This window comes from Leptosomus discolor, chromosome Z, assembly GCF_034619465.1.
Source record: "Leptosomus discolor isolate bLepDis1 chromosome Z, bLepDis1.hap2, whole genome shotgun sequence".
NCBI lineage: Eukaryota > Metazoa > Chordata > Aves > Leptosomiformes > Leptosomidae > Leptosomus > Leptosomus discolor.
In genome coordinates, this window is record NC_141419.1 from 35062570 (window position 1) to 35206748 (window position 144179).

The window sequence follows — 144179 nt, forward strand, 5'->3', positions numbered from 1 at the left end:
TCCTAAGATTTGTAGCACTTCCTTATATATTTCCTTACGGAATACATATCCCAGAAAGCTAGAGATCAGCACACATATGAAGAATTCAGAATTGAAAAAAAAAATTACATAGAACAGACTCGGCATAATGGACAGATTCAGAGAATTCATAGTTAAGATTGGACTGAAAAGAAATGCATAAGGCAGGAATTCCACAATGTAGCTCTCAGTTATCAGTAATATTTACAGCAAGTTAGCAAAGGAGAAGAAGCCATTTGAGAACCTATGTAGCCAGGTTAAAGGATCTAATTAATTTAATTTAATTTATGTTTCAGCTTTTTATATTTTCTCCTTTCTTGTCGATACTTAAGAAATAGCTGCATAAAAAAGCAAAGTCATCCACAGATAACCTACTAATGAGTAGGATGCCAATCAGCTCAGTTTCTGATATAGTTATTAATGTGGATCTCAAGAAGGCTTTGAACAATGGTTTATCTGTGAAATCTGGTTCTATTGCTAGGACTTTTGTAACAGATGGGTCTTGTTTTCGCAGTAAATACATTTTTCCTTTGCCATAATGCAATACAAACACTTCCTCAACAAAAAGAAAAAAAAATCTGTATATGAAGAAGAATCATCTGTCAAAAGAATACCTGCAGAAGGATTTATATAAAGTTCCTAGCCTCAAGGAGGTGATGGCACAACATTGCTTTAACTCACCTCATCTGTCAGTGAAATAAGAAACACATGAATGAGCAATGATATAGTTACTGTGGAACCAGAAAGGATCCTATTTTAACCTAGGATTGAAATCTTCTTTATTTCATTATCTGCCTGGGAGAAAGTCATACTTTTTGCACCGCAATCCCATATAAATTATGTGTAGAGCTACAGTACAATTGAGCTAAAACTTTTTTTTTTTTTTTCATTTATTCTTCATTCAAATCCCTCCTAGAACACACCTGTGAACTCCTAGAAGATTGACAAAATAGCATAAAAGTTACCCTGTAGAGGGCTGTGGTCTAACTGGAAGGCAACCTGCTGTCCATGGAGAAGGAGGTGCCCTGAACTCTCAGTATCCAAGTGGGTATATTAAGAACATTGAAATTAAATCTGCAAAATCTTCTATGCTAAGCACCAAGCTAACGATTTCAAAACAGAGAAGAGGAATGGGGCAACTAAACATAGCACAGACTAGGGGCCAGCTTCCTGAATTTGCAGGGTATAACCCCTATAATCACTAGGCTCTGGAGTCATTCTGGCTCTATCTCTGGAGCAAGGATGCTTCTTTTGCAAATGAAACAGGAGAAAAGGAGAAACTGCCATGTACAGAGCAGGCTGCTGTATTGGTATTTCCTGGAGAGGGAGAAGTCTGGTATCAGAGATTTAAAACTGGAGTCCTGCACCACAAAATCCATTCAGCATCTGGACCATAAGGCAGAAAAAGGGAAGGACAGGCCTGATTGTTCACACAGTTTTAGTCATGTTCTGCCATACTTACATGCCTAAACCTGGTAGAATTTAAGCCTGAATCTGAGTTTGCTACTCTCAGTATAATTTAGGCATATGTTGGGTGACCTGGCTTTCAGCACTTCTAACAACCAAGTTTTAAGCATGTCTATGCATGCCCTAGTAGCCATCTGGGTACCAGAGTAACTTTGCTAGCGGAAAGACGCTTTCACAGAAACTTCAGATGACTTGAGGCAAGGCAGCAAGAAAGGGAAATTTTTTATTCTGTGATTCTGAATACACCCAGTGAAAGTGGAAGTTAAATGCCTGTCTTTGTGGATTTAGCTACTGCTCTTTACTTTTTATCTCTCAGCAGCTGACACAGGAAAATTATCCACTAATTCTATCCAGCAGAAAGGTCTCAACTGAGTCACTTTGTATGGCCATGTATTTTTCTGTAGACCAACCCTAGAAAGAGAAGCCAAACTAAAAGAGGAGTTTCAAGCAGCAGGGTCTTCTGCAGCCTTGCTGAGATGTAAATGAAGTTTGCCAGTGTGCAGAGACAGTGCCATGGCTTGAAACATAGCATGAGCAATTCTGGTACGTATCTTTGGCACATCATAAAACACCACAGAAAAAAATAATTCTACATAAGTAATAAAATCTTGCTGACAATGAATACAGTGAAGAAAATTATCTTGAAGATGCTCGTTTTGTACTCGTACTTCCCCAAGTCAGCTTTTCTTCTTTCTTGCTGTGAGATTCCCATACTACTTTAGTTTCCCTGTGACTTAGGAGACAGAAAAAACTTACTCCTCATTGCACAGGGGTAGCTGGAGTCAACATAATATTTGTCTTCCCTAGTGCAATTCTGAGGTGGTCTAGGGGGAGTATTGTTTGCTGCTGTACGTTTATTTGTTGTAGTTAACTGAAATACAAAGTGGGGATTGGATATACCACTGCTGTGCACTGAACCTGGCTGCTCCTCTGCCTCTACATTGCATTGGAAATAAGATCTTTCCTGTACCTTCATACTTGTTGTGTTAGGGAATGGAAAGACAAGTCTGAGGTATTCCTGATCCTGTTCATCCATGATGCGGAAAAGAAAGGATAGGTACCTGTAACTTCCTGCAATGCATGTCTCAGCTTTTGAAGCTGTGTTGTATTTATCTACATGGGCAGCACCATCTCTCCCTCCACCCCATCCTATTACAGCTTATAAAGGCTGTGGCTTTCTCTTTAATCATATCTCTGCATGTGATCTCTCATGATTGTAGTGTTTGAGATATTATCAACGCTCCAAGATATGGAGTACTGCTGGATTCTTTGCAGAGTTTTTTGCTACCTGCAGTGAGGGAATAACAACTTACATTTTGTCCAAATATCTTTCTTTGCAAAAAATATTTCCTGACTTATTCTGGTTAAGCCTTGTCTGTCTGAAGTGGTCAGTGACCTACCACACCACTTAGATGCACACAAGTCTATGGGGCCGGATGGGTTACTTCCAAGCAACTGAAGAGTTGGCAGATGTGCTCACCAAGCCTCTTTCCATCATTTGCCAAAAGTTCTGGCTAACCAGGGACTGGAGAATAGCAAATGTGACACCCATCTACAAGACAGGCCAAAAAGAGGATCCAGGAAACTACAGACTTGTCAGTCTGACCTTGGTGTCAGGGAAGGTCGTGGAGCAGATGATCTTGAGTGCCATTACGAGTCATTTACAGAACAACCAGGTGATCAGGCCCAGTCAGCGTGGGTTTATGAAAGGCAGGTCCTTCTTAACAAACCTGATCTCCTTCTATGACAAGATGTCCTGCCTGATGGATGAGGGAAAGGCTGTGGATATTGTTTACCTCAACCTCTGTAAAGCCTTCGACACTGTTTCCCATGGAATTCTACTGAAGAAACTGGCTGCTCATGGCTTGGATGAACACACACTCTGCTGGGTAAAACATTGGCTGGACGGCTGGGCCCAGAGAGTGGTGATCAATGGAGTTAAATCTAGCTGGCGGCTGGTCACAAGTGGTGTTCCTCAGGGGTCAGTACTAGGGCCACTTCTGTTTAACATATTTACCAATGATCTTGACGAAGGGATAGAATGCACCCTTAGTAAGTTTGCAGACACCATCAAGTTAGGTGGGAGTGTTGGTCTGCTTGAGGGTGGGAAGGCTCTACAGAGGGATCTGGACAGGCTGGATCAATGGGCCAAGGTCAACTGGATGAGCTTCAACAAGGCCAAGTGCTGGGTCCTGCACTTGGGCCAAAACAACCCCATGCAGTGCTACAGGCTTGGGGGTGAGTGGCTGGAAAGCTGCCCAGGAGAAAAGGACCTGGGGTGCTGGTTGACAGCCGGGTGAACATGAGCCAGTGGTGTGCCCAGGTGGGCAAAAAAGTCAATGGCATCCTGGTTTGTCTTAGCAACAGCGTGGCCAGCAGGAGTAGGGAGGTGATAGTCCCCCATACTCGACATCGGTGAGGCCACACCTTGAGTACTGTGTTCAGTTTTGGGCACCTCAATACAAGAAACACTGAGGTGCTGGAGAGAGTGCAGAGAAGGGCAACAAAGCTGGTGAAAGGCCTAGAGAACAGGTCTTAAGAAGAGCAGCTGAGGGAACTGGGCCTATTTAGTCTTAAGAAAAGGAGACTGAGGGGAGACCTTATTGCCCTCTACAATTACCTTAAAGGACGTCGTAGAGAGGTAGGTGCTAGTCTCTTCTCACAGATAATTTATGGTAGAATAGGAAGGAATGGACCCAAGCTGCACCAGGGTAGGTATAGGATTGACATTAGGAAAAAAATTTTCACTGAAAAAGTTGTCAGCTATTGGAATAGGCTGCCCAGGGAGGTGGTTGAGCCACCAGACCCTAATGTGTTTAAAGGTTGTTTAGATGTGGTGCTTGGAGATATGGTTTAGGGGTGTACTTGGTAGAGCAGCGTTGATGGTTGGACTCGATGATCTCAAAGGTTTTTTCTAACCTAAATGATTCTATGATTCTGTGATAGTAAATTCATGCGTTCATCCAACAAAATGAAAATCATTACTCAGTTACTTTAAACAAGACATGTAAGACAGAGGGTGTTATCTTTCCTTCCCAAATAGAGGCTCCTGAAATGAAAACTCACTTTGATAAGTTTGCGGTTTGCCTTTTCTATGTACTTATAAATAGTGTTTAAAGCTGGCTTTTTGAACAAGCTTTACATATTGTCATGTTCGAAATGGGAGAACAGATGAACTATTTTGACCTGCAAAATACCTGTGGGTCAAACTGTATGATTCATCAATGCTCTTTTAAAAACAGAAAACAACAGACTTATTCCCAAGTAATTATATTGCAAGTTACTATATCTGAAAAACACAAAAAAGTTGGAAAGATTATTTTCCCATGTACCATTTCAGATGGCCTATTAAATTCTTTGTTCATTTTAGATAGCCATAGCACAGAAAAGCTTGCACTATAGGCATTAGTCCAAACATTGCATCAGCAAACTTCTGGCGTTCCCACGAATTCCCAGTTGGTCTGATATTCTACTAGCAGCCTTAGTTCTGTCAACATTCATGGGATCAAATAGTAATGATTTAACCTTTCCTAAGGCAGTTGCTCACATGGCTGCACTGCAATAATTTATGTTGTTGTGACCTCTGCTGGAGAAAAGACCAAGTCACATGTAATTTTTTTTTTCCTGGTTAATAGATTAATTAATATCTGATGGCATATATCAATGTGAAACTAATGATTAAGTATTTACACACCTAGATGTCCACTTCACTAGTAGCACTCAAAGATCCTAGTCAAATTTGAAGCAGCTCTAAAGTGGGAGCCTCACAAACAGATAAAAAGGCTCAGATACCCTAAATAGTTCACGTATAACATAAGACATGAGGCAGTCGGGAAACTTGACAAAGAAAAGTAGCTGAAAAGGAAGTGGCTAAGCACATGAAGGCAATAGTATTTTTTTTTTTTCATGAGTTGACTATAACTTAAATTCAGCAGTCAATAGAGTGAGTACACAAGGCATCCTTCTGCAGTCAGTGAACTATTCACTAAATTCATACTTAAATGCTGGATTATGGCCTCTGTATCTGTAGTTTGTAGTGATGGAGTGAATAGGGTAGAAGATAAATTGCAAGTCAGGTCCACAGTTAGCGAGGAGGAAAGGCAAAAAGAGCAGGATTTCTGGACAGAATTGAAGGCTGAGAGAAAGACAAGAAAGAATTCAGGGAGACAATCTCATTGAGTTCAGATACTGACAAGAAAAATGTGACATATTTATCTTTCTTCAGTTAAAGCTGATGAACTACTGAGATAGTAGTTCAAACACTTTGAAATATAAAAATACAGAAGGGTTTTTACCACCTAATTTAGTTTGGCTTCAGGGCATCTTTTAATAAAGAAACAGGCTAAGGACGGGGTCCAAAGAGTTAATGAGTGTCTTTTAGAAAACACTAGAATCATGTCAGAGATATCATATAATCTTTAAAAGCAAAGCTATCCAGCCTGGGCTTGCTCAGGTAAAGGCCCAAATAACGCTACATATAAACAGTGGCTTTTTTTCTAATGGTATTCTGCAAAATTGCAGCATGGAAATGGGTGTAGGAAGTATAAGACAAAGAGGTAAACACTTTAAGTGAACAAATCTGACTCAATTAAATTCTGCTGTGGACTGTAAAATGAAGCAGTAGAAAAAGAGCAAGAACAAGAGCACTGGGCCTTCTCTCAGCTGTTCATCAAAACAGGAATGAAATGCCGGATTCTCCCACGTGGGAATGACTTGGAGTAAACTGTAGGCAAGAAAACACTACCTAGATGTGGGGGAAAAAGGAAAAAGGTAATTTTGAACTGTCAGGGGTTCTTCATCAAAATGCAGTCCAAAAGAAACTTCCTTTGTTGATTAAATCATACACATTGCACATAAAAGAAGGGAAAAAAAAGAGAGACCTACACGAAATTATGTAAACTAGACACTGAGCCCTGAGAGCTGATCCCATGTGAAAAAGAAGGAGGACTTCTGATGTCTGGAAAAGACTGCCCGGCAGGGCTGCTCTTTCATCAACACTGGTTAAACACAGGGCACCTCCCCTACTGCCTCAGCCACAGCATAACCACGAAAGCATAGTGCCACTGGTATAATATGCATAGCACAACACACACAGATTGACAGTCTCGTATTTCACAGAAAGCAGACTGATATGTAGCACAAAGAGAGAGGAAACATGAGAGTGCCTTCCCTGTCCCAGGTATGCAGCTGAGTCGTGGCATAAAGGCGTAGTAGCAGCTGCAGGGCTGGGAAAGAAAGGAAAGCCTCTCACCATGCTGCAAGCAGACAGCGTGGCAGCCTCAGAAAAAACAGGTCCTGCCTCTGCTGTGTCAGGATGGTCCCACATTTCACGGCCGGACCACCTTGTCACTAGGGTGGTGAGACTACAGCCAGGGCTGTTGCTAGAGCTGCACCATCACAACGCTGCGTAGAGAAGGAAAAGCAAGTTAATTCGCTGTTCTTCTTAGTATCTGCTCTTCATTGTGCCTGCTGCATCTTTCTGCTGCATCTTTCCACTATTTATCATTAAAAGCCTGGTGCAAAGCAAAACCAAACTGAGAGACCAAGCAAAGGTTAAAGACAGCTCTGCACTGGTAGTGGTGTGTTTGTATTTTCACTGAACGAGTCTGCCAGGAGACAGCCCAGCAATAAACGAAAAAATGTTCCTAGTGGCTTAGTTTCTTTTAATTTAACTCATTGTTCCACAGACTAGTGAAAAAAGCAGGAGAAAGAGAGATTTCCTATCTTGATGCTCAGTTTGCTGAATCAGATCAGGCTCCCTCTCTGATTTAAGGCAGTATTTAGAAGACGGGGGCTGCAAGCTGATGACCAGAATTCCCACTGCTATCAGCATCCTGATGTGGAGGGTGGGGTAGAGGCCAGGTGCCTTTACAACCTGACTTAATCAGAAGTGATTTGGAAAACCCCTGGGAGACAATACTGAAGCAAGGGAGACAATCAAATGTTAGCACGTAATATGTGCTTTGTGTTCTGTGTTATAGCTTATGTCTTATTTTTGAAGCTGTCGTAGAACCTGGGACACAGATTTTTTATAAGTAGGTAGATAGATACCTCATATTATACAGGCAAAGAGTGGACTCAGTTTCTCTAAAACTGTTATTTATAGCAATTTGTCATCATGCCCTAGAGTATCTCACTTGCAATGCATGTTACACCACTTTCCTCTGTGTATGGAAATGACGGAATATTTGCTTTCCACGGTGCAGCAAAGTGCATTTGGGAAAAGGAATTGCCAAGTGCCAAGGAGCTTATTTTAGCAGACAAAATTACTGAGAGCACAATTTACAATCTGAGAATACCCATTTGCATGATGCTAATGCAGCACATAAGAACAGCAGTGGCATAGAGCTGTTAGTCTGCTTTTGCATGCTAGGTAGGACTGAGGCTTATCTTCACGAAAAGGAGCTGCTTATCAAAAACCAATACGCTTCCATATTTTTAAGCTAGTTGCAGCTGGAACATAAACTCATTTATGGTCCACCAGCATCATTGCAATGCACGGCCATCAGAGATACCTGAAGGCACCAGACTGGTGCTGTACACTGGTGGCCCAAACCTTTAGAATGGTATAAGAGATTTTAGAGTTACTAAAAAAGAGTTTTAGAGTACTACAGTTAGTACATAACTTAGTTGGTTACAAGCAATAACAAGGCTTACAAAGTGTTTGGAAAAATGTCCTTAATAAGGAAAAAAAGGGAATGTTCTTGATAAAAAATAGTGCAACACTGAGTATATATTTGCTTCATCCTTCTAGCAAAAAGGAAGAAAGAAAGAAAGGTAAAGGTTTTGAAATATGATATTTACCTTCAGCTAACAAAAATTTAATCCCACGTTGATTACAATGAAGTTGTGTTTCATACTCTTATGCAATAAGGATCAAATTGCTACTTCATAAAAGATATGTAGTAGATCGACATAATCTTTCCGGTGGATATTGGTGTTTTGCTGAAGATTTGGCCTTTGTATTTTGAGAACCTCTGAATGTATTTTAGAAGGTTTTTTCCCCACAGTTACTACATAACAATTTTTCCCTTTCTTCTATTCATTTTTCTGGTCTTAAAAAAGGTTTTATCTAGTGGAAAAACTCATCCCAAGACTCATCCCTTATCAGACATGCAAACTAATGGTTTTAATGGTCTGTTAGCCATTTGAATCCCTTTTGGTTGTCTCATTGGATAAAAGTATCTTTTAGTCTGTGGAGTCAATCATTACATTCTTTCCCTCACATTTACAGGACAGGGAGTGGCTACGTACATGTTTTGTCTCTCCAACTATGTTATAGTTAGGTTCCAGGTATGTAGTATAACCACAGAGCTCAATGGTGAATGGTGCTTCCCAATTACCGCGTGACAACTGGGCTCACGAATGCATTAGAGACACTATCTGATCTGAAAACAGAGAACTCACAAAAAAGTATACATTCCATTACTAACCTGACTTTGAAGCACAGCTATCGCTGAGTATGCTTATAACCTGGTGGGTAATATCCGTTACACAGTGCAATTGCACACAGACATTTCATAGTCCAAACTTTATAGACTGTAAACAGCTGGTAAAGCAGAGTTTGCCACATCCATACAGAATCTTTTGTCACAACCCCCAGCTCATTATTTACTTTAGGGAAATACTGTTTTTCATAACCACTGAGCATGGGTGCTCCTTAGATTATAATGACCTTTTCTACAGGAGGTAGGGGAATATGGGTTTTGTCACCACACCATTATAATATTTTGTCCATTCAGTAATTTCAAGCAATTAATACAAACTGATTATGTGGCATGGACAGCAGTAAAGCTCATAGTGAACTCATAGAGCCTCATTTTTCAACAAAGGACAAATAGAGCAGATGTTACCAGCTTTTGAAGTCATTCTCCAGCTATAATGAGTTTAACAGTCTCATTTTTCACAGACGACTAGAAAGTGAAGCAAAGGATTCAACAGAGATGAAAACTGCACCTAATTTTCCAGTGTACATTTTGTAATTTTTTTTTAAACAATGTGGGGGTAATAAAATGATTTCTCAGATTTAAACCTCTATCAGCTTTACAGCAGCTCTACATTTCCACAGATCTCCGTGGATGTTGTTATTGAGTGTATTATACTTGTTATTTTCAGGTACTGTCTATCACAAAACTAGTGTTGAAAAGTTGTTAAAAAGTCCTGTCTCTCACCTGCTGTGAATTCAGTCAAGTCTGGACCTTCTTTTCGTCCTTTTGCTTCCTCTCCATCTGAGGTCATTGCACAGTCCCAGGGTAGGACTTTGTCATGGAGTAAAAATATTTAATTCAACAGCTAATAGAAGGGAGATGTATTCAATAACCATCATTTTACAGTAATTATAATTTTCACAGATCAGTGAGGAATTAAATCTTTGTCAGGGACTTCAAACTATTTTGAAGATCTCTCTGTACCAGTACACTAATATAGTGAAGTGTGTTTTTATTACACAGAAAATTATACAAAATTCTCAGCCAAATGCTGTGAAGACTGTGTGTAAATTGTGCAGAGGAAGATGTGGGACACAGTATGATGCACTGAGTCTTGATTTCACCGAAAGAAATTGGATAATAGAGCTCTGAGTTACCCCTAGCAAAATTTGCAGGTCTAAGAACAGAGAAGAAAGAAAACAGTATATGTGTCACCAATGAAAACATGATATATTCTGTTTCTATAAGCAAGACCATTTGCCGTGATTTGAACCATAGTAAATATTATTCCTGCTGTTAAGAGTATTTGTTACTTTTTAAGTGCAGTACAAGACTCAGAGGAGTAGCTGTGTAAGTGAATGAAGGTTGTACTTGAGGTGTTGTTTCAAAAAAAGCAGAGACAAAAAATTTGAACTGAAAGACTGAAAATATAGGAGGGATAGAAAAGGTTGTACAGAGCAGAAATGCGACTTGAAATCTGATCATGCAAAATTATAGTAACAACATCAAAATTACTTTTACCAAGTAAACAACATGTTTTCTTAAAGGTGGGCTTAGTATAGAATATTGAAATGTATAAGATCACATCTTGTCTGCCAAGTTAATGTTATGTTATCAATAAGAAGGCAGGTAACTAAGCAGAACTAAGCTGGGAAGCATTGAAAGCACAGTTTCACAAAACACAGTGATGAAAGATGATTACTTAGAAGTACCAAAGAATAAGAATAAATACTTTATTTTCAGTCACAGCAGTCTGACGCTGATCACAGGGCATGAGCAACATCTAGTCTTGTTACTGTTACCCATGTTGGGTATTACATGCTCATCAGTGCATATACAGGTGAGAACACATTTATTGTTGAAAACTAATACAGCGTACACATTTAACAGAGAGTTCCTCAGAATAATTTCAGCTAATGGATTCCTTGCTGTGTCTCTCTCCCATTTGTGACGTAAATTAGTCCCACAGAATGAAATACTAAGCCTGCTAATAGTGAGAAAGCCCACAGAAAATTTTCACTTCTAACAGAACAAGGAATCCTTATTAAGATGTCTGTACGAATCATAAACCTCTGTCTACATTTCAAGGAACCGGACTGCATCAAAACCAGTTTACAATTCCAATTTATTCCAATACCCCTTGAAAAACTCAGATCCCCAAGCCATAAGCATCTTTAAAATCAGTTTCTTCACTTGTTCTATAAACTGTCTTCCCTTTTCTAAGGAATATCTAGTGTTTCCTTATTATGAAATGTTAAGAAACAGTGAGCCAAAAGCTCTATGCAAATCAGTGTCTCATGACAGATCAACCCCAGCTTGTAGGAAAAAGTTAAAAGCATGGGAGCATTAGAGCACTGGGGCCTATACTAAGCTTCAGTAAGACTACTGACAATCTTACAAGTTTCTGGGCTAAAAACACATGCAGTGTAAAAATTAATCATGTTAGAAGAAGATTTCAAATTAATAGAGAGTTTGAATTACCGTACTTTTCCACATCTGAAGTCCATAGATTAGAAATCTTATCTGAGAAAGATGAAACAACTTACACTGCACTTAGCTGCACTTTCTCTAATTTAAAATACATGACTCACTGCACCGCATGTGCAGACTTGTCTTGGGAACCGCTCTTAACTCATTTGTCCTCTCCCTTAGTAACAACATATTTCCAGTCTGTTTGCTAGAAAAGAACCTCCTTTGTAGTTATTGCAATACACTTATCACTTGACTCGGTTATCAGTTCTTAGTGTGTACACGCAGAACAGCCATGCTGGTGCTCACTAAAAATCTGGTTGACCTACTATCTTATCTCCAGCTAATCGCAGATGCTTATGAAAGAAGTACAAGAGCCAAGTGTAAAATGAACTTTCCCTTGGCTTGTCCTCCTAGGTTCTGACAATGGATTTAAAGACTTTGAGCTGGAAATTGCATCTGGATCACTGTGGTTTATAGGGATACATAGCCTATAATGTTTTTTTTCTAAGCTTTTTTCAGTAAGTTCTACAATTTAGTTACATGGAGGTTGTTTTATACTGTCACATACTGGTTTTACACTGAGCTATGGTTAAAGTTATTCTATCGTACAAAATAGTACTCTATTATACAGAAAGCTCCGAATGGAATCACATTTATTTTTTAGAAGACAGTCAGTTGACTAATTTTGTTGCTATTGATCTTGTGAGTCTTAAAATAATTATCAAGGCTCAAATTCTGGACAATAAAATCAGAACATAACACTAAAGCTGTCTCATTGGAGTAAGCAACATCAGCTCGCACGTGGGCTTGCATCTATCCTGTGCTTCCACAAGTCCTATCAAACTAAGGACCTGTTCCACCCCGGACTCTGTAGAGGTCAGTACAAGTATACAATAATAAATCCACAGAGCAGATTATACAGCACATACTCTTCTGCAATAATAAGTGTCTCTGTGCCATAACATAATCCTAGTATTTGGGGGAAATTATTGCACAACTGTCTTACCTCTGTTCCTCGAATACGTTTTTCTGCACAGGAGATACCTCTTCACCACTTTGATTTTTTAAATTTATTTTTAGTCTTTCAGAATGTGATAAAACTATTATTAGATAAGAATAGTACTGTAATAGGAGTTAAATTTTCTTCATAGCAACAGGCAGAATATTTCTTTTCTTCTACCTTTTTAACACTTTCCCAAAGACTTTAGAGGTAATTGTCCAGCTTTTGAAAAGATCCTAAGTTTCCCATGTACAATCTGAAATCTTTGGACAAGCATATCTGACCTGCAGAAGACAAGTTCTATGCAGTGTTTAAGTATAACTGACTCTCACACACTTTGTATGAAGCTATGTTTTTGGTGAACTGTGCTTCTAAGAAAAAGGAAAACGTGTTAGGGACATAGTTTCAGGCTTTTAAGAAACTAATCAACTGAATAAAAGTATTTTACATTCTTCTAATAAATATCTTCCAATAAATATCCTTAAGTTTAGTAACCTATAGACACAGACAACACATTTTTGCAGTGCCTTGAAATGCAAGAAGACATATGCAATGTTTTCTTCTGAAGCTTCCTTTCCTGCAAAACTGAAGCTTGCGTAACTTCTATGCATACAAAGATTTACAACAAACGTATCAGGGTTCTCCACTTGCAAGAGTGTGTTTAGGTTTAGGGCCACTCTTCTGACCTCAGCGCCCTTCATCATATCACAATGTGCTTGAGGCTCCTTATCTGTAGCTGGGGGGGGCCCTGGGCATTCCTGGCTGCACACCCGGGAAGCGTGGGTTTCCGGGTGCATAGCCTGGTGCTCCATACCCCCTGGGCCCCGGTGGTCTTGTCACAGCTATGGATGGGGGAGGAAGGTTTCCTTCTCTGCTCTGCGGGGGATAGTGGCCATTCAGGGCAGGGCCTGGATGCTGGAGTGACTGAGAGGAGCTGGGTTCTTGTGCCTGGCCTGTCTTCTTCACTTCATTACCACCCTGTCCATTCTTCTTGTCTGAAATGTGTTCAGAGAACAGAATTAAAAAATGAACATGCAAACCAGAAATTCCCTACAGGGGAAATCCTGCAGCTGCCTGTCCTCTCCAGAGTGTACTGGAAAGTCTGGGGCCGCCCCTGCCAACAGCATGAAATCTAGGGTAATTCACCTTCACGATCTTTGCACTGTGTTTTCCCTCCAGTCCTTTCTGCAAGGCCTCAGTGGAGGAAAGTGGAGGCTTTTCCCAAGTAGCTAAATGCATTAGATATCATCGATAAATGACAATGAAAGTAGCAATTTCAGTTAGGTAGGCAGGTTTTGAGGCTGCAGACATGCCTTGCACCTGGTTCTTCTGAAGACAGTAATCTCTAATCTAAGTTTCCTGGCTAGGCTTGAGCCTATGCTGGCTGTACGGCATGTATGCATGATGGAAAAGTCTAGCAGCGTCCAGGGGAAAGGAAACAGCCTGTGAAATCCTTCAGGAGAGACTGAAACCTGACTGACCACACTAGGCTCTCTGATAAGGATTGTTACCGTACTGTGTTCTCACTATACCTTCTCTGAGTGAACCCGGCACAGAGAACAAACACTGTCCTGAGCAGTCCTGGATCAACAAAGTGCAATAGGAGGGTCCAAGATTTGGACCCAACTCGTTTGTGATAGGTAAGAAGCATCACTGACATTCAGACCAGGCTTTAAGTGGGGTTTTTTGCAGGGCTGGCATCTTGTGATTCATTATAGCTCTGCTACAGTTGTTTTTACTGTGGTATTGCCTGGTGTGGAATAATGTTATAGTATTTCTTAAATGACGTAAAGAAAGAAAAATGGACTGGAAATTAGGTTAATACTTGTGATTCAGTATTGTGAATATCTTTCAGGAGATTACAGCGAGGGAAGCAGTCAAGGCAGTGAGGAAGACTGTGGTCTGGAATATATGAATTCCTCATCCTGAGCAGTTCAAAGCAGTCCTTACCTTGGTTTGGAGTGGATTCGTCTTGCTTGCCTCCTTTTTGCTTTGGCTGTGGTGGTTCTGTGTCAAATGGATTTTCCTCTTGCTCATTTGATTTTTGTGCCTTTTGTTTATTTCTTCTTTTATTTTCTTCTGCTTGCTAATGATGGGAAGAGAGAGGGCACCTTTCAGTGACCTGAATGGCTTCGCTAATATTCACTAAACCCCAAAATCAATAATTTTCTATTTCTTACACTTTGTAGCTTCTTTTTAAGTTCCAAGTTAGCTTCCTTGTAGGATTTGGATGTAGCGTTAAGATAATAAATACTCAAGCTAGATTTAAAGAAAAATAATTTCTTGTTAGGTACTTTAAACATAAAGACTGTTACAACATTCCTATAGCTAATATAAAGATTGTATCTTTTCCTCATTTATCATGCCTAATCAGCAGTAGTATTTTGACAGCAAACAATGTGCTTCCTCACAGTATGAAGAAGGTACTGTTATTTCAGGGGAAAAGAAAGCTGAAATAAATTATTCTGTCTGTTAATACTCCACATTCAATCTTATAGTAGTTAAGGAAGATGTTCCATAAAGCTATGCCTCACTATGAAGTCTCTTATAAAGAATAAATTATAAAATATAATTAACTTGTATGACATACGTTAAAAATTAATAAATCGTATTTATAAAATTTTTTGAAATAATACAACAGGTAAACTCAAGTACTGCTAAGAAAACAGCCAAAAGTGTGGGTTTTCATTGTTGTTTTAAATTACAACTTCCTTCTTCTACTAAAAAACCCCATAACTGCATAACGCAATTTTCATTTTTCAGTCTATTATATTACTTTTGTGATAATTCTATGACATTATTCTTTTTCACCATCCTGATTTAATTAGAGAAATTCTTATATGAAGTCTTTCATTAACGTAAGCAGTAAATAACTAATCTGCATCCGCTGTCTTCTCTGCTTTGCCCGATTTTGCTTTGTGTTTTCCTTCTTTTTTTTTTTCTGTATTTATTTTTAGTATCTTTGCCTTGGACCATTCCAAGAAAGGAACAGTGCTCAAAAAAATAAAAAATCAGTGGGAGTTGACCATGTATTTCAGAGGACAGTCTATATTCTTTGTTTTTGTAGCCAAGGGTTAAAATAGAACATGATGTCAAGTGAACTTTGGCAAAATTTTATCTCAGAATTCCATTTTGCTCATGTAAATTCCTTCTGCAATTTCTATCATATTCTGTAATCTTCTCTGTATTTATTGGCAGTTCTAGAATGCAGGGTTAAATCCCAGCTCATCTCTACGTAGAATTAAATTTTAGTTCAGTGGTATGCTAAATAATCCGATATATTTATACAACAGTTTAAAATATTTTTATAAATCAGGACTCAATACGGTCTCTGAGAAAGACTATTCTGGGGTCATTATTCTTTACCAGGTACAGCGCTGGGTACAAAAAATCTCTACTAGCCCTGTTTCATAAAGTCTCCAAGCCCCTGTCTCACACTGCTGTCCCAACAGCATAAGGTACATTTTTTATCAGAGAAAGGCCAGGGCACTGAGGATCAGAGTCACTGAAAGTTACTGAGAAATATCTCTGCTTCATGGTGGTCACATTTCTACTGAACTTGCTGCGGATTTAAGACATTTATGCCTACCGGACAAGCTGATTAAAGTCACAGCACTTCAGATCCCCTACAGGCTTTTGCATTTTAATAGCTTTGACATTATTGTGGCAACAACAACATTTTTGAAAAGCAATAACAAAAACAAAGCCATTGAACAAAAAAGAGATATGTTACCCTTTGTGCAAAGGCACATTAATTATGATCAAATAAAAGGCTCATGAACTCTTCTAGTCCCTCACCACAGGGCAATCAGCACTGTATTTAATTAGATATTCAGGCTGTGAAGGTTCAGAGTGAAAGAAACTTAGCAGACCTTAAATTAAGCAAGCTTTGAGGTCATATTCTATACGTACACCATCAGCAATATAAAAGGTAGGATGAGTCCAGGGTTAGACGCATAACCAAATACCTTCCCAAACCAGGAAGGGAAGTCATGCTCCAGAGTTTCTGATATGACTTCAAACATTCTAGTCTTCCCACTATTAAACAGAAAAGTCAACAATATATCGCATACAAATATTATGGGAATTTCAATGCAGTAGAGTGAATATATAGGTTAATCACATCACATCAAACCTAGGAAAAGGACAATAAACTATATGTTAACATTATTTAAAACTTGAGACTCTGAAAGCAATATTATTTATTATTTATGTATTTTGAGGGGGAAAACAGACATCAACATTTTTATTGTATGTTAATAGACTTTGCCACCAACATTATTCCTCAAAGTGTACCAAGTTGTGAACTCCACACCACCAACCAAAGTGTGAAGTGCAATTTGTGCTCTGTGAAGTCCTGGTGAAAAATTCAAATCCTATTTTTTTATGGTTGACAAGCAAAAAATTATCTGCTTGCAATTGGTTTCTGTTCAGCACTGTTCAGCCTAATTCTCCTCTCTTTGGTCTTTCCCAATGCTATAAAAGTCAGTGGCTGCGTTTTAGGAGATTTTTGTTATTGCTACCACTAATAACCTTCATGCATAATTGTTCCATGGCCGGCTTATCTAGGCAGTATTTTCTCCCTAGACCATTTAGTTTTTCTTGCAGAAGTGTTTTAATAGGTGTTCCAAAATTCCCTTCCTGTTTATTTTGGTTTTGGCTGTACTTCACAGTTTAGACTTTAAAGTTTTCTACCTGAACAAGACCAGCAAAACTGGTCTTTATATGTGTTAAAACTAATTGGTAGTTTTAGCTGGTTAAAGGAATGATCATTAAATTGCCACCTGATATTCCAGTCATTAAGGTTTCCTGTCACCTCTTTTTGCAAAGCATTTATGACAACCAGGTCGTTTTCTTAACTCATTGTTCTCAACATTTACCCTCTTTCCAAAAGTGTAAAAAGGTTGCAGGTAGACTTCTTCAGATGAAGTCTTTCTCTCCACCTTCCTTACCTATCCATGGCAGATGAGGAATTCCACTCTGTGCTCTCCCTATCCTTTTCCCAGCACACGCAAAGCTTCTGTTGCAACTTTGATAATTCTGTCCTGGCTTCCCTTCTCCTGGCAGGTTGATTTGTATATGTTAATGATGGATTAAAAAAAAACCAAACAAACAAACAAAAAAAAACCCCAAAAAGCTAAAAAAAAATAGAACCAAAAGGATTGGAGGTTTTGTAGTAGATGAGACACTGAGTTACAAACAGGGAAATATTTTCTTTTTTTAATATAAAGCCATGTGCTACCATTATTTATCCACTGGCTACTCAACAGTAACATTACCTATACCCAGGTTGAATGAACCTTCATTAGTTTCAGGTCCTCCCACATTAAAAATTACATTGAAGATTTCATATTTTTTATGAAGAATAAAGTATCTCTGCATTTGACAGAGAAAAAGTTGCAAGCACTACTGTCTTTCTCATTTCAAACAGTAATATTTACCATTTCAGTAACACCCAATTCAACAACTGCAGCTGCTCAGATCTGACTTCAGATGTCTCCCTCTGTCCTTTCTCTGCTATGACTCAAATAAAAACCCTTACTTTGCATCACTTGCTTTCTTATTGTTTCCATAAATTCAAGCAATTTTCTGTCTCATCAGAATTTTTGGCATGTCATGCAAATCTCCTTCTTAGATGACTGTGACTATTGCAGGTGGCTATAACTAATGTCCCAGATATTTTGCTTTGGCCATAGTTAATGTGGTAAGACTTCTGCTCCTTTACAAAGTGCATCGGGGGGTTATGCAGATACCATTTTGCTCACAACAGTTATGTATTATTCAGACATTTCATTGGAATCAGGATGTCTCTTTTACTATTCTCCTACTCTTGTTTTGCTAGTAGGTTGTTCAAAACCAAACAGTAAAGTCTTCTAAAAATTTTAATTTCATATATTGCTGTTGTTGTGTACTTATTATAGTTGTATGTCATGTTACCTGGCAAGTAAAGATGATGAAAATGGTCCTGGACTTTCCAGGTAGTGTGCACAGAGGGAGAAAGTGTGGCAACATCTAATCTAGCTAGAATGCAAGGCACATGCTCGTACAGTCAAAGCAGGCCTAAGTTTTCAGAAGGGACTAATGAATGTGGATGTCTTGAAGACTTCAGAAACAGAATCAGCTTCACAGTGGTGATACAGATGCATCAAATACTGTGACAGCTGGAGTCACAGCAGTCAAGGACTGCACCACCATATGTTTATCACACCATCATATGTTTATCACACCACCATATGTTCTGATTCATCCCTCTTACAGAACATAGGCAGACATTTCCTGAAAGCCATTGCTCTCAAGCCAGCAAACCCAACATGCATAACAGGTCATTGCTGTACTCCTTCAGAATAATTTCTGGCTCAATTACAGCAGTAATGACAATTTTCCACAGTACAACTAACTAAAAGAAAAGATTTTTTGTTCCACACTTCACATAAAACTTTCTAAAGAATTACTCAGTTTTCCAGGATTCCAGCCTCAGGAATCATCCATAATGAGAAATGTGGCTCAATTAAACACCCATCCCATCAGGTGCTAACACTTATTATGGAAGTTCATTACTGCATCGAGTGTGATGTGATGAGACAGTTCATTACGTCAATAACAAAAGATAGATGTAAAATGTGAAAAACCTGAAAGGACCACAGTCAAATGATGGTGGAATAGAGACAATTGTGTACACAGCAGGCAGTGTGGAGAGAAAGAGGATGAAAAGCAGCATGGCCATGTAGAAGTTATTAGATCTGGAAGCCTTGAAGACCCTCTCTTGGGGGACATTGCAGCACATCACTGCCCAGCACTGCAGATACATCGAAGTGTGGAGGCGGAACACATTGATTGCTGGGAGACATGGAGCATAAAAAGACCCCATCCTAGAAAAGAAACAATTAAAAAAATAACCACTTTGACCACTCTGTTGTAGGACTTCTGTCTTCCTAGATATGCCACCCATTCCCTATGTCAATGTGTTTTGCAATCATACACACTGTGCACTCAGAAATCAATTTCATAAAAACATCTTTACATTTCTTTTACTGGTCTTGCCTCTTCAGTCTTGCCTTAAGAAGAACTGGAGATGTATGGAGAGAATTCTCCATATGAAGTTTTTTGTTTCAAAGTAACAAAGCCCTCTTTCTCTGCAAATTAAATTATCGCCTGATGAAGTGTCATCCACTCTGACTTTGTCCCTTTAGTCCAGGTAGCATCTCGTCTGTGTTGTATGAAAGAAGGACAGCCCTAAAGTTAGGTATACTGAAATAATCTACTTTATTATTTTTCTTAATATACTAGCACCATTTTAGGAAGGATATTTTTGCTTAGCTGACATTTATCTTTCTTGTAATTGCCACAGTTATTTAGTGCTTCATTCCATCAAACTGTTTATTGATTCTGCCAAATATTGTTTTTTCCTAATTATGTGTGGTTGCATGATTATGACAGTGAAACAGGTGGGACCATTGTATTTTTATCACACTTTGTTTCTTGTGCCATGCTGACTGAAGAGCAATTATTTTCATTTGCCTGGCCAAATGATACAGAATGTAAGAGATCAGGAATCTACTTTTTCCTTAACCGTTGTCCAGGTGACCAGGGCTGAGCTGCTTTGCTTCTGAGGGCCTCATTTTTTTTATTTAAGAAATAGAAAATAGATCTACATGGTTGGAAATACCTTCAAAGTACAGAAATATGATAGGCTCTTATATTAATATCTCTCCTTCCTCTTTTAATTTATCTTCAATGAAAAGAAAGGGTTTGTTAGTCTACAGTTGAAGGCAGAGAGCACCTCATGTCTCTGTTCCTTACCCTCACAGAAAGCAGTTGCAAAATACTCCTCAACAAGTAATTATCTACCATTAATTATATGGTAGACAAAGCTTATTAATACAGAGAAGACTTGCAAATTATTTATGTCCCACTTGCTTTGTGAAAACACAGAGTAAGAGCAGAGATGACTTTTCCTAACCGCATGGCCTCTCTCTCATACACAAAAATAAATTACTCTTGTATCATTTCTAGCTCTGTGATAGCATCAGCTCACCAGTTGCACCGGAAACTGTTTCAGATGAGCACATGCATGTGCAATAGAATATGTAAATCTCAGATAAAACAGAAACAAATTTATCCTATGTATTTACTAACGATAAAAATGGTTTGGGCAGTGTATGGTTATTATAATTCAGTTGACTTTTTTGTTTATCTGATATATTTGGTTCAATTTAAATCATCAGACATTATTTTGAAAAACACTACAGCCCTAGTGCCCTACTTGGCCCTGCAAATATCAATTAGCATGTAAATGTGGTCCCAGCCCTGCAATAAGCATTAAGCTGAAGGATGTTTATCTAAATAGCATCATGAAAGCACAAGTCACAGGTTTTTTGCCAGATTGTGAACATTGGGGCATGGCAGCTTAGAAGTGCACAGAGTCTGTACTGGTAATGAAGTGTAAGAATGATAGGTAAGTATAGAGCTTTCGTCAGAGAACAGTCAGGAATCAACTCCCTCCCACAGTCCTTAATATCTCTCAGGTAGATAATGGTTTCCAACCGATCTTCCAAAGTGTTACTTACAGCAGTAGAAAGTATTAGTGCCATAAATTGTGTATAAAATTACAAGCAGAGTTTATGCTGCAGCCTCATCATTTTGGTGAACAGCAGTCTGAGAAATGTTTCCTCTCAGAAATGAGAATGCCAGCCCTAAGCAGATAGCAAGATATCAGTTGCAAAGCTAAGCTCCTTTTCTAAGGTGCAGTACCCAATACAGGTGCCATATATGCCAGCAGCAGGGCTGGACTCCCTCTTACGGCATGCTATCACTACGAGGCCACTGGTGGTGCCATGCTCATCCCAGCAATACAACATCCTTCTGAGCAAGCCCACGATGCTGCTGTTGGGGCCGCAGTGCATCCCCCTAACAGGATTTGGTTGTGGGGGCTGCAAGATATTTGCAGCCTCTTTCTTTTCTCTAATTCTGCAGCATTTCTTTGACATGCACTCAATACACAACATTTAGGCTTTATAGAAGCAAGTGCTTTCACTAAGCAAAAAGTCTAATCAGCAAAGTCATATTAAAGGCGAAAAATTACGCCTTGGTAAGAATTAAATTTGAGAAGTCAACCAAGATTGAGTAAGGCAGTTCCCGAGGAAGACTGAGCATCTTCCACGAGGACTCTACACATTAGTATTCTTTACACTCATGTAAAGTCCAAAAATGAGATGAACCATAGGCCTCTTCTCCTCTAGAGCAGCAGTAGCTGCAGCATTATAATGTTTATAAAGTACAATCTTATATAATTATTTGAGTGTGTTTAATTCTAATTTTTACTTCAAGATTCAGCCATGGGGTCAAAAGGTATTTTGAAAGGCTGAAATTCAAAGCAAAACAGCAGGCCTGCTCCTTGCTCTAGCAAGCAGTCAATGAAAGACAAGATTCAGCTACACAGCTTTTTACTGGTTGGTCTTACCAGCTCATTGCAAAATCCAGATGCATCATGTCCAATTATCTTAGGCCAGAACTAGTTTTGAAGTGGTCCCACTGATTGCATTGTACCAGAGTTTGATATATATTGCATTACACTTTCACCAAACTAAAACAATGGGACAGGATCAGCATTTCAGAATAATCTTTCACAGATACAGCTAAGTCCTGCAGTCCTGCAGATGCAACGTGTTTTGCCACACCTACCAGATCATGCCTTGGTTAAAGATCAGTCCCAGTACATTTCCACTTATATCGAACTCGGAATATGATGGCTGAAAGAAATAATACAGATGCTTTCATTAGGCTTGCACAAAAGGTTTTAAGACGACTTACAGCAGCTTAAAACTGTCACTTTCAACAACAGCAGCATATTGGCATTGTGTTGTAAGGCCTCTTGTTGCATCTTATCAGTGAATCATGAGACAAATTAATATGACTGAAGGCCAACAGGCAGACTTTAATGCAGCTTGTGGTATTTTATGAAAATCTTTTTAAGATTTGTTCAGAGGAAGTTGCTAATGAAGCATTCAGAATATTGTGGATACTGGGTAAATTTTAAAACAACAATTCATAACTTTTCTATTGGAGTGGCTAGTGGTGGTCATCTAATGTGTCCTCCAATACAGTACCAGCCATGAGGCCACTGTGATTTAATTCCTGTTTGAACTATAGCACCATCTTTCATATTTTAATTTTAACAGTCACACTGTTGAAGAATTCTTTTTAAGCATTCATAGCTGTTGTCAATAATTGTCTTCCCTACTTGATACAAACATCTTATATAATAATTTGAGTGTGTTTGATTCTAATTTTTACTTCAAGGTTCAGCCATGGGGTCTCATTATCGCTTTGTCTGCTGAAGAAAGCATGGTATCATAAATGTTTGTTCCCAGTATAGACACATAAATACTGTAAACAAATAATTCTTCAGTCTTACATCTCTGAATTATTCATCTGACCCTTTCATTCTGTTTTTCCAAATCTTTAATTATTTCACATCATCTTTTACCCTATTTATTAATCTCTAATTCATGAACACTTCTATCTGCAAACATTGAATACACTGTATTTGAGCCATGATTGAAATACACACATACACATTAGTTTGTATGCATATGCACCAGAACAAAACTTTCTGGTAAGAAATTGTTGCTGTAAACTTTTGGTTTACACCTAAATGTCTGGTTCAAGCATATTATTCATGCGGATTTGCATTGCCACAAGATTTTGTTTAATCGGCTTTCTCATAAAAGAGAGTTTTTCCACACCATAGCTGGTGAATTGCATGATTCACCATAGTGGGTGGACAAAAACATCATGAATAATGTGTATCTTCCAGGTATTAATCACATGAGTGACTGGCAGAGGGAGGAAGGGGCATGAGATACAAAAAATAACTATTCCCTTATGACTGAGCCAACAGAATGTTATTCTATTTAAATCAGCAAGACAGAATTTTGAATTGTACTATGTTGTATTATTTGAATATTTGGAACCACTATATTCTTTCTGTGTAGTTTTGTGTTGTACTGATACACATATATATGTTTACAGCAAACTTCCGTATTTATGTTACATGTATTGATGAATCTGCTTCCATATGAGGAAAGTAAATAGATTACTAGTATTCAACTTGGAAAGCAGTTTACTAAGGAGAGCTGTAAGAGGGATAGTTCATCATAAATTACATGGAGAGGTGAATAAGATCATACAAAACCAAATAATACGTGACTATTCTTCATAACATAAGTGTTAGCATTAACAAATAAAATAATTCGAAATTTAATTTTTAAACAAACAAAAAGAAGTGTTTTTCCACAAACATGCAAGTTTATTTCTGAAATTCTTTGCCAAAGGACACTTTGGTTGTCAAAAATATTTAGGGCACAAAAAAATTAATGGATGATAGGTACATCATGTCCACTAACCACAGAGACACAGCTATAGCTGCTTCCTAGGGAAGATTTTAAGCTCAGATATTTCCACAAATTCAGTGATTTCCAGTTTGCACTTTCACTTCTGGCTGTTGTTTCAGGCAGCTTAGGGGGCTTGAGGACCATAATGGACCAGACCTTTACAGTAATTCTTACATACTACCAAATAAAAATGTAGTAATAAATTGGTTTCAGTATCCCCTACCAGCAGATGTGTTGTTGACATTCTGAGAACAATAATATATTACGGAAATAAGTATCCCCTCATTGCTGGATAAGCATGCCTCAGCTTCCATTAACAGAGTTTCAACTTGTGTGGGGGCTGTGAGATTCACTCTCACTGCATATTGCCTCTGTCTGTGTTCTTTACTTTGCAGATGGACAAATGGCTACAAGCAAGGATGGTATCTGTGCAGCTTTTTAGTCCAGACCCTCAACTGAAGCTCTTCCCTTTACAGGCTCTGTTGTGTTGATTGACTTGAGTCAGCAATGTGCGCTCGCAGCCCAGAAAGCCAACCGCATCCTGGGCTGTACCAAAAGAACTATGACCAGCCGGCCGAGGGAGGTGATTCTGCCCCTCTACTCAGCTCTTGTGAGACCCCACCTGCAGTGCTGCATCCAGCTCTGGGGCCTCCAGCACAAGAAAGACACAGGCCTGCTCGAGCAGCTCCAGAGGAGGGCCACAAAGATGCTCAGGGGGCTGGAGCAGCTCCCCTGTGAGGACAGGCTGAGAGAGCTGGGGTGGTTCAGCCTGGAGAAGAGAAGGCTCCAGAGAGATCTTATAGCCGCCTTCCAGTACTTAAAGGGGGCCTACAGGAAAGATGGGGAGGGACTCTTAATCACAGACTGATAGGACGAGGGGTAAAGGTTTCAGACTGAAAGAGAGTAGATTTTGTTTAGGTATTAGGAAGAAATTCTTTCCTGTGAGGGTGGTGCGAGAGTGGAACAGGTTGCCCAGAGAAGCTGTGGCTGCCCCCTCCCTGGCAGTGTTCAAGGCCCGGCTGGATGGGGCTTTGAGCAACCTGGTCTAGTGGAAGGTGTCCCTGCCCATGGCAGGGGGGTTGGAACTAGATGATCTGTAAGGGCCCTTCCATCCAAACCATTCTATGATTCTATGATTCTGTGACTTACTGTATTATATTCCATTAACATCCCCAACAGTAACAAAAAACAAAGAGCAAAAGTGAAGTCTGAAATGTTAATGGATGGACGTATACATCTTCACTTGACAGCTAGCACTACCAGTTCAAACCAAGCTGTCCTACAGCTTACTGTGTGGCTCCCAACACCAGGACACTGCAGGTATATCACAAAAAATATACCTAGTAGCCCCATCCAGCTGTTCTGGATACCCAGGGTCATCTCAAATAGCGCTAGACACCTGTGATTGAGCAGATCCTGCAACAAAAAATCATTGCATAAAAGGCAGCTGATTCAAAGTAAATAGCAAGACAGAGGAGGCTTCAGGAAGTCCAAATGGAAGCCATATCATCCTAGGTAGAGTCTGTGCCAGTCTTCAGAATGTCTTTCAGGGTTGCATTCATTCAGACTTTTTCATTGATTGTGGATATCCTGTATGGGAAAAGATCCAGGCTATCACTTCAACACTTTGGAAAACACTTCATCTGAGCTATTTCCTGTCAGATGTAGCACTTGCTACAATGATTCATGTGTTCCCAACATCCTGCCTTAGTTACTGCGATGGCTGTGGAACATCTGAAAACGTGAGGAAGCTCCACGTGTGATTTAAGTATGTGAAAATACACAGTTCCACAAGCTGTGCTGGTTCTCTGCCTATGCTGTACTCAAATTCCTGCATTTGCTTTTGATATTGTAAGGGTTACAACTTGTTTGTCCACAGCATGGCCAGCTGGTAGTCTTTGCCTCCAGCCCTACACCAGTCCTGTTTGGGGCACACCGTAGAATTAACAGGGAGAAACCTTAACCTTGCTATAAAGGCCAACATTTCATGGGAGCCAGCCAATAGCAATGAGATTGCTATACCAGAAAACTGTTTTTTCTATAGAAAACACCAAAACATCCTATTCCTCTGTAAAATTATCATTTCCTGAGATGATGCTTTTAGTAAAACAAGAAATTTGTACATATATGAAGGTAAAATTTTAAGGAAAGGAGGAGAAAAGGATGGCAGAACAGCTATGATGGCTGTTCATGCAGATGTAAACAAGATAGCTTTAAACAGCTTAGTTCTTTTCCATATTTCTCAGTAAGTACAAAAGAGGCTTTGGAAACTTCGCAAGCTTTGCCAGTACCCTGACTACTCCTTAACAGGTGAAAAAGCAGGATCAGACCTTACAGTGTAGATGTCTTAGCTGTCTAAGTTAACCTAGATCAGATCTGTGTAAAAGAGTGAAAGTCTCAGCTCCCAAGAGCTCTACAGCCACTGATATTATGGGACTTACTAATTCTATATTAAACTATTCTAAGAAATATATATTATAATATTTCTAGAACAAGTTCTTTCATATTTTTCCCTACAAGCACTGTGTGCTAGAAAAGCCTATCCAAAATCCAATAGAAATCAATGAGATCTCATTCCATGGAACAAGGGAATGAAACTTCAAATTGGAAATGTGTGAAAAATGTGTACCCCATTTTCTTACACAATCCAATGAAAAAAAAAAATCCTAAAGTTATCAAAGTCTAAAGAGTAAGACAAATATTAAGGCCCAAGCAAATTCTGAGAAAAACTAACACAATGTTGTTCAGTGATTTTGAAGGTGATGTGTCTAGCCAACTGTTAACTCTGTAGGATTGAAAGGAAAACACAATTTACTACAAAATCGTGAAATGATAATCTGACAAAGCCATTTTAAATAGGAAATCAGATACTTACAAATCCATACTCCAAGTCCCAGCACCAGCAGTAATTGAAAAACCTAACAAAGACAGCTCTCAAGAAATCACCAATTAGAATGGTTATGTATGTTGTCATTGTGTCAGAGACTGTCAGCCGCACGAATTCCTGTCAAAGCAATATTTTCTTTTAACAATATATTTAAGCAATTAATAATTACAATAGTAATTATATACTGGACTAGATCACCAATTGTGTTTACCCTGCTTCAGCATGGAAAAGACTTCTTCTCCTCTACATTCACCGATTCTGAAAAAAGCCAGTAGAAAAACTGCCCCTTCTTTGCTAGAGGTATGCTTTGCTCTAATTCATGCTCATATTATCAGATGAGACTTGTAGGATATGATTAGACTGGGAAAGGCTTCCAGCCAAGGTTGCTACTGTAACAGAAATCTGAGCTAATATCTTAAACTGATTCTGATTTTGATCCTTTTGACTTTGGGAAGATTAAAAAAAAAAAAAAAAAAAAAAAAGAGTGAATGGCTTTTTCAAGGAGCACCAACTCCCAGTGAATATGGAAAGAAGGAAATCCTAACAGAAATCCTCATTCCTCTACTTTTATTTTAGTAAGTCATTAAACCCTACTGTAACAGGCCTTACCCCAATACCCCAAAAAGCTATTACTCTCCCTGATCTGAAATTAAGGAAAAAAATAGTGCAGTGATGAGCTCTTGGTGTTCTTAGCTTATTATTCAGCATCAGTGAAAAGAATAGAGGGACTGTTTTTCCTGCTGGTCTGTTCCCTGCTGGTGATCTATTCAGTTAGGAGATGAGATTGTCAGAGTGACAGAGCAATAGCAAAAGTTGGGATTCAGTGTTGAATACATTCTAGTTTATATAAAAACATGACCAAATAGAGGAAAGGGGGATGTTAGAAAATTCTCTGGAAATCACATTTTATATTAATAGGTCAATAAGAATAAATGTTCAACTGAATAAAATTAAATGACTGAGCAGATTTACCATTAAACCACTATTGTTCTTTTCCATTCTGTTACTTGGCTAAAAATAGAGATGTCTTCTCAAAAGAGCTCTTACACATATTTCCTTGTTGAGCTACTCCTTTTTTTTTTATCTTTTCTATAGGTCTGTTGTAGTCAGAAACTGATATTGCCTGATAAAAATTCTAATTAGAATTACCACATTTGTTAAGGGTTGTGGTGTATCCAACTTTCCAAAATTGCGAAACAGGTTTTGCAAGACAAAGGTGGGATGAGGAAGAGGAAAGTAAATGAAGACAACAACAAAAAAGAGGGGGAAAAAAAGAAATGCTTTCAATACTGTCAACTGCCAGCAGAAAGACTTCCCTACTAGACAGCATCCAAAGAAACTCAAATAATTTCTTCCCAACATTTTAGCTCAGGAAAAGGTCCCATATCTGCTTTTCCTCACATTTTACCACCCTAACGCCACTTATTAGCAGAAATAAAGAGGTTTTAGATACCACATCTTGAAACAGATTATGATCTGTTTTCAAATATGAGCTCAAAGCAGTTGCATTACCTGTCCTACCATTGTTTCCCAGCACGGCCCTCTGGGGACATCTGCAGGGTCCACATGTATTGGAGGTGCAGTCGAATTTTCTGGAATAGTACCATTGTACAGACTGGCTTCCCATACTGATATGTTATACTTGACTATCTTTTCTTCTTCCAACTAAGTAAAGAAATAAATTGGGGAAAAAAAAAACAACATGAACTTGTTATCAACCTCAATCTTTTCTCCTCCAAGACTCCCTATTATCAGCTCAGGCATAGATGTGATTTACAGTACAGAAAGAAAAGAATGTCTTTCACTATGTCTGTGACTGGCTGGAAATCCCCATCCTTGCCCAGCTACATGTTAAAAATAGTGTAGGGAAGTAAATAACTTGCCTTGAGATTGATTTCATCCATTAGGGCGATAATGAAAGTGTAGAGATTGCCAAGAAAAAGAGCAAAGATTCGTCCCAGCTGCCATCTTAGAGCTATTCGAGGGTGGTAGTTTTCCAGAGAACTGATTACATCAAATAAAGTTGGACAAAACATTCCTAAAAGTGACATAACCATGTTTACCTGAAACGGGGGAAAAGAAAATAAAAATATTTTTACAGTGAAATGTTAGAGGCAAGTTCTATCATTATTGATTTGGGTGGAGGGTGCATTTCAACTATTACTTTTTACTTAGTTTTTGATTTGATGAAAAAAAAAAAACACGCCAGGAGTCAGAAGATGTTTTCACAAAGGATGAAAGGGATCAAAAGTCAGTTGTAATCTACTGCAGATGGATATATAAGATCATTTTTCATTTCCCATTTCACTTAAACTTTAGAAATAATCAGATGTTAGTTACTCTGATGAGAACCTACAAAATTCTACTGTCAGAGAACTTAGCAAAAGCTATTTCCAATATTGTTTTATGCTATGTCTCTGCCACGTATTCCCAAATGACATATAGATGTTCTATAAAAAGCATTCCCACAAAAACACTGCACTAAATTAAATATATCTGAGATCTCACCCAAAAGTTAACTCTAGATGTCACAGAAACTCAGCATCATAGAATCACAGAATATCTCAAGTTGGACATAACCAATAAGGACCATCAAGTCCAACTCCCGGCTCCTTGCAGGACTACCTACAACTAAACCATATGACATATTGTCCAGACAATCCTTGAACTCTGACAGGCTTGGTGCTGTTACCACTACCCTGGGGAGCCTGTTCCAGCGACCAATCACCCTCTCAGTGAACAACCTTTTCCTAATGCCGAACCTGATCTTCTCCTAATGTAGCTTCATTCCATTTTCTCAAGTCCTATTGCTGGTCACCAGAGAGAGGAGATCAGCACTTCCTGCTCCACAGTCCAACCTGAGGAAGTTGTAGCCTGCGATGAGGTCACCCCTCAGCCTTCTCTTCTTCAAGCTGAACAAACCAAGTGACTTCAGCTGCTCTGCGTAAGTCTTGCCCTTGAGGTCTTTTACCATCTTGGTTGCCCTCCTCTGGACACACTCTATAGTTCAATGTCCTTCTTATACTGAGGTGCCCACAACTGCACACAGTACTGAAGGTGGGGCTGCACCAGTGCAGTGCAGAGTGAGGCAATCACCTCCCTCAACCAGCTACCAATGCCGTGCTTGATGCACCCCAGGATATGGCTGGCCCTTTTGACGGCCAGGGCACACTGTTGTTGGCTCATATTCAACTTGCCACCAACCCAAATCCCCAGATCTCTTTCTGCGAGGCTGCTCTGCAGTCTCTTGGCCCCCAGTTTGTAGGTATACCAGGATTACCCTGCCCCAGGTGAAGAATCCTGCACTTGCCTTTGTGAAATTTCATACAGTTGATAATTGTCCAGCTCTCTAGTCTATCTAGATGTCATGTCCTCACTGCATAAGCAAATTCAAATCAACCCTGCTTCTTTCTGCCTGATTTTCTTAGAAACGTCTAATAAGACTAACTCATCATCTTAGCAGTATGGAAAAGATACAAGTTTACTGAAAGCAAACTGAGAAAAACAGGTAACAAGATTTTATAGAAAGTTTGAAATACAACATAGCTTATAAATTCTACATGCAAGTGAGGCATTCTAGTAATATAACATTTCAAAGTGATTGCTGAAAATTATTTCAAGTCTACTTGAAATATCTGGTTCTAATTCACTGTCAGCCAAAAATTAAAATAATTGAAAAAGTTTAAGAGTGCAATTATTCCATTTCAATTTAAAATAAAATCGCATTACAAAAACTGTGTCTTTAAGGGACAAAAAACAACAAACAAGAAACAGAAAACATTGCCCCAATCTAAATCACAAAGGTTATTGGAAAACATAAAGATGTTTATTTGTGATGAGTCATATCAGAACAACCAAGTAAAAATATTTGACTGAGTCACAAAAAAAGATAATTGTTCACAAAACTCTAGCCTTCCAATTATTGAAACTAGCATTTCTCAGCCATGCTGGAATCTGTTTTGCTAGAACTACTATAAATTTTAATAAATTTCTGACTTCCTACTACGAAGAGAGTTAGGACTGCTCTTGCTACTCAGAAATAACATGGCAGCAGAGAGGCACTATGCCAACAAATAAATTGACTCACTTATAAATATGCGCATTCTCACTCTTAAAAAGTTTCATCTGTGAGACTGGCGTTCTTAATGAAAAGAAATAAATGGCTTTATTTTTGCTGTTTTTCTATTCTTGTTTTTTAACGAGTTCTAGACCTAATTACTGGATTTTTTCATTGCTGAACAAAGAAATCATCCATTGAATTTTAGCCACTTTAATCTTGTTTAATTTCAGAAAGGAGCTGATTTATATTCTGGACTTCTCATCAACTTGATGCTTATGTGCTTGAGCAAATTTTCTTCCCCTGTTTTTATCAGTGCCAGTTTCACTGCTCTGTGTGACTTAAAAATGGTGGAATGATGTGCCAGAAGAGGGGCAGCATGCCAGCATGCATTCATGGTAGAGTTATGGTTGATAACCAATGTGGTCTTTCATTCAGTATATGCTGAGTGAAAGTTAAATACCCTTTCTGCCCTGCTGAGGTAGAATTTTCCCTAAAAAGATGCAACCACTAATTATCAAAACTTTGGTTCAAAACACAGGTTTTTATCCCTCTGTGACATTAACTACTCCACATACCAAGGCTGTGCGTTTTACACTCTAAAAGATAGAAAATTACTGCTTACACAAAATTTTCCAGCTGCTATGAATCTGGTAAGAAATCCTGCTAACGCAATCACATCTAAGTATCATTCCCCCAACATATTAAACTGTGCCAACACAACATTAAATATTGAACACTGACTGCTTGCTGGTTAAATGATAAGTTCATTAAGAGTAAGTAGTCTAGCTAAAATAAATCATATCTTCCACTAACAATGATTGCAATAGTCATAGATTTGTCTAGTATCCGCTGCAGAAAGCACTAATGAAGAGCTATTCTTCTGGAAAATACCATTTCATTTTTAAAAAGAAATTAGAATTAGAAATTATATATACTAAATGCCTGATGATTTCGAGAATTAAACAAAGCATTGACAACATGGCTTAATAACGTCAATATAAATGTACTCCAGGTACTCCACATCCACTACTATGAACATAACATAAATATCATGACATTTTTGGCAGATCTATGGGATTGTTTCAGTTTGCAAGACCAGAAATGTTAAAGCTATATTTTTTGTTGCTAGAAAAAAAATTATTTGTAAAACATCTCCTTTTTGCCCAAATGTTGTCAATGATTGCGGTTCAGAGAAATTAGTTTGTCTCTTCATAAGTTTTCACTGCTTGTAAGAAGTTTTGGTTTTAAGCAGTTCAGGAATATATTTGAGAAAACAGGGTACCTCAGTACCAGAGAGATGCTCATACTGCCTTGTAGCTCTGCAAACTACATTTTATCAAATGAGAAAAGTCAATTCTGTTCAGCGATTTTCACCCAATTTCAGAACACATACCAAGGGAATCAGTGGTATTATTCTCCATTTTACCAAAATTTCTACATGGGGAAATTGTCACATGGTGTAGAACCACCATTCATCCATGACCAGCCACCAGGCCACAGGTATGTAGGAGGAGCAACACAAAGGCTGATGAAATCCCTCAATAGTCCCAGTCTGCCTGTTTCCACTAATTTCCTGCTCTCCATAACACACTAGACAATTCTATCCAAGCTGTGATCTGATACAACTAGGTACTACCAACGTGGAGAGGGAATTTAAAAAAGTTACATTATGGCAAAGGAAGATAATCGGAGAGAAAAAGATTTTGTCCACAAAGTCACCAGTACCACTTCATTAGGCTGTGAGCTTCAGGAGCAGATGATATAAAATGTATTTACCCTGGATTGCCCCAAGGACACCATAATTACGTGTAAACATTTTTTAATCCTTTAATAGATCCAGTGGAAAAAAAACTTCTTACAAAAGGAGCTTAATATTTTTGTGAAGAATCTTAGTTTTTGCACAGTGTTGCTTGAATTGTATGGAACAGCTGCACTTCTTTTGCTTTAAGTAGTATATTGTTTATGGGCTTTTTCCTGGTCAAAATCTTAATTCTTTATTAATGATACAAACATAAGAAGACTTGATCAAGAAAATAAGAAAAACATTTAAATGGCTGTTATATAGAAGCCAAATATATTCATGTAATTAAATATTCATATCGAATCAAGGGCAATATTTTGCACCTCACAAATACGTTCATTACATTCATGTCAATGGGAAAGATTCTTTAGCCAAATAATGGCAATGTTGCCTTATATGCTCTCCTTTAGATGCACACCTGCTCCAGATCTTAGTTCTGTGGTACAGTCCCCTTAGCAATATTTTTTTGTAAAGCAAACAAAAGTAAAACAATGAATATAAACATGCATATGTTTAACTACTTTCCAGATTGTAGCACAAGCTAATGTAACAGCTTTCAGTAGCACAGCTCTTGTTGGCACAAATCTGTTACCACACCTTTCAACTGAAGGAAGGCTGAATTCCTTCTGAACTGTCTTCGTCTGCTAGTCTATTGTCACACTTACAGCTTGTGTTGCTTTAAGACAAGCAGTTTTGTACACGGCTTTTCTTTCCCATCAGATTAAAATGTAATAACTTTTATCAAGTAACTTAAACCAATCTCAACAGCCCCATTGCTCTGGATTCCAGAGGTGGATTGCTGGAGTTTTTTATGTTATTTTCTCAGTCAGGCTTTGGTACTGAAAATTAAGAACTGACTTTTCTCATTCGATTGTCACCCAGCAGCTTTGTGAGGCTAGCATCTTTTTGCCTTAACTTAAATCAGGTATTTACACTCCGGTTCAGAAGATGAAGTTTAAGTAACAGCTAGTTTTACAACATACGCAGCAGTGTCTTTGCCCAGGTTTTCATATAGTAATGCTGGTTTCAGGAGCTTACTACACGCTGTTATAGTAAACACAACCACTATTACTATACACCTCTAACAGGAAGGTCTGAGTTTGCTCTAGAAGAAAGCAGATTAAGCACCAAAAAAAAAAAGGTATTGGAGTCTTGGACTGGGCAACTGGAACGGGAAGACAGGAGTTTCATCCTGTTGCTACACTGCAGAGTTGTATCTGTGAGGCCAACACACCAGTCACTTTGCTTGGGCCAGTCTTAGGAGGAAAGCAACAGGAGAGTGGTCTCCTTGAAGAGATCTTGCGAGTCCATAGAGTGGCTGGAAAACAATCTTAAGAGCACAGACAGGGAAAGATGAAGGCCTCAAATAAAAATTAAATACAAAGGGACATTTGGAAGAACCAACCGAAGAATAATCATTTTAATGAAGCAGGAAGCAGGGAGACAAGAACAATTCTTTTGTTAGACAGTTACTACCCACATTCAAAGTATTTAAATTCTCAGGAAATAAAGGCAGCATGCAGAGTAGAGGAACAGGATTTCAAACCACATCTATTTTAGAAATGTGCTAACACGAACTTCATTTCTTTCCCACCACCCGTAGTTCTCCAGACCTTCCAGGGCAAACTTCTGGGATCTTCTGACAACAAAAAAGATGAGGTAGCCACTCCCAGCAAGTGTGCATAGGGCTAAGAAGTTAGCAAGGACCCTGAGGAATCGAGTCAAGTGAATATTTTCCTCTTTTCGGCTCTCCTGCTCCTCCACGATAGCTTCCTGTACTTGTTAGAAAGAAGAGAATGTTATGAGTACTTTAATGGTCAAGACCCCACATTGCTTCTGCAGTTGTTAGAAGTAGTTAAAGAAATTACAAAAATGCAAATGAATTCCTGGCCATCATGTTTTGAGATGAGCTTATATTGTCTTATAAGATCTCCTGCGGACACTGGCAGACTCCGGGGGTTTGGCTCCCCAGAGTTCACTTTGCTCCTGTTGAGCGTGTCCTCATTGAGTATCATTACACCTGCACTCGTATGCCAAAAATAAACTAGTACATTTTATTAGCTTGCAAGGTGCTATGAGGCTAAGTGACCCAGCAGGACAAATGTGTGATTAGCTGCTGGAAACGGAACTGTCATGCTTTAAGAATGTGCGTTTGTGAGAAATGAGCAAAAAGTTTTATACTGAAAGTCAGCGACTCAGAAGCAATAAAAAGACAGTTTAGATCTAGGAATCCCAAAAAAAGGCAAACCGTGCACAGCTTCAGATTGCAGAATAAAATGCTTGCCCCACATTTACCCTTGGCCAGAAACTGATAAATGTTAAGATTCCGGTGTAACTATAAACTCCAGCTCCCTCTTTTGCCAGCAGAAAGAGTGTTTGCTCTGAAGTGTCCTCATGAAATGGTAGTTTGATTACAGCTTCTCACTTCAGTATAAAGAACAGTTGCCCAGAGGGGAAGCTGAACTGCATTGTAATAATCACTCTGCACGGCTCTGCTTTTCTGATGACTCAAGTTTGTTATTTAATTGAAAGGAGTTTGTAGAAGCTCTTGAGCAAAACTCCCATGACCACACCCAAGACAAGTCTTCACCCTTTCTCTCTCAGGTTCCTTGCTTGTTGGCAAAGATCACAGTTAAGCTTCATTAATTTATTTCTCAAAATTAAGTCTCTGTCTCAACTCGTTTGTATTCATCTCCAAATAGCTTTCAGCAACTGACCTTAGTAGATGATCAGGGAAAGCTCACACAGTTTCAGTGCTTTTGATCAGTATTTCTTCAATATTTGTTTTCCTGGGACATTTTCTTTCTACTGATATCGAGTGCAGTTATCTTTTATGCCTGCAGTTGTGAGGGTGGGCAGGATGAGGTGGTATATTGGCTATATCACTACTGCAGAAAGGAAAGGTGTTGCATGTGATTGGATAGTGCAACTAGTGCTTGGTCCTCCAGCTGCCATGCTCTATGTTGTCAACACGACTGCAAGTCTAGCATCTTGTTCATTACCATCACTACTTTTTCAATACCTTGCCAGTGTATTCCCTATACATTATTACACTGAAAATTTAATTTGCCTTTATATGCTGCACTGGTGTGTCCCAGTGATCCCGGTGTAGAAACACATTCTTTAACATTCAACAGTTAGAATATATCCCCTTCAATGTTTTCACTGCAGTGCATCTTGCATCCTGTCCAGGTTCCTCATACAAGGACTTGAAATCAACATACCCTATAAACCGAAAACAAGCCTAAGAAAACCTTGTATTGCCTTGGTAACTGGGCTATATTTCATAATTAACTTGAAAATAAAAACTTCATTTTATGCAAGGAAAGTAACCTTTTTTCTTACTGAAAAGCAAGTATACACTCAAAATTCTGAGGCCAATTTTTCTGACATGATGAATAGCTCTTTATAGACAATTCTATTGTTTTATCTTATGGTATCTCTTCATTGTAGCAAGAAAAGATGATAACGTGAGGTTGGCAAAATGACACCAGCATTATAAAAAAAAAGTTTTTCAGACAAGCACCATAGAAACAGGAAGCTGTCAGAGATGAGGAAAATTAAAATATTATGTACCATAGAATCATTTTTCTAAAACTAGTACTGCAGTTACAGAGAATACAAAAGATGCCATTAATACTTTTTCTTCTACAATCAAAAGGAAAAAATTAAGATGGCAAGGCACAAAGAGCCAGACAGAATCGTGTAGAGCTACCAATTCCAGTTTTAGCTTCTAGACTCCAGGCAGAGCTAATACTTGACCTTAGTTCCATCTGATTCATAGCAGTATGAAAGACAAATCAGGCAACCTCTCCTTAGTGAGCTCTGGTTTACCTTAAAGCTTGTTGTGATGGAGGCAAATTTATTATCTGCTGTCTCAGGATTGCCAATCAGGTAGTCCCAGCTTGTAAACATTTTCCAACTGAAATTAAAACTAGTATCATCCCCACCACCTTCTTCATTTGCATTCCTTGCCATTCTACAAAAGCCAGAAAGACACAGGAAGATCTTGTTAGAACTAGTCCTGCTATGGGAGCATGATTTTTAAATTGTTCCTAAATTCAAACATTTTTCTGAAAAAAAATTGTAGTAGTATTGCAGTCAGTCACATTATACTAATCTGGAAAGTTCAGTCTGAAACAAGAGAGAAGGATGTAGATTTCATGTTTAGACAATTTATGAGCTCACAACACATATTTTGATGAAAAAGAAATTAAATTGTTTTTGCTTAACACCTCTGCTGCATAAGAAACTCAATAGGAAAACAACATCAAGAAGATCACGCAAATAGAAAGCTGCAGATCGTCCTGAACTGCAATAAATTTTCTTAGAGACTTCACAAAGAGAAAAAAAGAATTCTAAATTAGCAAGCCAGAATAAAACCTGGTTATACCATACAAAACTAACACAGCTTTCTATCTTCCCTTTCACCTCCTATGCATTTATAAGCAAGATTTATAACAGTATCCAGAAACATCACATTATTTCTTCAGTGATTTCACTTAATCTTGACTATTAACTTTTCTGTTTCGAAGTGTTGTCATTTGTGTAATAATAGTGTCTTGCTTCTACATATGTTATCACTTAATTCAAAATATTAAGCATGAGGATGGAGTATATTGTCAGGATACAAACCATTTTGCCTTCAGTATTGTATTGTTTTCTTGGCCAGGAAAAGGCAACACCTATTTTGCAGCAGAGATGTTATTAATATCAATAAATTCTATATACCACATTTTTAACAGTCCAGTAAAATACATACTCTCAAATCTATGAAGAGAATAGTAAGTAAATACCACAGAAAATCCTTCTGAGCTGTCACAAACCAATAACAGGGTTGGGATTTTTTTGGTTTACTGCTCACATACAGAAGCGACAGAGATCATGAAAAGTTCTTGGTAGGATCTGCCCTGCTGCTGGTTTCTGTACTAAGAGAACTCCTTCACAAGAGTTCCTGATGAAATAGTGAACAGTCTTGGGAGTGGAATATCATTTCTTTGAGACCACAAATGTTCCCATTTTATGTTATACACTGGAAGAGCTGTGGAGAGGAGCCCTAAATCTAAGCATTTCCTGTAAATAGAATAACAGTGCTTATAATCCTCATAAACTCTTTCACATAGACATTCCCTTTCCCAGTTCTCAGTCAAAAGTAGAAAAATGGTAACACCTCCTGTTACACTGCTTTTAGTTTCTGTGTCCACTGCGTTGTTTTCTGGACAAACAGCAAAGAGCAGAAGGCTGCAAGAACTGCTCATAAGATTACCTAAATATTGATCAGCATTAGTGTCATGTGGCCAGACGGGAAGTTAGCATGTACAATGTATTTTTTCCCCAAGGATATTCTTTTTTTTGGGTCACAGGAATTTTCTGCTAGAAGGAATTTTTTTTTTTTTTTTGGTCTGGATGACAGTTACTGAAATACAATTGTCTGAGACTAAGACTTATCTAATCCTCACAGCTACATTACCAAAAAATATTTAAAAATATATTTCTGAGCTAAACCAAATACTTTTTTATTGTAGTATTTTATTCCTCCTCCAAAAAGACATCTATGTAACTGAGGATATTTTTTTTTCTTCTAAAATATTTCTTGCCTTGTGCAGGAAACCATGTAATATTTGAAAAACAGAACATGATTTAATCTAGTACTCACACAAGTGAAAAATACTGACTTCAGCACAAAAGAGTGGAAATAGATTATAACAGCAGTTTCCTCTATATTCACAAGTGTCCACGAACCTTGACCTGCAATGCTCTGATTTTTTTCATCATAAGCATCTTTTAAAGCCACCATTATAGCTAACTGTATTATTGCGGTAGGTGGTCACTTTGTTTGAATCAAAGGTATTAAAGATGATATTCATTGATGGTCTATCTCCTTAGAAACTATTAGAATTATCACAGTTTATTCCAATAGTGAACTTGGCTATAAAATAATTTTATTTCATTTAAATTCTGATCCTTAAATTCAAGTCCAGAATTTAAGAACCAAGGCTAATATATCACCAGGTGTATTGCCTAGGCCCTGTTTCACTTAACTCTATGCTTCCTACTGTTTCAACATTATGTTCTTAGCATTATATTAAGCATAGTCTTCACACTGCTGGAGATTATTTCGTGTTCTGCAGAACATTAAACCCTTACTATGGTCAGTAGCATCAATTCTTCTACACCACTATGCAAAAGTTACCTAACCACTATAGACTTGCTGAGAATCATTTACTGCTGACCGTGAGTTACACATAGAATTATTGTTTCTTTCTTTCTTGTCTTCTTCCTTCATAAAGGAATGTAACTCACATAAGGTATCATTAAAGGTAGAACAATTGAATTTCCTAGATGTTAGCTGGCATTCTCTTAGATGCAGAGTATTATGAAAAGATGGGCTAACATCTCTGTTCCTTACTTTATGCATTCATTTTTCATTTTGAAGTTGCAGGAGGGAGGTGTTATGTTATTTCAGCAAAGACTTTTTCCTGCATCCACAATATTGCAGAACAGCTGCTGGTGCAGAACTATAGATAAATAAATACAGACTAAAGGTATTTTACACGACTTTCACCTTGCACTTCATTTTGCATTGTCCTGCCCTTACAATTATCATGTTTTTAAAAAGACAGTCTCAGTGGTCAACAGTAGAATTATCTGCCTTTTTGAATGCACTTTATTCCAGAGTAAAGGAGAACTTACGTTCGAATGACAATCATAAAGCTGTAGCCAATAGTCCCAACTCCAACAAGGAAATATGAAAGAGGCATCCTGAACTTGAGCCATCCAATTGTCCTCTGGTTATTGTAATAACCATAAAAGAGTACAGAATACTGTGCAAAGCCCTGAAAAGTCAGCAAAAATTATAATGTCACATCTGTTAAATATGCAAATAACTAGAAATTGTACCAATAGCAATGCATTTCAACGCATATAAAACTGTTGAAACCATGACTATAATAAATCTCACAGGATGGAAAAACTCTCCTTTCAATTTCGAAAGACTTAGAATATTTCATGTCAATTTTCAAACCTTTTATCTTTAAAACTCTTCATGGGCACTCCATCTACAATTTAATGAGTCAAAACTTTTTCCATCCACATACTTCTTGTTGTAAAGAAAAAAAATTCCATCACGAAATTTGTTTTACAAATTACTTGCAGATAAAATGGTGGATTTTTATGTTAATTTTCATGTATCTAAAATTTACTTGCATCACCTATTTGATACGAAATTCTCATACAGTTTCTCTGTCTAGCAATGTTGTCTGCCGTTCATTGAGTGATCATTCAATATACAGTAACCAATAGTTAGCTGCATTTTATGGATGATTATTCAGTGGGCAGGTTTTTTTAACACTTAGACGCCAAGGCTGTAAAAAGTGCAGTGTAAGTGTACCTTCTTTCTCAGCAATTCAAAGTGTGTTTCCTTTTCTAAAAATCATCTTCTGCAGGTCAGATTGCTGATTTTTCAAAACAATTTACTAGTACATTATTAACTGTAAGCAATTGCCAGTATCTAAAACGAGCCAAATAGCCAAAATTTCCTGGTAATCCTCAGGTTAGAGCAAGAACTTGCCTCCTGGAAGAAGACTGTACCCAGAGCCTTTACAAGGAAAGCTCAGCACATGCACAGCAGTGGCAAAGCTCCAACTGGATGTAATAGTTTTAGGTCAAATACAGAGTATTTGACCATGTAATTGGTGAGAAACCATGCATTATTTTGACACTTAATACAGTAAGCTGAGGGGTTTGTGAATTAAAAAAGCTATTTACTTTCCTTCTGCTTTTCAGTTGCTTATTTTACTTAAAATAAATAACAGCTTTCTCTTATATGCTATTGCAAAACATGCACTTAATTTATTGTAATTCTAACTATATATTAAATGAGTCACAGTGTTATCTGGAAAACCTAATTTGCAATTCTAAGCTGAAAATTAAATATTAATATATAATAAACAGAAATATTATTCAAAATGTCTTGGTTTGGTAATCAGCCTATCTCATTTTTCTTCATATCAGACTAGACTTGAGAGATGTGCCCACACATAACAGATAATATTATTTTCTTCTCTGATAAGGGAAATATTGTTATAGAATATTATTACTAATTACTAGTAAAACATCTACACCAGTCAGGAAACATTCAAATTCAGTGGTATGTCTTTTGCATCTTTTAGCTCATTAAAGCATCCTATAATTCCCTCCTAGCCCAGGTTTCAATGCAGGCTAATGCGGCTCTTGAAAGTCTTTTGGATCCCTCATATTACTAAAAGGCTTTTTAAGTCATTGTGTTCTTCAAATTCAGAGATAATTCCTCCACTGCATGTCATTCAGTATGTTGTTTCCTGGGCTTTGCCTACTGCATTTCACCATGAGACCTGAAATATCTTCAACTGTGTAAAGGTAGATATGTATGCAAGATCTCTTGCACCCCTTTCTGAGCCTACCATAAGAGAGGAGAGAGATAAGAATATTAGTCAAATGCTTTATTGTAACGAGCCTTGAGAGTCTGATTTGGTTTTAGGTTTGGTTTATTATCTGAACTGTAAAATATACAATGTTAAAACTGAATTCCAAGTAAAATATGTCAAAATCCAAAAGTGTTTCTCTTTACCATGTCAGTAAAATGGGTACAATTTCAAGCTCAAAAGGCAAAAGATACATTGAGGTCATCTTTTCTTTACTGTCTTAAAGACTGGTGGGCTTTTGGGGTGTTTTTTAGGATGAATTAATGTTTGCTGATGTCGGTTCACTTATTTATAACTTACCTGGTAGCATACAAGAATTGCTAGCAGATGAAAGGTATTATTTCCTGTGCTAATTAAAGATGTCATTGTCTTCAGGAAGTATTTGTCAATCTGACATGCCTCCAGCAAATTCTGCTTTCATGTCAATATTTCAGAGGATCCATCTCTTTCACTACCCTATTCTATGTTTATCACCTTTGCATTTGTTCCTTTTGTTAACTGCTACTCTGTTATTTACTATACTTTCTTCTTCAGATCTTCACATCCTGTTAATGACAGTTATAAACTTCTCTCTTTACACCATCTGTCTTCATTCATCTTTTCTCAAATATGTTTCTTTTTAAAACTTTGTTCTCATTTGCTATATGAAGCTCTTCTAGTCTCTGTTCTCTCTTTACAAAATATCCAGGTTGCTATGATTCCTTTTTCTCCAATATCTCCCTGAAGTTTTAATTTCTCATTTTATAGTGTCATCATCATTATCTAATGTTCCAGCTACATGTTTAGATGTGTTCTCCCTGTCATTCAAATACACAACTCTTGATGAACCAAACACAATGCCATTTTATGCAGCAGTCATTGTAAAATGGTATATATGTGGATTTTGAGAAAGGTCTTTCTATCCTTTTGTATCCAAGCAGGGTCCACCATTTTGTGTCGCAAAATAAAGCAGAAGTAATCTGGTCACTTTACATACCTTTATAGTAAAAAGACAGACAAACATTGTAATTCCTACCTATTACTACATTATTTTCTTTCAATTCAGTTGTTTACAGTTAATGAGTCTAAAAATTTCCTTGTATATCCAATCAAGTTTTTCCAATGTTCTGACATCTTACAATCTGATTCTTCCTCCACTGATAGCTGAAGATTGAAAACAGAGCCAAGGAAGCTAAATAAAGGACCATAATCTGGCATCATCTGAGTCTCCAAATGAAAATGCTGAGCCACAAACCAAGGGATCCTGTTTGAGATCTGCATGTCACAAGATTAGGGATCTTTCCACACCTCAACCATACTAAAAACCAATGATATTAATGAGAAGCATAGACACCGTGCCCTTTTTATGTATTTTTCAGAAGAGATCAGAGGTGGCTTCATGTAGGAAAGGGGACAGGTATGAAAATCTGCCTGTGCCCCTCCTGGGGTTGCCTGTGTGGGGCTCCACAGCCTACACAGTTCTCCCCACCAGCATGGGTGGAATAGGACCTCACATGGGCCAACCCTACATGGAGAGGACACTTTTAGATGAGTTGTTCTGCAGACAGCTGGAGAGGCTGAGCTGTAAACTGGAGGAACATGCACCTGAGTTTATTTTTCCAAGTAGGTCTGCTTCCAGCAACACATTCATGCTTGCTGTTGCTAAAACTAAGTGTAAAAGATATATATACATGCATAACTCTTAAAAGTCTTGATAACTCTTACAGAAGTGAAAGAGTGCAGTAGATTGAGGGAGAAACCACACTTAGTTCAACAGATGCCGCTTCCATTAAGCTGAAGGAAAACATTAACTAGATGGTTGCACCCTTTCACAGGCGAAGAGTACTTTTTGATGATATTGACTGCACACCACAGAGAAACCTAACAGCCTTCTAAGCAACACATTGTGATACCAAATTTATCATCAGCTGACTTCATGCAAAGTTGTATCATTTTTATATAAAGAGGCTGACTACAGAGACATGCCATGTGCAAAATTAGATAAAACTGTTGTTTTTCAGGAAGAAAAAGAAAGAAAAAGCTGTATGACATATTTAGGCCTATACAATTAACTTCTCAGTACAGGAGGTATAGATTCTCAGATGGGCATAGATGGGCATCGCATCAACAGTAAAGATTAAGATGTGTTTCTCAATTCAGCTAAAATATCTGCATATTCCATAAGACTTAGAAAACCTAAAAATAGCATTCTTTGTTTTATAAAGCTTACAAAGCACATTATTGAAATTTCTTTTATTTTTTTCTAATGCACACTGCATCCTCAAATTCAGAACCTTAATCATATAAAAAGAGAGGACCAAATTCACCCATAAGAAATGGAAAGTCAGTATGCAGGGATGTGAATCCAGCTTTAGGACTTTTTCCCATGTGTCTTTGGATCACAGAATCACAGAATGTTAGGGATTGCTACATATACCAAAATGTGTGCGTGGACATGGAGCTTCATTATATGTTTTGTCTGAAGGAAACATCTATATTCAGAACTTATGAAGAAAAATATGTAAATTAATTCTATTGACATTTTCTCCTGAAATATTTCATATTAAATCTCTGCATATTAAATAATGAAGCAGAAGCCCATAATAATCAGTCATGTGAATATGCAGTATTGCAAGTTTATGCACTTACACTAAAATCCCAGAGAGTAGCAAAGTTCATAGCACTTGCTTCTTCAGCTCTAGGGACAGTTTTTCTAGGTAAAGAGCCATATGGCTTCCCCATCAAAGCCTGAAAACAAAAAATGAGAGCAATTTACATTTTAAAACAAAATACCAACAAAGGGAAGAAACAGTGATCTGTCATTTCTTAGGAAGACTTGTTTCATGCTCCTAAACGCCTTAGTGAGAATGACCTACTTCTCCAATTCTTTTCATTGCTCCTCGCATTAGTGATGGAAACTATGCTTAAAATATGCATTAATGGAGTTTTCTAAATCTTAAGTGATAATTCCACTAGAGAAGCATTCTGATGAGTGGTGTTTGTCTTACAGACAAGACCAGAAGATTAACTTTTCTTGAATTATGAATTTTATTGATTTTGTAATCAAAACGTATGGGAAGATGCTAGGGATTCAGTTTTTGGACTCTGAGAGTCACACTGCTGCTGCTGAGATGCTTGCTCAGCCACAGTAAATGTCCTCACAGGGTCCTTTCCAGGCTTTACCCTGAAAACTGTTGGGCATTTTCTCTGTTTTGGCTTCAAGGGAAGACAGATCATTCTATCGAAATGCTGTACTAGGAAGCTGTTGGAAATTCCTACCTCTTTCCCATCTGCTTACCAGAAAATAAGTAAGAGGATGTGGAATACTGAAATCAGGGAGATGGCACAATTCTTTTAATTCCATATAAGCCCTCTTCTTAGGAAGATAATATGGTGGCTCAAAGGAACTAGAAAACTATTACAGTTCACAGAAGTGATTTCTGCCTGAATTGCATCTGCTCTGAGCAGCATTATTAACAGTGATGCTGTACATACCACAAAACATGAGGGTCTCAGCATGCAAGTATTAAGGCAACTGAAAAAGATCTATAGTGCCTCAGGTGCCTGGAATGTATATTTCTACTGCAATACACATTTGAGTCAAGACTCTCCACTTGGTTGTTTCTTAGTCTCAGTTTCTCTACTCAGCTCTCCATAGAAAATAAAGAAGTTTAGCACCATCCCAGACCATGAGAAAACACTTTCAGTACAAAACCCTATATAGATTTTTCTGTCATATGTATTTCAAGACCTCTCTCTGTATAGACAACTGTCCACAAAGAAAGTACACCTTTACAGTTTTAGTACACTTTAACACTTTTAAATGGAGTATAAAGAGATTACAAATTTATTTAAAGGTCTAGTCCAATGAAAACTCACTGTGAAGACAGAAATTCAGATAATAGTCCTCAATGATAATTTAAAAGATTCCCACCTCAGGCACCATTACAAGTCCAAAGGTCAGTCCAAAGAGAATCATGTTTATTCCATACATCCATCGTAAGAATATGAAATAAGATGCTACTGATGAGCCAAAGTGACCTATGAAAACATAAGATGTGAAAAAAGTGCAGATAAGTTACTTCTCTTATGCCATTTTACCTTAAGATGAAGATGTTCAGTCATTTGAAATAAATAAAATCAGGGGAGGCTTTTCATTTTCTTTATTACCATAATTCTAATAACTTTTTTCTAGACTGCATGCTAGCTTTCACTGACCTGACAGAGAAAACAGAAACAAAAAATATAGAAGTATTATTTATACAGAGTATTGAGCATCATCACTATAGTTGTTGCAAGGCACAATGCAGAGACTGCACATGGGCTTTATTCCTTTCCACCAATGAGGCAAGAACAGCAACCTCTGATAAGTGAAAGGCTTAGCTGGGGATGAGGATAATTTAGCTATGGATGCCCTTTCCAGAGTGGGCAGGTCCAAATAGGGAGCAATAGGGAATATGGAAAATGGTACAAACAGCCTGCATCAGCTGTGAACAAAACCAGCCCAACTTTCACCAGTGTTTTGAATCCACTCTGGGATGCAACATGTTCCAGATATGAATGAAAGAGTAATACTTTAAAGCAGACTTTAGCCGTCTTTTGCTGCATCCGCATCCTCACCATACTATGTATTGGTGTGCAAATTGTCGTGCATAGCATAAATTTCAGCAGTGGAATGAAGATGCTCACCCTGTCCCAGCACAGCAATGTGTGTTTCCTATAAAGTCCTGTTGTGCAGATATCACTGAATGTTTATTCTGTAAGGAAAAGAACCACCTCTTTTCTGAATATAAATACTTAATAGATTTAGAAACTTCTGTCCCTCTTAATCATCAAAACCCCAGCAGCATATTTACCTATTTCCAGCACAATGATGCAGCACAGCAGAGCTTTACACCTGTTATTTTTAAGCTGGGCTCCGTGTGCTAGAAAGGACTCCCATCTTGAAGCAGGGAGCCTGCCTGAGATAGCCCAGCACTTCATGCTGATTATAATTATCACAGAAAAGAAAACTCTTTCAAGAATTTTAGTATCTAAACATTAACAATCCCCCTGCTGCTGGTCCATAGGCCCACCAGAAATGATCCCTGTATAAAGTTTAAATGCATGGTTAATGCAAGTTTGTAGTTTAGGACACAGCATGAAAAATTTAAAACAAGGATGTGTCTTCTCATGACAATATTAATAATGATTAATAGTGAATATTTTTTTCCTATATTCTTGTATAGAACATCTAAGGGAACAGTAGTGTGTCTGTTGAATTATCTGACTTAGTGTGGTCAAGGTCATTCTTGGGTATCTATAGTGGCCTTGAAATAGAGTAAGAATTGTTTGTTCAAAGCAGACAGGAGAGCTTAGGTTTACCTATAACACTAGCTGATTTTCTCAGATTAGACTGACCTATCCTAAAGGAGCCCTTTGTTTATCAAAAGAATCTTCTTGAAGTCTGCTTAAATTTTCTTATCAAGCTGAAACTATGGTAACAAAAGAAGCTTGATGAAACTTGTGTCTTACACCTTGGGAGTTTCCAGGCATACAAACTCAGCTGCAGATACAGAGAGTTTGGTCAGAACTAAGCGTTTTCTTCCCAGGTGTTTCTAGTAATGTATAGTAACGGCCCAAGGAACTTTTCAGTTCAGTAGCCCTGCCAGACACATGTGCCACTTGCCCCAGTCCAACACATTCTTCATTTGACTTCTTTTTCCCTAAAGCTATACTATTTCTATTGACTTTAATTGAATTTAGCAATTCTGTTGTTCTCATAAATTGTGATTATTTCAATGTTGCTTTTCCCATTAAGTTTCCCACATTAGTTGGCAGTGATAGGGCAGCATAGCTACCTATCTTCTTCAGCTGGCACAAAAAAAAACTTTCTGTGTCATCTAACATTGTTATGCCATTATGGTATTTCTCAGTCAAAGAAATCTTCCCAGTAGTACCTAATTGATCTTCTGTCACTATACAGGGCCTTAATTCACTTTTCATTTATAATCTCTCTAAAACCCTAGCTACTTTTGAGAATGGACCAGCACCCAAAACCACTACAGTATAAGCATCAGGTTTTCTGAAAAAAAAAAAGCCCCTATTACATGTTAACTCCTGAACTGCATCACAAAGAAGACAGATCTTTACCATTGCCTTAATATACGGCTTAATCTTCTTTGTTTTGCTAATCCTTTAGTTTTGAAAGTAGGTATCACGGCAGTCCTGCACTAATGGTAATTTACAGGGCAAAGTTTTTTGCTGCTCTAAAACTGTTTTTACTTGGACAAGTCATGCTTAGTTGCAGTTTTTTAGAAGGACTGAAGACTAAACATTAATGTTTCTCAGCAGTTAGAAAATTATATTTACTTCCCCCTTGCAGATTTCTACTGTAAACAGTTACTGCCTTGTTTGCTTGGGATTTTTTTATGAAGAGCTCACTTTGAGATCAGAAAATGCAAATCGTCTTCATGTAGGAGCACAGAGAGGACTTATGCTGAGAAGTTAACTGGTTGGAAGATAACAACTGTAAAGATTTGCTGAGCATAAACTATTCCCTCACACAAAGGTATTTAGCCAGATGAAGAGTTTTCCTATACAAAGTAGTCTGCACATAAGTGTCAGGCTTTTGTTCCATAAATGCTCCTGCTACTTACACTTTCTTCCAGCTGGAATCACACAAGATTCAAACAGAACTTGAAATTTCATAAATTCTTGCCTCACTTTCAGGTGTTATTGGCATGACTTCTTCTTACACCCTGTAAATACTTAGACTTCTGTGCTTAGTGCCTGTCTTTGGAAAGAAAACAGCTTATAGCATAGTATTAGCAATGATCATGGAGGACTATATAAAAGTTTTACCTCTAGTTTCTTTGGGCCAAGACACTGCTCCTCTAACTATAAACCCATCTGTTGGAAGGAGCAGAAGCTACCCATGAACACTTTATTTTCAGATGTGTTTAACTGGTGAATGAAATATTCCAGATACTTACCTGTGTGTATGACTGTGTTCTGGTGGGAAAATTATCACAAAAGAAATATTGGTTTAAAACTGCTAAACTGTGTGGTGACATGGAAAGCAGTTGTATAGACCCAACTTTGTGGTGGAGAACTGAGCCAGTGCACTTTGCATCATCAGATTTCCAAGGGTGGTCCAAAAAGCCTACTTTACCTGTCACAATCTGATGTCATTTGCTCTTTGTTTCACTGTACTGTCTCCTCTAAAAATGACCTGTCATGTAGACAGCGTTCCCTCCAATTTCCTCTACACAACCATATTTTGCTACGTGAGACTGCAGCCCATGGGAACTGACATGATTAAGGACTCACCATAAACAATGTTCTCCAATAACAGTATCTTTTAAAATATTGATCCTAGTGTCCAAGCCTAGTGAGTCAAGCACTCAGTATTTTGGGTGGACTGAAGGATCCAGTGGTTATATGTAAAGTGTTGTCTGCGCCAACAAGGTCCTCTAAGGTGTTCAATGTGCTACATTTAGCAAGTCGTATGTAAAGTCTTAAGCAACTAAAGATATTTTTCTGCTAAATTCTTTATAAGCTAAAAAACTACTCTCAAACACACTCACAGTACCAAATACACTGTTTTGTTTATACTTATGCCTAATACATGAGGAAATCCAAGACCACCGTTGCTTTCTCTGTGTTGTATTATATGATTGAAAATGAGAAAAACAACACCAAAATTCCTCTTATATAATGCTTAAGATAATGAAAAAATGCAGTTGAAATAATTATAGTACAAATACAGACAAAATAAAGTGAAGGTAGGCAATAGCCTAGTTCCACTTTCCTAAGATTAACTTCAATACTGGCTCCTGAACTGTTACCTGTGTATTGAGGATTTTTATCTGTAAGGTGGGTAACACACAAGAAAATTTTCAACTAGCTATAATACCAAGCACAATAAATATTAATGAAAAATAAATAGTCATTTGTTTTATACTACACATTGACTACAGACATGTATTTCTAAAGTATTGAAAAGTAATTTTCAATATAGGCATGCATCAGGAATATGATACTAGATACAATTTTTATTGCCTTACACAAGTACTTACTTTCAATCTCCTTAATTTTCATTTCCCAGGGTATGCAGGCTGTCTTAAAATTCTCAAAATCTCTTTGAAATTTCATCCATTTCTGAAAGTGTCAGAGATAAAAAAAACCACCATCATCTCAGTGTCCAGATGCTCAGTTTCCTCTTGAGTTAATGTAACCCTTTAATCGCCCACAGTGTGCTTTGGCAGAGCCCACTGCAATAGAAGCGCTAGCACCTTTTGTTTATTCTGAATATGTCTCCTAGTGGCTTTGTGTGAAGTATCTATTTCTTCCACAAGAACAATGATTACATAATCCCTTCCTTTCATGCCATTAATTCTTTTTTAGAATTGTTTCTGAGAATTTAATTTACTATTTCCTTTGCTATTCAAAATTCAGATCTGGAGCTCAAGCTGTCATTTAACTACAATTACTCTACCCAGTAGTTTATCTATTGGATAAGTATAACTTCTGTAATTAGCTTCTTGTGCCCAGCTGAGTTTGAAAACCTCACTATTTTTTGTGAACATCAATGCTTATGAGATGTGACTACACAACTACCTGCAGAAAATCCAGTCTAACTAAGGGTAAACTTCCCCATAGTACGCAGTCCTGCCAAATATTCTTAGCATCATTCTGCATCAGCATTTTAGTTTGGGACAATAGTGTGCTTCTGAAGTGAATCTCCCAAACCATCCCCATTTACCAGGCTTACATTTGCACTGTAGAGCACTGTCAGAGCATAAAACTAAGCCAAAAATATACTTGAGGAGCGTACTTGAGGAGCATTCTAATCCACACCACTGTTACTGGGTATTCAGTCTTTGGGACCACACTGGACTTAGCCCAAAGAAAGACTTGCCAGAACAAATACTGTGTGGATATTGTGTCCTCAGCAACCACTGTCTCGCCTTACAGTCACAATCCTATAGAGACATATTGCTTCCTAGGATATACATGGCCCTAGAACCTTGGCTCAGTTGAGATGCCTACAATATTTACGCCATGGGGCAAAAAGACACTTTTTGGTCCTTCACAAAGAGCTGTCTCCAGGGTAAGACTGAGCTTTTGATTCAGTCACAGAAAAAAAAATCTACATCAAGACAAATTAACTTTCACAAGATATTAAACTCTTGCAAACTCTTGCAAAAGTGTTGGTTTTTGCTTTCGTGACAAGTATCAACCAAACTGTGATCTTGCATTAGAAATCTTTTCATGTGAAAGCAGTGGAAATAAAAGTGTTAAAATGCAAAGAAAGACAAGGGACTCTGTTCTGGAAGACAGGTACCTTCTGGCAATAATTTGCAAAAGGATTCCCATTTGCATCACATAAAGTTAGTGAAATAATAAATTTACCTTGGTCATCATCACTTTGTACGCATAGAATTTTTTTCCTTTTCCTTTTCCCAGAGCACCTTCAAACTTTTCAACAAAAAGCTGGGCTTCCCTGGAAAATGAGGGCAAAAGGGAGATGCAGATGATGCTACGGTAAATTTGATATTGTCTCTACCACAGCAATAATAATTTTTTTATGTGTTCTAACTACTTATAGAGTTTTGTATATCTTGTTCCTTTAGTAATGTTTAGAAATAAAAGCTCTGAGATTTGGTATTTCACAGAAGACTAATCATATGTCACGCTAACATAACAAGCGACTTCAGTCATCTGCTCTAATCTAAATGCATTTGGAGCACTGAGATTTTCCTACACCCAGTTATTGTTATCAAATATTTTTAGTCACAGTGAATCTTTTGCAGTTCAGCTGCTGCCCATTTGTGCCACTCACAAACTGTTATTCCTCTTGGTTCCACCTAATATAAATTTTTGTCCACCTACCTAAGGGAAATTTATTTCCATTTTTTATTTTGGAGATATGTATACACCAGAGCCTTGGTTCCCCTGTGTCTACCCTTCTCAAGATTAGATTTAATTCAACTCTTCAGAATTTCTGCATATATCATCTCTAACTGTTCCATTCTCAGAATCATTTCTTAGAAGTGTAGCTTCAGTGGTCCCCAAAAGACTGAAATTTTGCTTATAAAGATATGAAAGTTAAACAATACCCCGGTGACACAAATATGAAAGGAAGATTTTGAATTGTTTTAAAAAGGCATAATATCCATGGATTAAAACAATAAATAGATGAGATCAAGAGCATACTAATATTTCCTCCCTTTCATCTAATTTTTGTTTAGAAATATGACTTTTCTGTGTGCCTCTATCGAGAAAATGTGCCCTGAAGGCTAAATGTCCTGATCTAAACCACTGGAAAATAGAGTAAGAATTCTTAGCTGTCAGTGTACGCACAAGACTGTATAACTAATTTGTCATTGCACTAGATGACTGCAAAGCATTGTATATTATATTAGGTATTACACCAAGCACTTGGGAAAATGTAGACTATTGGGAAAATATTGTGATGCACATCTCTGAAGAAGCACCACAGAGAAGTTCACAGAGTGAAATTAATTATCATGCTTATATCTTCTGCTCACACATTTTGTGTAAGCAAGCAAAAAGATTGTGTTAAACCGCAAAATTTGACAACGGCACTGGCAGAATAGTGGGGTAGCCGTGATAAAGGAGAATTAAAATTATGTGTGAAGAAGGCTATTAGCCATGTCATAATTTCTCTTAACTCATGGTTAAAAAGTCTCAACATCTTTAAAAATACCATGCATTTTATTAACTGCAAATGCTTAGCGTGATCTTCATACTATCATTTGAAGACTCATGAAAACCTCTCCGCACTAGACACTCACTGCACCAATCTCTTTAGCTCACAGTACTAAGACTCTGAACAGCCTTTTTTTTTTCTACCCAACAGCCTTTTGTTTCTCTTTCTTTCTAAGATTGTGCAAATCTGAGCTGCCGAATTTAGCTTTCACTCTTTGAGAGCCATCCCTCTTTGAGAGCCCTCTGGGTACTGTCACCTTCTGAGTGCTCACACCTAAACCCAGCTGGTGAGGTATCACAACCACTGCCAGTTCACCTGACCTCCCCAAGAGTTCAGTATGCCTTTTTCCACAATCTGAGATCCTGTTTTCTACTTCAAAGACATAGGTTGGCAGAAGCAAAAAGCTACACAAAATTACATGGATCCAAATCCAACCAAATTTTTTTTTCTTTTCCCTGTGGCACAAGGCACACACAGATTCAGAAAAAAGGCAAAATACCCAGTCACCACCTCAGCCACACATCCCACTCATTCACCACTTCAAAGTGTTCCTTGGGGATTGAGTCAGCATCTTTTTAAGGCTCTAGATTCCTTATTCTCAACTCTGTGCTTCTGGATCACATTTGTATTCTGGATTTTGAAGTCTGATCTTTCTGTACTTTAGCTAACTTTGACACTGAATGAGCCTTCTTTATTTTCCAAGCCATTTTGACTCCTTCATAGATGGCTCAGCACTCACATATCATTCTTTCATTTTGATTCTCAAAAAATTATACTTTTAAATTTCAGCTGTCTCAAATAAGTCAGAGAAAACAAATTCTTTCAGCTTCAGGAAACTAGTGTCTGAGAGTCCCTTTTAAATCCATGTCCTCAGGATTTAAAATTCTCGTTGCACTGTCAGGAGATATAAGGCAGTTCTAACAGCAGATGGCAGCTTCTTCATAAACTCAGCAGTTAGTGTTGGAGCAGTACCGTAAAAGCGGCCAGAATCAAGAAAGTGGACAGGTACCAATATCCCAAGTCAGCATATCATATCCTGGACCTAAGAGGAAAACCTTCTACTGCCACTTCTATCACTAAGTAATTCAAGCATTGGAGCTTGTTCGTGAAAAACTACTGAAATCAAAACCCACAAAGCTGCAGAAAACCTGTGCTTTCAGTCACTAATTACATGTAGTTATTCTGCAGAATACAAAGATTTAAAAACGTAGGGTTTCTTTTTACAGTGAAGCAGCAAGTTAGAAATTTAAAGGCATAATATGAAAACAACCTTTAACACATAAAACCCCATCCATAGCAGATATGAACATATTTTGCATCCATAGCTGAACACCAAACTTTACTACAAATGTGTTCTGCTAAAAAATTAAGCTAAGCTGAAACAAGAAGGAAATTTCCACAATGAAAGTCATTAGAAGATTTATTCTAAACTTGTAATCCAAGCCTTCTGTTCACTTATTTTAAATGTTTTTTTATAAGGTTTTCTACAAAAACCCCAGTATTTTTTACGTCTCTCTGCCTCCTGGACTCTCCACCATGCAATCTTTCAAGTTAGAGTGTTAGCAGTACTTAAGCTTTTTCTCCAGGTGAAACTAAAACATTGCTTTTTGCAGGTGGTGATCCAGATCTCCAGGCTTAATGCTGCTGACTCTCCTGAATGCTTCTTTAGGTTTTATTTCACCAGTGGCTGAGGTTTCCTTTCTCCCTGCAACCCTTTTTCCCCCATATTTCTCTGTTTATGTGTGCTGGTTACAAAACTGTTATGATCAAACAATAATAATGTAACAATAAATGTTACTGCTTCATAGTCTGTTTTTTTTCAGATTTTCACCCCACTGGCCTGCATTGGACTAAGTTCATCATTGGAGCACAAACAAACGAGGTGATGATCTGGTATCAGTTAAAATCCTACTGGGTGGTTACACATGCAGTCAATTGAGTTACACATGCAAGACAGGAGAACAAAACTGTGTGCACAGTATTTGTGAAGCTACTTTCATATTTCATGAAAGAAGTATGAAGCAACTTCTTTCATGTTTTTGTACATTGCTTTCCTATACTTATAAATTTTTTATATAAGCTTGAAAAATATCAACTAAGTCCAAATGGTGTAAATACAGTATTTAGTTTTCTGTTTATACTTTATTTGCATTCTAGTCTAATTACAATACACTGTGATTTTTAGAATTAATGCATATTTCACATTGACCATGACAAGAAGATGTTTCAGACACGCATTAAAAACTGTGGCTATTAATATTTCCCACTCTTGTGAAGTATTAGCCAAAACAGTCGCATAGTTAATACTCGTCACACATATTATATAGCCCAAAGAGTTGAGGTGAACAGAGTTAAATATAATTGGCAGCTAGAACTGAGTGGTGTTCCCCAGGGCTTAGTATGGGGGCCAGTTCTATTTAATATCTTTATCAATGATCTGAACTAGAGGATCAAGTGCACCCTCAGTAAGTTTGCAGATGACACTAAATTGGGTGGGAGTGTAAATTTGCAGACAACACCAAGTTGGGCAGGAGTGTTGACCTGCTCGAGGGCAGGAAGGCTCTGCAGAGGGATGTGGACAGGCTGGATCAATGGGCTGAGGCCAACGCTATGAGGTTCAACAAGGCCAAGTGCCGGGTCCTGCACTTGGGTCATAACAACCCCACACAGCGCTACAGGCTTGGGGGTGAGTGGCTGCAAAGCTGCCCGGGAGAAAAGGACCTGGAGGGGCTGGTTGACAGGCCACTGAAGATGAGCCAGCAGTGTGCTCAGGTGGCCAAGAAGGCCAACAGCAACCTGGCCTGTATCAGAAAGGGTGTGGCCAGCAGGAGTAGGGAGGTGATCGTGCCCCTGTACTCGGCACTGGTGAGTCTGCACCTCGAATACTGTAAGGGTCCTTTCCAACATAAATGACTCTATGATTTGTTAGTGTTAGGTTAATAGTTGGACTCAATGATCTTAAGTGTCCTTTCCAACCTAAATTGTTCTATGATTCTATGATTATTATACAGTGGAAAGAATATTTAAAAAAAAAAAAAAAAGAAATTATTTTGTCAAAGAAAAAAGTGAAAGTCTTCTTCCACTCTTGGAATAAATGAAATCAAGTTACTTTTGATGTTCTACAAGCATGCCTTATGTTTTGGCAGGTGGTGGATTTTACCACTAACATTCTGGATAGCACTTTCATACTGCTTTCAATACTTAGAAAGATTAATTCTTACAAGGAAATCCTACCATGTGCAAATATACAGAGGAGTTATGAAGTGCCTCACAGCAGCCTATCTGTTAGGTGCATGCATGAATATTTGCATGACTTAAAGTTGTTATTTAATTGGTAGTTAAATGCAAATCTCAATAGCAACTTCATTCTATGAAATATTCCCACCAGAGTTTTAATGAAATATCAGAAAAGCAAATTCAGTGCAGAAGCAGAGCTTGAAAGGGGGCATATGGGTAACGAGGCAGAAATACATGCAGTTATGTGCAAGGAAGTGATACAGAAACCATAACTACCAGACAATGCTGGAACCATCAAACAGAACATGTTTTCCTTTTCCCCCTCAACTATTCTTCCCTTACCAGCTCTGCAGCAGGTTAGTCCCACTGGGTTACTCCTGACCTCTGTGATTTGTAGGTTAAGGAGACCTTTCCCTGACTTCTACTAAGCTTCCAGGCTTTAAAAGTTCCACAATGACTTGGCACCATTCAGTCACGGAACAAGCTTGCCGTGTCCTTTTTTTTGTTAATTATAATTCGCTATGTTACTTAATTCAGGTTTCTGCCTTAATGTCTAATCTGTCTCACTGGAAGGCCTCTATTTGTACACCCCTGCAGCCTTTTGCCACACTTTGTCCTTTTCTCCTTTTCTTTTGTGCTAAAAATAAAATGTAAGGACAGGAAGAACAATCAAGCAATAAAAAGTAGTCCTAAACCCATAGAACTGTTTTAGAAACCACAACAACAACCGAAACCACATACATATGTATGCATGCCTACTTGGAAGTAATGCAACTTCGCTAACATGAGGACGTGTCAAAACCAACGCAGGGTGACAAAACTCAGCTTTGTAATCACTGGTATCATGTGTTATAGGTAAATTATCTATATCACAAGTTAGGCCAAAGTGTGCCCCGTTAGCTAACTGTGAATTTAAAGAAGCTTCAGAGAAACCTTATTAATTGAATTACAGACACAAGGAACTGATAAATGTTGCATGGGGCCAGGCATTATTATCCCAGAGAAGCCTGAGTTAATTATTAATACTAGGCGTGGAGTTACAGCTTCCAAAGTGCTGTGTGTACAGTACTTCGGGCACTTCAGTGTTGCAGAGAGAGGATGAATTACAGCTCTCAGAGGTTGTTGCTAATGAATAGGATTCAAATGGATTGATCACATTTTTCAGTAACAGTTCAGGGAGGTTTCAGTCTCCAAGACCTAAAAACTCATTAAAAAGAAATGTCGTATTAATATTGATCACCCAGGACTTCTCCAAGTCTTAAAAATATTGGCTAAAAACTGACTGCAAAACAAATGTTGTCAGGCATAGCTCAACTGAAAAACAGTTCGGCAGTAATAAGGGGCAAATTATAGTGTTATTTAATAGCCATCTGGCCTCCAGGACATCCAGGCTGGCCCCCAGGACTGCCAGTATGTCCACAGTAAGAGAGATGAACTACTGATTCATTGGGCTACAAAGAGCACATCCAAAGATAAGAAATTTCCACCATCGCATGTATGAACCTTAGGTGTCTTTGGATCTTGTATGCTTACAAAATATTCTGTTTCTAATCCATCTGTCTTGGTGAGTAATCTAAGTCCTGTAATAAATAAATGGTGCTAAAAAATACTGAAAAATTGCCACATTATATTCTGTCCCTGGCAGGTGAAGAGGAGACTGCTCTCCTCTGTTTTTCTTAGAAAAATAAAAAGTTGTCATTGCTCTCTTTATGGTCTGTATTTAATTGGAAGTCCTTTAAAAAGACAAAGCTTGACATTTGACTGTTTTGTTTGTTTGTTTTTTCTTTTTGTATTGTCATTTCAATAGTTTGCTAACTGGCTTGTGGTACAGCTTTAAAGTGAGACCACTGTTGGCACAGTTCAGGATTCTTGTGCTAAATTCCTTCATTATATGGTACCATAATAGGTTTTGCTGGTGAATATAAAATACATAGCTGTTAATAGTCTTTGGTATTTTATAGCACAAAACTTTGGCTGTCATCTGAAGCGTTACGTGCACTAAAAAGGGGAGTGAGATTCGTGTACCAAACAGTATCACAGCTCTTAAACCGTACCCTTTCCTTCACATCTATGTAAAACCCAACCAGGAGAATGCACAGACAGGGGTGCAGTCCCCAAAATCAGACCATTAGAGTTAAAACTGGGATAGCTTTCCCTTGTGGTTCTCCAATTTGCAACAGTTGAAGTTGTGGCCCATGAGTTTGTTGGGGTTTTTTTACCTTTTTCTAATTCAAAAATCTTTCAATAGTTTACTCCCCTCTCTAAATCTCAGTCCTGTGTGGTAGTGATTGATGGACATTATCATCATTATCTGGCTCTTCAGGTAGTTATTTGCTGGCCTGAGTAGGCAGCGTCAAGAGGAAATGTGCACATATTATCATCTCCCATAGAAAAGGCACAAAAACTGTACTCACAAATCATGTAAACCAGTGGAAAGAAAATTAAAAGAGCAATAGAACTCTTTTGAAGGAGAGTATTTGTATCAGAATTGAGAATAAAGGCTGGACTTAAGCCACATTCATGCTTTCAACAACACAGATCACTATGGCCCCAGGCTGCAGCCTCACATGCCTATTGCTTAGGGCTTGGGACAGTGGTGGTGCTGTTTCCCGCATAATATATTTTCATTCCTCTCCGTGGCTTCCTCCTCAATGTTTCACATCTCCAGACTCGTAAAGATCTGACAGATCTCAAGGTGAGGTTGGATTCTGACAGTGCCAGTACAGCTCAACTTCTAAGCACTGAGGGACACTGCAGCAGAGCAGTATCCTTCAGTCATGGTTCTACAGACAATAGTCAGGGGCTATTTGAAATATATCTTTCTAGACACAGGGATGTAAATTAGAAATTAGAGCTGGTCTAATTTATCAGTGCAGCTCTTTTAAGAATGCCATTTCAGCAATGAGTATGTAAATGATTGCTTTTGATTTTTTTCAAAGGTATTGAGTGCTTCCAGATTCCATCATTTTCATTAAGATGCTAAACACGGGATTAAATGCCTAGTTCTCAGCACACCATTTAAAAACGTGACCAAATATTAAGTTTTAATTTCGGTTTTTGTTCCAGCTGTTTGCTGGATTTATGAGTTTTGTCTGCTGAGATACTCATGACTCTGTCCAGAACTGTGACAATCTGAATGGGATTGCTTGGAATAAAAGGTGAGTATTTTTTAAATCTCGTGACAGAGAAACTTGGTAATAAATGTAATCCTTAGTTAATAATAGTCATTTCAAAACAAATATACTAATATGATAACTGTCATGTGCTGTCACGTTTTTCTAGGGCAAATAAGCTGATACGTTTCCAAGTCTACTTCAGAGGGGGCTGTAGCAAAGCATAGGAAAAAAACCCATTGCTGCGAACCATCATAAGAGCACACTGATGCATATTTTTTACTAAAATAAACTTTCTGATATTAACAAAAAAAATTGAATGCATGTCTAGTCTCCCAGTCTAGTTTGTTGATAAACTAATGTTGAAAGTTGATAAAGTAATGGACTTTTAGGTAGAATTGCTACCCATGCTGAACATACAAGGACCACTTCACCCCGAATATTAATAAAGAAATTATTAAGACAAAAAGACATATAACAAGGGTGTGATTTTGAAAACTCACTACTGGAGTAATTGAGAAAACCCACCTCAGAGAATAAAAAAGGTGCAATAATTTAGCATTCACTGAGGATGACTAGAAGCACTCATCCAATTACAAACATTTTGCAGTAACACAGATTTTTAAGTCTGGAAATGACTGATATTCCCACTCCCTCTGACCTGGAAAGGATGACAGAGGCTGCAGATGTTCATTGAGGGGCTTCTGAATGCAATGCACAACTAGTGGCTGAGCTAAAATGTAGCATGTAAAAAATTAGACACCTGACTCAGAGGCTTCAGTCTGTAGTTAGTCACAATTCACCCTCATTGCAACTCTGTTCGCCAGTTGTCCTTAAACACATCTTTTTTACAATGTCATATAAGCAGACTGAGAGAGCAAGTCAATATTATTCATAGAATCACAGAATGGTTTGGGTTGGAAGGGATCTTTAAAGGCCATCTAGTCCAACTCCCTGCAGTAAGCAGCGACTTCTTCAGCTTGATCAGGTTGCTCAGAGCCCCATCCAACCTGACCTTGAATGTTTCCATTCCTCTCTGGGCAACCTGTTCCAGTGTTTCACCACACTCACCATAAAAAATTTCTTCCTTACTTTTAGTCTGAATCTACCTCCTTTTAGTTTAAAACCACTACCCCTTGTCTTATCACTACAGGCCCTGCTAGAAAGATTGCCCCCATCTTTCTTCTAGGCCCCCCTGAAGTACTGAAAGGCCACAATCAGGTCTCACCAGAGCCTTCTCTTCCCCAGGTGAAACAAACCCAACTCTCTCAGCCTTTCCTCACAGGAGAGGTGTTCCATCCCTCTGATCATTTTTGTGGCCCTCCTCTGGACCCATTCATGCAGGTCCATGTCTTTCTTACGCTGGGGGCCCCAGAGCTGAACACCCCTCCAGGTGGGGTCTCACCAAAGATGAGTAGAGGGGCAGAATCACCTCCCTTGATCTGCTGCTATGGTTCTTTTGATGCAGTCCAGGATGTAGTTGGCTTTCTAGGCTGCGAGTGCACATTGCCAGTGTATGTCCAGTTTTTCACCCACCAGTACCCACAAGTCCTTCTCCACAGGGGGATTCTCAGTGCGTTCATCCACCAGTCTATATTGATACTGAGGGTTGCCCCAATCCAGGTACAGGACCTCACATTTGGCCTTGCTGAACCTCATGAGGTTCACATAGGCCCACTTCTTGAGCTTGCCCAGGTCCCTCTGAATGGCATTCCATCACTCAGGCATGCCAACCACATCCCTCAGCTTGGTGACATTTGCAAATTTGCTGAGGGTGCATGCAATCCCACAGTCTGTGTCATTAATGAAGATACTAAACAGTGCTGGTCCCAATACAAACCCCTGAAGGACACCATTCATGACTGATCTCCATACAGACATTGAGCCATTGACAACTAATGCTCTGGATGCAACCATCCAGCCAACTCCTTATCCGCCGAATAGTCCATCCATCAAATCCATACCTTTTCTATTTAGAAAGAAGAATGTTGTGCGGGACCATGTCAAAGTCCTTACAGAAGTCAAGATAGATGATATCCATAGCTCTTCCCTTGTCCACTGTTGTCCACTTTGCTCATCTTTCCCTTGCACTAGACATGCATTCAATTTTTTTTGTTAATATCAGAAAGTTTATTTTAGTAAAAAATATGCATCAGTGTGCTCTTATGGTGGTTCGCAGCAATGGGTTTTTTTCCTATGCTTTGCTACAGCCCCCTCTGAAGTAGACTTGGAAATGTATCAGCTTATTTGCCCTAGAAAAACGTGACAGCACATGACAGTTTCCCTTGCCTACTGATGCAGTCACTCCATCATAGAAGGCCACAAGGTTGGTGATGCAAGTCTTGCCCTTGGTTAAGCCATGCTGACTGTCTTGAGTCACCTCCCTGTCCTCCACATGCCTTAGCATAACTTCTAGAAGGATCTGTTCCATGGTCTTCCCAGACACAGAGGTGAGGCTGACAGATCAGTAGTTCCCAGGATCCTCCTTTCTACCCTGTTTAAAAATGGGTGCAAAGTTTCCCTTTTTCCAGTCACCAGGCACTTCACCTGACTGCCATGACTTTTCAAATATCATGGAGCGTGGCTTGGCAACTGCATCAGCCAATTGCTTCAGGACTCTGGGATGCACTTCATCAGGTCCCATAGACTTGTGTATGTTCAGGTTCCTCAGGCGGTCTCAAACCTGACCTTCTCTTACAGTGGGAGGGACTTTGTTCCCCTAGTCCCCATGCTGTGGCCCATCCACTCAAGATGTGTGGAAAGAGAGGTTGCCGGTAAAGACTGAGGCAAAAATGTTGTTAAGTACCTCAGCCTTCTGCTTGTCTGTTGTTAGCAGCTTGCCAGTTGTGTTCACCGGGACAGTATACTTTCCTTAACCTTCCTTTTCTGGCTGGCATACCTATAGAAGCCCTTATTGCTCTTTGCACCCTTTGCTAAGTTCAGCTCCAGCCACACCTTGGCCTTCCTTACCCCATCCCTACACAACCAGGCAGCGTTCCTATATTCTTCCCAGGATACCCATCCCTGCTTCCACTCCCTGTGCATTTCCTTCTTGCCTTTTAGTTTGCCCAGCAGGTCTTGACTCATTCATGCCTGTCTTTTGCCTTGCTTTCCTGATTTCTTACACCTGGGGATTGAGAGCTCTTGTGCTCTCAAAAAGCATCCTTAAAAATCTGCCAACTCTGTTCTGCTCCCTTGTCCATGAGGGCCATTTTCCAGGCAGTCCCATTAACTAACTTATTGAACAACTGGAATTTTGTTTTCCTAATATTCAGGGTTCTGACTTTACTCTTTACCTGACCCATATAACTCAGAACTGTGAACTCCACCAGTTATGATCACTGCAGCCCAGGCTGCCTCCAATCTTGACATCTCTGATTAGCTCACACGTGTAGGTGACCAACAGGTCCAGTATGGCACCCCCTCTGGTAGAGCTGCCTATTACCTGGCCTACGAAGTTGTCCTCAACACACTCCAGGAGTCTCCCAGATTGCCTACAGCTTACCATGCTACTTTTCCAGTAGGTGTCAGGGTAGTTGAAGTTCCCCAGCAGGATGACTGCCTGCGAGCACGAAGCCTCCTGCAGGTGGAGGAAGGTGGCCTGTAGTAAACACTGACCACAATGTTCCCATTGTTCGCTCCGTCTCACCCACAAGCTTTCAACCAGCTCATGGCTATGTTTCAGAGACAGTTCTTCACAATCTATCCATTCCTTGACATAGAGGGTAACTTCTCTGCCCCTTGTTCCTCACCTGTCCCTTCTGAACAGCTTGTAGCCATCAATAGCCGCACTCCAGTCATGAGATTCATCCCACCAAGTATCAGTAATGGCAAATAGGTCATAGCTTTCTAGCAGCACAGTGGCTTCCAACTCCTCCTGATTGTTGCTCATGCTATGTGCGTTGTTGTAGAGGCACTTCAGTTGGGCTGTCAGCAGTGTCATCTTTTTAGACAAATGCACCTTAATTTGTTTGAGGTATTTTCCCAGTGTTTCCCTGTTGGGTTCTATTACCTCAGGAGCCCCTGGCTGCTCTCTGTAAGACTTCAAGCGTGCTCCAGTGTACCCAGCACATCACAGAGCAACAGGCTGAGGGCCCTTGCCAGCACACTGTCCCTCAAACCTTGATGCATTGTCCCATGTCTTGTCATGGGCAAGCCTAATGTTATCCCCTTCCCCCTTTAAGTCTAGTTTAAAGGTCTGTCAATCAGCCCCACTAGCTTGTGAGCAAAGACCCTCTTCCTCCTTTGAGAGAGAAGAATCCCATCCAACACCAGCAGGCCTGGTGCCGTGTAGACCATCCTGTCATCGAAAAATCCAAAATTCTGTCAGTGACACCAGCCATGGAGCCATGTATTAATAGACTGGATCCATCTATTTCTTCCAATACTGCTGCCCACAACTGGAAGGATAGAGGAAAAAACTACTTCTGCTCCAGCTTCTCTTACCAACCATCCCAAGGCCTGTCAGTCTTTTTTGCTTGCCATTGGACTACATGTTGCAGCTTCATTCCCACTCACATGGAAGAGCAATAATGGGTAACAGTCAAAGGGTTGTACCAGGCTAAGAAGTTTCCTGGGAACTAGGAATTGCTAAGAATGCTGGGATAAAAGAATGGCTATAAAAATAGAACCTCTGTTCATAGTAAGACTACAACAATCATAAGTTTATGTACACAGGTATTCTTCAATTATAGAATGTATAAAATAAAGGAATTGCTACCTGATTATCTAATCTGCTTATCTATTTTTTTAAAATTTCTCTCACCTTCACAATGCTTCCACCTTACATATGCTAGGTACTCTCTTCTTTTTTACTCCCTTCCATGTTACCTTCTTTCACAACGTAACTTCCGTTTCCTCTTTGTACCCTTCCCAAAATAACCTTACCTTCAAGAAGGAAAAATTTGTAGACCTTCCACACCATATTTCGTATGCTTTCTCCCGCCATTAAGTCTGTGTTTTCTACCCATATCAAAAACTGTCTGCAGAAGAGACCATCTTTTCTCTGTTAGATGTGTCTAATGAAACATGACCATACATTTTGTTGTTATTTAGGCAGTACTGCAGCGAATGAGTTATTCAAAACAGAGGAGCATGACGGTTTCGGCAAAAGAATAAAGTTCTCTGTATTTACTCAGTTTCCTGTGCTTGGTAGAAATTTATGTGTAAATGAAAAATTCATTTTTAGCCTTAATGAAAATGTAGTGATAGTTTTGCTAGGGTAAAATACAATTTTATATTGTATCAGCATATCTAAATATGCATGAAAACATGAGCTCAGTTTCCAATCAGTTTGCTTTTTCATAAATTACAAAAAAATCTGGTTTTCTTTCAAAAATGTTAGAATAGAAAGCTAAATCCTCTCTTCCCACACTAGTAATCTTAAAGTATTCCTAGAATTGCATCATTTTTCTTGAATGAGATATTAGACTTGCCAATGGAAGAATTTACCAACATTAACATAACTGAATAAAATGAAATATTTTACAGGGGAGTGTAACTTAAAAAAGATCTGAATTTTTTATATTTGACTTCAGGCCTACAGAGAGAAGAAAGCACTGATGTGCAGTCCCATTTGCCTCCACTTTCTGTGAAAGCACTTTCTGGGAAAGAGAGATTAGAGATAGTTTGAAGTTAATTGTGTGAGTAGGTCTAGAAATAAAGAAAAAGTCCAGAAAAACAGTGCAAAGTGCAAAGCAGGGTGGCAGATATTCATTATGAAAATTAAAACATACTTCAGGACAGACAACTTCTTTTTCATTTTCCATGGCTTGTTTCGTAGCGTGGCAATCAGTTTCTTTTTTTCTTCCACCTCTTCTTTCAGCTTGGCCAATTCCTCCTCTGTAATTGGCTCCTCCTCAGAGTCAGAATCAGAGCTTTAAACAAAAGCAGGACCAAAAACCATCACCAAAACTCAGAAAGGACAGAAGTTTTCACTAAAGTACGTACTTGGTACACAACCAATTCTTGTTAACTTTGAGACCTAGATAAATGACTTTACTGTTGTACAGAAGGGAAGACACAATTCACTTAGAGTTGTTATTAATATTAGTATGAAAGGCAAAGCCTGCACACAAAGTGCAGAGCCACAGCTGAACCAGCACTACACCCAGAGCATTCCATAGAGAGTGGGCAAAGCTCTTGGGGAAATGTCTGACAGCCACTGATTTTTCCAGCAGGAGTAACCAGCCTCCTGAGAGTCCAAAGTAAACTCACAACAGGCAAGTGAGGAAACTATAACTGCAGCCATAAAAATGAACTTGTTCAGCCCGCTTCAGCGTGCCACAGGAGAGAGAAGGGACACCACAGCTGCAGCAACAAGCTTAAACACCAGATGACAGCCCATCTACTGATCAAAGCCCGTCTGCTGAGATGGGAAAGATTCAAAGCCACATTGCAGCAAGGCTGTGATGTGTCCTAGCACTCAGAGCAAGCAGATACAATAGTAACAGTGTCTCCAGATGGGCTGTGTTTGTAATCTGAACTTCTTATCCATGCACTGGTTTGTAGTATCTTTGGAAAGCAGGGCCAATTAATGCAATGCCCACTTTCATAAAACCTGCATAGATACGCTTTTCTGCAAGTGATCTTATCTCATACGATGACATATAGCAAATCATTATCAACAGGTGTTTCTTCATCTTATGCCAGCAAACAGGAAAATTATAAAAAGGAAATCATTAGACTCTGACTTCCTGCCACAAAAAGCTGACAGTGATGACTACCATTAAGTGACCTGTTAGTAAAAGATGTTTGACAAGCTTTTATTTGTTTCCTGTTGCATTTTATTTTGCCTTTTTTTTTCTGTTTTGAACATTTGAAAATGTACTGCAGGGGGGTTTTAAATAGTTTTCTAGTTTGTTTTGGGAACATTTCATTTAAACTTTATCAAGCAAGCAGTTTTCAGACTGGTTTGCTTATAATTCACCTTTCTGAGAGTTTGATATTAAAAATCTGATGTCAGAGTTGAATGATTTATTACCTAAGTCACCTAATTGTATAGTTTCTATCCTCTGGATAACTAAAGATTTATAAACTTCTTCTTCTACCAAAACAGATAACACATCTGTAGTTAAAGATTTGTCTGACACAAAGGTCAAAGGGTTTATTCATGTGACAAGGGACAAAAGGGTTTAACATCAAGAATATTTATGAAAAGTTCCAAAAAAAACAAATACAATAAAAACAAAATTCTTTTCACAACACAGCAAAATACATATTTCTTATCGGTCATCTACCTTTAGTTTTCATGAAATACACATCATTATAGCAAAAGCTACAGGGGATCAGTTTAAAAATTTCAGGCACACAGGAGTAAGTCAGCAAGGGAAAGGAAAAGGGTCTCATAGTTATCACATGCCCTGCTAGTAAAGACCCAAATGCGATTTATTGAAAAGATTGTTACATTAGAAAGTTGAACCCATCAGCCATAAAATGACAGACTTCATGTGTTAAAAAACAGTACCACAGAAAATGTAAATCTACAGAAAGAAGGACTGCTACTGAACACCAGACATACATATTGTTTTTCCTGGATTGCAATCAACAAGTGAAGAACTATATTCTTGAGTGGGTCCAGAGGAGGGCCATGAAGATGATCAAGGGGCTGGAGCACCTCCCCTATGAAGACAGGCTGAGCAAGGTGGGGTTGTTCAGCCTGGAGAAGAGAAGACTCTGGGGAGAGCTTAGAGCAGCCTTCCAGGACTTCAAAGGGGCCTACAGGAAAGATGGGGAGGGATTCTTTATCAGGGAGGGTAGTGACAGGACAAGGAGTAATGGTTTTGAGCTGAAAAGGAAGAGATTTAGATTTGCTATTAGGAAGAAGTTCTTTACGGTGAGGGTGGTGAGACACTGGAACAGCCTGGCCATAGAGGCTGTGGCTGCCCCCTCCCTGGCAGTGTTCAAGGCCAGGTTGGATGGGGCTTGGAACAACCTGGTCTGGTGGAAGGTGTCCCTCCCTGCCCGTGACCGGGGGGGTTGGAACCAGGTGATCTTCAAAGTCCCTTCCAACCCAAACCGTTGTATGATTGTATTCTATGATTATATGAAAACTTAAGTCAAATGAATGAAGGTCAATAAAAAGATTGATGCATACAATTTTGAGCCATCATAATGCAAAAAGAGTAGCATCTTTAGGAAGAACAGAAGGATTAAAGGAGTCCGGTTTCAAGAGATCTTTGAATCCGTAGTTGTTATAACCAGCTGCTTTGTAACTTACAAAGCAGACAGCAATGTGCCCAATATTGAGGATTCCCTTTGACAGAAGATTGCTGGGTTATGCAAAATTGAAACATGCCATTTTACAAGACTGCAGTGAGAATGGTGGGAAACATAAGTGGTAGGTGCTAATGCAAGTGAGCTTACTGAGGAAAGGAAGCTGAGCAGAACACAAGAGGTAAAGTAGGGATAATATTGGTTCTTGTGCCTATTGCTCACTGCTGCTTTTTTTGTCTTTGCAAACACATCCTTAATTTTTCAGTTTCCTTTGGAACCAGGAAAATAATAAAAATTCCAAATTTCTAAGCATCTTTAAACATTTCTCTAAGCACCTATTCACACAGGTTTGTAGCGATTGGACAAGGGTTGCTAGAAAAGGGTAGAAGTTAGTGAACTTCAGCAATCTTCCTGCTAGCAAAAAGATGCAGTGCGTATACTGCCTTAATCTTCCATGTACCTCTGGACTTTTCCATAAGCTTTATACTCCTCAGTAATCCTACCAAAAAACAGTTGATTTTCTTGCATATAGAGCTATACAGTAAAGGCAGAAATTGCACAGGCTAGGCAGAATATAAGATTCATTCTCTGAGGATTTGTAGTGACTGCATATGATTTCTATCTAAGACCAGTCAGTCATAATTAGACAAGCCAGTAAAGAACAAAATAGCATCTCAACCTAGGAAATCACAGATCTGCACAATAAGACTATAAGAAACAATTTATCATTAATATTTTGGGGATGATGATTATGAACAGTGTAAAGCAGGCCCTCTTCACACAGTCATTAACAGTTAATCAGCCACATCAACAATCAAAAGCATCTAAGAGGAGGAGACTTAAAACTCACCCAGATATAAGTCCTTTCACCACGGAATTACCCTGTGAAACTCACCACCACAAATTAGCATAGGTCAAAATAATCAGGTCAAAAAAAAAAATTTGATCAACACGGAGTTCATCTAGGATTCCTTTGTCCTTTATGTAGAATCATTAGGGCATAAAGAGGTTTTCCTGATTTAGGTGAAAAGTATGTGGGAGGAAGGCAGTAACAGCAACAGATTCTACTGACTTGTACTGTGACCTAGCCAAAGCTGGCAGTGTTTGTAGAGTTTAGCAATATCCACAAGACAGCAGAAAATAACATTATTAACTCCTTGTGGAATAATATCACATTCAATTTAACCTTTTTGTTTTGGGTTTTTTTGTTGTTGTTGTTTTCTTTCTCAGCTTCTTATGTTACCCTTATCATGCTTTTTCATGTTGAAATGTCTTGGCAATTAAAAAACTACATCAGCAAGATGTATGTTTAAACAGTACATAGCATTTGTTGTGACAGGTTCTCATGGACTTGCCAGACAGTCTATATTTCTGTGCTGTCACCCTTCTCTTCCGACCTGAAAGTTTGCAAATCCTTTATCTGAATCACAGCTGATCATCGGCCTATTTTCCTTTGTTCTTATATTATTTTTGTTTTTCTTTAAAAAATCTTTTAAAATATTCTTATATTCATGCTCTGCAATCTTGTCAGCTGGTCCCCTGTATGTCTAAAAATATAATGTTCTTGAGTCCAGAACATCCTCAGTTTTTCCTCAAATGTTACACTTACTACTCCAAGAACAAAGTCTCAATCTGGGTAGCAAATTCTAACTATTTGGCACAAACATACATATTTTCATGTTAAGAACTTTGGAAGACAATGGAAAACATTGTGCCTCATTCATTTTTGTGTTTTCAGTGGTCTTTTTTTAATTAACGCTCAATTAATGTTTACAATGGAAGACAATAGTAAGCAAAGAAATATGGATTGACACATTCAAGACTGTTGCTATATGAGTACAGGAAATTGCACAGGGGGATATAATTGGCACCACAGTGAAGAGCCAGCACAAAGAAAGATTTTAGGCATTCTTGTAGGGAAGGGAAATGAAGTAGAAGTATATTGAAACGGGATCATGGACAAACAAATGCAACAGCATGTCTCACTGGATTCTTTCCTTTCCTTTGATTCTCCTGATGATTCTCCAGTGATGCCTTTGGGAACCCAAAGAGGTGCTGAATGGGGGAAGGGGAACCCCTCTCCCTCTCCACTGAGATAAGCATGCCTAGCTCCATTTGCTCCACTATACACCATTTCCAGGGGTTGTTTCCTTTCAATAGCACAAGAAGGGACAGGGAGCAAGAGAATGCCAGGATGGCATTTTCTGAAGTGCTGCGTCTAAGTGGGGTCTTCCAAAGACCCAAGGTTGCATTAAATGCTTCAGAAAAGTGAAACACAAATATTTCAGAAGGAGTGAGTGAGAGAGAGACTGAGAAATCCCATCTCAGTCCTTGTTCTGGGTTCTTGAAATTTTGGCACTGATCTTTTATAAAGCTGGCTCAAACCTGTCTGGGAAACAAGAACTCCATCTTATGAAAAGGGTCAAGATTTAGTTCTGCACTGGAAATAAAAGTAGACCTAGGTATTTTGGAGGGTTATCAGCTTGGGTTTTGGGGGCTTTTAGTTTTGAGGAAACGAAAAAGCAGGAGAGATCTCACCTGTTATCGCCTCTCTCTGTCATTTGCCCCCCTCCTCTGTCACTTTCACTCCCTTTCTCCAGAGGGTGGCTCATAAACTTAGGATGTTTAACTACCATAAGAGTGACCCTGGTTTGAGCTCCCATTCTGCCTGACCAGATTTGAGCTAATCCTTGGGGTATCGGCAGTCCCAGAAGGGTCTGGCTGATCATTTTCTGGGGCTCCACCCTGGACCTGTGACAAATCCCTGACTTTGTCCCACTGAAGTGGATATTGCTGTGTGCAAAGTTTCCATTTCACTTGGCCAGCATTTCCTCACTGCAGGAAAAAAAAGTATCTGTCCAGCTTTAATTGTGCAGTAATGAGTAATGCAGTCATACGGACTTTTGGTATTTCACAGCTATAAATGAAAGCAGGTTTTATGTAAGGTAACTATGGATACATATTAAAAAAAAATAATAATTTACTGAATTACCCAGATCCTGATTTCTTTTTGTCTTTTTTCTTCTTGTTGGCCTTCTCCTTTTTCCCTTTCTTATCCTGTTTGTCCTGTTTCTTCTCATTTTTATCTTTCCTGCTTTTACCCCCTTTCTCATTTTCCTCTTCTTCATCATCTTCCTTGGATTTCTGATTTTCCTGGTTCTTTCTGGCTTTTGCAGGGTCTCCATCAGAATCACTGCCCTCATTTCCAGCTGCTCGTCCCCGACCTCTACGGTTTCTGTGCCTGCGATGCCCAGCTCTCCTTGTCCCGTCTTCATCATCTTCATCCTCCTCACCACCATGCCTGGCTTTCCCTCTGGCATGTCCCCTTCTGGTTCTTGGTGTTGCTCTCTTCCCCACTTTATCTGTGATCGAGAAAAAAAAAACACATGAGAGAAGGCAGTGTGTTATAGGGAGACCTCTCCTCCTCCTTTATTCATACAGAGAATCAGAAAACATCTGAGTGTGGCCTTAAAGTAATCCATACTACTGACCTGTTCCTTTGCCATTTTCTTCATTCTCAGGTGCTCTGCCTTCTTCACTGTGAACATCACTGCCATCTGCAGAGTGAAAACAAAGGCACGGCCATGTGAAGTGTGGATCAGCCATTAGGAATGCAAAGGGTTTCAGAAATTCTTGGCAATCAGTGTATTGTACTCCCTTACACCATTTCACAAACCCAGTTTTTTGGAACATGGCAAACCATTTTCATGAAATAAGATAAAGACAGAAAAAATAGTTACGCTTTCCTTCAGCACTCAAATAAGTAAGTCCCACAATGATGCCATGAGGAATTCCCTCTCATGGAAGAAATATGTAGAACAGGAGGACCCTCAAAAAGAAACATGACAGCAATATCCTACAATTTGGGGGAAAGACCAAGGAAGATGAAAATGCTTCTCAGGCAGTTCTCAGAGATTTTCTTAAATATATGAAAGATAAGTACTGGCTAAGATTAGAGAAGATTAAAAGAATCTTTTTCTAATTTGGCTGACTGGACGGCATGAAGCTTCATAGCTGCGGCATGGCTGAAGAGTGCAGTTCCAGAAGAAAGAGGAGACTTACTCTCAGTTCCAGTAATGAAATCTTAAAGCACAGTGACAAAAGTTGACCCAGCTCACTCATATGCTGTACCACAGTCTCTTCTACCACTCAGGAGATGATAAAAACATTGGAGACTCTAGAGAAGGAGCCTATTTACAGAAGCAAGTAGTATTTCTGCTTAGAAACCTCTTTGGTTTGGGGTGGATCTCTTGCTGAATTTTTTCAGTCTCAGTAAGTTCAGTAAGAGATGCTGTCTCTGCTACCCATCCATACCAGGCAAGTATCCAATTCCTTTGCCTGGTACACTTTGAAACTGAGATCATGCATATGTAGAGAAGAAAGAAAAATACCCTTCTCTTTCATATGCATTATATCCATCATAGTATTTAATTAAGACACTCTTTGTGAGTATTGGTATGAACATATTACTTAACAGGTCACTCCTGAAACTGCTAATGGTATTCACCAGCAACGTTTCTTCAGAAGCAACCCAACTAATACCTGAGAAGCCGGGAGCTAATAGACTCTCTTGAGGTATCTTTGAGCTCGTACATGTGGGACAGCACTTGAAACACATCAGTGGAATATGTAGAAATACATGGTAGTAGAAGATTAATGAGAAGAAATATTACCATGAATAGAAATAGGCAGCTGTCATTCTGCTCCTGTATTCCATGTATGTTCCAGATGTATGTTGTCTAATTTCCCTTCTGTACAGTCAGGACAGGTGACATATCATGATCCCTACAGTTGCATTTTTCAGGCAAGAAGAAACTATATTTATCTTCCTTCTTCTCTTATCTGTAATACTTCTGGATTTTTCTTTATATTCTTTCTCCACCCATTCCCTAGTTCCCTAGTTCCCTTTATAAATTTTATTAAGCCACTAGTCATTCACTGAAAATTTGTACACAAATTGATTTATCTAGGGACTGATGCAGCTAACTATCAGGCACAACTTCTTAGCTTTACCTAGAATCAAAGAAAAACAGTAAAATATGTAAGGCTGCAAACAAGACGGCATCTAGTGTCTTGTTTCACTGTGTTCAATAACAAACAAAGGGTGTTATTATCCAGAATTTGACAGGCATTTAAAAACTGAGATCTATGTAGGGAGTCTAAATTCCCTCCACAAAACATATCATTTCCACAGCACCTGCACAATAACTTTTTAGGGCTATGCAAATATATTATCATTCAATATCATCAGTGGAATGTGAATATAAGTGCTCCTTTGTTCTGCCTGGACATATGCCTTCTGCTGCTGACAGTAACAGGATCTCCATTTGACAAAGATCATTACATTGCTATTGAAAGCTTGCAAAGATGAAGACAGAGACTTCTAAAAGATACTTTGCATGCAACAATAGAGCACAGTCTTCTATTGCAACTAATGCTTTTACTGATCTCCTCCAGCCAAACAGAAATTCCTAGGGAAGCACTTCAACAGTACAAGATTGGCATCACTGCAGATTCTGATGAGTCCATACAACAAGCAAATACCTGGAGGTTTATCATGTATAGTGAAATGTGCATTAGCAGCAAAACGGTATTGTGCTTAAGATGACATCATATTGACGTAATAGTGAAGGTGACAATGGACTATGCAACACAGAGGTTTAAGCAGGGCAGAAGGTAGCTGTTGGTGTTTACTTAATTCTAATAGCATACAGGTAACAAATACACTAGTCTGAATTCAACATTTCAGGCAAAATAAAGTGTTAAACTAATTATTAGATTACAAGCTGCTTGAAGAAAGTACTGGGAACCCTGCTAGAGGCCAGTGTATATGAACAGTGACTCCTGTGTGTTTATGTCTTTTTTTATCTAAAGGCTCAGACACATGAGTGATGAAGAAGTTTTTAAAGAAATCAAGAAAAAGCATAAAATCAAAGAGAAGTATGTATTGCCACAAAACAAGCCTAGAAAATGTGACCAGTGATGAAATGGAATCATGCAGCTGAAAGAGTAGTGGGTTCTGCAGGCATACCCAACAAGCACAAGTGTAGCTTCAAAAGTTGTTTCTGCAAAAATTTCAAATTATAGCTCCAAACTGAACTTCAGAACATTCCTGCCTCCACAGCCCCATGTTCATATAGAGATGAAACATGTTGATATGAAGAATGCTGGAGGTTTGACCTTCTCATTCCAGTTTATCTGCCCCATAAAAGATCTCTCCCAGGTCTTGGTGAATGATGCAGACAGCATTGTAGTACAATTTATTTCTAAAAGAAGCTGGAAGCCAAGGAGGACTCTCCAATCCTCCAGTTTCCTTGCACTCTACTTTATATCATGAGCTGTGTCACTAGCATAAAAGCTGAAGCTCAGGATAGAACTAAACGTTATTCACTTGTGTCAGCTGTGATAGCAGTTGGTGCTGTTAAGGAGGAATAAAATCACTGAGGAGGGGTGATGAAGAAGCTTTACCACCCCTGAGGTCTGTCCTGAGCAGCATATATGTATGTGTTCATGTAAGCTACATAGCCAGCCCACACCACACACACATTACAGTTATCCCTGGAGACATGTAATTCAGACAAGCTGCATCAATAATTGTCTTTTTGTGTTTGGGGGTTTTGCACATACCATTAAAAGACCAATGTTGTTAGTTAATTGGGTATTTGTGCAATAAGAGAGATAAATAATCATTATTGTGCTTAACAATATTATTATTATTATAAATCTATTTCAGGTCATTAATTCTGTAACATTTTTCAAAGCGAGAAGCGAGAGGTTAAACAGCTCATAACTGCATTTTAGGTGCTTGTGGCAAACTTTGTCTTACTGAATTATTGGAGAAGCATTTCAATGATACACAGACTACATTTCATGGTGACACTAAATCTAAATGTAGTTTAGCACTAAATTTAAATGTTCTTCTATAAATGACAACATAGAGAAAGAGTAAAGTGCATTCCTCAGGCACTGTATTATCTTACAGGAAAACTGAAGAGCATTTTTGGTGCTCTGGTTTGTTAAAATAAAATTTATAGTCTCTGATGCAGGAACAAGATTATCACTATATGGGATCCTTTTAGGTCAATATACTTGTCTTAAGCTTTTTTAAACAGTTCTTCACATGATCCCACTTATCAAAAGTTCAGCAAATCGTCCACTAAAATCAATTAAGTCTTACTTAAGCACTGTCTAGAGTTACTCATTTTTCCAGAAAACAGTTGATAGGACCTCATTTCTTCTTGATATTAATATTCATAGGGCTAATATCAGGTTATTAGGTTTTGAGACAGCTAACTTCAGTTTATGTGACCCAGAGAAAACTATTGCTCAACTATTACATTTTCCAGCATACATCATCCTGCTCTAATGATACAGAAACCGTTAGGTATATTTGGAGCTATTGTCCATAGCTCCTTATGCTCCAGGAAATCCAATCACTTTCTGATATTTTTTTTCCAAGGTAGTTTAAGAGAAACTTTCTCAACTTTCTAGACTAAGGGCAGGGAAAGCGTAATCTGAGTAAGCTATCATTTTACCTGAAGTCTTATTTATGTTTTAGACTATAGCCACAAATGAGCCAACAAGACTAAAGGAGAGCATCCTGAATAAGGGTTCAGACTAACCTGAAAGTCAGAGACTGCAGTGAAGACAGAACATCAGACGGCTCAGGAAAGAGTCCAAAATGTTGACATGTTGTATGGTTAGGAAATTAAGGACAGACAAAAATGTATAAAACCATAGGAGCGTTTGCTATATGACTTGGCCATCTAGCAGATTGTGGGGGCTGTTGTATCCCTACCTTATTTTCCCAAGTTGTTTGTGCACCACTTATCAGATGGTATTACTCAGACTTCATGTTTTGGATTTTTTTAAAACTCGTTTTATACTGACATAGTTTCCTTGATTTTTCACTGTGAAACTCAGAAATTACCGATAAAAATTACATTTATAGAACAACCGGAACACTTAGTATTTGAAACTATGATTTATTTTTCTTCTGTTTTTTTCCAATTTATTATTGTAATTTTTCCTTCTAATGGACTAAAATAAAAATCACAACCCCCTCAAAATATTCTGTCCAGCAATAGCTATGAATTTATGAAGTAAAATAATAATCCTTATTCAGTTACACTAACACCAGCAAACACAGTTCTTATTTTTCTGCACCTGAATTGGCAAGGTTGTAAATACTGAAGTAGGCAGAATATTTATACTATAATGTCATAAAGCCACTAGTGTCTCAGAAGACTTATTATTCTTAATGTACATGCTGCAGCCTACAGACTTCTATACCTAAAGAGTTTCTAGATGTTCATGAGGGGCAATAAACTGCCCCTTTCTGCAGATTGCCACTAAAGAGAATTCGCCTAACTAATCGTAGCGCAGTCAACATTTGAAAATTACAAATGGGAACCACAGAGAACAAAAGAAATCCACTCAATTCACATCCATAAATTGCTCATTTTTTTTTCCTCTGGTAAGGAAAAATTACAAATGTTCTAATAAAATGACAGGGACTGAGCTTACATAAGATCAAGTTGGCACTGTGGCTGGCATTGAGCACATCATCTGATTACACTCTCTATTTTCCTTCTGGGCTGTATTTAACACACCATGAGGTTTCAGCGTTGCCTCTCAGTTTGTGGGTCAGGACTTCTCTTGGCAAAGTTACCCTTCAGGGACAAATAAGTTTATTGCACAATTTCAGTGCAAGAATTTTACGCAAAATCTGACTTTGTTATTATAAAATCTACAGCAGGTAGAGGAGGAAGACAATTCCATGAGAAAGCCCTCAGTATTCTACCGCTTTCAGGAAAGCATGGGTAAAAGTTTCCAGGCCACTGTGTCTTCCACTATCTCTGTGGATACACCTGCATTTCCCTACCCATGCCAGGCAAAGACCTAAACATGTAGTGCTTTGTTCTACTCAAGACTAGAGATCTGATGAGCTTGCAGGACCTATTGATTACTGTAATAAAACACGAAGGAGAAGGGATATTTGCATTGTATCTTCGTCACAGAGTTGGCTTCACTAAAAAGCAAATATATATAGCCTTAGACTGTATATATGCACCAGCTGAGGTGGTCCATTCTTTACAAGAATATTCCTCAGGACTGTCAGCAATGATGAAGCAAAACCTCCTGTAATGAAATTGCAACTAGATCAGCGCCTGAGCTCTGTGCTGACTAACTCCAGCCCTTGGAACATTTTAAGTCAAAAATGGACTGAGAATGACATTCTGAAAATGTCTTAGTTACTTACAGCAGAGCTTCAGCTTTTTAAGTCTTCTTAAATCAAGATGGAGTCTTGAATTTACTCACATGATCTCATCTCTAAATATAGTCATAACTGTCATTAAGGTAGATAGATTTTATTACAAATTATGTACAGGATATATTTTCAAGCAAAATACGTCATAGTGATCATGATTCTGCAATCCAAAGATGTCAGCCTTCTCCAGTTAAAAGGTATGTGGTTTTTGTTTATCACAGGAATGCTAACCTCTGTACTTTGGATAAATAATAAAGTCACTGAATCAGAAGACAAGTCAATTCAGACAGATATCTGCAAGTAAAAGGCAGATGTTTACAGTAAACTAAGAACCTTGATATTCTAAGAATTTGTTCAGTAGAAATGCTTATAAAAATGTCTATGTTCTATGGTCATACTCATTTTCTTTCTTATTCAAATAAAAATTCTGCTGAAGCTGGTAAGAATTTTGCCTACACGACATTAAATTCTTTGCTTCTCTTACATTGAAATGAGCTCCACTGGCACGTACTCCTTGAAAACTGAATTGGTCAGTAAAGGGACTTGTAGAAAGAAATGGGGGGAAAAAACAGTGAAGGTGCTCAGACAACATAACAAAAGAAAACAGGATGGACTCTTATAATTAACTACTTGCTATATTCAGCAGAACGTCCCTTCTGATGTTTTCTATGGAAGCAGAACCTACTTTATTACTATTGCATGTTACAGGCGTGGATTAAAAATGTAGAAAGCACTGTTTAGTAGTACCAGCCCTAGTACTTATAAGACCTATCAAATTCATTCAGAAACCAGCCTAGAATAAGGTCCATGGCAATTTTCTTCCATGTTGAAGGTAAGAAAAATCATGCCTCTTTCATACAAAAAAGATCCATACGTTTGAAAGAGTAGTATTGCCCATGAGAACTGAAAGCACTTCCCATATCAAAGAGTTGCCTTGCACTTTGCCAGAATAAGCCATTATGCATTATCATCCTGGAAAACATTTCTTACATCCAGAACAGTATAGTATCATTATAAAAATATTGTTAATCTTCCTATGAAGAATGTCTGATAATTTGTATTTCATACCAAATACTGAAAGCAATAACGAAAGAAGGCATTGCCTTTGTGCAGCTTATAGAAGCCACAAAATACCCTTGTTTTCTTTATCTTCCCTATAAACTACATATAAATATAAGACAAATAACAGGGCTGTGGTTGTGCTCTTGATTTACTAACCAGTGGAAAGCCACACTGCAATGCAACAACTAGCCAACTTACACAGCAAAGCTGCTTTCGGAAGCCAAGTAAAATACATTTCTGAACAAAAGATAATTAATTGTGACAAAGGGGATTTTGTATTAGAAAGAACAAGAAGAAAACAACACCTGCACACTGTTAAGCTACATGCAGAAAATGAATATGTGCTTAAGATGCATAATTGTTGTTGTAATTACCATTTCTTTCAATGGTGGTTGGCTTTTCAGGTTTAGGCATCGTGACTATTTCACAAGGCTGCTCCAGCTGCTACCTATATAAGAGATCTTCTGAAGGTTGCGTGGTTCAAGATGAAGTGTACCACATCAACATCGTCCTGTCTGTCACTGAACGGATGGCACTGGTGAAGTTTCACTGACTGAAATATAAGAAGATACTAATTTCCTAGAGTGATTAATCTTTCATGAATGTTTAGTTTACTATTTAGGGTTGGCATGCTAGGGTCAAAAGAATGGAAGAAGTTGTTCACCTTCTTTATTATTATTAGGGAAAAAAAAGAAAAACTGTTGTGCAATGTACTTACTTATGTCTAACACTAATGTTTAAATGCTTAACAGCCCTTCTGCACAAGGATGTTGCACATTGTCCACACAGGCATGTTCTCATGCTGTATACAGGTCTACACTTCAGCATGTGGAGGATGTTACACGGACTTTTTTTTTCTCACAAAAGACAGCTTTTACCTTAGACATATCTAAATTGCACAGTTTTAACAGCCTGACAATGATTTAAAAGATCTTAGCAAAAGGAGCCAGATGCTGATATATCCTGCTAGTTTATATTTGTATCTCCTTGCAGTTCCATTAACACACCTTGCTTCTGCCTTTATGCAGATATTATATCCTAAGTCTACCAGTTTTACCCTGACTCACCTTGTATCTACATCACCAGACAAGCTTAACTGTGAAAAAAAGTAAAACTTTAATTAATAAGACAGCTCAGGCTTGAAAGTAAAAGATTTGGAAAAACTTGTTACAAATTAAACCACATATAATGCAATTCTCGAATGGTATTTAAAATGAAAGCCATTTGTTTTTCTTCGCAGTTGTCATTCCGATGTCTGCAGGAAGTTTATCTGGAAGTTTATCCAGTGATGCCGGCTACCTTACTTTTTTTAAATTTCAACATCGGGATTTTTTTGGAAATGCTGAAAATATTTGTTTAGTCCTATCTCTGTTAGAACATTAACATCCTATGTTTCAAAAATTCCCAAAGATATTAAGTCTATATGTACAATTACAAGAGGCCCTATGCTTTTGTCTATAAAACATGTTTTCTGAACTATTATTATTTCCTTTACCACATTCTCATATTAGACATTATATAACATCGTAACTCCTGTGCACTTACATAGTTGGGAGACTTCTAATGCCAAAAAGAAATGCAAGAAAACATTCAAATAATCTCTAAAAATCCACAGTTAGACCATGTCTAATAACTCATGGTTTTAAAAACTCAGAAAAAGTATAATCATGTTCTAAAAATTCAGTTGGTAGACTTCTGTACTTCTTTAATAATGGAAAGAAGAACATCTTGGGAGGAATGATGAGCACAGCATTGAAGTCAATGATTCTGCAAGTAATTAGAAAAAAGAAGCAGTGAAAGAATCGTAACAAGGAGTTTTGCAGTTGCAGTCAAATCAGGACCATAGCCTTGATGGAACTGTGTAAGTTAACTGTGTAATTAACTGTGTAATTTCTGTATTCATCAGAAATTTAGGTCAATAACATCTCATTTTCATTTATTACCCACATTGGAAAATATTTGACTGGATATATAAAAAGGAAAAGGGCATACACTGAGGGCTGATAATCTCACCAACAAAAATGACATTACACGAATATCAAAGATGTAAAGGCACCATTCCAAAAGATAAATAATAAAAGAATTAAGGTCACATATGCAATCTGAATGTGGTCTCTGGGTGAACATTTGCTATGATATAGGTGAATTGCACACTCAGTTTTGTTTCTTAAGGTCTCCTGATTTAGACAGTGATCAGATTTAGTTAAATGCTTTAGCACAGTCAACATTTTAGTGTAGACAAGCCAGATCCAGTCTGGTTTGTTGTTTATTTTGTGGCAGCAGGACTTAACTGTCTCCATGAACTCCACCACTTGCTGTCCTCATCAACCTACCAATAAAACTGTCCATGGAGCTGCCCTGTAAACTGGGTCACTAATCAAAAGCAAACAAGAATTTTCTTAAGTCAGCTTAGTGCAGTGATCCCATCCACAGCAGTCCCACAAACGCTTGTATTAGGACAGAAGGGAGAGTCAAATTTTGACATGATGTGGGAAAGGGCAGCCAGGGTCAGGAGGCAGAAAGAGGGTGCAAACCCTTGAAGACAGACTTGCCAGTGGACTTAACACGGCACAGAGCTACATCCTATGTTTCTGTTTACGCATGGAGACCAAATACTAAGCAGAGAATGAGGACAAACTACCAGTTAAACTTCATAGTATCCTACTGTTTCTCTAGCACCAATACAAATGACTGCATAGAGAGCATGGACAGTTTTCATTTACACAAGGTTCTCTTTACAGCCCATCAGCCTTGCAAAAAAAAAAAAGGCCTTTAATTTAATTTAGCTCTACTTAATAGCAGTAAAATCAGAACAACACAGAGTGGTTTTAATATATAATAAATTATTAAAATGGCCCAAGTGTTGACAGGTTCAGAGAACTAGGCTCTTTCCTAGACTAGTATGTTGAATACCGCCAAAAATTTCCATTGCTAGCAAACACCACATTTTTGTTTCTTTGTTCAAATCTGTATCTCCCTGTCAGAGACACTTATTATATATTCGAAGTGCTGAAACATGTGTGATACACAAAAGATGAGGATGGAAATACACAATTACCCCTTTACCACAGCTGAAACTCATGGGAAAATCTGTAATGAAGGAGAAATGGAAGATACTGATCTGCGTACCCTTCCTCATACCGCTAAACTGATAACCTATTTGACAATCATCTGCCAGAGATAAATCCATCTAAGGGAAATAAAGATGACATCAAAGTACAATGACGTAACTATATTTCGTACAAACATTAATGCCTCAGTAAATCTGCAAGCACCAATGTTGCTTGTAATCAGCATTAAAGTTACTATGCCACAACCTATCCACAAAGAAATAACCACTGTAATTTCTTTCCTGCCACTTCTGCATATCAGCTGTGAACCCTTTCTACCACAATGAAATGCCCTGACTGTTGATTTTTTCCATATTTCAAGACGCATTTTCCATCGGTTTCTAAACATACTGCAAAACTTAGGGCAATAAATTATTTTCTGTCAGGCTTTGTTGCTAAAGGTAACTCTTTTCAGGATGAGATTTTAAAATGTCATCTTTTGTGGCACACAAATGTATATTCCGCACTGTTGAAGGACATGATAAAAACAGTCAGTTCTGGAAGCAGGTATGCAAACAAGCTGAAGTCATGGCACTGTACCTGTGCCACTGAAAATGCCTTTTTCTATGTAATGTAATATGTCAATCTTTCCCCAACCTGCTGCATCCAAATGAGTCAGATGAGCCTGAACATCATTAACTGGTAAGTCTGTGCCTACCATCTTCATTATCCCACATCTTTTCACAGCTGAGTGGATGATTATGCCGATCATGTCCGGGATCAGCGGGAGGCTGCATCAGGAGGGGGCCGAGGCGGGACAGCGGTCAAAATCTCCCTAAGGGGCACCATGCCACAGCAGTGCAAGCGGAGCAGGGTGGTAACACTGGCACTGAGGGGACCCTTTAGAGGGTGAGAAGGTACAGTCCGGTGACAAATCAGATTGATGGATTTCATGCAAGAAACTTTCAAACGCTGACTCGCATGCTTTTTTGAATATTAACTCCCAAGTCAACTTGTTCAGCACTTGAACACTGATTAGGGAATGCCGTGTAACAGAAACACAAGTAACCTTGTTCTAATGCCACACTGGTATTCACAGAGAAAACAGCTAAAGCTTACATCTACTTGCAGACAAAACCTTATTTGGGTAGAGGTCTGTGAGCAGCTCATGAAAAGGAAACCTAACAGCTAAGTCAAAAAAAAAAAAAAAGACACAAAATTCCAGCAGACTTCTGCAATTACTGTTTACGAAGCCATTTGTAGCTTTTCTGACACTTCTGAAATACTGTATTTCAGGTTTCTCTGAAAAATTGGAATCTAAGCTAAAAGTACAGCAGGTTGTATTTTTCATTATACTTAGGTGCTTTACGCTCTCCTGGTAGATGTGATCACCTGATCAGAGGGAAAACATCAGAAGTTTTACGGAGAAGGCTTTTTAAATTTTCTAGTCAATCAATGTGGATCACAAGAAATTAGGGTGATATATACGACTTAGAGGAATTTATCCAAATTGCTTTTGAATCTATCCTGCTCCATCATTAATCAGAATGTTTTAATAAAAGCTCAAAATCAGCTTTAAATTCCTAAACACTAATTAAAATTCTGCCAAATTAATTTTTTATTAGAAAGGGAAATATTTAGCAGAGTTTCTACATATCCATATGCTCTGTTCTTTAGACTACTTCTGAAAATTTGTAGCTGCAAGCATTTGGGAAGTTCATCTGAAGACGTGCATATATATATTTATTTCCTCTAACAATAATGCTACTTAGAATCAGACAATTTTACATAGAATCATATTCTTGTCTTTATCCTAGCCAAAATGAGTGGCTGACTGAACAGTCATTAATATAGCTACTTTCTTTAATAACATTCAACATCACATACTGCCAGCTATGTCTGACTCTTGCAGCACCTGCTATGCTGATGAATGGGCACAGCACACTGCTCAGATAATTGCATCTGCTTCTTAGTTGTGGCTGCACTCAATGGAGGGGCTCCAGATTTACTTCCCAGTGCAATCCTTTATTGCTTATTTGTTCTAAAATGAGATATAAAAAAAAAAAAAAAACCTCACTAATAGTTACGTGTCTTGAAGTACTTATTTGTACAGTAAGTCCAGCTGAAGAGGGGTGAAGAGCCTGCACAGATTGATCAAGGCAGGATGTATTTGGGAGCACGAAAATCCTGAGATTTTATGACTCCACAGCCATCAGTGCCTCATGTAAATCACAGATCAGGTCCTCCTAAATACCATGTCCACTTTAATGTAATCTACTACACCAGACAACACTTCCACAAGCCATTATCACTCAGAGAACATTTAACAGTGACTACTTTCCACTTCAATGTTTCACTGCATTTTTCAGGCAGCACGTGTGCAAAGCAGGCACAGGTGGCACAGCTCAAAACTCTTCTCACCCCGCACATGGCAGAGGGAGTGAAAAGGTTGTAATCATCTTCAGGGACTCCTCTCTTTGGACACTGATCATTGCATGTTCTTAGAGCAGACCTACATATATCTCATGAAGGCACTAGGATCATAATGAGCTCTGCATGTTCCCTAGCTAGCATCTGTACCCCACTCTGGTTCCTCTGCTGTCACGGCAAGTGACAAATGCTATAAAATCAACAATGACCCCTCCTTTTTTTTTTTTTTTTTTTTTTTCCCCAGAAAATCATAGAGCAAAGGGCACCAGAACCATGTTCCACCATATCAGGAGTTAGAAAGTAAAACCTTGAAAGTGAAGCTTAAGCAAAATAACAAAACCCAGAGGTAAAAAAGCAAATTCTGCTGAATGACCAGGGGCACGGTGCCTTTAGCTGGAGGAACTAGTGTATTAATACCTCTCTGTTTCACATGGCCTGTACAATCAAGTGAACACAATACAAATGAAAGGCAGGAATCCAGGGAAGAACAGTGCAACTAGTAGTTGATTCAATGACAAATTCTTCAGCCACTGAATGAAAGATTATTAACAACACTGCCTATAGTTCTCCAATGCATTCAATCAGTACCTGCTCCTAGGAGCTAATGAGAACCGTGAGAGGACAAGGTCAAAGAAGCTAAGCGCACCAGCAGTCTTTATTGTAGTACTGCAAAAAGCTTAGTACTATAAGAATAGAAATAAAAATGTTTTCATGAAGAGGGGGGAACCAAAAAAAAACCCAAAAACGTACTATTTAAAATCTTTTCAACTAGTCACACGGCAAACCTCCATAAAACCCATTTGCCTCAGGGTTGTTATGAGAATGTGAACATACACATTTTAACTTCCATACACATTCAGACTTAGTTTTCTGAGCTGATGTGCCAGAATGCGTGTCAGTCAATGTCAGTGATAAATCGAGTCTTTGATACACTGACATCCCTTCATTGGGAAAGATTTTGAAACTATTAACTCATTCTCCACTGACTTCTTGAAAAGCTGCTCAACAGCAATAAGTTTTATTATTTGGCATCCCTGGGCAAACTCATGCAACAGGTTAAAGTTTTAACAAGTTAACTGCAGGCTAAGGGTTTCCTAGACTATAATGATCTCTTGAGAACCAAATCCAGAAATTCAGCTGACGAGGGATACAAATATGCTTGTATCATGTGAACACAGAAAAAATAAGATAAAACATTCTGAAAACAAAGCATGAAGGCCTGCAAAAATACACACATATGTACAAGCCAACAATGACTGGATAAATACTAGTATACTCCAACCCTGGGCGCACAAACCGAGGCTTGAAATGTATGCTTGAAACCATAAAATCACATTTTCATTAAAACCAAAGCTATAAAGTTAAGCACCCTTGAAAGAACGATTTGCAACATCAAGCGTCATTTGAAAAAATACCACTAAATGTAGCAGACACTAAAGCTTGTCTTAAAATTACTATGATTTGTGCAAAATGCAGCTCATCAGCTACTGAAAAGATTACAGAAAACTACATCATTATGACCTGCAAGTGACCTTTTCTTTACATAAGCTTTAGTAGTTGCTGAAAGGGAGAGGCAATTTTGCAAAAGCATTTTCAGAATACTCTTGTCCTTGTTCCTGAACATGACAGCATTGTGCCATCATTTATTGAGGGAAGATCCTTGGGAAAAACAGAGCCTTGCGTTCCAGAGCAGAGGTGACTCCAGCACCACCATGATAAGATGCCACAATCAAAGATTTAATATCAGTGACGTTCCTCATACTGCAAACCTTGGGTCAGCCTTCCAGCCACCCCCAAAAGGAGGTGAGGCAGCTGAGCACGATTTTATTTTCTTTTCCTCCTAATGTTTCTTAATGCCTTGGAGGTTTCAGTATCTGCTTTCTGTGCCTAACACGCAGTGTCACACAGTCCTGGCCAAGGCCACTGGGCCAAATACTGGAAAAGAATATGACAGTTTTATTAGTACATACTTACTTGTTTTTATTTTGTGATGCAACACTCACCCATTAATTTCAGCTGTCCACATAAACACATGCATATCTGTCAAATTATATTAATTGACTTAATTAATATTCCTAACATCTGTAGAAGTAGAGAAAGATTATCAGTTCACTATTTCTGTCATTCTTTGACTGTCACAATAATGAAGTGTCAGGAAACAGCCTTTGTATGTCTTCAAACCGTATCACTCAGTTTGTAAAAATATGCAAAGCTAGAAACACAGGCAGCGTGGATGAATGATATGTCATAACTCTATCTTCTAGACAGATAGATAGATAGATAGAGGGTTTGTTAAACTATTTGGATTACAATTTGCTGTGAGAAACCCCAGGCCACGAAGATCTCCCGAGAAGCTGCAGTTTCAGCTGCTATCAGCAGATGGCAATGCATGTGAGTCAATCTCACCTTAATGCGAGGCTTCCATTCACAACAAAACCTACAGTCAAAGAAAAATCGCGGGCTCACTACTTAAGAAAGCAGTTTTGCTAAGAAGCAGCAAAAGAGAGAGCATGAAATCAAACCACATCAATCTTGCACCATGATTAGTTATGTCCCTACTTTCCATGACCTCTTTGATTTAAATTGATCAACCATTTGGATGGTAGAGATAAAATAGGATTCTTGTCAATTTGGCAGTGACATAAACAATGTTCTTTTCTGTTTCACTGTGTTTATACGGCTTAAGTGAAACAGCTTCAGAACGACACCCAGACTGCAGCTAACTACAGGAGATATAGGCTCTGAAGACAGTTCACTTTTTGTATTACATGTAAACCTCATTTCTTTGGCTGTAGTTTCTAACAGTAAACGGATGCATCACTCAACAGTGCAAACTAGAAAGAAAAGCAAGAAGGTATATATGCTTCATTACATCTCTTCTTCCATCTGGAAGAAAAAGCAGGCTTAGGAACATAATTCTATCTCCTCATATTCAGAAGGCACATGAATCAAACATCTAAATGTGGCTGTAAGTCTTAAACATCTACAAATACTTTTGTAAACCTATCCTTACAGGAGCAATATGTCCCACTCTACACTGCACTCATGCAGCCCCACCTCAGGTACCATGTGCGTTTTGCAGGCCTCAGTATAAGGAGGACATCAAACTATATAGTGTGTCCAGAGGAGGGTGACCAAGATGGTAAGAGGCCTCTTGGGCAAGACTTACGCGGAGAAGCCTCGCATTAAAGTGAGACTGATGCAGAGAAGAGAAGGCTGAGGGGTGGCCTCATCACAGGCTACAATTTCCTTACGGGGGGGCAGCAGAGGGGGAGGTGCTGATCTCCTCTCTCTGGTGAACAGCAACAGGACGTGAGGAAATGGAATGAAGCTGCATCAGCGCAAGCTCAGATTGAACAGTAGGAAAAGGTTATTCACTGACAGGGTGGTCAGTCACCGCAACAGGCTCCCCAGGGGTGTGGTCATGGATCCAATCCTGCCAGAGTTCAAGGTGCATCTGGATGATGCTCTTAGTCATATGGTTTAGTTTTAGGTAGTCCTGTGACAAGCAGGCAGCTGGGCTCAACGATCCTTGTGGGTTCCTTCCAACTAGAGACAGTCTATCATTTTATGATTCTATGATTAGCTGGTTTGCCATTATTAGCTAACTGTTTGTACATTGTTTATATGCCTCAATGGAGGCATTTGAGCTTCTGTCCCAAGATACCTTCAAAGGCAGCAGAAAGGATAAGGAAAGGGAAGAACTATTACAAGTGAAGAACTAGGATGCTGCGATTGCTGTGGTGTTTGTATGCAAACCAGCACAAAGACTTTGTTGGTCTAGGAGCTGGGTACAGGTCTCTGGGGGTCTGGGTCCTGGATGCAGTGAGAGATGCAAGGGCCTCCCTTGGGATGCATGGTGAAGAAGTCACCCTACAGTCCTGGACAAAGTAACCCCCATTACCAAAGCTGACAATGAAAGCTGTTACGAAGGAGCTAATATGAAAGCGCTTGTAAGTACGACTTTACACGTGACGCAGGGAAAGCCCCAGTAGGTGGCACTCCAGAGTACGTAGCACTCTTCCTGGAATTGTCCAGGACACGTAAAACATGCTGTTGTACGCCCCTAAGGGTTGCTGTGCGCTGCTTTTTATACGCAAGTGGAAATCTGAATCTCTTAGCGATGTCGCAAACGCAGGCGCAGGAACAAGGCATCTCCATATCAGTCCATACAAGTCTGTTCCTGGAGGCCTCCACGGACACCAAGGTGCTGGACACACCATGCAGCCTCCACGTAGAATCACCAGAGTTTCACTGCTCAACTGGGCAAGCTGCAGAAGTCAGTTAGTCAAAGTCAACGTGCAAATCAGAGTAGGTCTTAATAGAGGAAAGTGTTTAGAAAAATAACCAGCAGAGGATAGCTGTACTTTGAATGCACAGACCCTTCTTCTGACAGGATCCAACTTTTCGTAGTGCTTTTTTAAAAGCTGCTCTTTTACCAACAGCAATTAATTCAAAACTACAGCTGGCTATGGTTTTTTCTCCCTTGGGGCAGCAGTGGTCAGGCTGTACCAAAGCAGTTCAACGGGTAGAAGTGATGACCTGAGGATGCAGCCTGAGGTGCCTGGCCACTTACCTACCTGGAGGTGGCAAGGTACCACTGAAGCAGCCCCAGGCTTCACCGAATCCTTCCAATGAGCTCTGATACCGTCAGTGAAGAAGTTGACACTAAAATGATCATAAAATCCAAGTGTTTCTTTAATTTTGTGCTTCACTTAGCAGCTAAATAAAAAAGTTAGGGATCAGTTTTTCTGTCAAGTACCATGTTTCTTCCATAAGCTGCTTTAATAAAACACTACATATCTTCTCTTTTTTAATTTTTTTAAATAATGAGGTCTTGCTGAAGGCTTAAATTTCCTTTATATTTTCATCTTGTCCTAATAATGAAGAATATTTTTCATTGTCTTCATGTAAACACAAGACATGAATTTAAAATGGAGAAGCTAAGCAGTGGTGTAGAGACAAAGCTGTTTCCTGGAGCTTTCTGTAAAGGTTCTGCAAGTAAAGAAGATTTATATTGTCCTCTCTGCTAACACAGGGCAGAATATATGTCATTTAAATCAATCTGTGTTTGAAACAGGGAGAAAATCTTTCAGGTATTCAAGGTACTAGATCTAGGGAACTTAATTTCGTTTTCACTGATGTAAATCCTTCGTACCCTAACGAACATACTGTAGTGAACTGTGAAAATGAGATCAGGCTTTTGTCATAAGAAGGAAAGACATGATGGTCATTACTGCATCAGAGCCTCACTAAAATTTTTATGATGTTCAAATTCAGGACTTTCATTTAAGTCTGCCTTGGGGATATGCAAGCATATTTACGGGTCACGTTCTGCTCTTTGCAATATCACTCGTATATAAAGCAGTCTTCAATTTCAGTACTGTAAATGAAAGCACATTTAACCCAGATGATGCTCTCACAAATCCTTTAATACAGACACTAACACCAACCAGTAACCACAAAGCATAACTAATTAAAGTCAGTCTGCCAAACGCAACCTTTTTCACAGCCATGTTAGCAACACACATGGTCAGCTGTAGGCACTTTCAACTCACTTAGCAATTACTATTCAAGGATATTCTCCTCACAAATCACAAAGGTCTTTTTTGTTGTGGGATTTCAGCACATTTCAGTTTCTAACAGATTATGGCCAAGTTCTTCAAAAGCCATTTTGAAAATTTAAAAAGACATGGGTTTCGCTTGCCTCTTCTGCAGAACAGAACTGCAAGACCACAGGGAGAAAACCAAGAGGTTCTGTCTCATTGGTCTTAAAACCATGGAGGCAACCTCTTTCATGTGCCTACCTGCAGAAGGGGTTTGCTTCCCAGCAGCCAGAGACTGGCCTGTCACTGAAATGCACATAATGACTTTAAATGAAAATATCCATGTCTACCCCAAAGTTCAATCATGTTTTACAACGTCCCAGTGTCTTTCTCTTGTCATATTTTAATGGCCACACTAAATGGGGCTACATGTTCCCCATTCACACAAACCTAAAGACCTGTAACACTGTGGAAAAGTGTAATTATCAGAAAATTCGCATTTTCCCCACAGAATTAATGTGTCACACATATCCCTGTGTATGGTGGAACTCACTTGTACAGTTGATGTAGAAAAAGGGGTCACTTTCTTATGTACAGCTCTGGGAACAGTTGCATTTCAAATTGTACATTCTCCGCATTATAAATTGACATCTGTAAACTTCTAAGTCACTTTGGTTCACTATTCAAACTCAACAGTAATGGTGAAGGACCAAAGTCCTGAGCTGGTGCCTTTTTCTTAACTAAACAAGACCGTTGCACCAGCAAAGAAACCTTAAATGTTACGAGAACAGATTAATTTAGAAGATACCCAAATCTTCAAGCCAGGTCAGAAAAACTGTGGTCTTACTTATACTACATTACCATTTCTTTACCCTGATCAGGCAAAATCAGGAATGCAAATAAATCTGAACAGCAATTATATATTTTGGAACTCAGAAAATGTATATGTTTGATTCAATTTTGGCATAGACACATTTTTTACTTTATTCCTCTTCTTTCTTCCATCCCTACTTTTTGACTAGTAGCAAATAGTAACATCGCTACACTGGCAACTTATTTCGAAGTTTCACAATATTCAGTGTTTCTCCTTAAAATCATTCATCTTTAGTCATCTGAACATAGACTCTCTTACAAAAGACCAGTCCTCATAATAAGCTTATAAATACGTCCTGAAAACTGCAAGTGCTAGAAGGTATATATAAACATTCTATATGTTGCTATTTAGACTTCAGAACAGTTGTGGCTGGCACACATTAATGAGATGATGATGCTTATTTTTAACTGAGAGTACAGGAGACACTGTGAGCTTCCAAGAATTCTAGATGTGTCTAGAATCTAGAAGTTATCACTTCTGCTTTTTTTTCAACTTTCTACTGTTCGCTGCTTATCATTCTTTTTCTCATTCAGACAGAAATCTTGCTAGATTGTCTATTTGTCTATACAGACACCTGAATGTATTTGGGAGTGACTCTGGACTGCTGCATGGAGAAAGGCCTGCTACTATTTGGGAGACTTGGATCTAATATCAAAATGCTGCTTGACTTTAGGCAGAACATCTCACCTCTCTGTGCTCTTGCTTCCTCATCTGCTACAAGATGATATCACCACCTTGAGATCTGGTGATAGAAAACTGCATCTGTACAAGTTAGGTCATAGTACACAAGCTATAGCCAGCATTTCCCCTAGCAAATTTGCAGCCTGGCTACACGGGTGCAGGGTGAGCAAAAGAATACTGCAATCCTTTTGTTTCTTCTTTTATTTCTACTTCTGCATCTTCTATTATTATTTCACAATGGATTTTTAGGAATTAACTGAAGCATACAGCAATGTAATTATTTTTTTTCTGAGACTATGCGAGTATGAAATGAAACCTTCAGAAAGTGTAATGACCTTCTCATGGGCTACAGAGAGCCATTGTTGACCAGAGCCAGCAGACTGCAGTAGAGGTTGCCCAGATGATAAGTGGAAACCCTGGTTATGGTCAACATGGAAGCACATGCTTACCCTGAAACATGTGACCAGTCTCATCCAGGAAAACAATTAGCCACTAGATGTTTAAGTAACTAATCTTGTTCCTACTTACCAAATGGCATAAGCATGAGCTGTATGATTCTCAGCAAAGCCTTTCAATGGCAAACGCTTTGTAAAGAACTGACCACGTCAAGGTCAGTGACTAGGGATCAGCCCAACCACATGCTCCAATGAGTGCCTAAATCAGTCCGAGGAAGTTTGTGTGAGTCTTCCCTCAGATGATAGGGCACGGTTACAATTCACAATTTCATTATTCTGGTTTTGGACACATAACTCCATTGAAAACCAGTTTTGAACCTATACAAGTGATGTAATTCAGCAGTAAGCAATCTCAAATCTTTTGTGGGAATTATTTTTCCCTTATCTTAACATTTTACTTGGTTAGAAATAATGATGAACCTAATATAAATTTCTCTCTTACCTTCTTTTCAGCTTATTGTCTCATAAGAGACTGGTCTCTCCTTTGTTCCTTTCATTTTCACTCCTTTTTCTTGCCTTTATAATTTAATTTTAAAAAATACTACACAGATCACATATGACCAACTAAAAAAGTTGATTTTTTTATAAGATTAAATATGGATAGATTTCATTATTGGAAGATCTGAAGAAGTTGCACAGTAGAGCCTGTACAATCATAAAATGCACCAGGGGAATCTTGCAAATTTGTAGTGTTCTGTTTTATGTATAAGGCCTACTGCATTTGTTCAGGCAGGACAAAGGATGTGGACAGACAAACAATCAAAAAAAAAAATCAGTATATCAGACAATTTTCACAGCTAGAATTTTAAACTGAGCCAGAAAAATACAAAAGCTACTTTTGTACTAATACGCTACTTTTTAATTGGTTTTCATTTTTAAAGACAAAATTTCATTGATGTAACTATATAATGCAGAAGAGAATAATATCATACCAAATCCCATTTTTGTGGATGACACTGTTTATATACTGTGGGTATATATTTCATTCAAATTTCAGTACCTATATTAGTGAACTAACATGATCAGTTTATCTCCCTAGGTTCTTTCCTAAGGAGAGACAACAGAGGTGGTCATCCATAAGTCCTGCTCTGGCAGGGGGGGTTGGACTAGATGATCTTTCGAGGTCCCTTCCAACCCCTAACATTCTGTGATTCTGTGATTCCATAAGAAGAAGCCTAATTGGTGTGCTCTGAATTGGTTGGATTCAGTATAACTATTGGTGACTCTTTCTCTATTAGTTTTTTTACACTAACCATTAAATGTTTCATATACACACATGGTTTGCAAGGGTATGCACCTGGACTCTGTGCCTCTTAGAGTAATTAAATCACTACTGTCAATCAAACCAATGCAGGGCATACAGATAGTGTAATACTGCCAGTGATGACATACCAACTCTCAGTCGTTTTTATAGAGCACATGCTCAAGAAAAAGCAATGTGTTCCTAATTGGCAGAAAGCCCTATAATAAAATTGTAAACAGCACAGTATTTGTGCTCTGCCTCCAGTTTCTTATGATTTAGACAGCAAACAATCCAGCACGAGTTTTGTTTTGTTTTTTCACAACAAAAAAATATGAATTTTATATCATGGCTGTCTCATTATTTGTGCTGATTTATTGTAAGTCAATATAAAGAGCACAGCCATGGTAAAACGTACTTCAGGCTAATTACCAGCTTATGTCATTATGCCAGTTTTACATTAATTAACTGCACTGATCAGTGCTAGCTATAAAAAGCTCACGTGTGCTACTGTTTATACAGCACCCCATAATTTAAAAATGGAAATTGTCCTTCCTGTTTTTAACCACTGATCTGTCATGTGAGAATTGTGCCACTCTTGTAGACGATGCCAAGTCTAGCTACATTACTCATTGCCTCATGAGCTAAGAAAACATTGTGCTGGACTATCTATGCCCTCCCCAAAGACCTCAGTTAAATCAATTTTTTGGTAAGCAAATGTTAGAGAGAACTTCTAAGGACAGTTTCCATAGCAGAGGTATGTGTGAGGACAAATTAAGTCTGCTAGACACCTTCATTTGTCCCCAGGACAGAACATAAAGCACAAAGGAAGATACTCACTAAAATGTAGAATAACATCCAGTGAGATTCACAAAGGATGTTTATGTAGTTGGGCACTTAACAACCACTGAAGCTAGTGGGACTTAGTCAGTTAGAGGCAGTTCCCCATGACATCTTCATTTGAGCACCCAAACACTGAGCCACACTAAACCAGTCAGCTTTCATGAAAGCACTGGCACTAACAATTAATATCAGCCTCCACAGTGAGTCACAGATACTAAAATGTGTGTAGGAACACTTGTCGCAAAGGCAGAGACTGATTCCGGAAATCATTCCATCTACATTTTGTATTGTAACTTCCTTCTAACTCATGGAATTCCTAAAAAATGTACAACTATACACTCACAACTTATGGTAAAAGACTATACAAAATTCTGAGTTAAAATGTTTCCCTATGACCAAGGCCAATCCCTATTTATGATAGGCCCCCCCAGCTATGCCATTAGTACTCATCTACACATGAACATTTTAGAAACACTTTAGAAGGGTGAGCAAGAGAACAATATTTTTAAAAATCATCAGTAAAATCAAGATCCTCTGTCATTTTTGTCATCTTCAAAAATATTGTTAGGGCATTTTTCAAAGTAACATTCCTCTCTTTTAATCGCTTGTTATTTCAAAATAAGTTGTGCAGTTTTGTATATATATATACATATATATAAACAAGATCAGCTTTTCTGGACCAGACCAAAGGCCCATCCTGCCTGTAACAGTGGCCTAAGCACAAGCTATGGAAGTCAAACATCTCTGACTCTTCCCTCTAGTGCCCTCCTCACAGCCTCTAATCCTCTTCAGTTTACAGACCTCCAGAGCCTGACATGGTTCTTGTGCATTAACCAGTCCTCAGAGGACTGTTCCTCAGTCCATGCATTATTTTGGCACCCTTCCACACCCTGACACCTATCAGCCTGATGAACTAGCCCCTCTGCTCGTACTTAATCCAGTCCTGCTTTTCCCCCCCACCAACACTCATATTGGAAGAGACTGCAAACGAATGACCCTGCCTGATGCATTGCATTCATGATTTGATAGATCCCTGAGAACAAGCCCCACTGGCATGATATCTCAGACATGGCCAGCCTCTGACAAGTCCTGCCATGTGCCATGACATGCATGGGCCAGCTGAAGGTTTGCCATTGAGTTGCCGTGGAGCTCAGTGGCAACACAGGCATGGCAGGGTGCTCTTCTGCCCCCTTTGCAAACGTTAGCTTTGCAAAAGTCTTTTCTTTTCTAAGTGGCTTATTTAATTTGCATGCAGAACCACTAAGAGCTAGATAACAGCAGTCCGCATAGATGTGAAAGAATTTCAAATGGTTTATTTTTGGAAGATTCAATTTGAGATAATTTTATGTTTTGAACAGTGAATCAAGACCTCTGATGGGACTGGTACCACCAACATAGTGGCATAGTATGAGGAGAAAGGAACTACTGCTACTTTTCCCTGAGGCACTAACAGCGAGATCCTGTGGGGACACACTAGGGTAAGTGACCACAAGTTACAGTCAGAGATGTTTACTGAAAGGTGAAGCAGGGGCGATTTGGACCCTTGGGATATCTATACAGAAGCAAGCATGATTACCAGAGCACAAGCCACACATTGCCACCGGGAATTAAGAGGCTGGCTCTTGTTTGTTTTTTTCACTTAGTATAGTTTTTCATTCTTGCTGCCTTTTTTCTTTCACTAATAGCTAAAAAGAGAAGAAAAGCCCCCAGCATCTACTGCACCTAGTGAACAATGTTCTTTTCTTCTACAAGGGGCGAGGGGGAGTTTGGCTTTTTACACGCCAAAAAAATGACTAAAGCAATCTGCTTCACACTGCAATGTTCATGTGTGCTGGCGATGTGAATTTTCAAAGGTCGCTTCTAACGTCCTGCATCAGAACATGCACACTGCAAAAGCTCCTGCTGCCAGGGCCTCTGTCTGCAGTCCCACGGGTGTTCTCCCCCTTTCTGCTCCCATCCCTCTCTCTTGACCTTGGGCAATGTCTCTAGCTGAGACTCAGAAGCACAGGTACAGATAGTCAGGTTTAGTTAAGCATTTTGTGGAGTCTCCTTGACTCCAAGGAGTTGAACAGGTGTCCTCAGCTAAGACTCACTGCATGGGGATGAGAACCTCCCACCCCTGCAGGGCCATATCCCAACATCCCTGACTGTGGTATAACAGTGCCCATGCTATAGCATGTTACAGCACGGGGATGGTAATCAATGTCCTTACACAAGTGCTGTTACTGAAACACGGCCTCGTCCTGTATCTCCTCTTGGTCTTGGCTCTCTGTCTTTTTAAACTACCTGTACCACATATCTAAATCTTTATCTACCCTTCTCCCTTCCCCACCCCTTCAGTTCCTCTCTGCTTTCCTTACAATGCAATAAGTGATTTCTCCATCACAGAGCTCTGATTGCACATCTCTCCTCCATGTCCAGCGAGTCTTTGCTGTCTTTCATGTTCACCTGGCCAGCATTTTTTGTATAACAGTCACAAGTCCACTAGGGGAAAGAAGCAGGAGGCATTGGAATTACCCAGTGCAGCCAGGGACTGTCTGTGATCAGTTGCTTTAGGTAGCCCCTACAGGATAGCCGAATTCTTCAGTCCAGGGCCGTATTCCAGAAAATTTACTCACTCTCTGTTTGCAGATCATGAAAACTTTCAAGACACCATCCTGCAAGCAGAAAGCAGTACAGTGCCATTTTAAACAGGGTCCCTATACCCTTTAAGCGCATTCACCCATCCATGATAAACGTAGCTTGGAGCAGCAAAGCCCATGATTCATGATGCAGCATGCACCAGATTGGTTTGCCTTCCTAAAGGAAGCTATACGTACTGATTGGAGTAATTAGAAAGTACCAATTCACTGCAAGGCTAATGTAGGTGAAGCCACACCAGTGACCACTTTTTCCTTGTGGGGTCAGCTACATTTCGCCAACAGGGCAGAAACTATGTTACTGCATGAGCCTCCATCCCCTTCAGGAGCAGGCTTAAGATACCACAGAGCTTGCCTCAGCTATTCTGAACAGCCACCTTTCAGCAGGAAGAAGTAGGCCTAGCAAGTTTAACAACACAACAAACCCTGTTCAGTTATTAATGGTCAAAGACACCTGCCTTTCCTCTAATCCCTTTCCCTCGGGCTGCCAGGACTTGCTGCAGAGCATGAAGAGGGTGGCGGGAGCTGTTCCCACTCCCCATTTCTCAGGTCCACACAAGGCAGCATGTCACAGATGCCAAACAGCTGCAAGAGTTGTCCTGAGCTGTACAAGTCAGCTGCTAGCATCCTGTGACTTTCACATTGACCATCTCGTATCACCTGCTTGTAGTACAGGCCTGGGGGAGAGAGGGGAAGTAATCTGAGATGGAGGAGTTGGCTAAAAGAAAGCGCAGAAGACAGGGATAAAAAGGCTGGCCCTAATCTGTAGACTTTCAAACCATCTGGTGGGTGCAGCTCCATTTTTATTATGGCTTTTGTGCATAGTAGGTTTGAACTCTGTTCTTTTTCCTGCTATCTAGCAGGTCGGCGGTAGCCCTGAGGACTTGCGGTTTGAAACTTTGCAAGGCTTCCAAAATCACTTGCTGATCACTATTTTAAGAAAGTACTTGTTGCAACTGCACAAGTAGGTATTTGTATGTGTACAAAAACAAGTTCCCTGCCTGTTTGTGTGCATGGATGCTGTAGCTCTGTGTGCCTGGAGGCCACAACACTCTTCTTTTTGAGACTCCAGCCAGAACATCACTCCAGCATATGCTGCACCACATGCAAAAAAAATCCTCAAGATGTCCCAGAGACTAACCCTGCTCTCAAATACACGGAAGTGTGTTCCTGTTTGATCAGGCTGTTGCCTGTTGCAACTCCTTAAACGAATTGTTCAGCAATTCTGCATTTGTTTTTAAAATCAAGTCATGCCGGGACAAGGAGTAGCCTTGTGCTCAAATTTGCATCAGAATTTCAAAACAAATATTGAGCAATGTAAGAAATGACTCATTCATGTTATTACAGGGTTTTTCACTGGTGCAGTTGGATGAAGTGAACAAAAATAGAAAAAGAAGCATCAGCTGCTTTTGAATGACTCTTTCAACCCAGGGACAATAGGAGCATCTGCTGAGTCACCCCCAAAGCTGTCCTCCAAGCCACACCTCACAGTGTCTCCCCAGCCGGTAAGAAACAGTCCTCTCCAACCAGATGCTTCCCCTCTCTGCTTGGGATTACCCAAGAAATTAATCAGAAGTTTACAACACTGTGATTGCAAAGCCTGAGAGTCATCTGTTCTTGGGAAAAAAAAAAAAAAAAAAAAAAAAAAAAAAGAGGAGAAAGCTGAAACTGGTAGACGAATTTAGCAAGAGTAAGGATTCCCAGCTCCTTTGACACTTTTATTTATTTTTCATTCCCAGAAGATATTCTGAGTAAGGCTGCCTGGACTGGCAAACACAGCAATCAGGTAGTCAAGGAAATGCCAGGTTTCCTCCTGACCTATTTTCAAACAAGGGAAATATCTTTCCCTGGAGCTGACACCAGATAATGCTACCAATGCTACCAATTAGCCTGCATATTAAGTAAACGGGGGGGGGGGGGGGGGGGGGGGGCAGGGGGAGGGCACTCAAAATGTCTACTTTCTATGCTGCTATTCTTGCTCTAAATGTATTGCCTAAGAGCCAAAGTATTCCAATTTACAAATTACTGCAAAAGCAACACACCAGTGTTCCTCACCAAAGCAGCTATATACCTCCTCAAAGTGTGGGCCTGATTCTCCTGTCCATTACACTTGCTTTACATCTGTGTAGTTCTGCTGATTTCAACCAAGGCAATGCAAGGATTCTTCATTTCATCAAGGAAACCAGCTCTGCAGTTTGAACAGTGTTAAAATTGTAAGACGTACAGTCTTTTGTTACCTATTAAGTCTTTGCTAGCAAAATAAGTCCTCTTAGGCATTAAATTACAAAAGCTGAGCTTAATGCTAACCTGAGGAAAAGTATAGTAACTGCTGTCATCCCTCTCTCCCCCTCTACACCACATCACACTGGCTCCAGGCTCTCCAGGAGCATTGAAAGGAGGCAGCACTGCCAGACAGGCTAAGGCAAAGACTTTATATCAGCAGCTGAGCAGGAAGGAAAACTGAATGGTGAATGCAGAGCTCCCTCCAAAGCAGATTATTGATTAGTAGCTGAAGTAAGGGGAAAGGCTAAGATGCTGTACTACACAACATGGACATGGAGAGGTCTCTGCTAAAGTCAATAATCTTTGGGTGATTTAGATGAGCTGAAAAATGAGTCCAGCTGAATTCAGCAAAACTCTGTAATTTTGCAGGAGCTGAAGACGCTGTGCGTACAGTTATATGTCACTCATTCCACTAAGCCTGGGCCCACAGGACAGGATACCACAGGCCACCAGAGTGCAGGCAGTCACTCTTGGTCTCAATACAGCTATGTCTGAAAAGTCTACACTGTGAAAAAACTGTTTTCAGTTCTCTCCATTTTAAGTATTCATGCTGAACATGGCTAATACATCTGTGGTCATCTAACATATCTTTGGCTTCTTGTTTCCTGTTCAGTGTGAGCTTTTTAGATGAGCAATTTTTATTTGGAGGCCTGATGCCATTTAATACACAATTTTTATGTCTGAAGAACCCACATGCTTTTGGTTTCATTCAGCAGATCTTCAGCTATCTGATTTAGGCACTCTGCTAAGATAAAGGCACGATAGAGGTTTGTAATGTGCCCGATGACAGGGCACAGAAAACTTAAGCTAAAAATCTGCCTGATGCAAGTTTTCTCCTAACATTCTTAAAATACTTTTTGAGATAAAGCCCCTAATTCTTAGGCAGAGGACGGAGTGCTCAGATTTTACACTGCAGTGTTACATATAAGTAATCTCCACCTACACACTAGATCTAAAAAAAAAAAAAAAAATAGAAAAAAAAAAAAGCAGGGGGAAGCTGAGACCTTTACCATATTGTTGAGATATTGTTGTGATTGGAAGGATATAAATTGAGAAGTATAGCAAAATGGCATGTAGTGCTCAGGCACAGGCATAAGGGGCACACAGATACATCCTAGAGACCTGTATAGGTCTGAATCCACCTTATCCTTCAGACAGTTCCCAGTTCTCCTTCATCAGCTGTGTAGGAAGAGCTGACAGTAAGAAAACTGATTGGCATTCCTGAGGCTGCAAAAAAGGATACTAAGAGCTTTCCCTCACACTGTGCTCCCCCTTCCCTTTCAACACAAGCAAGAAAATACAGTAGTCATCAAGCTGTACTACTTTGCAGCTTCAAATTACTAAGCATCTTCCAATGGTAAATAGAGTTAGGGTTCTGCTTTCCTTTCACTCACTCACATCAGTCTCCTGAGGAAAGTCTTCCTCCTATTAGTCAAAAACACGTTGTCTTTTTTGTATCATATCCTTAAATAAAATAGTCTACCTACACACAAAACTGCTCTAAGCTGTATCTGTTTTCTTGTTTTAACCAAGTCTGAGTTAATGCACAAGAAATTATCCCCAAACTGTAAGCCTGTTTTAAAAGTGGTTATATCTGCAGCTCACAGAAACCTCCAGTGTGTAAAAACATTCATACAAACAACTTGTCAAATTTCCTCAAAGTGGATTTCATTGAAATCACAGCAATCATTAAAGCTTTATCTATTTTGTAAGGCCATCCCCACAAGGCACACTTAGCTAGGACACTAGCAGAGTAGAGGAGGGATGCACATTTGACTGTACAGCACACCTGAGGAATACTGCGTGACAATTCCAACTCGCTGTGCCACAAATGCACAACATAAGAAAGGAAGTCTTTTACGCCCTCACAGTATGCTTATTTAAAATCAAAGCACCTCGCCTCTTTGCTATCATAGTCCCATTCCCAAAGAAGTTGCATCAAATAGGACCCAAAACTACACATTTCACATAATAGCATTTAAATATGAAACACAAGAATGAAAAAAAGAACAGATCATAAACATTGTTTAGCGAAGAGCAGTGCTGGATGAAGATCTCTACACTTAGCTATTCTTCTAAGCCAGTAGAGAAGAATAGCTAGAAACAAAAAGTATTCTTGTGATTTAGAAAGCCCAGCAAATGTCCCACCTTCCATTGTCAACAGCCATCTGAAACGCCTTTTTGTTAATACAGCCTCCAGAAAGAATACCTTTAGAAAGGTTTTGTTTCAAGAACTGAGCATCAACTCAGTCAGTGAACCGGTTTTCAACTACTCTACAGGCTTTAGATTTGCTACATTGTTGTGAGGGTAAGAATCTGTTCACACTTTCCTGAAGGAGGAGACAGACTGTCATTCCAACTACTTGTATTCCTTGTATTGCTGGATGTCTACAAATTCTCATCTTACAAAAGCTGTGTTCTTTCTTGTGTGTTTGGAAACACTAGTTTTCACATTTCTGGTTGATTTTCTTTTTATCAGACACATCTACTGTGAGGTGAAGTAAAATTCATTTGAAGTAGAAACAGAAATATCTGATAAATACTGTCCAAGCAGGTCATAGAAAGGCAACCACAGGAGCAAGTGAACTATTAAAATATAAAGTTGCAACTTCTGAATATTAAATACTGACTGGATATTCACTATCAAAAAAACCTCCAAACCCTCTCAAAAGCCTGTTCATTCAGATTTGTCCACAAAAACACTGGTCGTTCCCACCACCCCTTCCCCACCCCCAGACATCAAGTTGGGGGTTTTAGTGTAGCCAGTTCCCACACTTTGTGAATCTTGCCCAAAATCTAGAGTAGCCAAGCCAGGGACAGAAGACAGACCTTTGCAATCCAGGCTAAAATCTGTCTCGGATAACTTCGCAAAGTGAGTTGCAAACAGTTATGTACCATGTGTGTCTGGTTTAGCTAACAGAAACTGCATACTCTGATTTGCAACCTGAGGAAAGAGATGGGCACCGCTCACTGAAGTGCCTGCTCAGAAAGGAGGGATTGCTGTCCACTTGTAGGAATGCAACCTTCTAGACCTCGTTAACACCAGTAAGAGCCAAAGCAGAGCTACAAACTGCTTCAGCACCTCACCCCTGCATCCTCCTCCCTGTAATTTCTCTTCGGTAGTCAAGGTGAAAATTAATATGAAACAATGTGCTCCATTAATTCTTCAAAACCTGTGCTGAACAGCTGCAGAGATGCTATCTGATGTCCAAAGCCATGTTGCCACGGTGGGTAGAACATAAGCAGACAGGAAGCAGAGTAAGAAGATTTTCATCTGAACCCAGGAGGTCTTACTCAGCAAATCCTTAGTTCCTGCTGCATTTGGAGATCTCACCATCTGCCAACATAGTATAACTCTCAGATGGCAGTTTGAGGCAACTTCGCTTGGTAAACACCCCTCAGGACTTTCTCTGGACCTCAGAATGATTTCTGGTTATAATGGTTGGAATCACTTAGCAATCTATTATTAAAAGTACGCATACAGATTTGTATGTTTCTCTCAGCATGCATCAAAATGAGCAAAAAATTTTCTCAAGGAGTTGTACACTGCGTCTGTAATGTGCAATGATCTCATAATCAAATCTGAATAAATCCATTGTAAATGCAATGCTGCATGACATTGTATACCTCCCAAAATAGACTTATTAATCATGGAACAGAATAATTATTGGCAGAGTTTCAAAGCTACTTCAGAAGTTTATTAGAATGAGGCATTAAGTCATGGAAGGAGGAAAAAGTCAGAGATAACAGCATACTTAGCCACATTAATCATTCTTTTAGTATGTTACACGGCAGACTGAAATGGCAAAGAGGATGGGCTAAAATGAATGTGCTACAGGACTTCTGACAGAGCAGGTCCCATTTTGTAGCTTGCTTGGTATATATTACAGTGGGTGCAACATTTTGAGGCTCTATTTTCCCTTGGAAAAGGGAAAATCAAGTTATGGAGACACATCACAGAATGTTAAGGTTTACCTGGCATCAATAGTCTTCATTAATAGATTGAGAATAGCTACATTTTCTCCATATTTCTTTAGTATCTTACATCCAAGGATCACAAAAGGAATAATAAAATTAGTACATTGGTATATATAATTACAATAATTGAAGTGCACAAGTATAATATCCTTTCTCTCCATCATGCTGGTCTGGCGTACTATTTGCCTGAGTAGTAACACCATTTCTAATGGTCTAAATTAGCTTCAGGAGGACACAAATCACAAGCAAACCTGCAAGAGGGGAAAGAATAGGGGCTTCATGTGCAGGTAGGACTCTACGCTCTCTCTGTCCTGTTCTCACAGACATGGAAGTTCTCAGGCCCCCGTGAAGGACACCTCCCTTCCAAAGATAGGATGGAGGCAGGGGGACACATTGGGACAGGGTTCGGAGAAGGTCCCATTCACTCCTGCTGACACTGGAACAGTCTGCTGAAGTCTTGTGAAGTATGTGTTGTCTGCTACCTTCACTGGTCAGCAAGCACTAAGCTGGCAAGAAAATTGCATGACCATGTACGCCAAAACATTGCCAATTACTATTTCAACAGAAGCATGTCAAGCCTCCAAGCAGTATCTGATGCTCACTGGATACTCTCACCATACTTCACCATGGAAGCAGAAACTATCCCAACACTGTATGAAATGGGTTGGCAATGAACTTAAAGCCGCTTGCTAAAGTACTAAGGCAAAATTCAGCCACAGGGAAATTAACCTGCTGAAGGACCTTAAAAAAACCCAATAATTTCTTTTGAAGCATCCTTGCTTCAGCTCTTCAGTTGTTACAGCTCATGGAGCTGATTTGCCTGTGAAATATTTTCATCCTGTCTTTCTTCAAGATTTTGTCCTCGATGAGCCTCACAAACAGTTTATATCTTTACAACTGGGAGTGTACATAACTACACTGAACTAAATCCATTCATAAAGGTGCATTTAGGTTGGATACTCATTTCACTTGTGACAACAAAGGGCAGAGTTAAGGTTATTCAAGTATATCAGGATAAGAATAAATGCAAGGGGTAAGAGCCTCTAACAACAGCACCACTGCTAAAAGAAATGCTTATCAAGTCACAGTTTTAATTTCCTTATGAAAACTACCTTTCATTAAATGGTATTTTTTCCTTCATTTCCAAGTTTTTGCTATGCAAACATAGTCATGATCAAGTGGCTAAAGAACTACATTATTTTTTCTATTGTTTACTTTGGGTCTGTAACAGGTGGTATAAAAAATCAGTACAAAACTTGAAATGTAATCTGATTACATACCACAAAACAGCTGCAGTTATAATCAGTTCCAATCAACAACCCCGCAAATTGTTCTGCATGTCATCTGAAAATGTGTACATGTTTTCCTGAGTGGCAAAACTGAGTATCCTCAAGGATTTCAAGGAAATTACTCTCTGAAAACCTAGATGGTTTTTTAAGTTGAAAAAAAGTGTAGTTATTGAGATGTTTCAGTTTCTTCCAAATATTATACATAGGACAGAGAGGGAAAACAATCTCCAGATGATCTATCATTTATTTACTCTGCAGGGAAGAGAACTGTTGAAGGAAAAGGGTGAGGATCACAGTAGGAAAGCAATAAAGCAATGAGTAGCACCTTAAAGAGGAAAAAAGCCACACAAACCAGCACTACAAATTGAGGCTTTGACTTCAATTACTACCTATCTACTGTTCAGAAACTGAACATAATGTCGTATTGGTACGAAAATGGGTGCTTCTTATAGCTAGCAGCCCGGAAAATGTAACAATGTAAATTAATTGCTTTTCTATTGTCTGGCATCCAGTGAAATCATCTACAGCAGTTAAAAATGTCCTTGTGCCTTACAATTTTTCCCAAGATACAACCAAATAAAGAAGTTCTTCAAAGAAAAACCTCCCTTATGCTGATTGACTTCTGAGACACAAACTTCTGAGAGAAGGCTAACATGGAACAGAGATGTAACAATTCTCCCTTCTTTCTCCTGCATGAAGTAATGTCTTTGTGTGGTACCAGATTGCAACAGTTATGATTATGGGACTTTTTTTTCCCCAGCATTTTAAGAAATATTTTAAAGTCATAACAAAAAAAGTGCAGCAAAGCAAAAACACCCAACAGACCTAAGCAGAATGAAATGTGCTAATATTGGCAACAGAAGGCCATGCTTTTCCAAGGGCAATATGCTGTACAGTTGAAGTGCAGTGATCACAGTCACCAGCCACATTCCCCTTCCTGTTCTAGATGAATCATCTTTATCTTGCTGGCCTTTACTCACACTTTTGATACCAGCTCCTTCTGATGATAGCCTATTTATCAGGGCCATTGGGCAATGCATCTGCTTATTAACATTGACAAGAAAAGCAACGGTAATAGAAAGGACCCCAAGGTCAAACTCAGAATGGCTGGTTTGGGGTGCATACTGAAACTGCTGGTTCTGCTATTTGTTGCCCTGTCTGGACTCTCAGCAAACCCAGTCTTGACTGTAATGGCCTTTTGGTAAGTGGCTGCTTGATAAAAATATGTTTGACTCCATGTGGACTTCAGCTCTTACATCACTCCATCATTCTTCTAAGATTTCAAGGGCACAAATTATTAGCCTGCATTTAATTTATGTAAGCATTGTGTTGGCAACCAAATCCCTCATGAGCTACTAGAGCGTTTTACCTCAGGTTTCATTCTCAACTTGGCTGAACATGGCAAATACAATTAAGTATGAGTGAGCTATCATAAAGAACGCAGAAAACACACATCATATGTGTGTAGTTCATATACAGAAGGCTCTTATTTGGTATATCTGACTCACAGATCCTTCAGGGAAAGCAAAAACCACAAAAAATTAAATATTCATGGAGTTACTTAGCTGGAAATAGGTGTTTTGGTCAATGACTGGTTACTACCATCCTCTGCCAGCCATAACCAAAGTTGGAAAAGGGATTACATGAGCACTCTCTTGTCCATTTCAGAATCAGTTTATCCAGACAGGTGGTTTGAGTTGACCTACCTGACTTTTCCTGATGTGGGTAATGCAGTTTATGGGATCCCTCCTACTGGAACAAGCCTTTGGATGGTAATCTTTGCTTGGCAGGTGGTAGCAAAAAGCTCATAACAATCATCTCCTCATCTGTCAGAGAAATGTTCAGAAGTGGTTAGTCCCCATTTTAGATGATTCAGAGCTTCTATGAATGAGGGACCCCAGGAGGTGCTGGCCAAAGCAGTCTACCCACTACACATGTCAAGAGAAAGGACTGACAGAAAAAAAGATCCTTTCCGATAATATAAACCCATTTCTTTCAGATCTTTATAGATTAGCCAAGTCCTTGAACAAGCATCTTGAAATTAAGAGGACATTATACAGCAGGCACCTTCAGAGAATCACTCACTATCAAGTAAAGATGGTCAGAGCACTACCATTAAATGTAACAATGTAAAAATACAAGGAGGTAGGGTCAGCAGTTATTGTTTTCTTTTTTACATTATTCTGTGGGAGATAAAATAGTTGCAGTCCTCAAGGCTGTGAATCCTGAACACTGAATTCACTACAGAAAACAAAAAGTCCTCCCCAGAGGAGAATATATTTATAAGGTACCTTGGTCATTTAATAGCCAGAAGTCTTTGATGAAAAAAAAAGTTCACTAAGCTATGAAGAGATGATTATTTATAAGCATTTCAGTAGCACCCAGGTGAACATGCTACTCTACAAAGGCTTCTTTAGGCAAGTACAGCATGAGCCGCAAAATTCCTGCCTTGAGGAGTCTGTAGTCTAAGCTCATTTATTCTTGAAAACAATGGTGGTACAGTACTGCTCTTTACACAGCTTAAAATATGTGTATCCTACTAACCATAGTCAATAAATGGCTGATTTGGCATCCTTTCTTTTCCAAAACCCAATAGAGTTGACCATTAGGATATATAGCTTAGTGATAAAATGGGGTGCACAAAAACACTACTAAATATTGTCATGCAAGTGTAAGACTCTTATTAGGGTTCAGTTAGTTAGAACTAGGGTTTTTTTTTTTCTCTCCCCTCATTCTCTCTCTCCCCCTCTAACAACTTCATAATGATTTGTTTCAAAAGAATCACTCCATTCAGCAGATATTTGTAAGAATATCTTAATCCTTCTAGCAGAATCTATGATAAAAAAATTAAAAACATGAAGCTAGTCGTAGACACAATCAGTTAATCCAGGCGTCCCTTTCTGCAGTACTTTTGAAATATGTGGAACTAAGGCAACCGTGGCAAGATGCAGTGAAGTCACTGCAATGATTCTTCAGCAAGTCCTCCTGCCCCTTCCTCTCCCACTCGTACTGAGGCATGAAAGGTTTTCTGGTTTTCTTTCTCAGTCAGTGCTTCTCACATTCTGACGTGATTTTCACTTCCATCTCTCGGCTGACCTTCCATGACTCTTAGTCCTACTCAGACTCCCTTTTCTATGTGTTGAGCTATTGTCTTGAGCTGTGGGAGGAAGGCAGACTACTATACTGTTGACTTTATTTTAGCCATGTCTGAACAACAAACCTGTTTCAAGCCTTTCCAAACCCACGCTGTCCTTCATCACTGCAAAATTGTTTCCCTGGCCTCTTATCTTTGTGTTACATTTGTTTGAAACTTTCCAGCTTTGCTGTCTGATGTTCAAGTACTCAGAACCTCACCTTCTGTTTCCTTTTCAAATTTGGTTATACCCCATTTCTTAATCTCATCTGCTGTAGAAAAAGATTACTACTATGATAGCTCTTATTACCCGTTCTGGCTGCACAAAACACTATCTCACAGAAAATCTTTACTCCTTCATCCATGCTAGTCATCTGTTGAACAGCTTCTTGAATTGATTCACAAGTTTACCTAGTGTGCTTTTGCATTTCTCTTCACAACTCACAGCCATGACTTTGATCTCATTAAAGAAAATAAAAGAAAAAACACAATTGATAGGTTTTAGACACCAGAGGAATTATCCACGTATCCTGTCTGTTTTCTTTGTGAAAGTGCCGTATGCAGTCATGATAACACAAGCAGATAGAAGCATACAGCCTGCAAGAGTGGCCTTATCTTCTAGACATGCCATGGCAATGTGTATGGTAACATGAAGTTACAGAAACTGGAAACACTTTTTTTTCTTCAGGTAACTCTGCTACCTGTGTTCATTGATCAGTGACAAGTGAACTGCTAGCTCTGTCCGTTTTGTCCGTGCAATCGCCTGAGATCTCCTTACACAATTATGAAAAAGCCAAGTGATGCTGAACTACAGCATTTTGTTTCCTTTGGGGGTTTGGGTTAATTGGTTTTTTTTTCTGCACTTCCAGTGCTTTAGCAATCCAAATTTAGGCACCATTTGGTTTAAACAGGAAGGAGCAATGCCATAGGAAAACTGGGCTGCCAAGGTAACAAAGACAAAGGAACTTCAAGTAATGCACTTACTTCACTATTCCACAGACAAGTGGCTATGGACCAAGCGGTGCTGCTGCTGCTGCTTATATCGAAGAGTATCCACTTCTCATGGAAGTCATGACAATTCACATGGAATAAAGTACCAGCTCTAATAGGACAGAAATAAACTCTGTTTCTGCAGCTATGTAGGCCACAGGGACCAAAGCAGACAAACATTGAAGTGGTTCATACTCCATCCAGGCTGCACCTCACTCTAGATCAGCTAAGGCTTACTTTAAAGAGAAATAAGCAAGGATGCAAAATGGAAGGAGGAAAAAGTAGAGTGAAGACATCCTAAGAGTACCTTTAACAGCCTTAGCCTTTGGAACAATTAAGGTCCTTGTCCCTAGTTGCTTGACTGAAATATCTTTTCTGCATAGGCGAGGTCTTCACAGAAACACCTCTAAAGATCAGGAAAATAAAGATGATTCATCTAGAATAGCAACGGCAATGTGGTCAGTGACTTGCATATTTCTCTTTAGAACTTCCTGTCCCTTTTTTTATTCCAGGGCCTCTCTGGATCCTCCCACCATACCATCCGCCTTTTCTCATGTCTCAGTACCCTATCTGAAGGTGGTTTGCCTCTGAGAATAAGCAAGAATTTTGGAGGAATTTTGGTGGTGCATTATTTGTGTTAGTGTTCTCACTACCATCACTGGGACAGGACTGCAAAAGGGGAATGTGTCTTGGCACAGAAGAAACATGTAGGCTCTGCATGCTAGATTTTATTTGCTATTTATTTTTCCAATGTGACCTGCTCTTCTTTGCCCGGTTTCTCTCTCCTTCCTGACATTACAGGATTGTTTGAGGTTGTGGGGGTTTTTTTTATTTTCAAGATTCTGTAAATGTGTCTCTGTACATTCATTGTCTTTCATGCCACACCACTCCGCTAAGCAATCACTCATGTCTCTGTGACTGCTAGTTACTCACATAGTCATTTCCCAGCCCATGTATTAATTGCTCCACAGGCCATTATTTCCACTTTTAATTCTGCTTCAAACCCCACGACATACTCCTGGAGTCTTTGGTGGGTTTTGTTTGTTTTGTTTTTTCCTGTAGAGAATCTTGTTTGTTTCAATAGCAATTAGCTTTTACTGTTTTACTTCTCCGTCACTTTGTCTTCCTCTTAGATGATGAAACCTTGCACTAGAGACTCTTTTGGTGTGTTTGGAAAGTACCTAGCATGTCATTGTCACTGCTGTAAGAAAAAAACCTTCTTAATTTATTCCCCATGCAATATCACACCATGTTATTTCCTGAAATTTGTACAACCATGTGATCATCTGAGTCTTACCAGTCAACCCTCTAAAACATTTCAGGGGACACACATAAAGGACAAATTACATTTGTAACAAGTTCAGTCATAGTCAAATAATTAGTATCATAACCATCTGCACTTGAAATCAAGATTCCACCCTTTAAAATTTCACTTTTAAGTTTAGAGCATCCAAACAGAAAGTACTAAGAAACATCAACAGTTTTACAGGGACATGACCTAGTCTTTCATTTTTAATTTTATACAGACTTATTCACAAATAAGTGGAAACAGAGCAGGTGCCTGTCAGTCAGAGGTGAGTTTATTGAAGAATATTTTCTTGAGGTTAAGAGGCTGTTGTCGGGCCTCAGTTTCTTTGTGACAAAAAAGCTTACCCATATTCACTGACTTGGATCATCCATAGTATGAACAGCCCCTTCTAATGACAGACAGCAACATCCCAACTCCCCATTCTTTCACTCTGTGTTACTCTCCTACAGGAATGCTCTTTAGTATAAATTCATTGAGGAGTCATCTGTTCTTCTGTCAACTTTTTTATATATCTGAGCAAATCTTGTCAAGTGTCTGAGCTTCTTGACCCTACACCAGGAAATGCTATTCTGACTCTCCCAGTCTTTGAATTTGTCTGGTTGGCTAGTTATGTCTGCTCAGCTGGCACATCCATGCAATTTGCTTTTCTCTTTGGGAGTTCACAACCAGCCATGCATTCCCTCTGGCTTCTCATACCATAAGTAGTTTAACCAGGAGAGACAAGATATTTTGAGAAAGGGAATCCCCAAACAATAGAAAATCTGCACTCATCTCTTTTCACTTAAACACCCACTGGCAGTGACCTTGCAGGAACACGGGTTAGAGCTCAAGGAAAGGTCACTAGACTGCAGTTTGAGAAACCTCTTTGACTGAAATCCAGATGCCCTCTCCCACCACACCGCCACTCTCTAAATCCAGATCAAGCTTCTTAAGAATCCCCACAAGTGCTTCTTACCAGCTGAGCAACTTCCTAGAAGCCTACTCCTAACAAAAATAGGAGTGCCTTTACTGCTTGTGTCCCCTGCTCCTGCCAGTTCACCAGCTCCTGCCAGTTCCCCAGCTCTTGCCTGCTGGACTGAAATGGCCCCACAAGCTCAGCAGGAGGTCAGGCTGGAATCCTAGCAGCCAGCTGCTCTGGAGCAGACTACAGTGCCCACCCAGTGCCTCCTATCACATCATTTATAAACCATTTTTCTCTCGGCAGCTCAAACAGTTTAACTGTAGCTGGAAAATACTGAGGGGATTGTGTGTGAGTCCATGGGGAAGTCACTGTCTACCTGGGGGTCACTCAGTCCTCATAAACGTGCTGCTGAAGATTCACTCAAGAGTTCAGCAAAAGTTTACTCATGAATGACTCCAACTTATATTTGATGAGATTTGGGAACGGTTTGCATGAACAAAACTTCATCTTTCCATGTGCAAATGTGTGCTAATCAGAGGGAGAATGTGCTGGATAAGGATACAGACTCTAACTGATAAGCACATAGAGTCCCATGCAGGTGCATCTTATCCTTGCCACAAACTTAAAAAGTCACCATGACTGGTAAGTCTTTGTGCGTGTGTCCTTTTTTTTTTTTTTTTTTTTTTTTTGTCTTTTTCGCTTTTTTTGAATAATGCTTGGGAATAGAAAATGCAAAAACTCCCTGGACAATTTGTTCTTTATCTGAGTACCATACAGGGATACACGGCTTCTGCAGCAGCATGTACTAGTTTTCCTTAGCATATTACACAGTAGAAAATATACTTTCTTTGCTGTTAAACATGTGCAATTTAACTGAGGAAGTCTTAAAAAACATGAGATTTTAAATGACAGTTGAAACACACAAACAGGCAGGAAAATTCTTTCCCCTGACAGGGGAAATGCTATAAAAACAACCACCTCCAAATTAATCTAGAATAGAGAAGTATTGCAAGCAGTAGACAGGCTTGAAAATATCTGCAGGGTGGCCTTCAAATATAAAATGTCACCTATTTAATGTCAAGTAAAGTACCTAGTTTACATTTTTTTAAAGTGATACAACACTGCTACCAGCATCTGAGATACAAACTACACTAGCTGTGGCAGAGACTTCACTACAGTTCCTTTTCTATGAACACTGTTTGGTTTTCAATATGTTTTTTGGAGAAAGCAACTGAAGCTTCAGTCACTATTACCACTGTATCTTACACATCACCTCTATGATGTCCACAAAGCAACAACTGAAAAGTTTAGCCGATTAGGGCTTGTGAATTGCTATGTAAAAACTGGAAGGCATTTACCTGTTCATATCTAGGAATGACAACTGAAAAAACAGCAGCTGCAATAAAGGAGGTGGAATTGTAGATAATCTTGATGTAATTGCTTTCTGATCTTTTTGGATCTCAGCAGGAGAAGTGGCTTGCTTTTGTTAATAACACAGATTACTGCAGTCTTTAAAACAGGTTTGAACTTACAAAACTGTGTGAGAACAGCTCTTGCACAAAACCAATTTTCATGCCTGGAAATCCAGCAAATGTTCCTATCTTCCTAGATAACCGCCCATGTTGTCATCATCAGCCTTCATGCATGAGGCTACGAGAGTCTTATTCTATCTTCCTCTATGAGAAATGGCAGCCTTTCCACCCAGCTGAGGTTTCAGACTCTTGTCACTTTCTCTCCTGTGTTCACCAGATCCTTCCTGGAGTATTGCATCTCCCTATACTGTGAAATTAAAGAGAAGCAACACTAAAGTCACAGAATCACAGAATGTTAGGGGTTGGAAGGGACCTCAAAAGATCATCTAGTCCAACCTCCCTGCCAGAGCAGGACCACCTACAGTAGATCACACAGGAACGCGTTCAGGTGGGTTTCGAATGTCTCCAGAGAAGGAGACTCCACAACTTTTTTGGGCAGCCTGTTCCAGTGCTCTGTCGCCCTCACAGTGAAAAAGTTTTTCCTTATGTTAATGTGGAACCTCCTCTGCTCCAGCTTGCACCCATTGCCCCTTGTCCTGTCATTGGCCATCACCGAGAAGAGCCCAGCTCCATCCTCCTGCAACTCGCCTTTTACGTATTTATAAACATTGATGAGGTGACACCTCAGTCTCCACTTCTCCAAGCTAAAGAGACCCAGCTCCCTCAGCCTTTCATCAGAAGGGAGATGTTCCACCCCCTTCATCATCTTTGTGGCTCTCTGCTGGACTCTTTCAAGCAGTTCCCTGTCCTTCTTGAACTGAGGGGCCCAGAACTGGACACACTATTCCAGATTCAGTCTCACCAGGGCAGGACAGAGGGGGAGGAGAACCTCCCTCGACCTACTGACCACACCCCTTCTAATCCACCCCAGGAGTCCATTGGCCTTCTTGGCCACGAGGGCACATGGCTGGCTTATGGTCATCCTGCTGCCCACCAGGACCCCCAGGTCCCTTTCCCCTACGCTACTCTCCAACAGGTTGGTCCCCAGTCTATACTGGTACATGGGGTTGTTCTTTCCCAGATGCAAGACTCTACACTTGCCCTTGTTGTATTTCATTGTATTTCTCCCCACCCATCTCTCCAGCCTGTCCAGGTCTCTCTGAATGGCAGCACAGCCTTCTGGTGTGTCAGCCACTCCTCCCAGTTCTGTGTCATCAGCAAACTTGCTGACAGTGCACTCTGTTCCCTCATCCAGGTCATTTATGAATGTATTGAATAGTACTGGTCCCAGTACCGATCCCTGAGGGACTCCACTAGATACAGGCCTCCAACTAGACTCTGTCCCATTGATCACAACTCTCTGACTTCTTTCCTTCAACCAATGCACAACCCACCCCACTACCCGATCATCCAGACCACACTTCCTCAGTTTAGCTGCGAGGATGCTGTGGGAGACAATGTCAAATGCTTTACTGAAATCAAGATAAACCACATCCACTGCACTACCTACCATCATCTATCCACCTGGTTATGTCTTCATAAAAGGCTATCAGGTTGGTCAAACATGACTTCCCCTTGATAAAGCCATGTTGACTGCTCCTAATGACCCTCTTAGCTTTGATATTCCTAGAGACAGCACCAAGGATAAGTTATTCCACCACTTTTCCAGGGATGGAGGTGAGGCTGATCAGTCTGTAGTTACCCGGCTCCTCCTTCTTGCTGTTTTTGAAGACTTTCAGCTGGATAGATGACTTTCAACACATTATTCATTTGTGTTGAAAATAATTAATTTTCCAGAACCTTTTGTTTTGCCCATGTTGTCAGCACAGTATCTTGATCATAACATTGTGGACCTCCATGCAATCATGTTAATGATTGTGTCTCTGTGAACAACTGAGCAAGGCCTCGTGTCTTTTGGGGTGACAGAGGACAGAAAGAATACAAATATTCATGCACTTGCTGGCTGGAGAAAAATTCTCACTTCAGCCAAGTACAAGAGCATAGAGAGGAAGAAGAATATAAAGTGTCCTAGTGACCTTTGCAGTCCCTGATCCTGAACTCTAGCTTAGATCACACTCATAGTCATCCCCATCACCCCATACCCACAGAAACCTCTCCAAAGATTAGAGGCAGCTCAAGGGCTGCTTTGCGCTTCTGCAAATGCTTCCTAACTGCTACTAAACCATGAGGGATCCCAACCTCCTTTTTCTGTTGGACACAGATGGGAGACACACAGCTGGCCATTTTCCAGTGTTTGCAGCTTCTCTTCTGTGTCTCTTCAGGGTAGTTTTCCTGCGCTGCTTGCCACCTAATTTACCAGACAGAATTCAATGGTATTTAAACCAGGCCTAGGACTGATTAAATAACATAATTTATCCAACACTATAAAGCTTGAGTCTCACTGTGATGAAGCTGTAACAGTGGTATATCTCTTGATAAATTGTGGCCTAGACAAGTCTAAATGAAACAAAAGAAGGTGTTTGCAACTGTTCTGATGACCAATTTGCACTCACTAGCAGAAGGGTACAGTCTTTCATTTTAAAAACTAGTACCACCACTCTTTAATCTCATTCACTGTTTATGTAGTTGAGCTCTTATCTTGATGCCCATCACCAAAGCATCTGATCTCTCACAAGGATTAAACAAACAATGATAAATCTCTCATCTTTCCTGTCAGGTAGCAGTTGGAACTTGATTAGGAATATTTTAAGTCATTGTTACTCCTGTGCTCCCCCCAGGCAGTAAACAACTCTTGTGGACTGAAACACTAGTAAACAGGAATAGGATGAAACAAATCATCAAAGAACTGGGGTGTGAAGCCTGAAGCATTTATAGAAATGCATTAGTCATAGCTTGGAAATCAATCAAGAATTTAGGGGGGGGGGGGGGGGGGGGGAGCAGGTGTGGGGCAGAAGGCTAGAGAGGCCAAGAGGTAGGCAGAACTAGCTGTAAATAACTTCCCTCAAGATAGCTGACTAACATACAGTGCATAAGCTGAAACTTGTTTATTTGAACCCTGCGAACCCCATACAGGTTTCTACTGGTCAAATGTTTTTGAGCTGGAGGCAGATGCAAGTGGAGGTTACTCCCTAGTTACCACCGTCAAAAAACCAACATTCTGTTCCACACCTGTCCACTCAGGTCTGGCAGAGGGGTCGCCAAGCAAAGAGACCTGTCCATTTAAACCTGGGAAACACACGGGTGGCAGGTGGAATCCTGGAGAACAGCTTGCATATCCCCCTCAGTTTGTGTTTACACAGCAGGCATTCAGTACAGCTCGGGGAGTAAGACAAGGAGGGCAGGGTGGGACAGGCTTGTTTTGAGTTTCTCATTTATTTACTTATTTCCTGTAAATTAACAGCTACTGAAGGGGAAAGAAACAAGGTGAATTGGAGGGGTGCTTATCTCCCTCAGCATGTCTCCTCCCTTTGTTGTTTTCCTTCTCTTCCCTTGTTCCTTTTAGCACGTTGTCACTGACATCTTTGTTGCTGCTGGAAATGAGTACTTCAGTAAAAACTGCAGAAGAGCTAACACTGTGCCCAGTGAAATTGCCCTGCATAAATGGTAAATAAATAAATAAAAATCTCCCTAAAACTTCTTAGAAGGAATGCTTTAAACATTGTATCATACAGTTTCTAAAACTGTAGGATCTAAATATTTTACTGGTTTTTTGCCAGGTGACTTCTGGGTAGTGGGTGTTCAAACATCTCATCAATGAGATTCATTCCTCTGCAGATATTATCTCTCTTTTAACATGTCTTCATTATGGCTTTTAAGAAGGGAAACACTAGAAGTGGGAACAAACAGAAAATTATTTCACAGCATTAGTAAACCTCTCACATCCCAGTACTAAAAGTGAGTCCTAATGAATATGTCAAATTACTTAAAACTCCTGTAATGCTCTAAGCCCACCTCGTCGTCTGAACCTGCTGCACAGTTCAGCTAGAATCGGTCTGCTGATGTCTGCCCCACTTCACAACTGAACTCAGAAGCTAATTAAAAGCTGAACGAATTTGTTTCCAGCTACCTGACACAGATCTCTTCTTCCTGAGACCAGAACATCTCAAGACATTCCTGTTCCACTGTTAAGAGTGGAAATGTTTATTCATGCAGGCAAAACTATGACCCAAATTTTAACAGGAGGAGAATGAAGGCTGTACCTAATTGCCAGCTGAAGTGAGAATAGTTTTTGAGTTCAGTGCACAGCAAGGTCAATGCAAAACTACATTTTCACACAAATGCTCCTATTGCTATGGTAGTGCCTTCTTTCCTTTGCTGTCATAGTTATGTATATCACTGGAAGGAAATAAATGCTCCTTGATGCCCATTCTTTACTGGAAGGCAAGGAGAAAAATAGTAATTTTGTCATTTTTATAGCTGGTCCAAATTTCCTGCTGAAAACCTCCCAGGTTAAGTATGTAAATTGAATGAAAATGGCATTTTCTCCAAATAAAAATATTAATGCTTTGATTGTTCCAGAAGAAATGCCAAATTGACATTATTCTATTTGAACTATTTTGTCATGAAATCTCATTTGAATATATCCAAATAGCAACTTGCAGGAGTTTCAGTATAGCAAAAGCAATAAAGCCAACTATGAAAAAAGGAGCTGTTTTGGACAGTGAACTGGTTCTTCAACAACATCAATTGCAAATTAACATTTGTCACAAGACTGGAACTTTGTTATTGTTATTTCAAGGGATGATATGAGTATTAGAGAAATAACAGGTTAATATCTATAATACAGGCTATTTCAATGGGCTGCTCCAGGAAGAATATGATAAGGCACAAACAAGTTTTGCCTAATTATTAACTAGCTTAACATGGCATGGTGTGTGTATGTGTGTGTGTGTGCACGTTGGATGGAGATACTGCTCTTATGAAGTGTTACAAATGTGTCATATCTGCAATACTGATTACTCACCTCTGCTTGCAGACAGACTGAAAGTACTTGCTGTTCAGTGTATGTACCACTCTAGCCAGTGCACCCGAATGGATTATGTGGAGAATATTGTCATGCAGGGCACTGGTGATTCAAATATTGCAGCCTGGTAAATGAATTCTGTTTGGGTTTTTTTAATCATCTTCTGTTCCCTTGTGTTACAGGAGCTTCATCATCTTAAGAAACTACAGCATAAGCTGGAAAACCATGCCCACAATTTAGCTAGTATTAGCCCAGCATTACACCACAGGAGTCCTGAGTTTCCCCCCACTGCTTTTTGTGCAAAGTTTCTGGAATAAATGGCCTTGACAGCTCTCTGAGCCCGCAATAGCTCCTCCATTCATACTTTCTGGTGTTTATCCCACACAAAGGTCAGGTGACATCAAGTAGCTGCGCTCACCCTTGCTCATTGTGTAGCTGTGTCATAGTCATCTGTAGTTACTAAACTAAACCTAAGCCCCACATGCACTACCACCCTGCTCCCCCCAGTCATATCCTGGTGACAGGCCAGACCTAACTCCTTGTCTAGCACCTCTATCAGTCAGGAGCTACAACTAGATACATACCATTACACACATAATTTTAAAAATGCTTTCCTCTCAGCTTCCACTAACAGTGTGAGGAACCACAGCACCAGGTTAGTAGAACATTTCTGTTTCCTGTGGCAGGGAAAACATCCACACTTCTATAATACTGTTCCAAAACAACTGGAACATTTTGTTTAGCGGAATTCTGCACAAAATGAAGGCAGCAACCTTAAGGATCCTCACAGCTGTGGCTGACGGACTGTTGCCTTTCCTCTTCCTGACAGCCTTACAGGGTTGAAAAAGAGCCAGATTTTTAAAAATACTAGTAGCTACGGCTGAATTAGCAGTCTAAAAGTTCTGAGAGCCTCAAATTTATACTTACAAACAAAGAGTCTGAGGGCCGAGCCAAAGACACCATTTCCAGGGCTTCCACTTCTTCCACAGAGAGTTTCTAAGCCCTGAGACTTGCCAGAATCAGGTTTCAGGAAAAGCAGTTTCCTTCCTCCTGCTGATGCCTTGCACTTGGCTGAGGCAAGCCAAGGCAAGAAGCTGAGCTGTCCGGACTCCTGAGCTGCATCCCAGGAAATGGCTGTCCAGTGTCTTGAGGTCCCCAGCCCCCAGGCCACTTGCATACCTGGTCATCCTACAGTCTAGATTACTACTATTACTACATCTATTTAAACAGGGAAACTGCTAATCTAACTAGCTGAAGATGGCAAACAGTTCCCACCAAGCAGTGAGCTCTGTTGATGGTTCATAAGGTTGTTTTAGAGGGGTACAACCTCGGTTTACTTTCAATAAAAAAGCTTTGGATTTGAGCAGACTTCCAAAATATATAGGACCTTAAGGACTACTTAACACTGGTTGAAAATGACCTCTGAAAACCCAAGTTTTTGTTGTGGATGTATTCCAAAAGAAGTGCTTCAAATTTAAAAGTGGAAAGATATGACTGAAGTGATTTTCTGGCAACTTTTGTAATCCTTTTCAACGTAGGCAAAATGCTGCAAAAAATGGTTGCTTACCTGATGTTTTGGTTTTCCACACCATGTTGCGTCACAGCCCAGTATAAGTCAGGAAAAATTTAAAAAAATCCAAAAAGCCTCTGTCCAGATTTCAAAGCTCAAAGAGATACAGCTGTCGTTTTATTGGGATTAAATTGCCTTTTGCTTCGTTCTAACCAGAACCTGTTCAGAGCAGGACTTAAGACTGCACATCTGCAAAACCCATGTGATAGAGCACAGTCTGTAGACAGTATCATGAGGCTAATTTATTCATGCAAGTTATCCAGTTAACTTCAACGGCACAACTAGTTTTCTGTATCTATAGACCTATATTCTCAAGAGTTTGCAGAGTTTGTGTTAAAAATAGCTATCAAGGGAGAAATAAATTATTAATGAATAATCAGCCTCAATATACCTTCTATGTTCCACAAGGAGAGCTGGGTTTAAAGATTTAGCCTTCCACTCTGCTTATGCATGAAGTATATGCAGGACAGGACTGTGTCATGCAGGAGGACAACCTTCCACAGAACAAGGATAGAAGTGGGAGGAAAAAAATCCACTACCTTGCAAAAAAAAAAAAGGGAATAACGTTAAGACAGATCTTAGCTAGCGATTAAATGAGATGTTTTGACCTCTGTGCAGTAAAGTTTCCTCGTGTGATTATTTCGTATTATAATTTTAAAAGCCTGGAAGGTATACCTAACATCCAGACCAGTTCAGCCTGGAATCAGTATGCATACGAAACTGGAAAATTTTGACACATGTATCTGCTCCAAGATGAACAGAAGAGATAAACCATGGACATTGCAGCTTCAAAACCTGAAAAGCTGGCAGCTTGATGGAAGGGTAGGACAAGAGTCATCTCCACCTTTGTGACCCAGATGGCTTTGCTTACCTCCTTGCCTGCTATTTGTCCATTTAAACACCCTGTCATTGCAAGATTATTTTGCAACAGAGGAACATTGGACCTGCAAAGAAAGTAAACATTGCTTGAACATGCACATTTCCTGAGTATTCACAGACCAGAATTTCTGGACGTGACTGAGAGGCGTTGCACAGGAGACAATAAATTATTATAAAGCACTTATCCATGTCTTCTTTTGTCTCAAAAGATGCAACACTACTTGTCTGTCTGGCATCTCATGTTAGTAGAATGAGAAGCAAGCTGTTGATGCTGGGCGTAGGATTTAGCCACCCAGGCAGATACGACCCAAGCCATATCACACAGTGCCTAGCACAACAGGACCGCATCCCCAGCTCACCCTGAGGACTTCCTAACAGGTTGTTAGGGAGCTATGGTTAGACTCCCAGTCCCACGAAGTATAACACAGATAATTGTGACAAGGCTTCTCTTCTTTGAACTGTAGGTGTCAGATGTACAAATGCCAACTAACTCTGCACACACCCCCAGGCTCTCATCCCATCCTATGACTTAACTCTTTCCTCCTCATCCCTGGATCATCTTCGGTTATCCAGAATAATGCTGTTCCTTGCCATCAGCACAGGTTAAAATGAAAGGACTGAACTGGCTGCCAGCAGTCCATGCTCAAAACTGCATTTCTTATTCTGCATTTCCAAATCATGTAAAAGTCTACACTGGGGCCTAGTTTGGCCTCCAAGCATCATTTTTGTGCATGGTAGTAGGTATGCGAATTACACACCCAGAATGATGTCTGATTTTATGACGGATATTTAATTACATATATGTATGCATTTATTATGCAGATCTTTGCTATTTCTAAAAGAGTTTAGCCTTCATTGCTCCTGAAGAAGAAAAAAAAAATACTGTGAACACTAAAAGATTAAAGCTAGAACAAACATTCAAAGAAGCCAAAGTATGTTACAGTTGTGCAACTGCTTAGAGGTCCTGTGATTTTTGAGTGCAAATAGTCAACACTACAGCGCTGGTACAATGATTTTGCTTACAAAGCGCAGCACTGCCCTTCAGGAAAGTGAACAACAAGTTCTTGAAAAGGTGGATTGTTTCTTCCCTTAGTATCAATGAGGCCCTGCACGCTGAAATGTGCGCATGTTTGATGGGTTAAGGACTTTATACAAGCGGTTCTTGGCAGACATTAAATAACTGCTGGCACCGAGTTTCCTTTCCTTATACCATGTGCCAACTGATGGAATACGAATCATGAGAATTAAAGATAGAAAAGACCTATTAGCTCATCTATCCTTCTACCACCAGGCCAGTCTTATTCCCTGCCATATATTCAGCACGGCTTTCAAGTCCTTTTATAATAAAAGTTGCATACAGACTTCCACCAATTCTTTGGCAATGCACAAGTCCAATGGCTTCCAAATTAGAAAACCTTTCTTAATGCATATCTTTTACCTAATTTCATGGATTACTTCCTTGGCATGCCCTTGGCAACTTCTCTATATGTTTAAGTCTCTTTCTACTTCCTTCCACTTCTGCCACAGCATTCCTGAAATGCCACAGCAAAGGAGCAGATTGGCAAAGGTGACAGTTGTTAGAATCCTCAAAAATTTTCAAAGCAGTTCTACACAGAACAGTGTGGCTTCTGTGGATGGTGAGCAGCTATTAAAAGGAAAGGTAGAATTACACAAAACTGTACAGAGACAGACTTCTGCTGGTGGAGGCATGACTGAACCGTTACTGAGGGTCAACAGGCTTTCCTGAATGTTGCTACATGTAATGCAGTATGTTTATGAAATGCTAACCAGAATCTACAAAATACTGCAAGTCAAATATTTTTTACCTTGCTGATTAAACCTTCGTGTAATGGAAACTTAAAGAGTTTTCTAACTAGGCAATTCTTCCATATTCTTAAAATGTCACATTCATCCATGGGTAATTGTACGTGTTGGTTACAAGTGCATAGGTAGCTTCCTGATGCAGCCTTTATGTATAATGTATTTTCTATTATGATTTCCACCTATACTTCAGACTGAAGTTGCAGTTCCTGCAATAAATATCTCACTTTAGAACATGCCAGTTGCTCAGTATGCCAGAAGCCTTATTTAAAAGACCAGACTCTAGACAGCATACTTGTATTCACTACCTTCCTACACACATTCCCTTCCTCCCACTACAAAGGTGACAATGCCACGGAAATTAGAAACCCTTTTGTGGCTTATCATTTGCCCTGAGGTGATCCAGCATTTCATTTAACTGAAATCTTCAGTTTCCTCTATCCTCTTACTTCACAGAAAATGTTGCCCTACCTGGCACACAGGAAGGTGAGAAAAAGCAAAACTTACTACTCTAGTAGTTATCTACTGAATTACATGATGGCCTCAGGGGAAGGCTCAGAATGGCGGTTTATCATCTTCTGACAGTGTGAGATCACAGCACACCCACTAGTGCCAGGCAGCAGTCTGAGCATGAGTAATACACCTCGTTTTGCTGTTAGTGATTGTAAGGCTGGAAATCGATAGTGTGCACTCAAAGCTTATTTTAATGAGTTAACAGCACATAGTACAGGGTCACAGAATCAGAAAAGTATAAGACAGGAAAGCTGTTTTAGTTCACTTAGTCTTGTCCTAGCTTGTTCTCTAAAACCTATTTTCTAGATTGTGGCTGTCTCAAATAAGTTTCTTACACTTTCTTTGTGGTGTTATATCCAATCTATTATCACCACCAAAATTCTGTCAATACAGCAGTTATCACTAGTACTAAGCAGCACCAGGAATTAAGTTTTATGAAGGATTTTCACTTTTTATCCCTTTGTAGGGCAAACAACCCAAAATTTCAAAATTCTTCAGGAAGGAAATTCTAGGACCTGGGGAGAAAAGGGAAATGCTGGAGTTGTCAAAACATCTTAAAACCATCCTGTATTAATGTCAATTTTTCATTGTTATATTGCACTATATATATTATAAGGTATATTGTACTCATTCTTGAAATGAAAAGTAATTTAGTAAACACTGTAGATTTTCAGTATAAATATTGATTAGGAAATCTTCATATGGTTCAAATGCTTTCCTGTTCACTTTTTTAAAGAGACGTTCCAGATAACAAAATAGCCTTGATTTCTTCAGAATTTTGGTATTTACACACTTTTACTGTGCTATTTCCAACAGAAAGTTTGTCAGAAATGTACTCTTGGACATTTTACATTTGTTTTGTTCAGCCGCAGTAAATGCTAGTCTAGATATATGGTAAATATGTTCCTATTTTGTACCTTTTTTCTATATCGAAGTACATACAGACTGAACTCCAACATGTTCTGAATGTAAGTATAAATATTTTCCACTTCAGCACATCCACAAACCTGTTGCACGTACCTCCTTAAAATAAATTTTGTTCAAGAGAGAGAAAAACACATGTTCTAGTTTAAAGGCAGAGAAGAGGTGTGGGAGGGAGTTTTCTAATCAATTTTGAATCGAAGAAAGACAGATGCTCTGCTGTCATTTAAAAGACACTTGTGCAAAACTGCCTGCAATTTTATAGTTCCAGAGAGACTTATCATGGTTCTAAGTATTAAGCAATGCTTACGTTTCAATAACAATTCCCTAACAGACTGTGACAACTGCTGGACTTAACAGACCTGCACTGTCAGGCGTAACAAAAGTTCAGCGTTAGCATGGAGTCAAACAGTGCTGATGTGGTAGGTCAGGCTCCACCTTTAATTGTTTATACTTACAATATTATTTTTTAAAGACTCCAAATAAATCATATGATCCTGAGAGAACAGAGAGAGGCTATACAGGCCTTGGAGAAGGAAAATTGCCCAGAGTTTTGTTTCCTGATGTTGTCAGTTCAAGGAAGGACAGTAAGGGGCCCTGAACTTTGAAAATGTGTTCAAATTTAAATAAATGAACAAGTGTTTTCAGAATTAAGGCTAACATTGAATATTAACCAGATACTGCAAGTTTCTAATTGCTGCATTTCTCTCCACTCCTCCAACGGAGCCACCCATTACTGCACGATCCTAAGTGTTATACCTGTTCCCTCTTACCAGGGAGATACACAGTGAAGTTACACGGCGTCTTTATATTTTGCAAAATTAAATAACAAGGCATCAGCATACAACATAGCTTATAGAAAGTTTTGTGTCAAGACACTGCAGAAGAAAGCTTTAAAGTTTGGGCCGCTGAGCTACACCAATACAATCTGCATGCACACCCCATGCACAGGTAAAATAGATTATTGCATATTGTGTTATTTTTACACATTTGTGTTTTGCTAATGATGAAAATGTGCTTGGCATGCTCTCACCACACACAGAGAAAAGACAGATTGAACACACATATGCACACACACGCACTTGCACGTAATCTTCTTTCATGCAGTTTGGGAGAGGATTGAAATTGTGGCCTTACATAATGTACAGCAAATAAGTAAGCAGTAGCTAACTGTAAGACAAAAAGCAATTCTATCTCACAATAGTCAAACTCAGCAAATGTGTCTTCTCTATCAAATTTTGAGTTTCATTACAAAGAAAGCTGGACAATGCAATGAAATCAAGAAAATTTTGAACAGAAGAAAGGAGTTTGCTCTCAGTTGGCACTCTCATCTCAGCATTGAGTCTACCACTGTTCAGAGTGGCAGCCTGGTTTTATTTTAATGCACTTAAATTACCATTTTCCTCACAGAGCTGCTGAGGAAAAAGAATTGTGACATTTGTGCAGCAATAATGAAGCAGTGAGATAAATGTTCTGCATTTTCCAGCCATTTGCTGACAGCCTTTCTGAATTAGTGTTAAGGGAATTTCCAGTCTCCGGCCCAGCAGCATCTCTGAGTACTGCAGTGGTGTTCAGCAGGCCTGGCAGCTCAGCCTCCGTACCCTGGCACAGTCATAAGTCTATTTTGCAGCATTTTATGGCAATATACAAATCTTGCCATTCTGTTGTTAGGCCATAACTTGGAACAGAACTGGGAAAAAACCACAACTTTTATTTAGCATAATTAGTCTGAGATTGGTTGCTAATTCTAGGTAGGTTTTTTTCCCCAAATATTGTGGTAATTAGGCAATGTTGTTAGACTTCACCACCAGCTTATACCTGAAGCCTTGGTGCAAAAAGGTAGAAGCACTCCCAGACTGTTGAATGCCTATATATAATTTTACTTGCTAAAGAGAAAATAATTCTAGTGTCATGGCCAAAATTATTGTAGCTTTGGGATCACATCAAACAAGTCAGCACTTCTCTAAAAAGATGTGACAATGGGCAGCAGGGTTTGTATGTGCTATGACTGTACCGTGGGGCCCTGGGTCCTTTGCAGGAGCCTAGATGAACACCCAGCTGCATGGCAATGCTATGTCAGGATGAAATACAGCTCACAGCATCCTCTGTCTCCTGCTTTCCACACAAGGGAAACCCAAGTACAGAAGCCAGAATGAAATCACAGTGCTGTCCAAGAGCTCCACTGATCAGGACCTGGGAGGCTGACCCCAAAGGACACTTATTTTGTAGTGGACATAATGGACATAACCTCCATTACACTGCCTCCTGCATAGTGTCCTCAGCTAGGAATGGTGCCTCTTACACCCAGACTGTCCACTCCGTAGTCTCTGCATCTAGGTGGGACTTGATACACTTACCAGTAAACTTTTATGGTCAGGGTCACTATCAGCTGCCTAAAGCATTCACTCATAATATATTATTAATACAGATGAAAGAAACCTGCTGCTTTGCTTGACAATGCCACTTCTTTTTCCCAGCTCTTGTGGGAGTTTCTGAGTCATAGGTTCTTACGAGCAGGGTTTTCAGAGCCTGCTGCTGATGGGACTTCAGGTTAATGTAAAGGCAGGCAGACACCAAAAAAGGAAGAAGCAGAAGAGCAACAAGAAAGCATGCTCTGTTAGTTTATTTATCCACAAGATCTGCTTCTGCAACTCCGTTCCCACTCCCCAATTACAGCAATTTTCCTTTTTCAGCAATTCTTAGGTTTTGCCACCTTGCCCTACTGCCTTTTGATTGTTCTCCATATGTAACACCTCCAAACACAAGCCTCCCTCCTTCATTTCATTGTGCTCACATAGGTTACCAAACACTTGCTTGCCGATGTTGTGCAGCAGAGTTCCAGGAAAGCTCTGATGGACTTTGCACGTAATTTTTCTGCTGCTCAACATTCAGATTTTATGATAGCAAAGCCAAACACAAAAACCAGCAATACTGCAACTGGCCCTACATTAAACTAGGGGAATATGCCACCTCTATGTAGATCTTTTTATATCAATGCAGCTTGAGTTACTTACTAGTACGTAAATTCAATATGCCCAAAAGTCCCCAGGTACAATCAATATTGATCCACAAAGTTAGTCTTTCCTTGTTGTGTTGTTCATGTAGCTAGGACCTGGTCATGAAACACTGAAATCAACTGAAAATATTTATTAAGAGTTAATGAAGACCAAATTCTGTAACAAAATTGTTCTTGTGAAATAAAAAACGAGGTCAAATGTAAATGCAGACCTACAAACCCACTTGAAATTAATCATGACTTTGCACAGAAATCAGCAATCAGGCTATTTGCACATACTGACATAGTAACTATCCAGCCCACAGCAGAACCACCCACAGATTTTTAACCAATTTACATCAAATACATTGCCCGTGTCATTGTTAATGCCCCTGGCCTACAGACATCCCTGAAAATTCCACTCTCTCCTCCAGATAAAATTAGCTACAGATGTCTCCCAATTTGTTTTTGCTCAGTGAATGCCACATGTGAGGAAAAAATACACTATATTGGACAACATTATCGTGAAGCATCTATATTGTTTCACTGATGAAGGGTCTTCCCAGATGATGATGAGAAGATTTAATGGTTAAAGCTCAGCAGAGGAACTGATAGGTATGTGGAACAAAAGGGTGGATAGTAGAGCCCCACTGAACTCCAAGTCTTGCTATATATTGGGTGTGGGTCTCTGAGCTAGGCATTTGCGCTAAGTATTTTCTCTACATGGAGAAATTTATGGGTCAAATAATGTTGGTATAATTATCTCAGTAGAGCTATATCAGCATAAATTCTTGCATGAACATTCTCCTTCCTGACTAAGACTGCTCACATGGGAATTCGTTCCAGCATAACTATAGCACTATAATTAGATCAATACAGTTCTACTGGTAAAAATTCCCACGTAGAAAGCGCTGTCAAAATTACTAGAGGAAACAATACCAATTCATCTTCATTTGTTCAGCCCCATTCCTTCACTGCTATTTTTGTAAAGAGTGAAAGGAAAATAAATTTATTCTTTATGTAATGCAGAAGGGAGAATTTTTTACATTGTCTGGTATTAGACCTTTTTCTGTGTCAACAGTAATTGGTATAAAACTTCATATCAAGAATACGGTAGTATAATGTAACTCAGAACCCAGAGAATCAAAAGGCAACACAGACCCCCCAAAAGACTCAATAGAGTTAGCTGAGCTATGATTAAGGGGGAAAATGGCAAATCTCCCATTTGCACTAATTAAATGTAATCACAGCTGACACGTAACTGTTCCCCCCAGGGGCTTACTGAATCTGTTTGAAAGCTTTAATTCCAGATTAAATCAAAGTACAAACAGTTCCAAAAGGCATCAGAGATAGCATGGTCACTACCGGAATATTAAAACATCACATCAGCCATCTGACACAAATCAACTGATTTCTTATCTGCAGTTCTTGTCCTGATGAAAACCCCTGTTCATCCCAGTTCAATACCATTCTTCTCTGCCTGCACTCAGTAATTTGCTCCTTTCTCCACAGCCAGCAACGAACTGTGGAGGTGGAACAATGAACTCTTTCATGACAAGAAAGAGAAGAAAATAAAACCCCTTTCAGTGGACATCTTTTGCTCTTGGTCTCTCTCTTCCTGAGACAATGACTGTCTATGCATTTTCAAAAAAGAGAAGGCTAAAGAAGAGATTATTAAAGTTGTAACAATCAAAGAGGACACCCTTTTCATAGCACATCTCTTACCTGTACAGTTTCAACATTCAAAGAGCTAGATCCTTATCAATTATAAGCAGGCACCTGCTTCTAAGTGCTGGAGGATCTCTGCAGGCACTCGTGGTTTGACACCATCTCTCCTTGTACATGATGAGGCCTCCGTGCTGCAAGTTGCTACAGTGGGACAGGCGCTTACGCCCCCAATAGGGAACATGGACAAGCTGATGCAGGTGTAGGACCCTGTCATGCTGGAGCACAGGTTTGGGGAGTGAAGCCAGCAATCCTCGCCTCCGTGGATGTGTGGGAAAGCCAGCATAGCCCTGTTGCACAGCACACGGAGTGATGCAGCAATCAGATGCACTACAGCAGCAAAGTGCAGGCACCGGGCTGGCAGAGCTCCTCCTCATGCCACAGGACGGTCCATTGACTTGGCTTGCCAGACCCACTCTAGTGCTGTCGCCATCACCGTAAAATATACCCAGCCAACATAAGTCTAAGTTGGTAAAACTATAAAGCAGAGACCAAGCCAAGCACTGAGGTTCCCCAAAGCTGCCGGTTAGTTCCCTTTAAGACATGATCCTAATAATTGGTAAAATCAGTGGAGCTCGTGGCGGGTAAAGGAGTTTGCCCACATGGAGCAATTTGTGACAATGGAGCTTTCTTGTGTCTTTCAGTGGTGCATCAAGATGCCAAATAACGATTTCCATAAGGATTCCTGCTTTCTTTTTTTAATAGGATCCCAACAGAAGCTTACAGTTTTAATTATGTGGAACTGAAATTTGTATTCCTTCCTCTCGACCCCAAAGATCTTTTTCCATGAGATTTTTATTTCAAAAATATGTTCTCATTGTTCCTCTGAGTCTTTTCAAACGCCTGCCCTTCTTTAAGAACAGTGTCTTAGGCTGTCTCAAGGGCTTTGTTTAAATATTAATTTATTTTCTTCTCCAACGTATTCTTTTAATTTGAAAAATACTTTGTCATTTACTACATGGTCTGGGTCCTCTGAGAAGTTCAGCAATTCCTGAAAAGTGTGAGTGCTTATCTCCTCATAAGCAAGGCTCAAAACAACATCCCTCAGAGAGCGTTGACAGGGAACTGGGAAAAGGCTGAATGCAATTCCAACCCAACTGAAAAGCAGCTGAATAGGTGCAACAAGAACAAAGGCCACATTCACTAGCAGAATGAACTGAAACTAATCCAGCATTATGGGCCTGCAACTTTGATTCTTCTTGGAGCATCTTCACATTTATACTAAGCCTCCATAACTGGAAAAAGAAAGGAAAAGGGAGAGCATTGCGTGTCATCCAGGAAGAGAGGCCAGTAGCCCAGGCTGCTTTACACACCTCTAGTTTTGCTGTTTAGCATTTTAGGAAACTTAAGTCTAGCAAAATGCTATCTATGCCTGCAGTGACCATGAAAAAGTACACTGATTAGCACTCATTTTTGAATTCCATAAATAACCACACAAACCTTCTTCCTGGAAAGCATACGTCTTAACACCCAGTTCTTACTTTAAAAACCTAGTCTGGTTGCTGATATTTGGGATTCGCAGTGTTTCCAGTACAAGAACTTTTCCTGTAATCTCTTATTTAGCAAAATTCCGCTGTGCTGATGAATGAAGCCACTATTGCTAAACAACACCACAAGTTCCTCACAAATGTACCAGCATCTTCTCTCCTTTCTGCAGAGCTGAGCATGCATGAGGCTCAGAAATTCAGCAAAGAGAGTCTGCTAAACTAAAGATGGGTGATTCTCTGTGACAGATTCACAGGCATATCACCAGCTCTTTGGTTCCTACTACTCCCAAATTCAGAAAGTTTGCTTAACAATTCTTTTTTCCATCTGTGGGATTAGCTAGCCTGGTTGTAAGTCAAATTCTAACAGGCAGAGATCCTACTAATACATAATTACATAATATTTCCCATTAAATTACTCAGCAAAAAAGAGAAAACCAGCTGGTGGTATTAAGACATGCAAACTGGGCGTTGCCACCATTGATGGGTCTTTAAAAAACCAGGTCATCCTGAAATACTTTGAAAGCTTCTAAACCAAGTACAAGACCAAAGATCACATGACAGCATGCCTGACTATTACTAAAGTATTTTTTCATTTGTCACTGGTTTGGAAAGGCTTGTTGTAACAGCTGGGTGATTTCAGGCATGCAATGTGACTTCTTCAGGATAACCTTTTAATCTCATAAGCTTGATTTCTTGCAGTATAAAGGAGCTTAAAATAAAACAGAAAAGCAGACTTTCAACAGTTCGATCAAACTGCAAGCTTCTCTAATGAGTGACAACGTTTTCCTCTAAAGTGCTAGGTTTACACAGAAGACTGAATTTTGTGTTTTAATGATAGCAAAATTCAAAAAAATAACTTTCAAATACAATCTCAAATCCGAACTTCCCAGTTAGAAAAAAATTAGTGTCAGGGTCACTGGAAACTGAGAAAGCATGACAATTAGAAAGTGTTCATGTAATCTTAGGAAAAGCAGATGAAAAAATCTTTAGTGAAACACAGCAGCTCCTGAGCCAAGGGAAACTGATGAAGATGGTGCACAGACAATTTTCAGAACAAACAAAACTGTTACTAGCAGATGCTAAGATTCTTCAGTGAGTGATAAACACTAACATACAGCTTCTGTCCATTCCCCCAACCAGTAAGAGTTCTACTTATATCAGACATGATTCAATGTGTGGATTAATGGTATTGTGATCCTCAAAGTTAGAATATGCTGTAAGGCTTCACTAAAGGTTTTAATTTCAGTAATATAAGCAGCACCATATACTGAAAATAATTATTCTTTTTTTTAAAAGGTTGTTGTCTTTGGAGATGTAGGTGAAAATCAACACATTAAATTCTGAAGTTTTAGATACTCCAAAATTTAATCCGGCCTCTTAATTTGCATTGCGTATCAGACATACAGTGACTCACAGTAATTACAGACAGAAATAGAAAGTATTTGCATATAGGCTGCACATCGAAGATGAATATGAACCTTTGCACCTGGTTTGTTATTATCATTTGACCCTTTTGGGATTCAGTTAAATGCATATTTTTAATAATACTGTGGTTTCTAGAAAGATGGTCCACAGGATTATTTCTATCACCAGCCCATGTGGGCTGCCAGATAACTCCTTCAGTTGACAGAGTATGACCAGAGCCCCATATGGCCCTTTTGTTATCTTTGCATTACCATGCAACAGGTTGTCCTCCTCTGTGCTCCACCTGCACACTCTGATACCCTGTTAGTGTGACGTAATTTAACACTATTGTGATCACAAAAAAGGCAAAGAGAGAGGCATTTTTACACTCCAGAATGGAAAGAAGGAATAGTGAGATCTACTACACCTGCCACTACAGTGGCAAGGGGACGGGGCCTGACATCCAGGGCTAAAAGCATGAAAAGAAGGGAGCATGGCAAACCTTCCCAAAAAGGCATTTTGGATGTGACAGTAATGAGTTGTAACTTTTCTCTGAAATAGAACAGCAGGTAAAAGATAGGGAGGAGAAATCAAGAAACATGGCATACAAAATCCACTACCTACACTGTGAGAATTAATTTGAAATTTTGATTAGGGGAAGAGGAGCAAGTAGAGTGTCCAGACACTGGCACCAAGTAAAATACCACCCAAAGGCAAACAAATACAGGCCAGTGGGCTCTGCATAGCTCTTCTCTGCAGTTTTGAGCCTGTAACCAGGCAGCAGCCCATTCATTTCCTTCAACAAAAGCCACAGTTCATGACTGTAACCTCCCCAAAGTCACTAACCCAACAGCTTGGCACAAGCACTTACAAGTATGACTAATTTTACAGTTGAAATGAGTAGAGTCCTTGCACAAAGCGGTGACGGGAGCCAAAAGCGTGGAAAGCCTTCCACCGCTCTCCTTCCCAAATCCGGACACAAGAAAGGCGGCAGCGTGCAGACAAGGCTACCCTTTGTCTGCTTTTATTCTTAGAGCACACACCAGCACCACTACAAAACAGCTGCAAGCTGGAAAGGGACTCGGCACATTCACATTCATCTGCTTGGCCACGAGTCAGGCCAGAATTGCTCACTAATTCCTGGCTATCTAATAGCAGCACCAAGGCAATAGGAGAAAACTGAAAATTGGTGGTGGGCTTGAGCGTGTGCTGGCTCTGTCTTGGAACGGTAAATAAATCAGTTAAGCGGTGGATGTGCCAAGCTGAGTTTCTAAGTCATAAGTTACAAAACTTTCATTTGGTACAGCTGGTTTTTGATTTTTCAGTATTTCTGCTAATGGCTGCAGGACTACTCTAAAGCCCAAGTAGAGAGCCTTCATAGTACTATGAATGAAAGCAAGTACACTGAATGTGTGGGTGAAGTGGCAGTGTTGTGATCACAGCAGGGCCACACGGACAGATTCGTCATGACCCTCTACTATGGAATATTGCATGACCGTGAGAAGATGCGAAAAGACGTAGATGGGGAATTAAAGCTCTGGCCACCACTTCCAAGTGGGGCAGGAATTCTGGGCAGGCCACAGCCAACATAAGAAAGCAGAGTCATGCTTTACCTCCCCACTGCCTTTCCATGATCCTATTTTCAGAAAAGATTTATTGTGGAGACATCTTAGAAAATCTCCATATATAGCATCAATGAAAAGCTTCTGGTACACTCACAAATACAGAGTCACTTGGGCCATTCTCAGGATCTCCACAGAAATATCACTGGTACCATATTTGAAACTTTTCCCAACTTACCCCATTCCTATTTCCCATGCACTAGACTCATCAAATCTAGGCACAGGCTAGAAACCTAAAAAAAGGTTTTATTTTCCACTCAGTGTAGCTCAGTCAATATAGCTTAGCACCTCTGAGAGACTGCTAAAGCCTAAACTGAAATAAAGCCAGCTAAGCTGGTTAAGCTGTGGGTAAGCACATACCATGAGGATTTTCCCATTGCGTTGTGGAGCAAACACAGAGGAAGAGCTGCTCAGGCAGGACCTTCCCTGTTGCTCCTATAAGACCATCTTGCCAGCAGTGTAAATCAAATCTCCAGCAGGCAGTCAGCAAAAGGCTGCCCTGAGCCAACTCTCTCACAGCCCCAGCAGCCATGGGCAATCCCCTGCTTGCACCCTGTATGGCAGCAGTGCTTACCTGCATCCAGGGAAAGGTCTGGATGCTCTCTCCCGTCTTTTTGCCACAAGGCAGAGTCCCAGAACCTGAATTTATAGCAGAAGAAACAAATGTAACTCCACACAGCACTTGGGTTAATTTTGCTGTGCAGAGGGAAGTGACTGATGCCAAATATTCAGTCATGAATTTGTAAGTGTCTGTTGGAAGAGCAAGGTGAGATATTATGACCAAAAAGTTCACATCAGTGTTGTTTTCCATGGGAATTGCTCTGAAACTACAAGCAAGATTTAGGCTAAGAAAATCTGTAGGTAGAATTTCTATAGATTTTGTATTTTCCTTTCATTACTACAGTTTCATTACTTTATATTCTTTCATAATTTTATCAGTAACAACCTTAAGGCTTGCTGTAATTAGACTTAACAATCTTCAAAATGTTATGGGACAGACAGCCTGAAGTGTAGAGGGTAAACACACTGTTTCCTTTAATAACAAAATATTGCTATTTTTTCCTGGGTATAGCAAACAGAGGCAGAGAATTACAAAACATAGATTATAATCTCTTCATGGTTCAGATACCTTGATGCCCTGAGACTATTAATGTCATTTTCTATCCTTTGGCATCTTTGCATCTTTGGTACCTTGCTATGGAAGAAGTGCTTATCTTCATTACCTGTTAGCCATAAAATCAGCCTCCTTGAAAGAGAACAACTGGTATTTGGTATCTTCTGCCCACAAGTATTTGCACAGGCTCAGTAAATGCTGTGTTTATCTGTCCTTGGCCCTCTTCTGTTGTCCTAATTGTAAGTATGCAATGCTTAATATTGTTCATGTTTTGCTCTGCTACAGTCAGTGAGAGTTTCATCATCAATTACAAAAGGAGCCAAATTACATGTGTGGTAACATACCAGCTCTGATTGTATTCCTCCATCAGCTGTCATTTTTTATAATTATTTCTTAATCTCAGTTACATCATTGTAACCACTTTGGGGTCATCATTTTGAGACTGATGACAATCACATTTAGTTTCTTTTGGTTCTTTGAATGACTCAGCCAATTCCCTAAGTGCCCCCCCTTCCCCACTGCCCAGCTTTGATCCTATCAATACTTGGCTTCAATTCCACTTTCCTCATTATGGCTCCAATATTGATGAGTATGCAAGTTGACTAACTGGGCTATGCACCTTCTGCCTCAAGGGAAGCTGGCCCCCAAACTGAACTCTGAATTTCAGCATCGTCCCAGTTTGTACCTGACGAGCAGCCCTGGGGAAGAAATAGAAAGCGGCAGATGTGATCTGTTAGCTGGTGTTTAGGCAAATAGAGACATCTAATTAGTCGATTTACTGGCACTCCCAGTCTGCATGCATGCATGGCACCATGTCAGTAGCACAGGAGTGCCAAGGTTTCCCGTCCAATCTCCCTTCTCGCTGGTGAGCCCATCCCACAGAGCAGCTCTTCCACTCTTAACCCTTTTTTGTCAAAGCTTGTACTTTTCCACTGATGTTAGGAAAGCACTTTTGATCTCAAATGGTTTCTTAATTTTCAAAGGACACAGGAAGAAGGTTAAGATTACAAAATGAATCAAAACAAATTACAAGATGACAGTGTTAATGTTAAGTCTGCAAACAGGTTACAATGCAGAGATCTCTGTCTTTGACAGAGAAAGCTTCCCCTTACACAAAGTCTGCTACATTATACTGACAAATCACTCCTGTTCCAGCAAAGTACCTCTGGCCCTACTATAATAGACCTCTTCCCTTTTCTCTTACAAATGAAAGAAGCCACATGGATGAAAACAGAGTTTTGTTGTTATAAAGTGCTGGCACTAAGAGCGCCTGTAGCACAGAGTCAGTCTGAGATAACATCTACAAGACACATCTGTAGCCCCATAGTTGCCCCACAGTTATCTAATCCCGAAGCTGGCTGAGAGGCAGCCAAAAAACAGGGTCTCAGCAACAGCAGTTGTACCTGAGGCTGTCTACTTAAATATCCACCAGCTGTTTTTATCACTTTCTGTGGACTGAAGCAGTGAAATATATCCAAGTATAAAACTACCAGTTTAAAAAAAAGAAAGATGACACAAAAATAATTTTAGATTATTTATACTTTAGATGTAACTTTTTTTTTTTTGCTAGTGAAATCAGACTTGATGAAGCTCTTCCATATTCTATTATCTTTGTTTCATATTTTATGAGCTGTAGTAGTAATTTTCTTCAAAACACTGCTCATAGGTTTAATGCCTCTGTCTTGCAAAAGCTGGTTCCTTTGTAGCAATGGAAAGAAAAGAAATGTTTTCGATATTAAACTACACTCTTGGGTGTAACGCTCTACTGTGCTTTTCAAATGTTGAAGTGATAAATCAAGTGAAGTGGAAAGATATCAGTGAGACAACCGACCTCTTTCAACAAACAGCTTGACTAGTAGGATAGAAGGGAAGAGACCAGGCTAACAAGATGACACTTAATTACTTGCTGAAAACTGACCACTTAAAAAAGGTACCTGGCCACTGGGTGCCTTCTCAGGGAAAAAAAAAAAAAAAAAAAATTAGTTTCTCTTATGTGCCCACTTGGAACACACTGAAAAGAGAAGGCTTTCTTCAATGTGTACAAAAGGACCTTGAACAACTTCTTTCTGATAAGATTCTGATGATAGAGAGAAGGTCTTGTGAAAAAGCTGCAACTGTTCTGGAAATGTCATTACTGTGACCTTGTGGACACAGAATTGGATGGACAAGCAAGCACCTCCATTTCCACAGGACTAAGAATACAAAGGCCCAACAGTTCAGTGCAATCTGACAAATTTTCAGTAAATTCCTCTGTGGCAATCTAGCTTTAAAAGCTGCCTTAGTCATAAACTGAGAGACTTAAAAAAATAAAATGTGAAGCTAAAAACAGAGGTTAATAGGAAGGTCATCCACAGTGGAAACCCAACAGAAGAAACAATGCTAAAAATTCAAAAGTGCATAAAACAAGTAAAACAAGCCCAGGTATTGAAAACCTAACCTAAATAGGATATAAAGGATGCTTTACTGCAAAAAAGAAGCAAGAAAAGACATTTATAGTCTGAAGAATGAATAGTTCCTTGGAGTTCTGCTAAATTATATATTTTCCCATATGGAGAAATCTTTATGACATCTGATTTATTTTATTTTATTTTTATTATTGTTGTTTTGTTGTTATTATTTTTATTTTATTTTATTGTTGGAATGTTTATTTTACAAAAAGTCAATAGATATTTTCAAGCCTATGAGGACAGAGTATGCAAGACCACTGAGGGATCACGGTGAACAAAGCTGAAGTGGCTGGGGAGGTATCACTGGCATTGCTGAAGACAGGCCCCTGGAAATCTCCCTCAGTACTTACAGATTGAACACCAGCTCTCAAAGGACATTCTCCCTGCCTCTGCAGCTTTCAGCCTCCAGATTATCAAGCAATCAAACTTATCCAGAGTAACTGGAACAGTAACTAACTGTCCAGTCTCTGCCAATAGGCACAGTAGAAATAGTGATGCAATGCCATGAAAAGATTCATCCATATCAGTAAATTTGCTTCTTAGGATTGTACTATGCCTAGAAACAGATTTAATGGAGTTTGTGAGAACTAGCATCGGCGGGCTGGGGTAATCTTTTACAAGGGGGAGTACTAGGAGTACTGAAGCAGTCTCCTAGGGACTAAACAAATGGCAGAGCACCAAGGCTCCTGGGGTCCTTCTTTGAATCTCTCACTGTCATAATATATGTCCTTGTCCCAATCACTTAGGTCAATATGTTCGACTAAAGTTAAGTACATGAATCCATATTTAGGTATTGACCTGCTTTCTAGGAGTGTTCAGTGTAATTCCCACTTCAATCCCAGTACAGTAGGCTCTCTTCAGCCCAAGACAGAAATGCATCTTCTCCCTAGCAGCCGGGCCTTTCTAAAGGAAGAAGTAAACATAATGAGATGATCAGCAGGAAAATGGCTATGCATTTTATATATCAAGACTATAGACCAATGTTGCAATCACTGGATTTATTATTTCACACTAAAATGCAAGGAAGCATGCAGCATTACCCAAAATGGCAGGACAGTCTGGCAAGCGAACACGGGCAGTTTTCCCTGCTACATCTGCATTCCCTTCTGTATCATTGTACTATATTCAAGACCAGGTAAACACTCTCTTTATCATTTTATAAACAAATTCTCTTTATTATTTGTAATAAGAACACCAAAGGGAAAAGTGGAAGTTAGAAACTGATGCCATCAGATATGTGGAAGGGGTCAGGAACACATAGACAAAGAAATCTAGTGCTGAAATGAAGAGGCAGGTAACATGAAGTTTTCTCTAGACTTGTTGTGCCTTTGGAGTGCATTGAAGTAAATGCTTCCTCAGATTTGCTAATTTTGCATATTTCTTATGTTTCAAACTGCATTCTCAGCAGCAGTTGTGAGCTTTTTCCAAAAGTATCTTACTTTTGAAAATTAATCACGAATGAAAACTGACATCTTAATAAAAATTACCTGCATTTGTTCACACTTACAAGGCTTTTAAAGCAGACTGAGTAACAGAGAGTTTAAAGACTTGCCAAAACAAGCAGACAGACACTTTTGAAAAGAGTCAGAGGCAGATGGTTTGTGAGTGAAAGATCTTCATGAATGTTTTTAAATTCACAACTTAAGTAAATATCTTCTGCATCTCCACAGCAAGAACACTGCACTGGCATGCAAAGAATTCATTTGCAGAAGCCCAAATTGGCTACTACATGAAACCAGCAGCTGTGGAAATTAGATTAATAGACATCTTGGTTTTCTTGAGTTGCTACATACCCCTTAAAAGTCACTTAAGTCAAGATTTTCAAAAGCTTTTAGGAATTTCAGCTAGATGGATCTCTAGGTCTCATACCTCAGATAACCTGAAGGACACATTAGGCTCATGTTCACAGTGTGGCTTACAGGAACTTTGCCAAATAATCTTCTTTAAAGACTATCTCAGTCTGGATATGCACCAGACTGCTAGCTTCCCTGAAGAAGTAGTGGTTTAGCCTCTGTGTGAGTTACAGCAGAAATAATAGGGGATATAATGGAGACATTTTACCTTTCTGGGGGGCTTACAAATCTAGTGTTACCTATAAATTTGGTGTTATCAGTTAATGAAACTCTACTAGTGAGCAACTATGTGGTTACAGAGAAGTGCCTATTAAGTAACCCTAAAACTGCAATAGGTGCTACCATGCCATTTCACATACATGCCTACACTATAGCCCACTGATGTACTATAACTGCATCTTCCACATGCCACAGAACATTTTAAAAATCCAGAATAACAAGCAGGATCTCAGAACAGTGTTAGCATTTTAGTCAAAAGGGGTGCATGTATGCTTTCAGTTTCACTGAGCAACTTTTATACCAGTGCTTTCTGAAGGTAATATGCTTTACACAATGTAGACTAAATTTTCAGTTGGTCCTTACTGTCCCTGAAGAGCATTTTAATATAAAAAAACCCCTAGATTTGAAGAGAGAAATTATTTGTATATTAATCACTTTTCATACAGTTTCGCAGGCATGCAAATGTGGACATAATTTTTAGACACCTGAGAATTGAACTAAAGCTCAAACAAACTGCTTTTAAGTTCCCCGTACTGAAGTAGTCTCTCCCTAGTGCAAAGATGTAAACAAAAGAAAGGGTGTATCAGAAGAGAAAATCAGCCCCCACCATGTTACTTCTCTTAACACATATATTGTTTCTACCTAAATGTATGTCCACCTGAAGTGTCTGATTATATTCCGTGTTTATTTATTTAGTTTATTTTGAGAGCATACAAATACTGCTTTTAAACTATTTATTTTCCTTTGAAGATAAATTGTATTTAATAGTTTACTTTGTGTAACAATTACTATTTTCTTTGGTCTACAAATCACACGGATTTTTACATACCTGTATCTAGCTCTGAGATCCAAATAAAACTATGAATAACATGCAATACACAACGTAAGTAGTGCTATAAAAGAAAATAGTAACATAAATAACTCTTAGAATTCGGGGCTATCAACAGCTTATCCCACAAACGGTATCTTTCACTCTCACTGAAAACTCAGCATCATTTGTACCCCTCAGTTAAGTGCTGTTGAAAACTTAAGCAGAAAGCAAATTTTCAAAGACAAATAACTCTGAGTATTGCATCATATAATCTACAGTCTTCTGAAGTTAGTCTTATTCCTGTTACTGGGGAACATCCTGGTATGCAAGTTTAGCTATGCCTTTAAAAGTCCAGCCCTTTAAACGCTCCATATTAGTCATAAAATAAATTTGGCTTCTATACACCCAACACCCTGGAAACCTGTTCATTACAACTTCGCTAGGACTGCATGAGTCTCCATATGGCAGCAGATATAAAGCTTTTTCCATTCTACTTAATTGATCTGGTCTTAGCTCCAAGGCATAAGAATTCTTGGGGCTCTTTTGTGTGAAGAATCTAAGCAGCTTTAAACGGTAAATTTCTTTCATGGTTCCACCAATTCATATTTTCATTCTCTGAGGAAATTTACTATAGGTTGGTTTTGACCCAGTGCTATGGTACTCATGGGGTTTCCACAGAACAGCACATGAAAGCATTGGGGTATAGGGAATGGAGATTAGAAGTTATTTTCTGAGCAAATTGATGAATTATCCCTGAGTTCTTCCCAGCATCAGAGAAAACAAAAATAGTATTAACCTGAAAACTCCTGTGAGGAAAGCATTAAAATTGTGTTGTTTGTGGGTTTTTTCCTTCCTTAAACTGAATGAGGATGCTCATAAACCATTACCAGTGATGTCCTGCCAAATATTTACATCTCTGTGGTAAGCAAATTATACGCCACATATACAACTTAGCTCAAAAGCACCACAGAAAGGGTGTTCTGAAAACACAGAAAGGTGACCTGCTCTAATTTAAGTCCTTCCCGTATTGCAGGAATCTTATGTCACACAGAAATTTGAATAATTGCTGTGCCCTGAAGAAATTATCTTTCATATTAGATATGTCCCAGTATTGGCCAAAAGGGATGAATTTACATTTACATCTGACACAAAGAACTGTACCAAGACAAGACAAACTTTGTCCACAAGTAGACCTGGGTAGCCTAGCAGAGTCTGCAGAGACACAAAAGATTTGGCCACCACGAACTGCATTACACAAATCAGGACATCGCTGTATTGAACCAACACGCACTGCAGATCCACGTGCTTTCGTAATGCAACTTCTCTGCCTATCTCAGCCCTCTTGCCTCATCATTTATCAACACTACAGCCACAACATCCACCTGTAAATACTTGCCTCGTGAAAAAAATTGTGAAAAATGAAAACATATTTATTGATTCTCCAGGACAGAGACCTGCTCGCACTTCAGGCTTTCTATTTCAGGATGCACAGTCATACCACATCACAAGTACAATTTTATCTTTGTCTAGGAGATGCCCAAAAATACAGAGAAATCTGACAAGGAAAATGAAGGCAATGTTTAACTGTCAGATTAAATAAAATAACAGAATGGACAGAAATTCCTTGCAGTCTGAGTAATGATTCCTGACTGCTATTTAAATGTAGCAAAAGAATCTAGAAAATTAAGATTACCAAGATAAGTGGATGTACCACACCAGTACTGCAGTTTTCTCGGGAAAATACTTGGGAGGAAGATATATGGCTGAATAAAGCAAACAGTCTGTCCCCTGTCCCATTTAATAAATAAATAAATAGATAGATAAAACAAAAAAAACCCAGCAGCTAACAGACATTTTAGTATAATTTGCTAACACTTCAGAATGGTATCTTCAACAGTGGTCAGTGTTGCCATAATTCTGCTCTCATCCCTGTTCACAGTAAGAGTACATAAAAGTCACTGGAACTTGTACTTTTGACTGTGATGCAACAAGAATTAATACCATGCAGAGATTTTCTATGTTTCAAATGTTAATTTTCCTTAAGAACTTTTTACCAGTTATCGTTCAGCTACTCTGAATCTCCACAGATACAACTACGACCAGAACTGGGTCCAAGAAAATGAAAAATTGAAAAAGAAGTCTTTAAGATTTGTGTATTTACCTATGCTATTTTTCAGCTCAGCTGAAATTAACATCTGTTATCAAAAAAAAAATTAAAAATCACCAAAAAACAAACCTAAGACATCAGAAAATTTACTGAGAATCTGATTTATCTCCAGTATACACTTCTGATACAACATAAAGGCTTTTCATTTTTTTTTACTGATGTACATATCTAAGTGTAATACAGTCCTTTTTCAAAGAACTCACAGACAGCCAAGACTGAAACAGAGAACATGAAAGAGCATAATGCAAAATATAAAGCAACTAGGGAAAACTAAAAAGAGATCTCAAGGGCATTACACAGATCAATAGTAGAAAAATTTTTGAAGATCCTGAAAAAAAATCAAGTTGTTTACAGGATTTGAAATTAATATAATTACGATTTATATTCATTATCGGAAATGCTGTAAAACTCATTTACCAGCGACAAAGATCTCAGTAAATGAACAACACACATATCCATTACAGGACAGATGGCTGACAATGTTGTTAGTGAAATTATGTAAACTTTATTTTTTGTCAGCAACAAATTCTGATTAATAATTTGGGAAGCAGTATTTTTTTAAGAAAATGCTCTTCTGTCTCTACTCATACTACGTTCCACAAATTGCATACTTTTCATATGTAAAGCATAACTGTGTTCATAAAGCCAAGATTTAGTCTATGTAACATACTTCAGACAGACAGATACAAACAGCGTATCCCCAACTCATACCGTGTACTCCTATTTCAGCACATACTCTGTCCCCATGGACTGGCAGCAGAAGATTCTGGAAAAAGATTCAGGGGGTAGAGAAAGGTCTCCAATTTGATGTGCTTAAAGCTGAACAATCAATGCTTAATACAACATGATCAATGTCCACAATATATTTGAGTCTTGGTTAAAAAGCTTTAGTAACTACTTTATGAAAGAATCAATGTATTTTTTCAAACACAACTAAATAAGTATGAGGTCTGAGGCACTTCTTCATGCACAACACAGTGCTAATCCTGTGAATGCTGTGAAATTCTTTTCTTACAGCCACTAGGTTTGGTAGATGTGGTTGACTGACATAATTTAGATCAGTGGTGTCCAAACTTTTTCGATCGTGCACTCCGATTAGTTAAACATTTCTGAGCGCACACACCCAGTATACACATATTTTTTTAGAAGTTATATACACGTGTTACTGAAGTTCTAATATTTTTTTCCTGCACTGCAGTGGATCATGTCATGCACCCCACCACTGATTTAGATGAACTAAATAACTTAAACAACTGCAGTGCTTTCGATGACACAAACACCTGCACTTCTTCCTTGCAGTGTTGCAGAAAACAGTTGGATGCAGAAATCGGTAGTCCCTATGGTCAGATACAGTTTGCCAGTCACAAGTACAGGCTATTGAACTACAGATTATATTCTGCATATCGATTTTGATTTTAAAACAATGCAGCAATTAGAGAAACTAAACTAGTAGCCAAGTCAGACACCAAGTAATCCATAGATACAAAACTATCTAAAGCACCATCAGAAAACAAAGCACAAAGGTATTAATGTATCAAAATATTAAGAGCTCTTAAAGGGTAAACAGAAGACATACGAAAGCAGGATGCGAGGACTTGCACAAAGAGCAGGCCTACTATGCAGAAAAGCCCATGGACTGACATGTCCTTGGGAGCCCATTAAGTTCTGGAGGTTAAAATGAGGCTGAACAAGACTGAGGTGCCATTCGCACAATGAGGAAAGGAAACCAAGAAGCATCGGCTAGAATCAACACAGCCAGCCTAGTTGAGGCACTTGTTCACCACATTTACAGAGGTTCACAACTCAGCATGCCTTAAATTAAGGTCTGCTCTGGGCTGTTCAGGCAATGTAGACTACTTTCATCTGCTTAAGAATGTGGATATTTCAGTCGCATAAAGGCCTTGCTATATGTAATTACATATTTTCTTCATTGCAACTAGAATAATTGTAACATTGTCTATGTTGGAACTACCTGGGATTTCAGATTAATACAAAATATACAGAAGATTCTTCTGCCAAGACCATTACCACTATTCTACAGCTCAGACTTGCATCTTCTCAAGCAGCAAGGAGAACTGAACATGTTCAACTCGATAATCAAAGCCCCAAAACTACTTAGGATCTGACTGCCTAGGAGATGATGGTTTTTGCCACGTGGCATTTCCACTGATCAGAGTTTAATGAAGAGAATAAACTTAGATGTTCAATGCATGCAACAAGGTATTTTCCATGCAAGCATTGTGGCAGGACAGCTTACACAACTGGAATGCTGTGACGGATGGAGACGAGCCCTTCAGAGAAGGGGAGGAAGAGAGCTGCCCTCCATGTGAAGGAGCAGCTCAGATGTGTGGGGCTCAGGTCTAGGTAAAACCTTCTGGGTCAGCATTGGAGGAGAGGTTGCTAAGCATGACACTCTGGTGGGATGTGCTAAAGACCATGGGAGTCAACTCTGAAGGAAAAAAGATTCCAGTAAAGTTGGCTGGCCTTTGAGGAAAGCGTCCTCAAGCACAAGAACGGTTCACCTCTACACTAGGGAAACCAAGTAGACATATGAGGAAGCCAGTTCAGCAAAACAGGAAACCCATGATAGAACTCCAACACAAAAAAGGCAGCATACAGAGAATGGAAGCAGAGGCAGTCTACAAAGGGAAAATCAAGAAACACTGCCCGGACATGTAGGGACTCTCTCAGGGAAGGTAAAGCTCAGCTGGAGTTAAGACATACCAGGAACATCAAGGGCAACAAGAAGAGCTTCCACTACTACATCAGCAGTAAAAGACGGAACAGAGAAAATATGTAACCACTGCTGAATGGAGCGGATGACTTAGTCAGAGCAGGCATAGAAAAGGCTGAGGTACTCAGTGCATTCACTTCAAGAAGTATGTGCATAAATTTCAATTCAGTAAAGCTATATAAAGTGCAATTAAAGCAGAACTTGTCCCAGATAGAATGAGGAAAGTTCATTAAAATTGGTATTCACAAATGTATCCTTGAAAACAGGTTATATAAAGATTTACCAGCAGACCTTCCTGTTCTGTAATCATGCAAATAATGACTCATTCTTTCAAACCCTCCACTGTAATAATAATTATTACCATTATTATCTAGTTATACCTAGGAACAAGAGCTGTATTGAGGGTCACAACACTTTTAGTAGTACACAAACACAGAAAGTCCAAAGCATCTGTACTCTAGCCACTGTCTAAATTTCTTCCACTGCCTACAATGAAGATAAGGCCATCAGAGTATGTTTCATTACTCAAGTGTCGGCATTACAGAAGAAAGTAGGGGTGAGAAAGTACTGGCAGCTTTTTACTACCCTTCTTAGGTAAAAGCTTACAATTATGTACCATGAGGTTGACTAGTACACTTTAGAGAAAAAGAATCTATGGGAAAGGTTGGGACTCTTCCTTCTGCGTCAGACTGCTCACCATCCACCTCTAAAAACAACACATCTCCACCACATTTCAGGGATGCTGCATTTCACCTCAAGTTCTCCAGAGGGCAGCTGCCCTTCATCAGGAGGTAAGCTTGCTCTTTCAGAGGAGTGCCCAGAATCCTGCTCCGCACCTTGTCACCCTTGGATTCACAAACTAGGTATTTCCTGCCTCCCTCACCTGCCAAGGTCCAGGTGCCTACACCCTTTATCAATTCACAAAATACAACCAGGAACAATAGCTGTAAGACAGTGGAAGGTGTATGCTTCAACTCTACCTATTGACTTACAATGAGGATATTCACCTGAGAAGACTTTAAAATCTTCTCTCTCTAACTGAAGTCACCTGCTTCCTCAGAAGTGCAGCTTACCTGTGATGCCACCAAGCAGACCAGTGTGAGGTCCAAAATCATCTCCTTCTTCCGAAGCTGTAGTTTCCAAGGATGCAATTGCCCTTTGGGGTAAAATGTACCCTCTGGGTAAAATGTTGAGGCTACCCTGGAGTGGTCTCACTTTATAGGTCCCTGATATTCCAACCATCCCAAGTTAGAAAATGCCACCAAATCTTGCATGAACATTACAGTATTCTTGAATCTTTCATTATCTTGAAGAACAAGGTAATCTCCAAAACAGAAGGCAGAATTAGCTCTTTAGCATTAAGTAAAATGATACGTAGCTACTTCTTTATTCCTGCATTCTTTTTAATTATGTGAGGGTTTGCTCTGAAGGAGAAGAAGAGACCAGCCAGCTGGCAATGCAATTCATAAATCAGCAATTTAACCTGAAAGTTCTCTTGTTTGGAGGCAATGCTGCTGCATTTTTGCTTTTAATATCACAAGACACCTAGATCTTGTAGGCAAATTTAGGTCAAATAAAAATAAAATAAAATTAAAAAAAAAAAACAATAAAACTACGTTTTAAGGGCCACCTATTTTCTCTAAGACATTATGTAGTGGGAGTGTGTCCCAATGACTCCAAGGCAAACAGATGGTCCCGGCACCTAAGCCTTGAAGCTAGAAATCTCTGGTAAATATGCATCGGGTCACAGAGGCAATTTTTCTATGGCTTGGGAAACTGGAGGGCCTCCCAGCTCTGCAGAACCCCATAAAAAATGTGATACTCTTACATACTTGTGCACTCTCCTAGTTTCTGGGCCTGACACTTGCAGGAAAAATACTACCTTTCTAAGACAGCTTATACATGGAAGATAATAACCATGAGAAAAGCGTGTAGGCAAAGGGCCTTAGTAGGGAATTCTGCCCATTTCCCATTCCTCTGGGGCTCCTTATCTTTGAGACAAACTTTGTCTGTCGACATACTGCTTGAACAATCACTCTGCAGTTTGCGATTTACCTTGGAAAATGCCGGAGAAGTTAATGGCTTTCAGTTGAAACTGTTCTGCCTTCGTCCTCTGCCCTGCCATTGTAAGAAAGATCAAAATTACTCTCCAAGGCTACTAGTAGATCAACTTGAATTTTTACAATGCAATTTACTGTCATCCTCAGTTTTGGTTCCGGTCATAAAATCTCTGCAAGGGGAAAATGATACACATCTCAACTTCTTTTTCCCGTTTTCCCCTCAAAGTGATAAAGATACCCAACTCTCAGGAATAGTCTTGAGAGCAGTGATCTCAGAAGACTGATCAGGAAGCTGTGTTTCAATGTTTTAATAGTTGAAAGTATCTTGTACTACCAAGTAGGAACGAATAGCCCGGACACTGCAGATAAAAGCATTATTACAAACACTGGTTACAGAGCAGCTGCTCTTCCATAGCACAACAGGATCCTTCTACAGCAAGCAGAGCGCCCTATACTTCTGCAGAGCATGCTATACTGCAGCACTATGTAATTCCATTTACCTGAAGCTTTTGGGTCTCAGGAGACATCTCTCCGACAAATGAGGAAAAAGGTGAGCTCTAGAAGACACATCAGGCAAAATGTGGTGTATTTCCCATATAGCCATACATTCTATAGCTCTTTTCTTCAGATTAAGTGGTTTAGAGGCCCTTAAATATATGCCCAAATACACTGTTGCCTTAGAATATCACCAGAACACGGCAGAAACTGCGTTTAAGAAAAGCTGAATTACCCAGAACACTTCTCTAAAGCAAGTTTGAATTTTACAGTGGAAGATGTTCTATCCTTAAGGAAAATGTATCATGCTTGTTCAATCCATGTACTATCCACTTCCCAGGAACACTGCCTTAAGAAAAATTATTGCCTTTAGTTTACCACGACAAAGCAAGTGATCACCATCCTGTACATACTAAGATTGTTTTGAAGCCATCAGGCACCCTGTGTGGCTCTCAGAGTGTGCAGGAAGCCTAAAATAACAAGGTTTATTCTCTTTGCTTTGATTTCTTTCTCTTCCCATGTTACCCAGGCTTGCATAATCTTGTGATTCCCTCTCCAAAGCAATGCAACCTTTTCTTCTCTCTATGTCAGTGCCACATCCTCTGAGTATGATAGCTTCATCAACATCCAACTGACGAGAAGTCTGTTTATTGTACCCATCTCATTTTCAAAACACACTTTGGTCATGCAGAAGTACAGAAATACTTCATCTGGAGGCTTAATGA

General features: G+C 39.2%; 1 protein-coding gene across 1 annotated transcript; it reads right to left on the bottom strand.

The window, feature by feature from the left end:
- Positions 1 to 14441: 14441 nt before the first annotated feature.
- Positions 14442 to 80402, bottom strand: TMC1 (transmembrane channel like 1). The gene is given in 19 exon segments (XM_009950361.2): positions 14442 to 14470; positions 14567 to 14643; positions 16297 to 16422; positions 19014 to 19253; positions 22066 to 22133; positions 26653 to 26781; positions 28177 to 28329; positions 28548 to 28727; positions 34104 to 34298; positions 36360 to 36504; positions 39219 to 39361; positions 43616 to 43714; positions 44901 to 45007; positions 49027 to 49108; positions 50363 to 50453; positions 63769 to 63909; positions 69240 to 69609; positions 69739 to 69804; positions 80231 to 80402. Coding segments are annotated over 19 exon segments (2613 nt in total).
- Between the last annotated feature and the right edge of the window lie 63777 nt (positions 80403 to 144179).